Here is a 144,179-nt window from a genome sequence, read left to right on the forward strand (position 1 = left end):
TATGTAAACAGATGCGCGACATCTATCGTCCCGATATGAGCCTTACTTACTTTGTACGTATATATAAACCGTATGAAGATCGTAAGTAACAAAGTGATCTTTATAGCTGAACATTTTTATTTCATAGGATAAATACGTAATAATAAATTGACAGCATTGACAACATTGGAAACATTTATAGCGAGAAACGCATAACTTTGCAATGCGCGAATGTGAATACCGTTAGTATGAATTAAGTGGATCAACGAGTACGAATCAGTGATTAGATTCGTGCATTTTAAAACGCTCGATATTTGGAAATTAAACGCAACCGACAAACTCTCGTGTATAAATGTGCATAAAGTTAATTTGTAAAGATTAAACGTGACGGTCACGGTCTGAATAATTTCTCCACAATTAGAGATTCTATACAAAAACTGATACAAGTTAACCATACCCCAACTAGTATTCGCGATAAGGTTAAATTAATTTATTTACATCGATTGCATCTGAATATGTGTTATTATTCTTTATATTATGCTCGATAAAAAATTCAATTCGAAAAGATCCCTCATCAGCGCTGAAACGTAAATCGTACCTTATCCTCTGTTAAATGTTTCTCATCCAATTGCCACTACAATCTTCAATGTTCGAGATTTATGGATCATTGATGACTAGATTATTTTCATCGATTCATTAACGTTTGATATTGTTCATCTTTCCAGCATTATCCAAATAGCTGGAATGTATAGCTTGAGATTCGATTAAAAATAAAAGTCCGAGTAAAAGAGATACGTATGAATGTTATCAAAAGGCTGCGATTAAATAAATTACTTTGCGCGCGATGCTTCTCGAATATCGTATTATTTGTATTTGTCGTACGATGTAGTCGAATCTGTTATCACTCGACAATTACATTGGACAGAATTAATCACAAGGATATTGGAAGCGTGTAATCGTACGAAAGAACAGCGGAAAGAGATTAATTTAATAACAATAAAAGATGAAAAATTATCACAAGTAGGTGAAAACTATGTTGAGCAAGTTTCACGATAAATCATTTATCGTAATTTTCTTACCGTTCTACAAAAAATATAAATTTTTAAGAATACAGTTTAGAATACTATATACGTTCGCTAGAACATTTTTATCGAATTCCAATTTAGTATTCTTTCGTTCAGGGACACTCTGTACATTATACCGATTTCAATCGATGCGTCGAATTTAAAATATATGTTTGGAATCGAGTATACGATGTGCAACGAAATGCAGAATACGTCTCTTTTGCACTCTTTTAAATTGCATCGATATCGATGAAAAATGTTGATAGACCAGACAGACGGAATAATATTTCTAGTCAATCGTATCTCGTGAACGATTGGCGGTAGCAAGATCTTAAAGCACTTTATACGAGCTACATTTCTAACAGCCGGAAGGTTCGAAGATGACGAAGCCCCTTCGAAGATCTCTCGAGTTAGAAGCGTCTACAGCAGCCCGGCCGTGAAATTCCGATTTGCTCGCAGATTATGTTCGCAGATCGGCGGAGTATGAAGAGCGTGAAACCGAGAGGGCGGAGCGTGACGCCACTCGATGCTACTACTCAAGTAGCGCGAGTATTTTCACGCCATTACACTTGTCCAACGCATCTTGAGACGTGAAATATAAAGAAACAGTCTCCGATTACGAAATACAAATCCACCGCACCGCAAATTAGGCTCAATTAACAAAGCGCAATGAACGCTTCGAGCAAAAAACATGACAGTACTTTCGATAGAATAATTATAAGTTTATTTGGCGTTTACCGTGGTGTTGCTTTTCTATTCTCAAATTTTGTTCGTAATAGTAACATTTGCGACAATTGTTATTTTTATATATTATAATTGTAACGTATTGCAAGCTACTCGGTTCACATGTCCAAATTGATACAAACTCGTTAAACAATAATTAAGTTACAGTACTTCTACTGTACTTCAACTCGAGCTAATCGAATTGTTATTCGCTTGAATTATTCGGAGATTTTAGGGCACTAAATTAATAACGTAAAGTAGAAACGTACGATGTGTACGATAGTCTACATTGAAAAGACCGATGTAAAAATATAAGGACGAGGGTATGAAATAAAAATATTTTAATTCGGCTCGTCTTAAGAGGAAGAATAAAAATTTCGTATCGTGGGAGTGTACGATTATCACAACTGTGTATTTGCTGCACAGTTTTACGTTTTGTAATTGCTGTTATATTCGTATCGCGTGAATAATTTGAGAACCGATTAACGGAAATGAAATAAATTAATCTGTATTACGAAACGAAGGGTGTGCAGTGGTTTCGATCACTCTATTGTAATACGATATATCGATAGAACAATTTGAAAATCCTTCGGAAGTTCCTCCAGTCACGGTAGAAATGGTCGCGTTAAAGTATTCGCGATCGGAGAAAAACTGCCGCGGAGATCGTACGATAAAGCGAGCCGCGATAGAAGGAGCGTGCAGCGGAAAGAAAAACACGGCACAAAGAAAGGTGCTTCAGTTTCCCAGTGATTCGAAGATAGATGATAGCCCGGTAGAGTGGCACAAGAGTGGGATGACCATGCTGGATGGACGAAGCGTCGAACCGGCCCCTAAATCATAGCTTAAACAAGCCTATTGTTGCGCATTTAACGTGTGAAGGAATGTTGCCAAATCCGAAAGGGATTGTCGGCTCGCTCGCTACGAGATGGAAGGGCCTGGGGTAAGAGACGAGTGAGAAGGACAGGACGTGACGGGGAAAAGAGGAGGAACGAGGAGGGAGATGGTGGAGAAAGGACTTGGACGGGCCTAAAGTGGCGCCAGCTTGTCGTGCTTGATTGTGCTCCTCTCTTTTTCTTGTCAACGTGCTGTCTTCTTTTCACCGGTGCATCTCTATATGTGTCCACATTTGCGTGTCGGTACGCGTAAACGTAGGAAACTACCCCTGTAAAATGAGACGCGGCCGATCGTGTTTGTCGGCTGGGATTTTCTACGATAATCGTATACCTTCCACTGGGACCATAAGAATCTGCTAGTTAGGGGCATTGTGACGCGTTCGTGAATGAACAGGGCTCACGTTCATCGAACGACGACGACGACGACGACGACGACACGAGAAAGGGAAAATTGGAAAGTAGAACGAGACTAAGATAATGTTCATTCAAGGTGTCCGAATTCTGAGTTTCTCGTATACGCGTGACGTAAAATGCGATGGAACACTATTTTCAGATATAATTGGATTTTTTTTGTTTGGTAATGTCCACCCGTACCGGGGTACCTAACGAAATTTACCCTCAACGCGAGTTTCTCATCTTTTTCGCATCGAACGTCACGGAGAGTTATTCGTAACATTTGTTCAAATTATTACACAGAAATTAAAACACTCTACGTTTCAATGGTGTACTTATTATTTGTACTTATTGTACGGTATTCCCAATAACAATTATAGGCATTATAGAACTATTAAGGTTCATTTGTAGCAAACGATTTAAGGACGTGTCGTATTTTTCAAGCGCCAGTTATCGGTGACTCATTTCTTCTCGTCACGATGGATTCAATGAAAACATAAAATGTTTCTCGTTCTCGAAGCAAATATACATCGGGCCTATAATTATACATTTTATGGAAAATTTACGATGAAAAATAAATAACGTCTACTCGTAAATAGTAGGAAAGCGTATTTGATAATTGTTTACAGATTAAAACTATTAAAACACAGTTTTAAAGAATATTACTCCATTTTCAATTGTTCCTTGTAATAAAGATTCATGCTCGCGAAAACGCTGGAAATATCAAATAAATATTTCTAATAATTTTTCTATAGCAAATAGTACCATAATTGTAAAATGTATAACCGTAGAAAGAAAGCGTGAAATTAAACTTTCGAGAAACTAGATGGATGGGTTGAACAGTATAATAAATTGGTCAAAGAAAATGTATTTGAAATAATTCAAAATTTTTAATGCGTAAAAGTACGTTACGGTAGAAAAAGCTCGAATAACAATGAATACGTTAAAATGAAATTTATCGGAGTGTTCGTTAAGAGTAATGTTAAAAACGTGGCGTATTACGCATTTTGAAATCACAAAGTTCTTCCTTGCGCGGTCTATTATTGTTACTAACAATTTAGCTTTGGTCTAGTCGGCGAATATCTATAAAACGTACACCGAGTCTTCGTGCAGGTCATCAACACGCTGTTGGCGACTCACGTTCGATATCGTTACCCTCGAATCTTTGAACGTCTCTTCAACCAACACGATAGTATTCGACCCTTTCACAGGACTAACGAGAAACGAGATTCTCTTGCCACCCAACCGCTGCAATCGATGACGCGTTCGATCTACATACATACATATACAGTGTCGTCCATTGTACGAAATATAGATCAAACTGTTTTATCTAGCTTAGAATTATTGGATTATTTTTAGAAGATAATACGAAGATGTAAAAATTCTCCTGCGAACGATTCAAGATCTTTTTGAGAAATGAAACGATCCAGTTTATATTAACCCTAGATTTCCCAACCAGTCAAAATGATTGGTCTCAACTGGTTTTACAAAGAAATTTCCGTTAAATTCCATAGCATATTTTTAAAAGACACGACTTCTTCTATTCTACGCGTATAATCAATTACATAAGTTCCTTTTTTTCCTCGATCATAGATTTCCCTCGGATACATAAGAGGAACGCCTCGATATACTAAAATCGATCGATAGTTCTAGTGTGAACGCGTTAAATACCACGTTGGTAGGCGTGGTCTTCTACACTTGAGGATGTCCTCGATATTTGTTCGAACTGTAGTGTAAAAAATCGAAATATTCGATAATTTGTCGATGTACCTGTTACTTTATAGTATTACCAACGAGTGTAATGTTATATAAAAGTTTGCAACTAGTAGAGTTCGTGTCTTGTAAGTGCTTTAGAGAATCGTTGTAACATTGGAACGCCGATTCCCAGGGACCACCGTGGCGTTTAACGTGTTAATACTTTACGGAGCATATTCCGTGACTTCGGCTTTAAGAAGTTCTTATTTTCTTTCCACGAAGAAGAATAATACGAAGAAAAGGAAAACGTAGCGTTCCCTTTAACAAGTCTAATATACAACCGCACTAATCCTCGCGCGATAACTAAATCCTAATTCCGAAAACACAGCAGAAAGATCGAAGTACAAGCTGGTAGGGACATTTTGGGTCGCTAATATATTATCGCCGGGCTCGTGATATATTTGACACGAGTGTCGGAAAAATTAAAGCAATCCTTCTGCGTGTACCGCCGGTGGTCCAGGACCGCGATTCGAAAGCAGACTCCGCTTATGGTAATCGGAGATGCCTGGATACAAATATGCGTGCATTAATAGAGGGCAGTCTACTAGCGTTATAACAGCCACGTTCTTTAAGCAACCAAGAGAACAAAAGTAGCCAGAAACGTCTAGGCTTTGAGAAAAATGATCAATGCTCCGATGTATTTTAAACTTAAGCCGATCATCTCCGATACATACGAACGAGTATGCGAATAAATCTGATCTGCGATAAATCAACAACGGGGACGCGTCTACGTTACAATTATGCACGATTCTTTTCACCGAAGAAACTCGAACGCGCAAATATCGAGCAATATTTGACGAAACGAACGGTAACTATAAACCATCCGACTGTATATTGGTTAATCATCGACATCCGTGAAATTAACTCTGTTAAAAAATTACGGCCTTGTATTAAAAATTGTAGGTGAACTAGTTTCTTTGGTTTTACTTCGTTGTGTTTCAAATGTTCAAACGATGCCAAACATTTAAGCGTTTACTCTTCGATTCTGCACGACATATAGTTTAACGGTCTAATTGCCAAGTCTATTTCGTAAAAATTTAATCCTGAACACCGTTCCGAGTTTTTCACAATTTATATTTTTGCCCCAATATCTTTATTTTGATCAGTTTGGAAAAGATTCCCGGAGCGATTACTCTTTTACGAACACCCATTGGATTTCTATTGTAAATAGCATTTGCTCGTATTTGAATACCTTAGTCCTAGGAAACCCCACGAAATTTTGCATCGTGTTCGAATCAGCTGAATTTGTAGTATCTTTACACGGTAGTGAAATAGGTATAATTAAATTAAGTAAAAGTTATATTATAAAAATGAAAAGGTGGTGTAAATAACTTAACAATGTGTGAGATTTGTCGAGAGCATAGGAGTTCTTCTAATTGGATGATAAAGGACGTCACTGTAACGAAATGGTAGTGCCGTACGTGTAGGGGAGAATTGTCTTAATTGGATCATCGCCTACGTTAAGCCAAGACTGGCTTAACGGACGTTCTAATTTAAGATTTACGGAAAACTTTTATCTTTAATTGGCAACAGAGACTACCTACACGATAAGTAGAAATTACTTAATTCGGAAGTTGGTGATAATATTGCAATATTTGGCGCTCTAATATATAAACGATGAATCGCAAGATTCGCAATCATTCTGTTATAAGTAATAAATCATTTTATTGTCTCCTTAAAAAGTTCACTTGTACGACTACGAATGTTCGGTTATTTGGCGAAATTATCAAGTTTGGACCATAACCCGCTACACGTATTTGGATCAGTTTATCGGAGACCAACGTAAATAAAAAGAAAAATAAATCCTTTGCGAATTTTATTTTCACGTTTCGATAAACGAATCCTTTTTAAATACCAAGTAATTGAAATATTATTTTTCTCCTATCAAGAGTCAGGTAGTCGGTACCTCGAATAGCTCGTACTTATAAGTTCCACCTGTAGGAATCCCTTGAAAATTTTAACGGAAGATATATTTGATATTGCTCAATTTGTTCATATTTGCATTTTATCGTCTTTTTTTTTTTTAAATTTAATCGTTTTACCATTCACCGAGTGCAAGTGCATCGATCTAAAATACCACTTTTGTATATCGTGTAAGAGAAAACGATTCCTTCGATCGGACTAAATTAGTCCAATGCCGTTTGGTATTTTTAAAAAGTTGAATTCTTTTGTTCAAAGACGTAGATACACAATGAGCGATTTCTTTTCCTTTTCCTCGTTCCTTGAAAGTGCTCAATTTTCCACGTTCGATTGAGAAATACGCGAAACGATTGAAATATAAATTTGGCAACGTCGTGTGTCGTTGAACGCATTAAGCGGTTGTTTCTTCGACGATACGTATTGAATATTTCGGTCAGTAATTGCACGGACGAAATTCCGTCGAAAGTGTTTAGCGAGGTTTTTCTTGGCAATCGTGTTCGTTCATGCGCGACAAAATGGCGGGCCGCGTGATCCCGTAGTGTTCATCCGGACGCCGTTATGAAGGGACTCTAGAGCTACCTACCGAGCGGCTTTTACCTCGGACAGCTCTGCCGAAAGAAATACGATTCCGCATTGCGGGGACAGCTCTGTTCTGGAAGCAAAGAGTGGGCGAAATGGAGGGGAGAAAGAACGAGAGAGGTTACAAGACGGGACAGGATAGAACAGGACCAAGACCCCCCACGGTCAATCCTCGCACTTTCCCACGTGCGGGTGATCTCGTTTCATCCCGCCGACGAGATCTCTCCTCACCTCGGCTCTGCATATTTTGCGCCTGCCGGCCGCGGTACCCCTAGCGAAATACCACAAACAGAGGAACCCGAATATCTGTCTACGGCGCACAGCATTTGTCCCAGGAATGATTTAATAAACTCTCCGACCGAAATGCAGCCGCGCGAACGCGGCTATCGTGAAAAACTACGAACAAAGAAGAGAGTTCAATGCCGTTGCATCTCCCGTCACTCGCTCGCTGCCATACACGCTTACCAAACGAACGAATGTAACTGTGTTCTCCTAGCTAGTGCATCGATATGAATTTTTTCTTCGAAATTGGTTAAACTAAAGGCAGAAAGTCGTTTTGCAGACAACAACTTTGTGATGGAAAATTAAAATTCTTTCATTCTCAAATTGCGTTAATTCTCAAACTACTACGATCGATACGACTTTGTGTTTGAGAGGTAAGTGGGAGAAAAATAACGTAATTACGGAGAGAAAAGTATACAATACTCGACGTAGGTTTTAAATTTCATAGTTTAAATGCGGAAAATCTTTAATCAATAGTTCAAGTTAGTGTGAAAAACATAGGTATTATTTTCTGCCTATTTTAAAATTTAACGCGTAAAAATTCTCTTTTATCGAGAATATAGGGAACGTAAAGAGTATTTCTTTATCTTCAAAATTTTCTCAAGTTTTCTCAACTACTTTTACCTGATTTTTAACCTTTCGTAATACATCGCGTTAACAATTTTTAACGAATCGATAGCTCCGTCGCGTGGTTTGTACTATCGTATTATCCGCGCGAGCGTAAAGTTTCAATAGTCCGCGCAAACTGAATCCCTCGTAGTGTCCTTTATAGCATCATTTCCAGCGTCTCGGTCGCAGTTCCGAAATAACAAGAAACACCGAATTGTTTACAACCTCTCCTTTATCTGTCGCCATTATTCGAGTCTCGAAATTGCCAGCTCATAATCTCATAGGAATCCTCTTAACATCGTTTAGACGTAGTAGGTATACGAAGGCAGGCCATATTATTGCTTCTGACAAATCTACATGGAAGGCAGTCACCCGAAACAGCTTCCTTCTCCAGGCCGGTTCTAATGCGGCAAGCTCTTTGGGATTCTTGATGGTCGTTTCGCGGATGTTAACAAGGCATCAGCATGAGCCTCGTGCCCGGCTGCGGTCGGCAACAAGTGGGACGATGAAGAGAAAAGGCGCGGTAGCCAGAACGGCAAACTGGACAACGTCGATTCACGGTAGGTTTTGCGGTTTGGCAAGCCTTTTCTAAAGGTCTTCATCCCATACTCGTTTTTCGTTTTAACCTTTCGTGGTCTGCCCTCTCTGTTCTCTACCCGATTCCTGTTCGCTCTTCTTCTCGTTTTCGCCGATACATTCGACATCGCGACATTCTCGCAACGTACAGAGAACGCGTATACCCTCCCTGTTACTCATCCGATGTATGAGCCATACCGACTCAAGTCATCGCACGGTTTGACACGTTAGTCACCGCGTTTCTCGCAGGGAAACCACCGATCGACGGTATGGCGAAACTAATTCCTGTAAAATTTCAAATCGAACATTTACGGTTTTCGAAATATCGAACGTTGGTCCAAAGTTGGAAATAGATCGATCTGTGCGCCACGAATCTCGACGATATAAATAATAATGTTTCGATGAAACGCGTCAATAAGAGAATTATGCCAATAATAAGCGAGTCAAAGTATTTTTATTTATTATTATCTAAATTCTATTGTTGACACATTTTAATCTTACCATTAAATACCGTCTATTTGTACAATTGTTACCACTACATTGTTACTAATTTCTCTTTCCGTTAATTCGAAGAAACTTTTTGCATCATTTTTGTGGATCAACATATTCTTTTATCAATTTATTATGGTCTGCGTTATTTTCAATGTTCTTCGAAAGTCTATGTCTAATCTGCGATTGATAACAATGGAGCAATATATACAACGCCAAACCTTGATGACAAAATTTTGTAAATCTACCAAAACATGACTGCAAAATAAATATTTAGTACACTTACACACTTTTGACACTGTTTCCAAACGAGTATCTCTCTAGAAACAAAATATGAACACACTCTTCGAATTTACTTTTACTAAATAATTTCGACTAGATGCAGGATATGGAACAACGTGTTCATTTTGTCTGAAATTGCTGTATCTCTTTGAAATACAGTGTTTACCGCAAAACTGAAACAATTTTTCCGTGGATAAGTAAAATAAAATTATTGATAAAAGCCATAGGAATGTGAATTTTATTTTCCGTTGAAAAAAAAAAATGTTATACTTTTCATCATATCTTCGTGGCAGTATTATCAATGGATTTAGGTTTTACAATGAAAATAAGTCTAAACGCAACTTTTTTTCCGACTATATTTAATTACACGTGTTTGAAGGTTTATCGGTTACGATTCGAATAAAATTTACTGAAAAATAGTCTGTGTGGACTGACCAAATTTTATTTCGCATTAGTGGTTTTGAAGTTTTGGCCATCGAGTACACGCAATGCAAAATTCGTTCACTGTTGCTCCATCTCGCTCGCTCTCGGTGCAACCCATTCGCTTTCCTCATCGGATGGTACACTCGACGTTTGTCCTAAGCTTGAGATAAAAATCGTTATCTGTGCCGCTTTCGAACATACTGGCAATTCCAATTTTTTCACTTGAGAATTATTGTACGTACTTCTGTTTCATAGATCATGGTTACTATACATATATTTTTGAATTATTAACCACAGTTACTTGTTCCTTTAATGCACTTTACGTCTATAAATATTATTTATTCGAAATATTATTTACATCTATCTCGAAATCCCTTCGTATTTTGGCAAATTTCGCAAAAGAATGAGAACAGCGTGACATTAAAAATCAATCGAATCCAATATCGAATATTAGTTACACAAACAGTAATTAAAACTTGTTATATATAGAAACAACAATTTCCAAACTTCAAAATAATCATAAATAGAGAATTTCGACTTTGCAAAATAACACTGTCTCGGCATAGTTGCGTGATTTTCTAAAAGTTTAATATTTAATAGCGTTAGTCGAGTGAGGGAAAGAACGTCTTTCAAAGAATCATTTGCCGATTTGGCTTATAGTTTAAAGCTAATATAATGTATCGCTTCAAAACATATTATTCTGATCAATTTTTAATACATACAGTACGTGAAAGTATTCCGCCACGTATTTTAGCGTAAGAAATCATTTCTATTAACAATTGAATTGGATTTTCATTCGGTCAACTTCTAAACATTTAATTCCCCCAATATTTCTATTTCAACGATTAATTATTATGTAATATATTAACATATTATAATTAATTATCACGGTCATGACCAGAGTAATAATACTCTGGTAATTCATTAAACAAAACTATAATCGAATCAGGTTCGCAACAAATTATCAAACTGCTTGCAAAATATTTCGTACTCGAAGAAATATCAAATAGGTAGCGTCAAAATGGGAAAAGTGCTTTTCTCGTAAATTGATAAAGAATCGGAAGAATTGACGATGTGAAGCGTGCAGTTCGTTGCTTTGAAGCCATTCAATCGAGCCATTCTTGCATAGGATAGTGACTCGTAACAGGAAATGGAGTCACCATCGAGTAGCTCAATTGCTGAATGTTTATGAACCAACGAAATCGATGTCGAAACCGAGTTTGCATCCTATAAAGTAACGTTGATTGATTTTGCAGTCCATGGTTAGTAGGTATAATACGTTACACATTCTAAAAACAAGGAGCACGTATCGCTATCGATTCATACTGACGATAATTAGATTTGTTTCGCTAAAAATCGATAGCGACGTTCGTGGCGTGAAACGAACAACTACTTGTTTCGCCTTGCAATTCTCGCGTTCAACGTTCTCGCATTTTCGTCCTTTGAACGATTTTCGAACAGAGGAAACGGTTTCCGAGCAAGATACGATAAAATATACCTTTCTGAATTCATCGGACCAAGAATCCCTGAATTCTACAGAAACAAGAACGCTATCTTGTTAAAAAATCATTCTTATTTTAGCGGTAACAATGCTCGTTAATATCTCCGATTAGTCACAGGAGTAAATGAGATAAACGTTGTTTCTCAATAAAGATATGCGACACGTAAACGAGCGACAAAGATGAAAAATCCTTTCATCTCATCGATTAAAAGAAGAACAATAAACTTAGTAGATGGAATGAAATACACCATCGTGAACTTTAACCACCTAACACGTTCTCGAGAATATTCCATAACTTTTATTACTTCTTTGAACTTTGCGTCGAAACTTCGAGAATAGGTATATTTACAAATAGTTATCTTCGATAATGTTCTCGACCCTGCGCCGTGGTTACCACCTTTTAAGAATCAACGTGCTATAAAATTTCATGTCGAAAGATATTTCAAAATTCGAACGAAAAATGGCGCCTCGTGTTTCTGCATTGTTGTGAAAACTGAGAAACTAAACGGGCCAAGGTCTCTCGACTTAGGGTGGCAAAGTATCGAACGAGTCAGTGCACAGTTATACCTGCAAAAGAGTCCGAGACAAAGTTCAAGCAGAGAACCCTTAACCTGCCGTTTTATTATTCGCAGCACGTCGTAGTTTGCTTACACGCTTTTGCGACACCTTAATCTGCCGCGAGGGATCGGTTTTACAGCTCTTCTTACCACCGGGCGCCTTCTACGCATCCACCTGGCCAAAGGTTAGCCGGTGGTTCCGTAATCGACGTTTCACGTCTCTGCGGGTCCTCAGTTTCGCCAGGAAGAATAGCGTGGAAGAGCGTGCCAATACCTGTCCGACAAACTGACGAACAGCACCTTCATTTACATCGAACACATTTCAATGCTCACTTGTTAACTACGAACGACGCGCTGAAACCGACGAATCTTTCTCGATTTCATTAACCAATGCAAAATTATGAGCGATGGATCAGGATTACTCACGCCCTACCAAAGATTTATCCTCAATATTTCGTCGACAACGAAAGCGAAGCCTGAAAGGAAAATTGTTACGAGAAAGCATATTACCGCGCATCAATTGTTTCTTAATCACAAAGATGTTTATTATTTTACGGCGAAAGAAACTCAACGAAGAAACATTTACGCGTTATAAAATATTCATACCTTGATAACCAAATCGAACAATATATTTGCAAGAATCGAAATAATTTGCGGTGAAATTGTTCTCATTAGACTAATTGAAAATGGTCGTTTGTTCGTTAATTGTAATTTGCTCTTGCGCGATTGCAAGCACTGAACAGGAATAATGCAAGGAATAAATGTCATAACGCTTGTACTTTTCTTTTATTATATTTCATATACGAGATTATAAATATTATTTTCTGTTGCCCAAATATTAATATTGAGCAGTAGAAAAGGGCAAGAGAAAGGAAAACGAATCTTTGTGTTTAGTTGTAATACAGTAGTGATTTCCGTATTCGTACCCCCATTATCCGAATACCCTAATACAAGGATAGAATATCATCCGTTTCGTAGCAATGTCTACATACATGATACAATGTATGTAGATGTAGCAGACAGAGAACAGTATCAATGGCAAGTAAACGAAAACGTGTAGTTTTAACTATCGAAGAGAAATACAAAATAATTCAAGATCTTGAAAGTGGTGAAAGTACAACGAAACTAGCAGTAATACATAGTATTGGGAAATCTGCAATCACAGACGTTAAAAAACAGAAACGCAGTATTGAAAATTATATACAGAATGTAGAATTCACGAATACTAGTACCAGTAAAAAAATCTTAACGAATCAAAAAATAAAAGTATAGTTGATGTTGTCTTACAATGATTTTGTCAACAAAGAGACAAAGGCATGCCGATACTTGGACTCGTGTTACGTGAAAAAGTTCTAGAATTCAATGATAGATTAAATAGAAAAGATAGATTAAAGGGAAATCTGTTACATTTATTAAAAGCTAGTAATGGTTGTTTAGTAAAATTCAAAGCACGTCATGGTATTCGACAACTGGATATCTGCGGAGAAAAATTTTCAGCGGATAGTATTGCTACAGAAACTTTTAAAGCGGACTTTCATAAATTTTTAAACGATAAAGAATATGTATTAGCAAATCTATAGAATGCTGATGAATCAAGTTTAATTTGGAAGGCACTGTCGTAGAAAACGTTAGTTCCTCGTCGTGAAAGATCAACTTCCGGTCGCGAAGTTCGTAAAGACGTATTCCTGCACTTTTTTGGGCGAATAAAATTGTTTAATTTGTAATATATTTTTGACTTATCAGCTAAAAAGATACGGAACTCTTAGATGTCGAAAGAAATTGTCGATTTTGTTCATTTCTACTTGAATAAATGAAGTTTAATGCAAAAGAAAGGTCACTTTTGTCTCCTAATTGGTACGGAATCCTCAATCCCTTTACTTCATAGGTGGTTTCGTAGCACGTGGATCGATCTTTCGGAAATTCGTAAGTAGGATCTGCTTTGTTACATGCAAAATATACAGAAATGATAGGTAACCCTTTCACGGGTTATTAGAACCGATTCATGGTAGCGAAAAAGTCTTAATAAACATACGAAATGATCAGTTTTAGAAATATTCAAAATTTTAATTCAAAACTTGATAGTTTGTACAGTTGCGTATTATTTCGTACAACATCTATGAGAAATGATTTTTGTGACCTACCACTTGTCTAGATGTACCTACGGAAAACTGCACATTGACAATTGATTTTCGAGTATATAACGAATTCTATTGATTCATAAGAATTACACCTATATTTTATTCACAGCTTGTAAATGAAATGTATGATTCTGAAAGGAGATAATTTCTCGAAAGGGGAAAGATATTTTGAATTTTATACGAATTCTAATGTACTCTTTCTACGAATGAATCTACGTACCCTTGCAAATTACGATTGCGTTATCATATATCGTTAGAATGGATCAAAACCTCCACATTCTGAAGCGACGACGAACTTTATTCGTACTCGATTTATAGAGTAATATTTGAAAGATCCGGTGCAGTAAAAAGAATTTTCGTTTAATTCTGTGATCAATCTAAAGACTAAAATACTTATTTGTACAATTTTTGTAAAAAGTGGTACGCTCGAATTTCTATAGTTTTGAAACTCTTTTGTATTTGTAAAAGCCATAGATGCTTTCGATAAAGAATATACCAATATCGGATTTAAGAATCGAACACGAAAAGTTCTGTGTTTCCTTTTCGAAGCTGAATTTTTTCGAAAGAAATTTACCGAAGAAATAATCTTCGAAGTTAAATAATATGACTGGAGGCTACAAAACTTTGATAAAATTTCCAAAGGCTTCGATTATCTTTAAGTATTCGTTAGGCGATAGAAAATGCGAATTTCTACAGTGCTAGAATCGAATATTGTGGACAATACTTGGAAATACAGTGGACTCAAAGAGTATTCTTACGCTATATTATAAGAAAATTCTTCTTGCCTGTAAGGATGATTTCAATGAATAGTGTATAAATAGAGAAAATTTGTTTGTCCACAGGAAATTTCTTTAAGAAGGTGAAATCAAGTTTCGAAGGTTCTTTTTATTTCTTTAATGCAACTTTTCTTTGGACTTTTTTGAAACGGAATAATAAATCGCTAAGAGCTGAACATTTTCCATACGAAAAGTTTTCGCGCTATTACGAAGTTGTATCTGAAAAATCAACGACTGCCATTTTCTTTATAACTTTGTAATCGTGCCAGATATAACAAATTTTTTCTTAAAAAACGTGTTTAGTTTTTAATGCTCTATCGTTCGATTGTGAAAAAGTACTGGGAAAAAAGTTGAATTAAGAAACGAAGGAATGTTCAATTTTCAGGTCTCGATTTTATCCTCTCGAGAACATTTTTCGCTGCCAAAAAGAAATTATGTCATATGCGGCCCAGTATGCTTAACACGCGCATAAACTTTCTTTAAAATCAGACTCGTAGATTAGGGGACTTTCCTTACAATATAGCGTACGAATACATTTTCGCTCCACTGTACATTAACCTCGATCGTGGTGTACGTCGCTGGTGGTGCAAGGAAGGTGGCTGTTCACTAGGGAAGATCGTCATGGACACGACGAATAAGTAGCCAGTCGTCTTTAAGAGACTAACCTATTTTCATCGAAAAATGGAGATATCCGATTATTAGACCGGTGTCTTCGATCGAAACAACGTTCTTGCACGTAGCGTTCTTTTATCGTTGGGAATCAACGACGCGCGACGAGAAGAATTTTCTAATCGGTCGATCGTCGTCCTTGTTCGTATACACCCGATGGAACGACAGAAAGGGTGTTGCCGTTCGAAAAATGAGAATGCATTACCCCGACGCCTTCTCTCTGAGTTCTCGGGGAGATCGACGTTGGTGGTTCGGTGGATAGCACCGGCGTCGGGATCTGGACGCTATTACGAACGGAGCAGAGAGAAAAAGAGAGAGCCTGACCGAGAAAAACGAGGAGGGAAGGTTCCTCTCCTCGCTCTCGGCAGGCATTCCAAAACAAAAAGCCGCGATGCTGGTTCAGCGGTGGACAATATGTAAATCAGTGGCTGGCCGTGGTCACGATGTCGCGACCTCGTCGTCCCGCTTCGGGCTACGTTCGTAAACCCTCACCACCGCCACCAAACTGACTACCTCGCCGCGACTACTTCCCATAAGGGCCTGAAAGATCTGTAACGATCCATAATGGCTCGCCGAAGCACGACGGGCTCGTTCTTTTTCCCTTTCGGAAAAGGCCAGCCACGTTTGCGAACGCTCGAATTATCTCCGAGTAATTGCTCGCACGGTCTATTTAGGAACAGTCGGGTTACAAGATTCTGCGTTTTCCCGAGGAAACGCGAGAAGACGATTGCGAGAAAGAATCGAGAGAACCGAGACGATACGCGAGATTTGATTAGCGATCGAACTCGAGTCTCGAATCGCACTCGGCAGCCACTCGAAAGATTCTTTCTCGAGCGATTGTGTTTCAAACTACCGGATTAGTTTGAAATGCACGAGTACATTGTTCGCATTTGCAAGCAATCGAGTAGAAACGAAGCGCCAGCTTTGGTAGCAGCGTCTTTGGTAAACGAATTGGTAAAAGAAATTGGGATAGATAAAATTGTCAAGAAAGTTAACGTGTACGAATTTCGGCGTATTCACTTTCTCAAGTTTTCAAAAACCATAAGTATAAAAGTAAACCGTTCGTTTTATATTAGGAAATAAAAAATGATACACGTGGTACCTATCTCCCTAATTTCTATACTAATAATCTACCGAGAAGTGTGTAAATCGAGAATTAGATGTGTTTTTCCTCGTTAATAAACGTAATGTCCTGTTTCTTACCGTATAACGATAGAAGCATTTTAAAGGCGAATTATCAACAATTATTCCAACAAAGGTATCACTCACGATCTTTAATATTCATTGACAAATAAACCGGATCGATCGATGGATTTCAAAGTAAACAAAGTACAAACTACATTCGGTAGTGCATCGTAGAGTCTACTTTGCACAATTTGCTCGTAATAGCTAGTCACGTATCGATACAATACATTTATGCGACAAACGGAATACAAACGTTTACATATTTATAAATACAAGTACGCGTATTCGTGTATTTCTGTTGTACGATATTTTCCTCGCCACTTTGGATTAGTAATTTACCGATTCCTTTGAAAGTTTGTTCAGTGTCGACCGTAATCTATATTGTTTCTTGAAAAGTTGTCTCAGCTTTGGCACGATTTTCTTCATCAAATTCGAAAAGTAGAGTCGACTGCTCGACACGAATTTTCCTCGCGTTCGGTGCACAGTGGAAAAACAATAAGAACCGATGGTGCTGCTTCAATTCCAAACATCAAGTTTAATCTCAAGTTTATCTACGCTTCGCGTTCGGTGCGAAGTAAAATTTCCATTTCCCTTGTATTTACGCGAACGAAAGATAACGATCGTCCATAATTGGGCGAGAGTTCAAGGACGGCTTATCGATGAAAAGCAAAGGCGGTATAAAATCTCCGAGATCGGTTTCTAACCGCGTGGACGAAGTCGCTTTGCATATTCGTCATTCGAAACGGGCGTTCGAAGTTAATCGCTCTCTTATGCCTGGCCGTCGTTCTTCGCGACACGAGTCGATTCACGCAGATCAAGATCGTTATGGAAATTCACATGGATACAGCGCCGGTGACGCATGCATCGGTCAGATGACTCCGGTTCCCATGCATTTCGCGAGGACGATCAACGATATATACCAGTTCCACACCCAGCTTCTCAAGCGCTCCTATCTACGGCAATTAGTCGTTAAAAGTGTTCGTGTGTTTCACCGGTTATCGGCCGTCCCACCCACGCGCCGAAATCGTCCTCGGCGCGTTATCTCGCGACAAAATGCATCTCGTTGGTCCGGAACAGCTGGCCGAAATTATGCTCGAACCACCGATGCGTGATCATCGTTCGCGCACTACGGCGACGCCTATGTTGCGAAAGAGCCGAATTTCCATAATGCCGATCGTCCCTCCTCGTCCCAATCTTTTATCTACTTTCTTTTTTCCGGTCGATGTCTACGTGGTGTTCAAACTTCTCGGAAGCGGTCTCACGGTTCCCACGAACGGCACCTCTTTTCTCTGAAGCCATCTCGACGTTCACCGAGAGAAACCGCGTCCTAATGCCTGAGATGTCGTTCGTATCTCGAATCGTGTCATAAAACATTTGAACCGCTTACGCCCGATCCTTTGTCGGCAACAAAACTCGCGTCGCTCCTATCCGAATTTGACGAACGCTCGGCGAACGCGTTTCATCGAGGATTTCGTTGAAATCGATGCACCTCGTCGCGCGATAATAAATATCGGATTCGCGGTGTTTCCGATCGATCGATCGATCGATTCTACGGGTCGCGACGCGGTGAGTTGTCGAGCGATCGAGACGGATATCGAGCCACTCGTCGTTACCGGAAAGACCGAGTGCCGTAAAAACGGTGTAAACGTTCTGTAACCAATTAGCGCGAGGGTAAACGCGCCGTGTAACACGACGCGTTTCGCCGGTTAATCGAATAAAATTAGTTGCGAAATAAATTGAGGCTATTTTGGAGCACGGTATCTGTGGTAGGCGGCCGAGGGCCGAAAGCTATTAGCGCAGCAAAGCCTCTCAATCGGCAGTAGTTAAGAGTAACCTTACGTCGTGTTCGTTTTCCTCGGGGTCGATCGTACGACTTCGTGCTCGACTGGTACCTTCGACACGGACGAGACGAACACAACTTCCTCTTAACGGGGGAACGAAATTAGTTCCACGAGGCGTAAAACAAGGAAAAACTAATCCGGTCGTGGGACCGTCGCATCGAGACGAAAATCGACGGCGATCCTTTTAAACGTGCACCGATCCGCTCGACGAATCGGCAACACGCGCGAGGCGTTACGTTTATACGCGCGGCGGTCCGGCACGGGAACCACTCAACTTTGGAAGTCTTTTGTCTCAACGTTATTGAAAGTTGTCTCGAGGGTCACTAGGAATGTAGCGGCAGGATGCCTTTGGATATTCAAGGACGACGGAAGACGGGGAGAGAAGAGGCGAGAGAGAAGGAACGAGATAGGGGAACAGAGAAGGAGAATGGAAGACGGAGAAAGGCAGGAAGGACGAGATAGCGGGTGATGAAGGAGAATGGAGAGGAGGTGGTGGAGACTCCGTCCAGCAGGCCATGCGGGCGCACTGTCCTAATTACAACGAGGCCTCCTATTTTTTTCGAGCTGAAAGGAGCCGAAGTATTTGCCCGCGGCAGCGGAGCCTAGACGATTCCGGACCGCTCCCAGGACTTGCTCGAAACCAAGTGCAAAAGGATCGTCGGCACTTCGCCGTCATCGAGGATCGGCCAAAACGAAAAAGACAGACGCCGGGGAGACGAGAGAGAGAGAGAAGAGAGAGAGACAGAGAGAGAGAGAGAGAGAGGGTACATTCTCCGCGGGAACGTCGCAGTTTTCCCAGCCATTCATGGTACCGACCAATTTTTTTGGCCTCTTCTCGGGACTCATTCATACCTCGCCGCATGAGATCCGATCGTCGATCCCTACCTGCATCATCGGCGAAGACACCGACGCGTCATCCTTTTCGGGACTCTCTCTCCCGGGTCCAGCAGTATGCATGCGCCTGGACCTTTCGGAATTCGTCCGTTCGGTCTTGGCTCGTTAACCGAGCTTACGTACTCGTCGGCTACCCCGTGATCGTTGTACAACGGGACGCACGAATATTTATACGTGTACGGTAATGTTTCCAAACGAGGCGATTTCCCTCGTTTGCTCCGTCGCGATTCCACTCGTCGAGAAAATACTCGTCCCCCGGCGTTCGTATTAATAAATGCTAAATAACGCGGTTTGTCTGACGCATAATTACGATAGAACGCGATGCCCGGATCGTTCTCCGCCAAATACTCGACGATGCAGGAAGGAGGACTAACGATCTTAATGGCTAGGCAAAACATTGACACCTTGGCGGCGCTCGGGAAACCACCTGGGCGAGGACACAGAAGGGAAGACGGCCACGGATCGTCAAACAGACGGTCAGCACGAGCGAAGTAGAAATCCTTATGAGAAGGTAAGTTGGGAGAGCGATGACAACGAGCTAACAGCGTGGACAAACACGGCGGCTTGGGACAGAGCCGTGCCCGGGATGATGATCATGTACTTACGCGTTTCCTCTCAAACATCGACGACGTAGGCAGCACCGGAGAGATGTCACCGCCTCGGCCATTGATCATGGGAAACGACCAGTCTTTCTTGCTCGGGCTGAAAAATTATCAACGGGATTAAATAGTAGTCGGTTCTTGCCGCGTGAAAAAGAAATCGAACCGGTCGTTCAGTTCTTTCGTAACTTCGAATTACGTATTTCCAATACGGGTTTTTTGTATCGTTTTCTAGCAATTTTCGAAACCGTATACGCCTTTGCTATACTTTCCTTTCAATTTTCTCGCGTCGAACAACTCCGACGAAACGTTTTCTCCACCGGACGAGACACTCGACGTTCTCAACCCGAAAATCTCGAGGTTTCTTCGTTGCGCGGAAAAATGTTCGAGTTGCAGCGACACCATCTTCGAACGATCTTGAACGCGAAAATTTGTATCGACCGACAGTAACGCTTCGGAACGTTACATTCGGCGAACATTGATTTTTCTACCTACGAAAGGCGATTCCAAAGTGTTGCTCGAATTTGCCTCGATGCGATAACAATACCACTACGCGTGCAGTCACCTCGTTCGATCTAGAATCTCGAGAAACACGATTGCCTCGAAAGATTCGAAAGTAACGATTTTCGATATCCGTTCTTATCGGGAAAACCATGCATACGTATAGAATGGTTATTTCGCTCGTGCATATGTATACGTACAATAGAAAACAACAGGTTCGGTTAATTATATTATTTTATTGAACTTAATGTACGACGATTTTCGCTATAGAGTCGAAAGTTCGTTTTCTAACAATTACAAACGTCTTTTCCATGGGTTTTATTCTCGCGTTGATAGTCGACTCGAAGAAAATAGTAATAATAGTAGCAACTTTTCAAACATTTGGTTATCGCCTGTAATAATTTAAAATTTGTCGATCCTACGAAGCATCAAAATCGGTTGTTTAAACGAGTCGTTCGAAGGAATGAAAATATGCAAATTCGCAAATTGTACGCGTAAAGTTTCACTTGCTATTATTTTCGATTCGGAAACAATTTTTAAATTTTATAAACTGACCATCGATATCGTTGATCGCGTTTCTTGAGTCTCAAGTATGTCATTTATATTCGTTTAGGGAAGAGTGGGTGGACGTGCGAAATACCAAAATTTTTCCAAATTTAAACGAGTTTCGACAACTTTGTACGGCAATCGTTCTTTTGGAAGTTACGAATGAAAATGTTTGCGACGAATATCGCATACGTTGGACCAATTGAGCACGTAATTGAGGAATAAAAGAACTCTCGATAGGATTGGAAAGTGATCGATGTCGAATAAACTACAAAATATTTCACGTTGAACTGTCTTTGGTTTAATATGATACAACACAGCGGGCGATTTGCTGGTGGAGCCCGTGTACATATTACATATTCACATATATAATTATATTTTGCAGCTTCTATATCATCAAATCTGTTTATGTACAACATATATCAAGCAATCGATATTTATTTTACACGAAATTTCCCGTATATCGCGCGTCTCGATCGCGTAGAATGTATGCCCGACTCTGTCACCGAGGTTTCGCATCGAACCATAGTTTCTTCTCGTATCGTCGAGGTCAACGAAACCGATTCACGTTCGAGGAAAACGCGAACAGGGTCGTTGTTTCGCCCGGTACATTCTACGTGCATATCTCCGCGCGGATACACCGTTTCTAATAACAAGAGACAGAGAGATCGCCAAAATACGCGGATTCGGTATAAAAATAAATTTTCAAAATCGGTTAAAAAGAAACTCCATTCGGTGCAAAAAAAAAAAAAAAGGAAAAGAAACCCGATCGACGATCGGCTGGAATTATTTTGCCGATCGACGCTCGAACGGGCTGCGCTACTGCTCGCGATCGAAGTATCGAATCGAGTCCGAGGTTCTTCTCAACGCGTGTAAATTTAACTTGTTTTCAGCGACGTAATCGATTCTTAAATATATTCTACGATAATTTAAGCGATCGAACTAAGTGCCAGTCTTTCTTGTTTAAACGAAAAACGATCGATATTTTTAAAGGACAAAAGACTGTCTATTAAAATAAAATGTATAAAATAACACGATACAATGAAATGCGTATTCGAGATCGATTTACGAGATCGACATTGTTACAGAAGGCCTCTCTCTCTTTCTCTCTCTCTTTCTTTCTCTTTCTCATTCACTCGCTCATTCGTTCTCCCTTTTACACTCGCACGCGCGTCTCTCTCTCTCGCTCGCTCGCTCGCTCGCTCTCTCGTTCTCTCTCCTACTCCCCGTTTTTTCTCCTTTTTCCCTTCTCCCTCGACAGAAGAATCAGGCAGTTCGATTCAACATTGATAATTATTCGGGACTCGACACGAAGGATTTTCGATGATGCATATCACAGACACGATGATATGGAAATGAAAGGTTGTTTTGTATACGGTGCGTGTGCGTACACTCGAAGATTACGCGTGCGGTCAGCCGTGAGCCTTGCGCGCGCTTGTACGAACTATCTATGATAAGCTTATAGGCCGCCAATGATACGAGAACGAAACAAGACGGTACACGGCCCGATGTCGTTCCGCTCGACAATGTTCGGAACACGATCTGTAATCGTATTTAAGTTTCGGCGAGAAATTCTAAGTACGAGATGGCCCTGCAAAGTCAATCAACCTCGAGCGAATATTGGCGCGAGGCTTCGTACGACGCACCCTTCGTGGCGCTGAACGTTTCAAGAGGAATAGAAAACAATAAAATCCGAAAAAAAGAGTCACGGCGATCAAAATCGAAGAAATTACGTAAACGATTAAAATCTCACAGTTCGAAAAGTAAAAAGATTATCCTCCTCGCGAGTAAAACGACGCATCTTCGAGCCAACGAAGGGTACGTCTCGACGAGCCTACGACGGTTTCTAATATCGCTAGAAAAAAAAGGAAAGTATCGACTTCGGTATTTACAAAAAAAAGAAAAAAAAAGGAAAAACGTTCGGAAAGAAAAAATAGTAGTAGTAATAATAATAATAATAATAATAATAGTAATAATAATAGTAATAATAATAATAATAATAATAATAATAATAATAATAATAAAAAAGGTAGAAAAAGAATTTTCTAAAGCGCCATCCGTTGAACCAATGTCGGATAAAATCGATTTAAAACTAGTTGAGATAAGCTTTTCTTCTGCGAAAAATTGTAACGTATAAAGGTACGGGGTAAGGAGCAAGGAAGAGGAGAAGGTGAGGGCGGGGGCGGGCATTGGTCATTGTTTCTTTAACGAATTTACGTTTTCATACCGTGCAAAGGTACGTCAAGTGAAGGGAGTAGCAGCAGCAGCAGCGCGGCGCGTAACGTAAAATGGCGTCGGCCGCGTCGATGCGTTTCCTTCTTCTTCCGCTACGATATTAATGAAAATTCTACTAACGATATTAATAGTAATTAAAATATATATCCTTCTATTTCTCTCTTACGCTCTAGGTAATTTTAAGCTCAACTAGACACTTTAAATACAGTTAATCGGACATGTAAAATCTCTACAAAAATAAAATAAATAATCTGAATAAATACGAATATAATAATATTACAGTTAGTCAATAAATTATTATATAGGATTAAGAGGGGGGGGGGGGCAGGGGACGGGGGAGGCGCGTACGACCCGTCGGGAAACGAATCTCCCGACGAGCTCCTCGACGTTGCGAGGTACGTCGCGAAGACGTTTGCTCGCACGATACTAGGCGATACAATTATGCGCAGAATTCTTTTACTTTCTTCTCGCTCGACGCGAATAGTCTAACTTAAAGCGCGAATACTGTATTTTCTTGTGTACTTAGGATATAATACCGCTGCGGTGCACAAGCTCGTTTAGTCGGATTCCATCGGAATCCCTTTTCTCTCCTTTCTTTCGTCACGCGAGCGCTCTCGTGATCTTTCCCTTTAATTTATCTCGCTTTCTCTCGCGGTTCGCTCCTTTATTCTGTGCGTGTCCTTTCGCGAGAAACAATGTAAAATTATTTGTTCGTAAGGCTGCTTCGAAGTTTTTGCATCGAAAAAGTACAGATGCATCTTCGTTTTCGAGGAAAATCTCCATTTCGAATATTCCGTCGTTTAAAACGAATCGATTCGCGTGCTTAAAAACTTGAAATCGTTGCGATAAAAACACGAAACCGTGTCTTGAATAAAATTATAAAAAAACAAAAGAGGAGGAGAAGAAGAAGAACAAAGAAGAAGAAGAAGAAGAAGAAGGCAAAGAAGAAGGAAAAGAAAAAAAATAAGAAGAAGAAGAAAGAAAACGCGGATCGATGGTAAAAGGTCGAAAAAAAAGGTGCGATATCCGAGGGTAAAAGAATCCAATGTGGGAAAATTGTAAAATTGTAAAATTGTAAAATCGATCGACACGCGTGTAGAAAGTAAACGGAGCGAGTAGCTCCGGCGGACGACGCGAGCGTCAGAAATTGAAAAGAAGGAGAGGCTCGCGCGCGATTCTTTGTTTGGCGCTCGAGAGCTCAGCGAAGAGAAGGATATCGGTCAGAACTGGCCGATTTTCGTGGCCTGTAATTTTCTATCCATCTTCTCGCGCGTTACGGTTACACGTTCGACGCGGGTGTTCACGTAACTATCGTAAACGTATACAAGACGAATGCGTTTGCACGATCGTGAACTCGGCGGCGAAAGCCAATGGGCTGTTTATCGAACGACTCTGCTTCCCGTCTCTCTCTTTCTCTCTCCCCGGTCGTCTCGCGGAATCCACATCGGCGAGCATCAACGATCACGGTACACGTTATCGACGAGACTCGGCGATGGTTTCCGTCGGTCCTGTCTCGAAGTTACGATATTTAATTCGATACGGACGTACGCGCGCACTTTCGCGAGCCGACGATACGAGATATCTATCGGTTTCACGCGATCGATAGATATATCGATAATCGTCGTTGAGACACGTCACACTGGAACCGGAACGGATGGTAGCCTTCGGCCTGCCTGACAGAGCACGCCTAGGCTTCCCCACTGATACCCGCTTCTTCCGCGATCTCAAGAAAGCTGGCCATCCGCGCTGGGTTGTTCCGGTTTCCTGAGATGGGCGAGTCGTCGCCTGGTAGCCCTTCTTCGGCTTCCGCCTTGCCATCCTCAGGACTGGAGACCGCGGCGTAAGTGTTCGAATACCTGCACCACGTACTCGAGACCGTTCATGTAGTCCCGAAAGATTAGCCAGTCGCGTAGATTACGGTACGTCTCGGAGGACGACATCGCTCGGAATTCGGATCTCATGATGTCGCGAGTGATGTCCGGTCGCGACGACAGTTGCCGCTCCACCAATGCCACTTGTAACTCGCAGAGAACCTGCAAAAGAAAATCACCCGCGTTACACCGAGTGTTCGAGCGAACGGAGCGAGCGCAACTCGAACCTTTCGACGAGCTCGCGGAAAGAAATTTAATACAACGGTGTTCGATTTTCGAATTGAGAAATCCTATTCGTAATCCTTTTTCGACAACTCGATAAAAAGATGCGTTCGAAGACCCGAAGCATTGTCAAAGCGAAACTTAACAACGTACGCGACTTTGATTAGACTTTTCACCGTGAATCTGAAGATCGACGCGTCCAATTTCGAAAAATTACTAAGATGTAACCGCGTAGTAGGTACGCTCTTTGCAAAAGTAAATTTGATTAAAGTACGCGTTAATTGATCGTTCGCCCTCGTTGTAATTGTTTCGTATCCTCTCTCGTATTTTAATTCGAGGTTACGGAACATTTGTAATTTGTTTCTGAATACGATAACAACGCGTACAATTTTTGCGCCGGTGTGAAATCACCGCAGAAATCGTGGAACCGAGAAATCAGAGAAATCGAACGGAAACTAACGCGACGAAGCAACGATCGAGATCGGTCGAACGAACGATAAAGCCGTAAAGTTTTTCACCTTAGGGTTGTAACGTTCGGTCCCGTAGACTCTGCGAAGCTCGTAAAATCGGTGATTTTTCATTACGTTCGCGACAATGAAAGGTATCGCGTTTCAGGCTAATTGTATCTAGCACCTCGGTATTAATTTTTTACCAAGAAGGCGAAGCGAACGCGAAACAAAGTATCGCAACACGGATCGTTCGCGAAGAGAGGTTTTTCGATCGCAAACGCGCACTTACCGTTCGCAGCTTGTATTCCGTATCCTTAAACTGGTTGCGAAACTCGAGTTGAAGATCCTCTTGATCCCAAACGATCTGCTCCAGACCCACCGCGTACTTTTGCATGTATTCGTACGCGTCGATAAGGGCCGCGTCGAGCTGCGAAGAGGATTAATCGCTTTCAGTAAAATGCTTCGACGTTGAACGTTTCTCGTACGAATAGTTTAGAAAATCCCTTCTAAATCCATGCAAGCGTAAATTCCGCGATCGATTCCATTGATTCTATTACTACCGAGTATTTGGGCAAATATTCGACCAGAATGTAATTGAATTGCTCGAGCAAAGATACAGGAAATTAACGTTTACCGGGATAGTACGCAAGCATCGACGCTGCGAGCGATCGAGCGTACGCCAAAGCGAAAGAACCGAAATAGCTACTTGTTTACTGGACGTTGATACAACGATCGATAAGTCGTCGCGTTTCTTGTTATCGTCTTCGATGTTCGTGATTTACCGCTAGCAGGGAAAGAGGCAGAAGAAAAAAGAAAAAGTGAACGGTTGTTCGCACGTACTTCCAACTGGTCCAAGTAATCCTGGTCCAACTGTTCTCCGAGTTGCTTTGGAATTTCTCTCAGCCCGGGAAGCCAATCGTAGTGATGATCTTTAAACGTCGAAAGCAAATCGGCAAAATCGATGTTGAAGATTCGTCTGGCCTGTAAAATCGAAAGAAAAAAAGATCGTGGATTCGATCGGAGAAACTTTCGAACGGAAACGAGACCGAAGAGAAGGAAATTGTGTTTCGTGTTTTCGTCATCCTCCCTCCGGTGAGAAAACGTGGAAACCTTGGAGAAAAATGAATCGTTTCCACGGTAAACGCGCGTATTTCTCGGCGATTTTTAGCGAAATATTTTCGTAGTTGGATCGCGTCGAACCTATCATCGCCTTTCCAGCGAATACGGTATCGTATACGAAACCAACAATTTGTCCAATACGGAGCTCGAACGTATAGAAAAAGGACGACGAGAAAACGTATTTATGGGGAGGGGGGGACTTTTTCGTGCCGCCGCTCGCGTTACGTGCAAATAACCCGCATTTGTAAATCGAGGGTAGCAATGATCGGCCATGAAACGTTAAATGTCTTTATTTTGAAACTCGGGGAAGCAGTTCGCTTCGGACACGCGGCCGTGATCGTGCGTATGCAAAATTTTAAATTTCGCACGGCTCTTTCATCAGGGGAGCAGTATGGTTCGATAACAGGTTAGCGAGTTTAGTTACCGATTAAACAGGCGGTAGCGCCGCGTACGATGGGAACCAGGACGGATACGCTAACGGATGAGTAAGCTCGGCCCGCGGCGAATCCAACGCGATCGGCACGCGTCCTCGACTTTTCGGAAATACCGAGGCGGGTTCGTTGCCCAAAAGATCCTCCAGAGTGCCGGACCATCGCGTTATCGTTGTTGAACACGTTAAACGCCTAGCTGAATTATTAGATCGTTCTTCGAAGATAACACAATTTATATCAACGCGTTGAACGCCACACCGGTTGGCGTGGTCTTCTATATTTCAGAATGTACCCGATTTTTCTGCAAACTGTAGCGTAAAAAGTCAAAATATTCGCTAATTTTTCGATGCACTTGTTACTTCATCGTATCACCAAGGAGAGCAATGCTATTTAAAAGTTTACAAGTGGTAGAATTCGTGTCTCGTAAGCGCTGTAAAGTAACGTTTAACGTGTCAACTGTTCGGAGCACAATGGCTGTAGAACCGTCCCACCTTTTCGATACTCCGACGTGCGCGTTAAGATACTTTCCAACTCACCGTGAAAACTTCAAATAACTCCGTACAAGTTGCACGATTGGACCGTCAATGTTCCATCTCGTAATGAAACATCCGACTGATCTATTCTTCTTCGGTTTCGGTTATTTCGTATCGTTTCGCACGTTCAGCAACTGTACCTCGAAGTTGAGCAGCGACGAATCAACGTTGTAACGCGGTGCGCGTGAAACGGGAATATGGAAGGGGGAAGCCCTCGCTTCGCGCGACACTTCGGGATTGTTCGTTTTCGCGAAACTCGTGAGCGCCGCGCGTGCGCGTGCGCGATATAAAAGGATCCAAAGCGATCGCAAGGTCTCGCCGGCACGCGCCGAAATACCACGGAGATGCTCCGTGCGGGTTTCCTCGTTCGTCGGTACCGGTGGTTTTGCGTTGGCAAGTGTCCGTTGTAGCCGCCCGAAACAAGTGACAACCGAGTCACCGTTTCGCATCGCTGGAAACCGCGATAGCAAGGTAACTCGATATTTTTACCGATGCGACGCGGGAAAAGCTTCACCGTGCTACCGTAGCTGCAACGGAAGAGAAATTGGCCGATCGGTAGAACGCAATCGTCTATCCGCTGTGACACGAACTTTCTTTCGCGAACAACCGTCGAAGCACGTTCGATACCGGCGAATAAATATTTTTAAACGTCACGACACGCCGCACCGAGGTTGCGCGCCTCGTCGCTATCGAAACGAAATCTTTTTAACGCGTTTAACGCCACGGCGGTCCCCGTGGACCGGCGCTTCAAAGTCACGATTCTCCACAGCGCTGACGAAACGCAAACTTCAATACCTGTAAGCGTTTAAACGGCAGTACTCTCGTTAGCGATACTATAAAGTAACGAGTAAACAAACGCACTGATGAATTAGCGAATATTTCGACTTGGAACACTACGGTTCGACCAAACATCAGAGACATCCCTGAAACGGTGACGTAAAGTCAAATTGACACCTGACGCTAATGGCGATGTTCGGCAGATTGACTCCGTATCGGTAGTGGTGACTCGACGTCTTAAAAAGATCTTGCATCGAAATGTAACGTTTCGTTATCGTTACGCGTTTAAATTCATTACTGTAATTGTATTCGCAAAAAGTACATATTGTTCGCGTAATGTTACAAATACGATAAAATTATCTCGAGAATAAGAAACGATAGCGTCTTAACGAGAGTCGATTTAACGTCGCGTTACGACCGGTGCTATGAAAATAGCGGTCGCTACTCGAAGCTCGAGTATAGAAAACTGGCGTGGCGTTTAACGCGTTACTAATATCGCGTTGAAATATTCCGAGCGAGAGAATCGTTCAAATTCTTACATAGAAAGTAAACATTTACAAAGGAAATGAGACGACGTTGAAACGTAGATTGCGAATGTTCCAATCTTACGAGCATTGTTTTAAATACATATCGATTGACCTGTCTCGCTCGTATACACACAAGAACGTATATCATCGAACGTGCCTTCGACCTCGCGTCTCGGTCCAGCTGGCGCGCATAGAGATAACGCGATTATCCAAACTCTTATCTGGCCCAGGAATGGAAATAATCATCGTGCGATACTACTCTCACGACCTGCGGACCGCGATAATACCTTCTGCGAGCAAACAACATTCCTCGGAATTACACTGCCGGCTGGAACAACGAGCAGTTTGCCCCGATAAATTATTCGTTCGCAAAAGTACCGTTTAATATTTCGAACGCGGCGCGAGCGCGTCCACGAGTCTATACGACTACACGCGTGGCGTACTGTTGTATGTACGAAATACCGATGGGTAAACGTTCGAAAATTACGTTCAACGAGAAACGCGAACGAACGAAAGACGAAAAATCGATCCGAACGAGGAGCCGACGAATCGCGTTACTTCGTCGAACGAGTTCTAGTTCTCACACCGAGCGTCTTCGGCCTCGTGTATCCGAACCTAGCCGTTCCCCTCTATCGGTAATCGATCCTTTTCCACGCCCAAATAGTTACGAAACCCTCCAGGAAGATATCGACACCTTTCAAAATAGACACTTTGTATCGGAAATATTAAACGCGGTGATTAAAACCGATTGCGTCACAGGCTGTTATTACCACCGACACGGACAACATCGTCTATTAGGGGATACGCGCTACTTCACCACCAGGAATCGAACAGGCAATTAAACAACTTTACGATTGTTTTACGCCAACGGTTCCCTAATAAATACGTTAAAACGAATCCCTGCGCGTTCCTCCCGAATTGAAGCGTTCGAAGGAACTACTCGAATTCCATCCGTACGTTTTATGGCTTGTTTCGATGTCGACGTCTGTCGGTTACCCACAACTCCCGAATACGAATACGGATACAGTAGAGCGTCGATTATCCGACTCGACTGGACGACATGGGTACGCATACGTACCCAACGATAAGGAAAATGCAATATCAAAGAATTTACGTTCTTGAATACCGTCAAACTATGAATTTCCCCCAACACGAACATTTGTACAGCACCTATTTCATTTTGATTTGCACATTCCAGTGCAATACTCGATGCATTTTCAGCTTCGCTGATGATTTTAACGCTCGTCGTACGAGTAAAATCTATACGTACGAACACACTAAATTTAGACGGAATACTAAATTCGAGCCATCGAAACAGCTAGAACACGTGTCCCATAACATAAACATTGTTAAACGCGTAGCTGAAATATGTACATACAGTGGTTCCAAAAAGTATTCGTACCCTATAACTACATCATAAGGAAATTCTTCTTACCGGTAAGAATAATTTCAATGAAAGTAAATCGTGTAAATATAGAGAAATCTTTTCAAGAAGATGAAATTAAATTTCGAAGGTTTTAATGTTTCTTTTATTTTTTTAACACAACTTTTCTTGGGTCTAGTTTGCGATAGAATAATGGAGCATTAAGAGCTGAACATTTTTCATACGAAAAGTTTTGCTCTGTTTTGCACTATTACTTAGAAGTTGTATTTGAAAAATCGAAGACAAACTGGGACTGTAAAGGCTGATTTCAGCCGACTATATACGATTAGAGAGCTCGCAACGACTTTAATTTTCTTTGTAACTTCGTAATCGTGCGAGACACAAGAAAAATTTTCGCACAAAAAATGTTCAGTTTTTAGTGTTCCGTCGATCAACTGCGAAATAAAGTCCCCCGAACAAATTGTATTAAAAAAAAGGAAGGAACGTTGAATTTTCGAGTCTTGATTCAATCCTCTCGAAAACATTTTACGTCGACGAAAAAATGATGTCACGTACGGCCCAATATGCTTTACATGCGCACAAATTTTCATTTAAATCGAACTTGTAGGTTAGGAGATTTTCCTTACAATACGAATACTTTTTCGATCCACCGTAGGTGACTCGTTCTATATTGGAATAATCGATCGTCGACGTTCGAATAATCGAACGCTTCACTTTGATTTCGAACCGTTGAACGGAGGAACCTAGCGCGCGTTTTTCGAAGCTTCCGTTTCATAGATGTCGAACGAGCAACGGATCGCGAATATCCGCAATTTCTCGTATTGGCGTTCGTTTCGAGACAATCGCGAGGAGAGTTCGGCGAGAGAACGCATAGGAACGGGAGACGAAAAAGCGAAGAACGAAAGGAATTGTCGCTAACAACCACTGGCGGCGAACAAATCCGAGACGCGGGTCTTTTGTGCCTCGTAAAAGTCTCCTCGGCCACACCGGAGCACGAATAATCGTAAAATCGGGCTGAAAACTGACAGGAAGTAGGCTGGCAAGAGTAGGTATGGTCTCTGCGGTACTCTCGAGGACCCGTCAAAATCAATTAGTCTCTCGGTCTTTCTTCTAGCGCGGCTTCACTGCTCCACCGCTTATTAGAAGTTATAAAATTTCGGTGCGACGGCCTCGAACCGATTGAATGGCTCGCTGGCTCGCGGCGCGCCGCGCCGCGCCGCGTCGCGGCGTTCAACGAGACACAAAAGAAATTCGCTCGGTTGCGAATGAAAACTTGCTCGATTTCGACGGATTTCCAATTCTGTTGCCACTTTTGCAAAATCTACGAGTTCGCTACCCAACTAATCGCGTTAGACACCCGTCGAACAATTTAATCGTTTGTTCGTGCGTTTCTCGCAGAGACTTTCAGAGCGGATGCGCGATACGAACAAAACTCCGTGACTTTGTCGCGACGACGGGCATTTCTCGTTTGCGCGAAACGGGACGATCGTCGACGAAAGGTGGAAGAAAAAGAAAAAAAAGAATCGATCGACGTTTCGAGACGAGCGCCGCGAACAACGATTTCCGTCGAGCGTAATCGATCGCGACCCAACGTATTTGAAAAATATGTCAGCCTCGAATGAAACAGTACGGACTGACATCCAGCCAGCGGAGTAGCAGAAAATACGTGTCGTAGTGCGTACTGAACGTATCGAGGCGAGTAAATGCACTGGCGGGTTGTGTATCCGGTCTGCGTTTTAGTATGCAGGCGGAGTACCGGTGTGGTGTATAGATGCCCCATCCTTGGCGGGAGGGGCAGCTTCCGATTCTGATTTATTGGAATCCTCCGCTTCCGATATTTTATCCGATTCCTTCACGTACCGATGCGCATATATGCAACTCGTAGACGTTGAACTTCCTATCTACGAAGAATAGTATATCGGATGTAATTCACATCCACACGCTTGCTCGCGAGGCATCTCGCAAGGCCGCGTCACACAATTCGCGCACGCTCGTCGTGCGAGGTTGCTTTTATATTTTTAACGCCTCGCGCGCGTTCGCTCGACGATTTTTCCGCCAAAACTAACGAAAACGCACGAAAAGATTCTTTCTTCGATCGAGCACGACGCGCGTACGATTCGTATAGGATCGATATTTCGCGCGAAAAAAAATAAAGACACGTGTATGTAATTTCGTTATCGTAGACGCGTCGAATTGGTTTCTATCAGTTTCGTTGCTCGACCCATTCGCTTACAATATCGTGCGAGACTCGTGGTAAGAAAATCGGGCCGAATCCAAGAACCACGGTTGAGACTCGTTCGTATTCGTAGGTTTAAAAATACTTTCTCGAATGTATCGGAAAGAAACCCTCGTACAATGTCTTTGAAAAAAAAAATTTCACGTTCGCGAGGACAGTGAGAGTTGCGAACGATATAATTTCTTGAAATTATTAGAAAAGAATCCCTGTACAACGTCTTCGAAACGAAAATTTAACGTTCACGAGGGCAGCGAAAATCGTGACCGAGTTCGTCTGTGATTACGACGCGCGTTTTCGAAATTCGAATCGCAGGCCAAGGGGTTGAAACGAAAAGCTAGATCGACGAATGAAATTCCGCGTCCGGTTTGAATCGTAGACTCGGTTGGCTCGCGAACAAAGGATTCGCGGATCGAAATTGTATCGCGGTGCGCGCCACGTGCACACGAGAGCAATCGGTCGCACGAAACTTCTTTGCTTCTCGGTATCGCTCTCTAATCTACTTTTTCTCTACGGAGCGTCTGCCGACGCTAAAACGATAACGAGACCTGGAAGGTGACGTCACTGGACTACCAGACAGTGCGTCGCCTAGAAGAGTCGGTCCGAGCCAGAGAAGTCCCTGGAACTCGCATCCGAGAAAAAGTGGACGCGGAGAGGACGAAAACGATTCCGTACCGTGGAACACTCGGTCGCTCGTTTTCGTACGGCCGGGTCTTCGTTTTCCTAACGAGAGAACGAAGAACTTGGAAAGAGGAGGAAGGAGCGGGAGAAGGACACAGACCGTTAGGGAACCGAACAATATCAGATTATGCGCTGACTTGGAAAATATCGGTATCGAGTGTCGTCGAGCGATGATGTAACGCGGACCGTTTCCACGATGACTTCGGTGGGGCCCGCAGGGCGGAACGGGCCCTATACGTACAGAGACACAAATACCCTCTGCGGTCGCACGCGATGAATGCTAATTTTCTCGTTCGTATATTCGCTTTGTACAGGCGGCATAATATTGGCGTCGTAATCGCAAAACCAGGCCCGTAGTCGCGTTCGAACGGAACGGCGCGTTACCGATTCTCGTCGAGCTCGACCGAAACCGTTCGAAACGATCGGATGCGTTCAAATTGGGCGTACTTTCATCGTATCGACGCGATTCGAGAATCGGTCCGATCGCACCGTTCGAAAAGAAACGAAAGAGAACGGCGTCGGCGAAGTAGTCCGTCGTGCACGAGGATGTAATCGAAACTGTACGCCGCATACAACGAACCTAAACGAGTCCCAAAGTAATAGAGAAACAGGAAGCGCGTGGTGCTGGTCGCGAAGGATGAGTCAGGTGGGTCCAAGAATTTGGCGGGCACGTAAGGACGTTCAGTTATAGACCCGAAATCGTGTCGACGCGTGTGCACGATGCATAACTACGGAGACAAGCTTAATCTATCCTAAAAGGAAAAGAAAAAAAAAAAACGAGAGTAAAGTTTCGCGCGTGTAACCGTACCTTCGATCCTGCGGTTTCCACGTCTCATTTTTCGGATCGTTTCAGAAGAGGAACCTTGAGCAACAGGCCCCGAACCCGGACCGTGATTTATTGTCCTTGGTTAGAGATAATAAGGCACGATCGGCTGGGAAGATTCTTTCGAAACGAAGCATCTTCGTGCGCGGCCGTACGGATCTATTTTTCCTCTTTTTTTCCATCTTTCTCTTTTTTTCGTGAGATCGCTCACGCGTTTCATAATACCCGTAAAAGGTACGGAGAGGAGGAGCTATCTACCGCGTGCAAATGTCACGAATGACAGCGATAAACCGCATTCGTTTCAACGAAACGAAATTGAACGAGTTTCTTCTCGCTGGCATCGAGGAATCTTATTTCTGGCATTTACCACGTTTTACGTTTCCAATGTATGCAATTACGGGCAATAAATGTTACGCGCGATACTCGAAATAAGAAGAGCGAAGTAATTTTGTCGCGACCACTTTCCAATCTACCCTGCGCCAGAAGTAACGTCCGAATGTTTGGACATTCGGGTGAATCGTCCGTGGCTGGCGATCGGTCGCACGACGAGAACGAATTCTCGACACGGATAATTGTACATCGACGAATCTTCTTTGAAAATATATTACGTACGAACGAAATCGAACGAAACGGGGAGAGGATCACTTTTGCGATCGAAATCGATCGTATTTCGTTGGAAGTAATACGATTCGCGCGTATTTCTGCGAAAAATCGACACAATTTTCATATTTAAGAAACGCGGCTGGAAATGCGTCACTCCTTTGCGTATACGTGTGTTCCGAACGAATATTTCCTCGATAACGATCGTGCGTGTTCAAGGTATCGGATAGAAAAGAACGGTCGATACGACGATGCAACGTGAAAGAAAAAAACCCAACCATCGAACGCAAAGGTTCGGCTCCGTTAAAACGATTTGCGAAATCGAGAATAAAATGCGTCGCGATTCAATTGTAGTCGAGTTGTTTGGAGAAACTTTGGTTTCGTTGCAGTTACGACCGCGTCGATACGCTCTAGTTTCTTTTCCGTAAAATAGTATTTTTTGCTCGAATTACGAACGGACTCGCGAACGCGGGACTTTAGCGCGTATAACGCTGAATCGAAAAGCATATATACGTTCGATTGGGTAGAACGGACGATTTGTAAGTCCGAGATCTCTTTCGAAGGCTTACAGGACTCTACGATCAACGTCCGTACGACCGGAAGTACTGCCATAACTGCCTTCCGCTCGATGTCCCCTTTCCCCGTCTTATCCCCCACCAGAAGTCACGTCAGTAATTATTGAACCATTGATGAACTTGATCTTCGTCTCCGATCGACGATATCGCGCGCGAGTAGACCGTGTCGGAGCGTCTGTCGCGAAACATTCGTAACGATAACGCTCTACTGGCGGAAGGATGAGAAACGCGTAACGGAAAAGGAAAAAAAACGAAAAGACGAACAAGTACGTGTACTCACATAATCGTCGCGAAAAAGCTCCGCGTGCATCAACGCCGTTCTCGCCTGAACGACAACTTGGTGCAGAAGCTGCGAGTCTGATAGCTGCACCACGTCCAAATCACCGGTGAAGTCTTCGGCGGCAAGGCCACAGGGATTCACCCACTTCGGGGGCGAACTCAGTCGTCTACTCTCGAGGGTCATCGTCGGAGCGCCCTGCACCGAGATGATCACGAGCAGAGTCACCAGAAGACTGCCTAACCCTAAAAGTCAAGTCGACCAATTGAAATAACTATGTATTATTACGATACAAGGTATTCGAAACGCGATACACTGGCTACTATTGGCAAGACGTATCGATGGTAAAAGGTAAACGGTCCTCGTTCGAGGTAGGATCGACTCGAAGGAGAGTGCGAAATAATCGTAAAAGTAAGAATCGGTCAAAGGTCGAGAATTCTACGGTACAAGATCTCGCGTACCGTGGTCGTAGGTCGCGTTACGCTCGTATTGTCAAAGATACGCGCGTGTACGCTCGCGCAAGGTACGCGAATCGAACGGAGTCGAAACGTCGAAGAGACAGGTTCCGTTAATTTCGTCGGCATTCTGGTCTTGTTTCCAATTCGTGGCCAACTACCGCGGTACGTTATTAACGGAGTTGTCCGTATATTAAGAAGATAAGAGCCAGCTCACTGGCTGGTAGCAATCAGCGATTTGACGCGAGACTCTCGGAGAAGATACCCCGAAGAGAGAAACGATCGTGGAGCTTCCGGCTCGTTGCTTCTACCTTCCCCGGCCTCGCCCCACCCTCGGGTGGTACTCGGGTACTCGGGTACTCGGGGTACTCGGGGTACTCGGGGTACTTACTCTCTTGGTCGATAGTAAGCGCCTAAATGGTAGATTTCGATCGAGACCGTCTTATGATCATCCGGCAGTTTCGGGATCACCGCTCGTCGAATTACATCCACGTGAATTCGTCGTCGCATTATTTCACGAGTTACGACCCTTGATGAGGGGCCTGGGATCACGTGCACCGCTACGACGACAAACCATCAGCAGTCGCGTAAGCATTCGGAGGATGTATAACCACCGCAGTCTACCGCGTACAAGTTTTCTCTTTCTCCGTTTAAACACTACCGTCTTTCTCCCGCGATGCCGTCGAGTACGTTCGCTTCGAGCGAATACCTTGTGTTTGATTTGTAACGCGAGGGTCGAACCGATGCTCGCGCATTAAGGTCGCATCGGTTCGACTAAACAGCGTTATTCGACATCAATGTTTCCACGTGCATATCGAGCCGACACGGGAATACAATTTGCGAATCTCTTTCGCCGCGACAACTTCTCGTTCTTCGACGCGCCACGTATTTACAACGATTATTCGACTCGAGTCGATTTACGCGTCCTCCGTCATCGACTGCGTCGAATTTCCACTCTCTCTCGGAGATGCAAAACGTTTCTACCGCTCGGTCCGATTTCGTTCGTTCGTTCGTTCGTTCGTTCGAACGCGAGCGAGCGGTCCGATTTTTATTCCACGATCGAATTTACGTACGACGTACCGCGTGCGTACGTACCACGAATTTCGGCGTTACGGAGTACGCGTTACGCGGGCCACTCGTCGCAAATCGTTGGTCGCTCGTTCTCGGGAAACGATCCTCGAATCTGTTCCTCGCATCGCGAAACGTTGTTACGAAACTGTTTAGGAAGAAGAGGAAAAGAAAGGTCGTCGTTGCCCGATATAATGGTCGATTGTATCGAGTAGTGGAAAATGTAGGTATGTTGCGCGACCGTACGGGCGCCAACAAATTTAATTTTAATGTGCAGCAACACGTGACGCAACGTGCACGGCGGACGCGTTCTCGAGTCGCAAGGAGAAAAATAAGCGGACAAAGAAAGAGAGAGAAAGATACAGCGAAAAGGAGGGTAGGAGGGAGAGGGCAGGGAGACATCTCGGACACTTAACGCATATTAATGAGCGGCTCTTAAGTGCGTTTCGCGTCTTGGTGAGAGAGTAATTTGCCGCGGGGAAGTTTGCGCCCCAAAGTACCATGAAAACCGTGTCGACGCGCGCACCGTCTAACGGTGGTATCTTTTCTTGCGACTAGCCGGTAATTGCTCGAACCTCGCTTCTTCTCGAGTCTCGAGGGCAACGCGTTGATTCTTGGTAATTCGATGGAGAGGAATATTCGACGATAAGCAACGAGGCACGCGCCGAGCGAATTGTATCGGAATTTTGACCAGTCGAAGACAGATAGGTCGCGCGCAATCGCCTGTGCGTCGAGCGCGGAGAGTTTCGCGAGTTGTTCGCGCTCGTTCGTGAACATCGGCACGTGACTTTGGCTCGCCGTCACCGTTCACGCTCGACGGTGGTCAATTTTTCTTCGATTTTCGCGTTTATCGGGAAGAGGACGAACGAGTCGACCATCGAAACGGAAAACGCGCGATCGTGGTCCGGGTAACCTCGTCGGAACGATATCGTTAGCGTTTGACTTTCCGAGATCGCGCGTAAACGATCGTGTACTTTCGAGAGGGGAAAAAAAGAAAACAACCGTCTATTCAATAATGCGGCAAGTATTTTTATCGTACCAGAAGTTGTCCCGATCCAGGTAAATGATCTCGGCGTCCACGATTATATTTCCTTACTTGTCGTTCGTGCACCCATCGGTGTACTTTCGCCGGTTTCTTTAATCGCGCCACGTTTTTGCGCTACTGGAATTTAATTGCCATGCGATATGTCCGTCGCGGCCGGCCAAATTTGTCCGAGGAGGGAATTACGATGATAGGTGCGCTTTCGAGCAAGTTCGCATTCTTACGGTGTAAGAAATCCAAGGAGCCACCTGTGGCTCGTAACCTGCAACCTTGCCAACTGGAATGCATCAACGGATTTGCCTCGTGTAGAAACTGTTCCTTTTTCTCGGTTATCTCGCGATCGTGCTGACAAACGTTTCGAAAAGATACGTCTCGCTCGTTGCACTTGCGAATTTACTCGCGAAGAATACCGTACTCTTGCCGCGCGAAGCCAAAGTTTTCGATAGAGGCGGAGTGCTCGGGAATCTACAACGTTCTCGTCGTCTTCCCTTGAATCGAAGATACATATATTTCTTGCGAAATTTGTGGATCGAATCGAACCGTTCCGTATCATCCGGGTGGTTTCCAAGCGGTACGAGCAAGAACGACACTTTGTCCCTACGTTTCGCACGGTGCGACTCTATCGAAGGGCTCGTTCGAAACGAGGCTAGTCGTAACACGGCCGTCTCGAAACGTTTTTCCGTAATACGGACCGCGAAAACCTCGAATATCAAATGTTCGAACGTCCGTGAATCGCTTCGCGGGGATCGATTCGCCGATATTTCGTAGGGCGGTCATCTAACGGTCGGTACTCGCGTCTTTTGTACTTTCGTCCCGTGTGGCCTGGACGGTGTCGACGGTACAGCTAGGGCCTACCTCAACGGCGACGCTCGGCGACGGCGTTCCAACGAAATTCCTGAGAACCCGCGGCTGCCGTGGAAAAAAGTAAGGCGTGCAAAGCCTGTGAACACCGGTGCAAGGCGCATCTCTACCGTTGGCCGGCAAGAAGATGGTGAAAAATGCGGTAATGACGCACTGTCCTCGCATTGCTCGCGACAATTATACCCCATTACGCCCGTCCCGCCACCCCCTTATCTGCCGGATCGTGTCCATGCTCTGACCGGAGCGCGTTGCGGTAGGTTGCGGTACACGTATATATACGTTCGTCGATTTATTATACGCCGTTTTATGTCCATTTCCCCCACCCCGTACCACCCCACACCCCCCACAACCCTTCCCCCTGTGACTGCCGTGTACTCTGCATTGTCGCCGATCGTCACGGTACGTCGTTCTTTGATACCGTCGCGACTTGGAACACGAGGGGCCGAGGACTCGCGAACGCGATGAAAATCGAGACTCGGTTTCGATTCGTCGATAATTTCTTTCTTTTTCTCTTCGATCGTAGCTCGTTTGAAAATTGCGCGCCGTTCGAGCCTCGACACGATGTTTACCCTCTCCTCGGTCGGGGTCGATGCTTCGGCCAAGACTACCTGTAGGCTCGCGAACGTTCAACAGGTGGGTGCGTTTTGAGCGCGCGCGCCACGCAAATCCACCCTAGGAAACGACCAGAGTAGTTTTTACCACCTTATCGCCCACGTTTACTTCGCGTTTCATAGAAAACGAGCGTTACAGGAGGACGCGCGAACGCGATTGCTTCTCGACGTACGAAAGAGAAGGATTCGATAAGGACCGTTACACGGAGAATGACTAACGCGTTCATCGTCTTGTTCGAAAGTGACGTCAAACCGCGAAAGACAACGCAGCGACGAAAAATATTGTCGGATCACGTTTGCGAAACACCGACGCGTTACGTTTGAAGTTTTAACGCGACGCGTGGATTATCTTTCGTTTTCGCGATGTTTGGCATCGAACAGAAATTTTGTGACGTACGGTGACGAAAGTGGCTGCCATTCATCGTCGAAAGTTTTACCGCGCGCTACGTTCGAACTCGGTTTCCCATTGTTACGGGTGATCTTTGTAAAAATAGAAAATAACTTTGACGGGAGAGTTGAGCAACTCATCGTGAAACGTAAACGACGAATTTAGAGAAAAACGTAAAGAAAAGAAAATCGAAGCTTCGTCGGGTCAGGGTTGCTCGTCCGGCGGTAATTGTAATATCGAACGAAGAAAAGTAAAAGTTTCGAGAACGAAGAAGAAAACATAGTCGGGGAAAGATGAGAACGTTCATTACGTAAGAAAGCATTAATTTTACGTGAGTCAGCGTCAGATGTACGGATGAGTACTACACATCGAAGACAGAGATGCACGTAAAATGATAATGAATGACACCTATAACGATATACGTTTTTCTAGTAACTATAACTCGTTACACAATTACCGGAGTCTTCGATACTGGACCCAACTGGCAAGTTGTAACTCGATGCAACGTAGATTCGCAAACGTCTCCGCAAAGTTCGATTTCGAACGAACAACGGTGACACTTTTAACGTCGCGTCCTATTGAATTTTCGTTCCGGTCTCCCCCCTTCCCCCTTCTCACCGTTTTTTAGCGCGAAAAAGACCGCACCAAACACCTATCGATCGGATAATGAATAAATTTTTTAAAGGAACGACCTCGACGATCTAACCGGCAAAATTACAAAAAATTATCAAAAAATACCTCGTCGTACGATTAAACGACGACGCGTATCTTGATACGGTTCCTGCTTCAATTCGGGGAAGTCGTTGTAACCGGAAAGAGGATGCAATTTTTATTTCGACAACGAACATGGATTCAAGATAGCTGGACAAACTTGCCAAGTTTTGCAACGTGCGTTTTCGAATTAGAGCGCGTCTAAGTGGACGGTGATTATTTTCTCACGGGAAACGTTAATCTTGTAAGAAGATTTAAAGACTAGGGTTTAACGTTTTCCATTTAAATGACCCCTCTCCCGCCATTCAGGTACAAATTTTCATCGTTCATCGCTAAAACCATTGTCTCGCTTCTCTTCACTCGTATCGCGAAGCAAGTATACCGTAACGTTCGAGCTTTCGTCGACGTTTAATTATTCCAATAAGCAAACCTGTACGAAACCACTTACTTCGCCACCTATTATCGTTAAATCCTAGCTCGAATCCTCTCGAGGAGAGCCCTCTCGAACATTACGCGTAAACGAATGGAAAAAAGTGTCGCGTTCGCGAAATATTGCCCATTCCTTCTATTTTGCGATTAAGACGCATTGTTTGGAAAAATGGTCGAATCGACGTACGCGGTTCCTTAAAAATGGCAATTCTATGGGGAAAGAAGGGCAGAGAGAGAGAGAGAGAGAGAGAGAGAGAAAGCGCGCGTGCGAGCGAGAAAGAGAGAAAAGCAGTTATCGCGCATGTTGCCTCGGCGATCGGTGTAACGAAGTCAGTAGTTCGACTTACTCAGCCACGTGGTCGCGCTGATGGAGGCGGTGTGTCTCGATCGTATTCCTCGATCGTGGTAAAAAGCAGGTACGAAGTACGAATCGCGTCTCAAGTGTCTGTACGCGTGAGCATCCTTGTTTATTCGGGGGGTGATCGGTCCCGTGTATCGGGAATTCGGCAGCAGGCTTTCGTATCGGTTGGTCGAGGTTGTCGCGGTGGTCGCTGTCATCGGTGTCGCACCGTTTTGCGTGGCACGGTGGTCGAGAACTCTGTGCGACGTGGTTCTTTGGTCACGAGATAGAATCGCCTCCATTGTCATTTGTCGATCGTAAGCGATCGCTGTATCCTCTACAGCTGTCATGTTCGCATAGCACTTGATCACTCTCGTCGCACGCAGACACTCGCGATGGCGCGTGGCAGCCGAGCAGTAAGCGAGGCGCACCTAACGTATACGGTACTGTTACGCCGTGCCGGGTCAGTTTAACCCTGTCGTCGAGCGTGTTTACGAGATCGGAAAATGCAACTCGGCACCGTCGAAAACGACATGCGCCCGAGCTGCGATTTATCGGTGGGGGGGAACAACCTAATTACGGTGTATCTGTCCGATCGTGGAACGATTCGCCGGTCACTTTGGCTATCGGGAGCGATCACAATTGAAAAACTGTACGCACAGAATCACAACTCGTTTAGCACTGGTTCCAACACACGCGATGCACTGATTCTTATACGAGGGGGAGAAGGGGGTTGCGAGGGCTCCCTCGGAGAGGTAGGTAGAGAGAGATGGGTAGATGGGTAGATGGATAGATGGATAGATGGATAGATAGATAGAGAGAGGGGGGAGAAAGGGAGAGAGAGAGAGAGAGAGAGAGAGAGAGAAAGAGGGAGGGAGGGAGAGAGAGAGAGGGAGAGAGGAAGAAGAGAGAGAGAGAGAGAGAGAGAGAGAGAGAGAGAGAGAGAGAGAGAGAGAGAGAGAGAGAGAGAGAGAGAGAGAGAGAGAGAGAGAGAGAGAGAGAGAGAGGAAGGGGTGGGGGTCGGTAGGTGTTTAAGAATATGGCGGGGAGTATGAGAGGAGAGTAAAGGAAAAAGAATCGGCTCGGTACACCGTTAAGGGTGGTCCCGTGCGATGGTCGGTTCTCTTTCGTTGGTCTTCCTTCGGATGGTTTTCCCCGTTGGCTCTTGTTCCGTCGTTATCCCTTTCACCGGGTAGCTCCGAGTCTCGAGTCTCGAGTCTTTTTGGTATTCTCAGCCGTCCTCTTGGCGGCACCTTTTTACTCGCACGACAGTGGGGTAAGGTTGTACCATACCGAATGTCAGGAGGTGACTGAGGTCTTCGTCGCCCTCGTTCGGCCGAGTGTATCGAGTGTATCACCTCTCGCCTCTGTCGAGTTAACCACGGCGCAGAGAAGGTAGGTAGGTAGGTCGGTATAGAAACAGAGAAGGAGAAGCCAGCTATAGGCAGGCGAGCGAGCAGAGGCAGGCTGTTCGTTCGTCGTTATAGTAGGAGTGAACCTGCGTAAGGGAATGGAAGTGGAAGGTGGACTTCTGTCTGCTTGGTTGTCGGTAGGTCGTTTCTCTTGCCCGTTCCCTCTCTATCTATTGTATTCTCTTTCTTCTTTCTTTCCTTCCTCTTTTCCTTCTTCTTCCTTGGCCGGCGTTCTTTCCCTTTTTTATCTCGTGCGCCCCGAGTATATGACTATCAGTGTATGGTAGTGGCCAGTCGGTGACCGGTGCCTATATACGATTGTAAAGGCACCGAAGCACGTGGCCCGCACCCCGCTTTCGGTCAATCCCAAGTATCCCCACCATCTTTGCCCTTCCTCGATCGCTCGCTCGCTCGCTCTTTCTCCGTCTCCTTCGCGCCTTATTACTCTTTGCTTCTCTTCTATTCTTCTTTCTCCCCCACCCCCGTGGTCCTTTCCTTCTACTCCTCTGCCTCCTCCGCTGCCGCCTTCGGCACCCATCGGCTGCCCTCCTCTTTATTTCACGCTCGCCACTGCCGCAACCCCCACCACGCGCGACTCGTGGGTCAGGACTCCACGACTCATTCATAACTCCCCGCGAGCGACCAACCATCCCCACTAAACGCCTTCCATCGGTTTATCCCCACCGTTCGTCGTAGTAGAAGCCGGGCATCTAAACGAAACGATCTCGACTTCGTCTCACGATCAGCCTGCTGGAAACTCGATGCTACACTGGCACGCTCCACAGCTCGTTCAACCTTGCACCCACAGGTGCAGCGCGATACCATCTGCTACAGATCATCGAAGATCGAGTTGGACCGAGCCTCGGAACCGATCCTGTCCGATTGTTTTTCCTTTCCCAATTTTGCCCGATCACGGATGCTGGACGAGTGCGAAATCTTCCCGTAAGGTCGAAGAAATTTCGAAAAACGAACCTTCCTTTTCCGATTCTTCTCTCTTCCTTCTCGACGAATTTCTTGCACGTGTACAGAGACGATGTATCACCATCGGTTCGCGGAAAATATTTTTCGTCTTTACTCGAAAACGCGTAGAAATGTACCACAGAGGGACAGTTTGTCGCGAGCTTCGATGTTTCGTCCATTCCGTTGATATTTCCTTTGCGCGAGTGTAACATTCTTACCGGTATCGTACCGATTGTTAGCCGACAAATTTTTCAAAAGTTCGCAGGCAGTTGCGCCGAAGAGGCCGCTGTGTGTACCCTGAGGAGACTTCTCGGTGGTATGTCGTCCGTAAGGCTCGGTCCTCGCAGCTGCACGAACGTTCCGTCGTTGGCACGCGAGCTCTTTTTCCGTGCTCGCAGCGGAACACACGTCGTTAGCCGGTTCGCTCCTCCGTGAGAATCAGCGGTGCGTTAATGTGTTTTTATAAATTAATCGTATTCGAGAGCAGGCTTTCCGTGGGGGCATCCCGCGCGGTTCACCGTATACGTCATTAGCGGTGTCATATGTGCGACTTTGTTAATTATCGTCGTTAACAAAGACGCGAGGCAGATCGTTATTCTCGGCACGTCGCTGTGAAATGAGAGTCTTCCACACAGCATCAACAAAGAGGGTCGCTTCTCGAACGTGCAATTAATAAGCGGCAATGGCGACTCGCGACTTTCGATCGAGTCCGAGCGAACCTATGCTCGCTCGTCCGTGCGTACATCTTGCGTACGGTTCCGTAGACATAACAACGACGAACAACGCTAATAATAGAGAAGATGACGATAATAGTAATAATTACGGTGTTTCGCAGCTCGTGAAACAGCGTAGATAAATTACACTCGAGATTACAATGATAACAAGCGTGTCGCGAGAATGCTGGACGAAGATGACAATGACAATGAGCGATTTACATCGATTCCTTTTATCGAGGTGTCTATTTTTTATTCCCAAGAGTGGAAGTATTACGGAAAAGTTATCGTAACCGTATGATTCATTTCCATAGGTGTACATCTGGTAATCTATTATTAACGCATTCCGTGAACGTTCGTGATAATAGATATTTTTTCCTCGATACGACCTTCGTCGTATTTTTTGGTATCGTAATTTTCGATACCAAAAAAATGAAAAAAAAAAAAAAAAAAAAAAAAAACACCGTTCTTCGTCCATGACCGATCGCAGTTGTTTATTCGGAAATTGTTATATTTTCGTAACATCGATTCCGTACGGATCGAAACTTGGTAGCAAAATAATAGTTCTTCTTCGGTGATAAGTAAGGCCGAAAGAATAAACGATTATTTCTATAGATGATCGTGTACGCGATCGTAATGTTTGTGCGATTGTCGTTTTAGAATATTTTTTCTTGTTGTAATATCTCGCTCGAGATCGAGTTTTTTTCTTTCATATTCAGCTGGCGGTGTACCCCTCTCGTGTTTCTGATGTCCCTACTTCGGTACTCGCTATCCCCACCTAAAACTTACCCCATACCTACTTGTTCCTCCCACCTGAAATCAGTGGTGACGTTTCCTTTCACTGGCTCTCTTACGTATCTCTGACGTATCTTCTGCGTGAAACCCCCCGTATACCATAGGAATGCGATTTGGAAGTTATTCGATAGCGACGAGCGCTCGCACTTCCGAAAGGAAGGAAACCAACACCGGAGAGGGAATAAATTTCTATTAATTCAATTATTTTTGTACGATGTCTTCGAGCTGTACGAATATCCGAACGAATCGATCTGCACGATATCGATTCGTTCGCGTGGATCGAAACTCAATGAACGACTGAGTGAAATTTCGATTTCTTCCCTTTTTAATTTTCACTCTTTCCGGGTATCTTTACGTCCGATTAATTATCCGAATAATCGTCATTCTACGCAACGTTCTCCCGTCAGGAATAAAACTGTTAATCCGGATAAAAATGTTTATCGTGCTACGCGGAAAAATGTACCTATCCGTACAAAAGTTTATCTACCTAAGAATTTATCCCGATAAAAGTTTATTCGAATAAAGGATTATTCGCGAGATCGAAAAAGGTGCTACGTAACATAGCTGGATTCCTTAGAGAACGAAACTGGTAAAAGTGTGCCGTGTGTGTGCGTTACTACCGTGGTGTTTGTTACTTAAATTTGTCGGAAATTTTTCTATAAACGGAAAAATTCATTCAATGTAATAATATTTTAATCAAAATAATGACATTTTTTTAAATAAATTTTTATACCTTGCGAATTTTGTCGTACACTTGTTATAAATTGATAAAATTTAAGAATGTATAAATTTGTTACACGTTTGTTACAAATTTTATTCGTCACGTGCGGATAAAAGATGATCCAGATAAAACGTTACTCGCTATTCGTTATCCAGGTAAAAATGTGCCCAACTCCGATCAATTTCTCACGGAAACACTGCTCCAATTGTTTCGGATTAGATTCTTATTAAGATGTAATTAATAGCAATTTGCAAAGGATCGATTAAGAAAATCTCAGCGAGACTAAACGATTTCTATTACGTTGTCTTTGGAAATCACGTTCCGAGTAGGACATCGTAATAACGGTTTGTGGGTTTTGGTGCCACGGATTACGACAGGTAGTACAGCCGTGTCTGATTAACCGTGTGACGTCATAAGGAGATCAAAGTCTTCGAGAAGCGCGGAAAGATTTTAGGATAGAAATAGAATCAATCTCGAACGTAGAAGGGATAAATTTTGAATCGGGGTCAACCGTCTCCGCGTCTTCCTTCTACTTTCGCTGGTATCGGTTTACGGTATAGGCTGGTTAACCGAGTGACGTAGCAATTTTCGCAACGATTACGCTGGAATCGCCAATAGTTGCGAAAGGTTTCGTGCCTACGAGAGCAGAAGCGTACGCTGACCACGTCACGTTTCATTTTCGGGGTCAAGTGCACAACATCCAAGAAATGCCACAAAGTATGACTACGTACGCAAACCTCGATACATAGGAATATTTTACGTTATATAATGAGAAGATGGATATCTTGTACGGCGTTGAAACTTTATAATGCGAACCGTACTGTAGATAGAACGAAAAAGAGATACAAACGTGGAATCTACTCTGACGTTTCAACAATTGAAATCTAATTTTCAGCTTGTACTCATAAAGGAAGATACGTTGAACCATATTTAATAAAAAAAGAATGTTGTTGAATCGTATCAGTGAAATTGTTGCTTTTACGCATTCGGTGGATTGTGCGCTATTTTTAAATATTTCAACGATCGACTATATTCCACGACACATTGTTTGTAATATTTAAATTTTTCATTAAATTCTTCCTTTCGTAACTTCATCCGATACGTTATTGTTTACCGTATTCCGAATCGGTAAAAACAATTGAAGACAAAGTTAACAATAAGGAACACATTGATAATTTATCGTTTTTCGTAAAATTAATTGTTCAAATTTTTTAAGACCGAACCTATATTCCTCTGGATCGAATGCTACAATATTCTTATATCGATGTCTCTAATTAATTTTTGAAACAAGTCGACCTGTTTCACACTTCGTTCGTCGAAGGTATAAATTGTGCGAACATTTGCTTCCAGATTCTATCTAGTTTCCAACGGTTGATGTATTAACAACATTGTCTTATCCGATTATTTCGAGTAATCCGCCATTGCACCTTTTCGGAAACGCAGGTCTCCGTCGAGTTAATCCGAGAGCTTAAACCGCTGATTAATCTCGATTGAAGCGTCATAAAAGGGTCAAACACCAGCAGGGCTACCTAGAGTGCACGGTTCGGACTTAACCGAACCCTGTACCACACAATCGTTAAGTCCTCTCTATTGTTACTCAACTCTTATAGGATTATGCAGCTTGTCGTTTAGGGAAGTACGCGTGCCAATTCGAGGTTCCTTCGATACTCTCCGGAGGTCGCGCCGCGCCGAGATTCTCTCGTCTCGAACAATTCTTTCGGATTATGACTTTGAAAAGCCTTTGGCGCATCAACTCGTCTCTTGCCACTTCTACAAAGAATTGATACAGAAGCAACCGTATTTGAAACTGTCACGTTTGTAGACCACGATAATGCCGAATGCAGACATTTTATAAGAATTTAATTGTCAATACGTGACTATCTTTAACCGACAAAGTCACGTGGATTTTGTTATTGATAAGAGGACGTTTCAACTCGCATAAAGTCTGCGTAGATAGTCGTACAAAAAGGCGGTTTATTAAGTAAATGTAGCGTTAGAAATACATAATAATTCGAGACGGATAGGTCAAATATTTACTCGATCAAAGTGTCTACACGTGTCACAAAACACTCTTATTTTTTATTTAACACTCTTAGTAATTACTATCGAAGACAACAATTCGAATGATGTTCGTGTTATACCGCAAAGCTGCACGTTGCAGTACTGCACGTTAATTTAGTTCGCTCTTACGTTCGATGTTGCTTGTAGAGGATTGAAATAATCTGGAAATACCCCGTCGAAATTATGTTTCGGAGAATGAAATGCTGTATTTATAATCATCAAAATCGTTCATTCGTATTTCAGAATCTGATTATCATCTTTGACGTTTATTTAATAAGATGGCATGCACCTTGTCAGTGATAAACTCTACAAGCTGTCGCATTTTAATTAAAGCAGCACCGTACGTGATCGACCTCACGCATTTTTATTTTTTCAGTAGCTTCGTTAGAAATCCTGTATTCCGTGCTACATACGTACATATATCTATGAACAGGCCATTCTCCGTATATGGCATAATCTAAGGTGCCACATCGGAATTACAATTCTCAACGATAACGGAGAAACCTAGATATACATGGCTATTTGGTTCGGACAATATACAACGTATTTACAAACGTATGATTACTCGAAATGTTACGCTCTTTAAATAATTTATAACTTTGTATCTTTATCACGCGTTATTTTCTAAACGCTAAAAATTCATCACTGTGTGATCATTCGTACAGCATGCTTTCAGCATTGTACCAAATTTTATCGATAACTTTTTTGACACACACACACATATATATATATATATATATATATATATTTCCGTTATATTAAGTTTTATTTTCTTGTCAACATTATTTTCACGTCCAATTTTTTTATTCTGGTAATGTTCCATACACTACATTGTATTAATAGCATATAGTTGTGTTCGAATAAACGAATCGAAATTGGGTTCTTAATATTTCAGTTATCCGGGGAAGGTCAGATATTCCTTCCAGGAATAGACTTTTTCTATCTCGTGTTAAGGCCGAGTTATACACATACCGTTCAAAGAAGAGAACGAGGCGGTTTGCAATCAAGACCGATAAGGCACGTGTACGTGACAAGTAATTCTCTAATTAAGATTATAATTCTTATATTTTTCCTTCAATTTTTAGAACAGTATTATCTATGGGCCGATTAGCTTCTTTCAATAAAAATTGACATCATCTCCGCCAAACTATTTTCAATTATATGTAGTTTTAATAATTTTTCAAAATTTTGCAATCACTTGTAGCCGTATAATCGACCTTATTTAATCCATCAGCCTCCCTGCGTGAAACGACAAATATATTTCTACTCTATAAGTGAGTGATCTGTGTTTTAGTTTATGCTTTTCAAAACACACACGGTGACTGTAACATTATTTTTGAAATTAACGTATAATTAAAAGTTGTCCGAATACGATTGTATTTGGATTTATTTTCATCGGGAAAACATCATCAATTTAATAATATCTGTATGAAGATACAGTGTCAAATATACAAATTTTAATTATCATTTATCTCATTGATCTTGCTTGGAATCGTCATTAGTCTGTTCCAATTATCTGAGGTAAAATTGTTTCAAGTATCTAGAAATTACTGCAGTTTTGTCGTTTAATGTTTAAGAAATGTATGCTGCATGCAACTTGCAACTAGTAATCAACACGATCGTGTTTAAACGACTGAATGAATTTTAATGAAACCATATACAAAGTTTAAAATGATAATGTTATCATTATTCGTTATCATTGTCTCTTGTACTTCTTTGATTTTTCTATAATGTATTCGTTGTTTGCAAAAATGTTAAAATTTGTTCCAAATAAATCTTCAAGGCAGCTAAATTTTCCATAAAAGAGTCGAATAAATATTTTCTCCATATTCACTAATTGGTAAAGAATTTAATAAAACCTTCTCGGTTGCATACTTAAGTATTGTGTTGAATTATGGATCGAACAAATTTACCAATACATTCATTCTTTTCTTCTCTTTCATTTTTTAAATAGTCACGCGCAGATCATTGACTCCTTTTCCTGCTCATAGATACAAAATAAAAATATCAATCGACAAGATGGAACGAATACTTGGATAGTATTTAAGTAAATGAAGCAAACAGCAAACTATTACGTAGCTACGAATAGACTGAAATTAGTAATCGCGTAACGTTATTTCACAAATCTGTCATCGTTGACGTGAAACGTTAATTTCACGCATTCTTTAGTGTGCGTCACCCGTCACCATCCAGTTTGTCCACTATTTGCAAGCAAGATTTTTCTTTCGGTTCAAGTGTACGGTGTCGAAGTTAAGTGGTGACTAGTCAATTTTACGTAGAAAATGCACACATTCTCGTAGCGCATGTCCAACGAAGAAAAAAAAAAGAGCACCGAAATGAGAGGACAGTGATATTAACTCATTAATTAATGACTCAAAGTTGTTATTTGTTTCCTAAAAGGCGCCCGTATTTTCCGCCGAAAGCTGAGAGAGCGCCAGGGTATGCAACTGGTGCGCGATGACAAATTCATTTTGCACGACTTTTGCAAGATTGACGCATGGGGCATGTTAGCTATGCAAATTAGCCTAACTTCGTAGTACGTTGTTACACGTGCAGTCACGCATCAGCGCGTGATGCCTGTCCTCATAACCGATAATCACTTCGATGGAAATGGAAGAGAATTGTCAGAATTCTGCAACCTGACCATCGACTATTAAGCGGGACGAACATTACTTCGGTCGAATCATTTTAAAGAGATACTAGAAAATTATGCGAATTCACGTGGCTTGTTTTATTAAGTAACAATCTTAAATATGTACAAATCGAGTTCAATTTTGGCCGATCGTGGTAAATTTTAAAATGCCTTTTTAAATCAGATGTTGGCCAGTTACGCGATTTAAGTTACAACCATCATAGATAAGGCAATAAGTCGTATATTTGATAAATAAAAAGAAAATTGAACAATAGAATGTATAAACACAAAACCAATATCTTTAAACTAGTTATATTATATAGATTGTGTGATTGTGTCACGAAAAATGCAGAACATTAAAGTATTAGTTAACAAAGAGTGAATAATATCGGTATTTATTCTACGATTCTTTTTCGTTCGTTTATATTTTTATTTCTATTTTATATTTCTTTCTTATCTAAATATTTTGAACTAAATGTTTTTCATTTTATAAAAAATTTGTGTTTATATTATTTTATAATATTATGATAAATATGTGTTACTCTTTCTCATTTGTTTTCATTACCAGAGAAGCTATTACTTGGACGATTTTCGAATCAGTTTCGATTTAATTAAAACATTGCTATAATAATGTAAAAAAGAAGTCATGGAAAAACGGAAGTCATTATAGGAAATTACAATACATTAACGATATCGGTTGTCTCCATTTCGCTTATATCGAACAAAATAAGGGATATCTATAATTTAGACCTACATACATTCCAGTCACTTAACATGAGTTCAAGAAGGTCTAAAAGAACTGTTATATTTAATTAGTTTCAAGAAAATAATTGCTTCTCCTATATAAATAATGTCTTATAACATTAACGTATACGAATATATACTTCCATGTTTCCTTTATTTATTTATTTTCGTGAATGTGAAAATAAAAATAAAAATTCGTAGAATCTTATTTATACATGTCTTTAAAATTTTGTTCAATCGAATTAAAAGTTTCCTACATATTTACTTTTACTAAATTTATTTCACATAAAAATATTTTTTTTTGTGATAGGCAATCTAGTTATTCGATATTCCAAAATAAAATTTTTTTTACCACAGTGTTTTAATTTTTGTATACAATCGATTTTGTTAAATACGTAAGAATACATATATACCTGCAATCTAAATTGCGGACAAGTATCTACAGTTCTTATACAAGAGCAAATGTTTAAACATTCGGCTCAACACTTTGCCGCCCTTAAAGTCCACCCTACTTGAACCTAATCCACTTCTGCTAATCTCCTGTTCCGGGATATAATGCGAGCACTCTAAACCGTAATTAGGACACGGTTCTTGTAATAGGATAAAGAGTAAATTGAATAAGGTCGGCGGTTTAAACTACATTGTTACATACAATGAAATCAAAAACAAGTTATACTAATCCCGTACCTACGAATTATGTGCGCCCTAGGATTAATCGATTTCGTAGAAACACACAAAGTCAAATAATCACGTCCATAAATATGATAGAATCGCGGTTGACGATACACAAGAATGTATGAACATTGGCATTTAATTTTTCAATGCCGTCGTTAATATAATTTGTCAAAAATAATAACTGGTGATGGTTATATTACGACAATATTTCCATTATTCTCTACAATTTTATGTAAAATATTAAACTACAGTAAACGAGAATATCAGAATATCATTAGTGTATAACTATATTTAGTTAAACCGAAAATTTAATTTGTAAATTGTCATTTAACGAAATTGTGACGAAAATTGTGTAATATAGTGACTTGTATGCAGCATAACGATTAATAATGAAACAGGTATTGAACAGATTAAGGGAGACTACATCAGAAATGAAGAAAGGGTATAAGGATACGTTGCTGAAAATAATAATGTTTTGTTTTTCGTAACGTTTGTAATCTTAACAATTTTCTAGGAAAATATTAGGCCGAAATTACGAGAATTGACAATGTCGTGAGAAAGTTTGAAGAGGACGGTGTGTTGTGACCAAAAGTGGAGGTCGAAAACTTTTTTACGTTTTTCTCGGAACCACGCTTTCAAAGTTTACACAGATATCTTAAAAATGAATAGAGCTTTCGACTTGAAATTTCAAAAGCTTGTAGAGAGCGTTTCTACTATCCATCCGTTAATTTAGAATTATAACAATATCTGACACCGTTTTTTCATTATTAATAAGAACAGATGGATTGTTTCGATCTTTGTCAATTTTTAATTCCTTGCGTGTCTTCTAGCTCAACAAATACAAAAGCTAACCAACTTAGGCCATTTTCGTAACGCAAACAAACTTTGTTAAACCCTCCTGTATAGGAACTGTTTTCTAGAAAATTATTAATTGTATCAATGATAAGCCAATATTGTAAACAGTTTTCAGTAGTCGGAAAAAAGGTACCCCTTATTTCACCCTTGAATATCCCGATCCTCGACAAGTTCGGATAATCAAGATTCTTCTTTGGGTAAACTTGAATGTTGTGTACTTGTTTTCTAGTGTCTACGCCTAATGTTCCATGAACGCGTTCGTTTGTTTAATATTTAGGTATATAGTATCGAGATTATTGTAATCTGAATTGCACGTGTTAGAGAAACAGGTACACTGGGTTATTGCAATGGAAAGAGAAAAAGCCAAAGATTCATCGCTTGGCTCGATATTTAGCGCGGAGTTCGTTGGACCTTCTGGTTCACAGTATCCTGACGGTGGACGCGCGTACAAGGGTTTCGATTCTACAACCGGTCGGGATTTCGCGTTCGGTATTACGCGAGCGAATTCGAGCCGCGTACCGGCACATTGCTCAGAAAAACGACGTTTAACTGGCCCAAGTGGAAAAGGCGGGAGCAATTTTTCGAAACAGGCAATTATCGATTCGTGTGGTCCCCGCGATCGCGACGGTTGCAAGAAGCGGATAGAGACATCGGCCACATTCCAGGAGTACGAAAGGCACGCCAAGAACCCAATAGGGTCCCCGAGGTTTTCTCTCTCTCTTTATCTCACTCTTTCTGTGACCATCTTGCTGTCCGTTTCGCCCTTTCTGCTTAACATTTCGGCCGCACAAGGACCACCCAGAACCACTCTCGTTGTCTGGCGCAATATTCAATACACGAGGTATATCGGGCACACGAAAGCCAAAGGAAGAGATAGCGCGGCTCAGTCGTCAAAACGATGCTGCTCCGAAAGGATTCCCGACACTTTGCAATTTTTAGAACGCTAACTCGCTCGAGCAAGAATATATTCGCGTAACGTTTCACGTGCTACGTAAGATGCACCGTTTTTCCGTGAAAGCTTTTATTTTTATAATTAATTGTATCGCGCTGTATCGCGCCGAGTACTATGATACATCAATTATAACTTCGATAGACAGTTACACGTAACTAATTGTGCGATTTACTTGTATACGCAACCCTTATGTAAGAATTTGCTTCAGATACCCCCCTTACTTCGTTTTTCTTGATACAGAAACTTCTAGTTGCATCGTCGCCTTACTCTATTCTCGTTTTATTCACGTAAGGTTTAAGAATTCTCTGGGAATCTATTCCATCGAACGATCGTTCCTTTTTCTATCGATTTGAGCATTGATAGATTTTAAGAAAGTATATATTGTGGTGAACACTATACTGTTGTAATTGGTCCGTTTATAATAATGTAATAAATCTTAGGTTTTTCACTAGATATAAGAGAATTCAGGGTTGACATAACTGTCGATGATGCTATGATAGCGGACAAACGCTTCTTTTCTGGCTGTGCTATTTAAGAAGAACTAGTTACTTCTGCTCGGAGATTATTTGTGTGGAATTATGGTACCTTCGAAATAACGAAACCATCAAGCGGGTCTTTTAACATCGATAACAACAATTAATCGTGAAAAATTGTGCGCATCTTAGCTGTTACTCTAGACACGGTAAAATCTATGGAAAATCATTTTCTCTATAAAATGCTCGTTCGGGGGTATATGGGCGCAATACTGGGTAATAGGAGCAACAGTTGCACTCGTGTTTCATGTCGAAGATACATGTTTGATCGCATCTTGTATATTTTTTTCCAATCATTTTAATAGTATCGTTATGTTAACGATAAAACTATTTTTACGCATGTGCTTCTCTGTCTATGATGTGGTGTGTATGTACATGCAATGGGTGCGTAATAGTGTGTATGTTCTACATAGTGCACGATACGCATATGTATGTACGTGCATCTGGTCATTTAAGTGGTATTTTTGTGGTATGCGTGTGAGTGGATTTTTGTATGGAAAGACGCGTAAAGTTCCAACGGACGATGGCTGTTGATAGTATATAAATAAAAATGTTATATTCCCATTACTTTATTTTATTTTGTAGAATAAACTTAATTATGCCCGGTTCTTTTATTATCGTAAAATACGTTCTCTTCATCTTCTTCGTTCTTGATTCGATATTGAAATATTAGCGTCCCTTTGTATGTTTAATAATACCGGCACCGTTAATCTACACTTGTCTATTATACGATAAACTTTTGTGCAAATATTCAATGTACGTTCCGCGGTATATTCCTTCGATTCATTTTTCTATTGTTTCGCTAAGTCTATTTTTGCTCCTCGGTGGTCTGTAGTGGTCGAAGAGGAACACGATCCAAGGAATAACTTGCAAGTAAAAGAGAAATAAAAAGCTTACCGGAGTATAACAGAGAGGTCAGCATCGAAGTAGCGGTGACTTAAAAATTTTCTGAGTCGTGAAATCAGCGTTCATTTATTGGCACGTTCGTGTCAGCGAATGTTTTCTGTGGTGTACGAAAGAATATTTGCCATATGGATTCCCGCGCGATACCAAAGAATTCGAAAATTAAGTTACATGCGAAATAGTCGAAATTGTTTTGTGGATACAGTGATTAATGAGAATTAGAAGAACGGTAAATTGAGAAGACTGGCTCGCGCACACATATCAATGAAAATACGACGACGCGAAAGGAGGTAAACAAAAGAGGAACAGTGACAGTTCGTTACGAGTGAGTAGAATCGTATCGTTTTCTTGTCAACGTGTCAACCCCGTTAAAATTCTCGAATTATTCCCAAGTATCGTGTTTCTTGCTTTTACTCTTCGTAACGATGGTTTAAAATATTCGGCAAACGGCGAAGCTGATCTCACGTTAGAATAATTGTTACTTATTTACGAGAATAACGATTAACGATACACATAGATTTACGTACATACGAATGTAGAACGTGTACATATATGTATGTACGTTTGAATTTAATTTTACAATAACGTCGTTGACATAATTTTTAACGTGAAAATAATGTTCAGTTGTACGGTTTACGGGGTTGTATCATTAGAAAGCAAAGGTGGTCCCATGTTGTAACAACTGCTGTTATTTTACCGAAAGATGTTTATAAATGCGGCTGGATTCGATGTAAATGAATACATTAAAGGCGTTACTTCAAATTCATGACACGTTTCACAGTTAGCGTGCTACGTAGAATCAAGGTCGAATTAGGTTTTGTCAGTGAGAACCGAGTTATCGATACAAATATACGATCATTGTCACAACTTCCACTATCAAACATACTATGTCATTGATGATAGGAGTTCCGGTCGATGCGAATTTGCAAAATGCAAATTTACTAATGATCGAACTCCTAAGAAGTTTAGGAGTAATTTAATTTTGAAGTAATTTAACTTTTCTTATCTTACGAACAATTGAAATTAATGTATATACGCTCTGTCGTGTCGTTCTGTTTTACAACTGATAATTTAATTTTTAACGATTATTTGAAATTTTATTATCGATCGATTCGAGGATCATCTTTCATCTTTCATCCTTCCTCTCCTTGAAACTTTATATTTAAATTTGATATTCTCGTCTCAAGATTTGATTCGATTTTAAGCAAAATCGGTCCTTACCTAATGATGGTTAGCTCTTTTGGCTTTCCAACGTTTCCGTTATTCATTCGTTGTTTGTAATTTTATACGTAAAACTGTTGCACAAACATTTGATCTGCCCTTATATTTGTAACAAAACCAATCTTGTTTGTTGCATATATAAACTATATTCTCTCAAGTTAAAATAGTGTAACTCGATTCGATTCTCACGGGTGATTTGAATTTGAAAAATTTATATCTACTTTAACTTCTAAAGACGAGTAGTCACCGAACCAACAGATGAAAATCGACGATTTACGACGTGTAAAACGAAAAGTGTAAATAAACCGGTAATCAACTTTTTCGATCGAATTAGACGAAGTAACTGTATGTTCCTCGGAAAATGAAGTTTCACGATTTCTTTCTGGCACAAATTCTCGAGTAACGATAGTACCCGCTTCGTCACAAAATTAGTCGAAAGATAACCTTCCGATAGCTCGCTGAACAAGGAATCGTCACTGTTTTGTAAGACTCACAGGTGGCATTCCTCGGTACGTTGCAACGTAGATCCTCAGGCAACGGGTCCCACGCCATGGAACATTCGCGTTGCAATCACGTTCGAGCATTTCACCCGACGTACGTTATCCGATCGTGAATGTCGTTCGCACGATCGCACGCTCTAACACGCACTGTCGCGTCTTTTCTCGCGGCACGAGCCGATCAGCTGAGCCGAGCTACTGGAAAACCGTACTCCTCGCGAGTACCGACCCTCTACAACGCTACCCTACAATATTGTCGTATCGTAAACGGAATCGCGTGAATACGTTTGCCAAATGTTTCCTGTTTACTTTCGCTCTTAGATCGAACCGAGGCAATCGGATAATGCCTTTGATACGGAACAACGAACAACGTGTGTTCGATACTACGGTATACGCGAAAAATGTACGAGATCCTCTCCTCTCCAAACGGTTCCTCGATTATACGTCACGAGACATTTTACGAAATTCATACGAAAGATCTATCCGCATCGTTCGATAGTAGCACGGATAGCAGGTATGTTACATCCATTGATAACGAGAATAAAACAGCTTTGTCATCTGCGGTTATATTTAGATTAAAAGAACAATTGCATATTAACGAAGAGTACGAAAAAGTATATTTACTGAAAATAGCTGCATCTGGTTTTTCTCCTGTTCATCGATTCAACGATTTTCAAATAATATTGGCTCTCTTCTTATTTGTCGTTACGAGGATGAAGATGCGTTGCGTTTTCAAGACCGACGAGACTGACGATATTACATCATGGAGTATAAGAATTGTAGAAGGACTTCACAGAATTATACTATTATAGAGTTAACGAATCATCGAGAGATTCCTGTATGTAAACACGATTCGCCAATGTCGGTGAGTTCAGGGTTGCGGCGCGCTCGGTTTAAATTGTCGGAGCCAATCTTAGGTGGTCTAACCGTGAAACCGGAAGTTCCTCCAAGTACGTTCACTCTCGCTTTATCGGTCAGTGATTCCGACCGATTCATCCAGGCTTTAAAATTAAACTTCAGACGTACCTCGAGATATTACGATACTCGAAATGTTTTATATATTTTGATAAGCAATTGTAAAAACGAATCAAACAGACACGGATACTCGCGCGGGTTTACACGTGGCTGTATATATAAATAGTACGTCGTTTAACGATTAAATACGAATACAGCAAACAAGGTTCAAGTAGAAGCTTACCTTCGTGAAACATTCAAATGCTTTTTAATAACCTGCAAAACGCGACATCGTTAAGTGATGCATATAATTTTGAAATTACGAGCGATGCATAAATACAAATCATCTTCGTTAGTCACTTTACTCCTAGATATTGAATATTATTATACGATGGTATGATTAATGTTGTTAACACAATCATATATCATTTATCGATAATAAATGGTATTTCGAATTAAAACGTAACGACAGAGCTTTGCGTTTCGATAGCAAAGAATCTTTAGCTAATTGATTTTAAAATAATTGTTTATAAAAACATCACTAAGCTGATCTATCGTTTAAGCACAATAAATATAAGTTATATTAATCACAGTTTTGAATCAGTTTTTTTTAAAATGATTTCTAATACTTGCCTTGTTCTTAGGATATATCTAACTACATCTTGAAGGAAATAGTTACCGACTAGTAAATACTAATACTACGATTTTAAAAATAAAAATTATACGTATTTATATTTTTACCTACATATATTTCTGTTTCTTTTGTAACCTTATTATTCATTACTAGTAACTAATAAAACATTTAACTCGTTAAGGATCAAACTTAAGAAATTGTATATTTTACGGTTTCCCTGTAATTTTTAACCGAATATATTAAATGTTCTTTAGCGAATTAAATAGTGTCTCAAATAATCACCTTTATTTGCATAAAATAAAATAAAAATGTTTATAATACGTCATTTTTATGTGTATATATATAAACTAACGACGAATGCCATATGTAAACTAACGTTATAATTTGAACATTGTTTCCTTCCATTTGTCTTTCGCAAAACACACTTTTTTTGCTTTTTTTCATTCACTCTTTGTATGAACAGGAGTCCCTGGTTATAAGAAGTAATTTTTTCTTCGCGTGTATGCATAACTACGCTTTCTGCGGTCAACAATTAAAAGTAAGAGCGATAGAAGTCGTACGTGGAATCAAATTTCATTCATTAATAAAAACACAGATTGTATATTGGTCATTGTATCTTCATGAGAGTATCATCAATGAATTAGTGAGCATAAATGCATTTACTCGATAAAAATAAAAAAATACATTATAGATATGGATTTTAATAATTACAGTTACTGTTTCTCGATTAATGTATTTCTAGTGTGGAAGTTTATCCGGATATAAACTAATACATTTCGGATTATAAATGAAAGTTTTATGTGAAGGATAAATATGATTTCTTATATAAAACAGCTTCTTCGTTGCAACGTCTCTTTTATGATCCGTTACGTTACATTCCTATTACATTAAAGTGCGTTTTGCACGATTATAATCATCGTAGACTTTAAGAGTTTGGAATTTTTGCGAAACTTTCAGGAATAAACTATTACAGCGAGTCTTCGAGACACGGTTGTGCTCGTGCTTTCTGTTACGCTTTTGTCCATATATAATTCATACGTGTGTATTCGCGTATTGAACAAAGTTTTCTTTTCGTCGTTTTTGGTTTTTATAAAGGAGTACAGTCCTTGTTTAATTTTAACTAACTTTTGTATCGAAGATTCCGTATCAAATGTAGTTTAAGGAGAAAGGAAGATCAGTTGTGGTAGGAATTGCTAGTCATACCGTGTCTAACATTTTAGTCAGCATTTGTGAGGCCTATCACTGGCAAAAATGATTCGACACTGACTACATTCTGCTTACTCACGGTGCCACACTTTCTTTAACATACTACTGGTAGTACTAAATTCTTAGCTCGTGACGTCGAGAACTTGCTGTATCGTCTTACCTGGAAGAGCGTATTTTTTAAAAAATCTATAAATATTGTAAATGAAATTTTTCGTAACAACTACACGAACTGTTTAGAAATAGGTAACTGAGAAACGACCGTTATTTTTGAGAAATTAATTATTCCCTATTGAAAGAATAATCTTCGAGTAAACGCACGTTGCAATGTACTTACGCATTTACATCGAGTCCATAGAATTTAATATGTATATGCACCGTCATTACCCGGACCGTTGTCAAGGCTTGCGCATTATTTATCGCAAATTTCGATTCCGTGAACGTTACATCGTTCACGATCGGGATGAAAGTTTGCCCTGTTAAATTTCACATCGCTTCCAATGTTTCTGGAAGAGTCGGAGGTGCTGGCGATTTAACGAAACAAATGACCGTCCGATGGAGGGTTATTTTTACGAATCTCAAGTAGAGTTTCGGCGCATCGGGCCGAAAATAAAGTGCATCCGCGGTCAGGATCGCCAGGCGTAGTCGTTGAATTGTAAATGAGTAACGCGTTAAGGAACAGCGCGCGCCGCTACTTCCTTCGTGGTTTGATTCACGCTCGCCTTCGGCCCGTCTGGTCGGGCCTGTCTGCTATTATTTTTAGCGCGTGATCAAGAAGCTGTGCAAGAAAAGAAGCGCAAGGAAAGCGTTTGCGAGACGGCCGCAATGTTGCCTGAGCGTATGTTAGGTCATCCCGCAGGCTTGGCTCGCATAATTAGCGGCCGTTCTGTCACCAAAGCATGTTCGACCGATCGCGATCCATCTACCGCACCCTTTTCAACCGCTCATCCACGTGGTATGCTCGCGAAATCAGCAGGAAATTAACGTTGCTCCGTTTTGCGCAAGTATGCCTTCACTTCGTGATCTAAAAGATGTAGAATTCGAAATACCGCTGGTATGCGGATTCTGGGACAGAGACACGAGGCTGGTTACGCGTTACATTACTTCTCCGGTATTACCTCGCGTTAAAATGGCGGCCGCTGAATTTTCAGAAACCAGTCGAAAGTAACGTATTATCGTTACCCAGATAATACCAACACGAATTTTCGTTCTACAACAAGATGTGCAAGCCTTACACTTCTTTTGGATGTCTTCAGTACTTATTAGATATTTTATTTCGCAACACGTTACCGACAAGTAGCAAGATGTACGTGCATCCGTCAAGTATCCTAGGTAGATATTTATGAAATGTTACAGGTTCCTTGTAAACCGAAATTGAGGAACATTTAGTTCTTTTAGCTGTGTAAATTCAAGTTGACGAGGTGAAACTACCCTCCAAACATTCTTCTTTAATGCCATCTTGAAAACTATCGGAATGCGGGAAAATTTTTTAAACAAAATTTTTTCAGCTTTTCAACGAAGACATGGAAGAATTTGTTCAATATCGGACGTGTAATTATTCAATTTTCGCCAATAATATCGATTAAACGCATATTTAATTCAATGTTTCGTTCTCGTGAATTCGGTCCTCCTCACAAGTACATATGTGCATAAATCATAGAAACAATGATAATAATGAGGAAAATGCTTAAAATAAACAATGCGTATAATACATATGAGATGTAAACTACGAAAATGAATCGTTGTTTCGTTAGAACATTTCTACGTGCAAAAATAAATTGAAAATGTAAAATCAAATGAAATTTTGCTTACATGGTACTTCTTTTCCAAGCAAATCGACTTTGAAGTTAAATAGGCTAGACGCTTCACAGTTAAATTTTGTCTTTACGAATCTTTTTGCATTTCCTTATTGTGTTACAAATTGTTATTTCCAAATATTATGCAGAAATGCGATAGATATTCTTGGTCGTATTCGTTAAATCGAGTTTAATCGCGCGTATCCCAAGCATTTTCAAATCAATTTTCTCGTAAACGACCTTTCGTAGAAAAAAAATTCTATTCCATGTTTCCAATTTATTTTCATACGCAAAATCGATTCCATCTCGGCCCCACCACTCATTGCAGAACATTCTCTGCAAAGATAGCTTCCTCTACTTTACAAGATTTTTATTAAAACGAGATTGTAGACATAATTGAGCGTCAACAGGTTCCATAGTGGGATGCTAGCAGCTGTTGAACACCTATTAACTATGGTAATATCGATAGAGTCATTGATTATTACTTGTAACGATTGGGATTATTCATTTTACATCTATACAAACGAGTCATTCGTTAGGATGTACATATTTATACTGTCTGATTTTAGTGGCACGTTACTGGTACAAAGTTGAAGTGGAAATCATGGAAGCGCAATGACACATACGGAAACTCCTATTAACCATTCTTGAATATCTAAAATCTTTCGTCGGTTGGTTGTAAGAAACGATTTTGTTGTCGATGAGTGAATTACGAGATTAGAAGTACCCGGCGTTACGGAAAAGACTTTGCCAGGATTTTCCAATTGTGTCACTGCGAAGTAGTAGTTTCTTTAAACGCGAAATAACAATAGTCAATTCAACAGATATTGATCTTGTAAATCATTTTTATCGTATGTCGATATCTCTATCCGTGTACCGAAGGTTATAATATTCCAAACGAGTATTCTTTGGTGCAATATATTGAGTTTAAAAATGTTTAAGTATATCCTTGTTTGTAACAAAATATTTCGAAACGTAACCCACTCTGTGGTTTATTTGCTGTAGTATGTCGATTATATTGCTAACCAGCATTGTTTATAAGCACAATGTTCAATGCAGCATAAAGACCAAGTACTGATTTCGTTGATATCAGTCGTATTTAGTAAAATGAGAAGCAAACGTAAAAACGCTTAATTTGAAACTCGACAACTTGTTAATTACTATCAAGGAGAAGGTTAGTCATTTCACGAAATGGGAAAATGATTGATTCGAGCAATTCCTCAAAAAGAGCATCTAAATTTGTTAGATTTCTGCGATGAACGTAAAACAATTAGAGCGATTAAAAAAGATTTCACACATACGCACATGTCGTAAATTTAATATAGTTTCATCGTCTAAGATACGTTAAAATTTAAATGGAAAATGGTCTAATAATCGTAGGGTTACGGCATTCTGCAAATATCCTTGACATTTACAAATGTAGATCAACGACATTCTACTGTCGTATATAACGTTTGGCACTGAATTAGTTGGCAGGGATTTCCTAAGAATATGTTCAAGATGAAAACGAATTACATTTTTGTTCGAGATTTTCGGTAGTTTTAACTTTTAATGAATCATTTAAACATTCTTGTAATTTAGTTATAATTATTTACTTTTGTAGTTTCCAATAATTTTTTACTCGGAGATTATGTGTTAATTACACAATATATACATACATACTTAATGTCTAAGAAGTGTGTTCCTTTTGCAAGTGTTTAACGAGCCAACTATGAGTGAAAATATAATAAAACCGTAAAATATGGAATTAATATCCTAAAGCATGTTGATACGTTCCTTCTATAAAATACATATGTAGAATGATAAAGAAAGAAATATTTTTACAATATACTACATATATACAATAATCTATTATTCTGTTTTCATTTTCTGATCAATAAATAACTTTGTAATGGATTCATCAGTTATCTGCTCTCTTCCATATTAACATTTTCAATAAATTTTTGAAAACAGATTTCAAAAGTTTTCTTTTTTAATTGGTATAATTTAATTTATTGAATTTACTGTAACGTTTGAACTCTATTCAAGTCTCAATTACGTAATAACGTAATATATATCATATATTTTTAGCTTCATAAATAGAGATGTAGCAGTAATTCTAAAGTTGTATCAAACTAAATCAAATATTGATCGTCTCTGTCGTTAATGGTGTTAGTTTTAATCGTATGATAGGATTCAACAAAATTTATGTTTTTATTTAAATTAAAAAATACGTTTAATACCTTACTAATGGTACTTACTAATTCATTAGTAACAAGTGCACAAGTATATGAACACTAATTTACATTATAAGATAATTTATAAATAATAAAATGAAAGTAAGGTTTCTAAACTTTTTTTGTATTATACAAAAAATAACAAGACATTTTTTACAAGAAATGCAAATCATATAAAAAGTTGTCGAACGATCTTAAGTATTATATTCACCAATGTATCCCTCCCGTTTGAAAACGATCACTTAAACTACGCGTAGCATTCTGTCAATTGCTTCTCTTTATATTTAATTACGGGCACATTTATTTTGGAAATTTACAATCTTACTCATTTAAATGTATGCACATTATAAATTTCACGGTAAAATAATAACTCGATATAAATAAATCCAACAAAATAATGTAATAAGAACTCAAAATATTATATCCACAATTCAATTTGTGTTTTTCAAATCGAAAAAATAAGTGTCATGTGACATATACATATGTAACGACGTTATATATACAACGGCGATATGTATATATCTAATGATGATAGATCCGAAAAACGGAGCACGTCCCCAATTTTTTTAAATGGGAGGTAGTATTAATTTTGTTTTATCAAGATAGCTATCATTAAACTCGATAATTTTTACTTAAATCATCGTTTTTCTTTATTAAACAAGGTTTAAAAAGTACGTGAATTTTGAAAGTATTCCCTAAAAAATAATATTCCACACGAATTTAGTAAAACTGGTTTTACACTTACACTGGAAAGAGAGAAGTTATTAAATAACTTGGTTAAATAAGTCTATACTCGTAACAGTACCAGACCAAAACTGTGTAATTTAAAGAGTTTCCCTCTTAGAACATTTGCATATTATTAACATTAATCACGAGATTGTTGGTGATATTCGATATCGAGACAATTCATAACTTATATATAGTATAATTATTATAATAATTATATATAATTATTATATTGTAAAGTTTAGGTCATTTTATACTGTGCAATGATGCAAAATAATAAAGAGTCATTAATGATTTAAATATAATTATTCATGCTCGGTACACGACAGAGATCCATGGCGATGGGTTTTCAGATGTTGGCGGAAGTGAAATTAGTGACACCGCCGTCTGTGCGATATCTTTGTTTTTAAACTATTTCCAAGAAAGTCTTCTTAAAATAATGTCTCACAGAGCTAGTCGTACGTCAGAGTCCGGTCTATGACGATTCTTTTCTCACAGAAATTACGTTAGCTACGTCACTACGAGGGACTTCCTCGAATGAAGAATATCGAAGTCTTAGAATACAAAATTATACGAATAACAGTATCATGTTCCTGTGACGGATGAAGTCATTTCAAGATACGTTTGAAGATAAGTGATGAAGCACAATATCGTTAAATTTAAATTTCAGAAGAATGTATCTTACGTACCTACTATCATATATGAACAATTACATCGTTACATAAGTTATATCGAAACCCGAATATGTTAAAATTTTCTATATTAGAAAATTATTCTTGTTTTATTCACTTTTCTTTAATAAAATTGAATAAAAAATTATTATCCTTTCGATCATGAAATTGCATGTTCTCCGGAACTACATACGACTAAAGAATAAAAAGTTTAATTTTACCGGTGTTTTTAAAATTCTTAAAATCATTTAAATACCTTGCGAGGTTTGTAATGGTTAAAAAGTTGCAACGTCTATGATATTCCTTTTTTAAACCGTATTTTCTTATTGGGTGCTAATAATTAATAAGATGTCTACCACAGGGAATTAGAATCAAAGGATCAAACCTTATATACGGATGAATATAAAATATATTAATTACCAGTGAAATACTTACTAAATAAATTTACTAAAATTTTAACTCACCTTAACCTTCGGTAAGCCTTTGTGGAAAGTTTCAGCTCGATTCTGTAATAAGAAAAATAAAAATTAATTCATATTTATTTAGGGAAAGTGTTGTTATTAGATATTTAATACGAACAAATTGCTCCAAATATTGGTCACGAGATATACTACTCTTTTTCGTCAAAATGTTAAGTTTATTCCAAATTCCTCTTCCGAAAGAAGAGGAGACTGTTCGAACAAATAACTGGGCTTAACAATACGGTTTGCCGGGATCAGCCTCATCGATGAGAGTTCATCGGCAATATTTGGACGATTATATTTAATTTCATGGTCCTAATAATTATTATACTCCGGATGAACGAAATAAAGTTTAACTTTTATATAACTCTATTTTATCGATCTAAACGAATTAACAAGTAATTAAAAACGATCGAAAACTCAAAAATCTCATTTAATAGCAGTCGAATATGTGAGAGTTAATAAGTATATCAGTATTTTCTATGTAAAGTCGTATTGAAATATTCTTGGAAACGCGTTGAGATATTTTTAAGCTTTATGTAATAACCGCTGAATCCTGTAATATCCCTAGTATGTTTATACCGCGGTTTCTGAGATCCCGCAAGAGCCAGATTTACTGCTGCGGTAATAGATGGCCGAGAAAAAACTAGTCATCCTTCAAATATGCGGGTATTGTTCCTTAATCGCATGTTTTGAATCGTGTTTCATCAGTTGTTAAACCTTCGGTGATTAAAATGTTCCGCATCGAATTATCTTTTTTTTAAACTCGATTATTTTTTGTCCGATTCACTCCCATCCTCTTCCCAATATCCCTTCAAATATAAAAGAATCGTTCCACTCTAGATGGATCAGAGTTGAAATACTGCACCCTAAATACGTACCGACCGAAACAGGAACACCATGGAATCAAGGAACCACGGTGTCACGATAAAATTATGGCAGATTATCCAGAAGGACGACGGGACACCTGTTGCTCCCGTTTTCTCGTAATCGTCCTGTATTTCAGCAGAGCGTAGGCAGATTACATTCCAACTGTGACTGTATAGAGATTGTCACCCTTTTATCCCGGAAGAGACACGCAAAGTGACAAGTGTTTTCTTCTATCGTAATGTATATGCAAAGTATACAAAATCATCGGCTCCTTTTCAACATTTTTTCCATTTTCCGCATCGATCGAATACAGGAAGAAAATGTCTATACTTTCGGCTCGCACACCTAAGAAGTTCGTTTACATAGACACACGAAATAGTGTTCAAGTGTGAAAACGAGTTGTTAAAAAATCAATTATCAAAGTCCTCGATATCTCGAATAGATTTATATTTTTCGTCGGCAAGCCTTGAAATTTTTCGACAAATTCAACGTTTTCGGTAAAATAATTGGCGTAAAACTTTCAAACGCGTAGAAATTTTATTACGGATAAGAAATTATTAGTTTCGCGATACATTTGACCGAAGGTAATATACCTTTTAAAAAAGTTACTTCTCGACAAAATTCTCTACACGAATCGGTTCAATTTTCTATCTTGAACATATATTCTGATGTCCTGTTACGAATTCGAGGCGATTAATACAGGATTCGTTTGTGGATCAATCACTGTAACATAGAGTATTTAAGACGCGGGTTTTGACTTTTCCTCGAAAGAAGAAGCTGCCGACAATGATAAATATTCTTTTCCCTAGCGTACGAAGAATTACTCGAAAGAAATTCTGTAATCGAAGTTTCAAGCCAGGTGTACGCGAGTAAGTCGTTCGCAAGGAGGAGCGTAAAAATGTTTGTCGGTCGCAAAGATAACGGGTAGTCGCAAATCACGTGCAGCATAGCTCTCGAACGCTCTCACGATGACGCGCGGTTCGAGAGGCCTTTGGCTTACACTTGTCGGTCTTGGATCGTCTGTACGTAGATACTTACATATCATTTCCTCCGAGTGATTCATCGGGCACGTTGGCAGCGCCCTTCAGGGTCGTAATAGCGGATCTCGACTCGAGGTCGAAAGATCGCACGATATCGCATTACCTTCTCGTAGGGTGCACCTGTGCGCGGAGCACAGGCTGTGGCATCGCGCCACACATTCTCTCCTCGAGATCACCCCACGTTCGTTCATTTTTCCGTCTTCCTCCCGTCTTTCGTTGCTTCCATCCTTTCTTTCCCTTCGATCGTTCGGCCGGCCGTTCTTCCCGATAAGATTGCCAACTGGCCCTACGCGATCGCGTCACCGTCAACAACACGTGCCCACGGGCATCGTTCGTCCATTCATGCCTGCACTCATTCAGAACGGCTAGCTGTATCGATTGAATCAGCGATATAACGTACTGCCGGGCTGAGCGGAAGTCGTGCGTCTTTGGAATACTATCAAATTTTATCGACCGAGATTGTTGTATTATTCACGTACCCCGGCGAAAGCAGTGTGTGACAAACGACACGTACGGCTGTGCTTCGATCAGCGACAAAGTTCCTCGAAATACGACGAAACAGTGTCTACGTGCTACACGATCGAAATTCTATTAACATAAATCGAAAATAAGAGACGAAACGTTTTCGATAAACGAGTTTTCGATAAACGAGTTTTCGCACAATCGATCGATGCGGATAACAATGAAACGACAGTTTCCGTTATCGAACACAGTTACAATATCGTAAAGTGGAGTAACATTTTGAATTTTGTGAAAATTCGGATACGTTGCAGTCTTTACAAATATTTAGTCGTGTCTCGGTGGATGTTTCAAAATTTGGAAAATTGTTAAATTTACGCTAGATAGGCCAATTTTAAATCGTCGTTATTTTTTAAAATTTGTCCGTAACGTGGACACATATGCCTATGTTTTCGTCACTGTTATTACAAAATCGCGTTTGTTTAAAACAAAATTGCAATTGCAAAAAGAGTGGTTAAAGAAAATATCTTTTAAACTAACAATACAATTTTTATTGTACCCTCCTAGTAAATACATACAGGCTCATTCTCATCCGATTGCTAGTTCAGTAGTTGACTTATTGAAAAGAGTTGACACTATTATCCAAACAGATGTAAAATTAATCATTTTAAACATTTTGAAAAATACTTTGAGGTACATTTAATTTTAATTAAAGATTACAACGTATTCTTGTTTCAGCAAAATTGAAATGTTACTCCAAAAGTGACTCTGTTGCGCATTAGCAGAGAAAACTGAAAAAACTTTTTCTCAAATTTAAACATTTCGAGTATAAGACGAGAAGTTTTTCGAATAAGAGATTATCCTAAGAACAATATTTGAGTTAACCGACCTTCTACTATATGGATAAATCCTTTCTATTCGTATGTTTTTGCTCTTGCTTTAATTTTTTAAAGCGAGCTACTAATATGATTATTGTGCGAATTAAAGAATGTACAAATATAAAGTAGCAAACTTACATTCTGTAATGCTATCCGATATTGAACTTAAAAATGATTAAATATTAATAACAAGGTTCGCTACAATTGTTAAAATATTGCGTTATTTTCGAATTAAATTTAAAAAGGTGAAAAATTGCAATTATTATTTTCCGAGTTGGAAGAAATTGTGGGCCGAACTGTGAAACTTTGGTTCAACGGAGGGCTAGTTATGTAAAAGTAACATCGATAAATTACTTTTTGCGTCTTCGAAAAATTTACGATTCAACAATTTACTCTTGTAAATTTCATTTTTATTACGATATAATTTTATCAGTTTGGTCCTTCTTTGTCGGAGATGCATTGAACGTAACTGGATACCATTTAAACCGAGAGGTCGTTATAGTATTGGCGTGTCATAATACTCTTCCTTGATGAATATCATCTTACGAATGACCATCCGTTCGCTATTTCTCGCAGTGACTCCGAGCAAACTGAATGCGATTGCGTGCCACCGATACTTTGTTTCTCAATACCGTATTCGTGTACTCGTTTGTTAAACTTTTTCGTATTCGTGATATAGAAGATAGTAACATTAATTTGCACTCCGAACCGCGTACACAGATTCCCTATTCAATATTTATCCGAAATGTACAGACTCGCTTTTATTTATTTATAGAAAGGTATTTCGGAATACTTGGTTGGCAAAGATCCTTGGAATTTCCGGAGAAGGTGCCCCTTGCGTGGGCTCTCGGTGTTTCATTACATACGTGCATACATATGTATGTAATGACGACATTTTTGGGGTTAGTTTTTAAAGAGGAGACGTTACCAACGGGACAGTGAGTCCCCTCGTTGAATCATCACAGATCGATTCCTGGAATGCTCCATTCATCTCGGAGCAATGTCTCGGACGCGGAAACCGAAGGTCTTGCGGAATCGATGAACCCACTCGCGGAAGAAATGCTTTTCTGGCCTCATTCTCGCAGAGTGTAGGCTGGATTCCATAGACGGTTGCGATTCGAGGTCGCGTCATTCCCAATAAGCGCTCGACGAATTTTACGAATACGTCACTGGTCTTCTGGTTAAAACAGAAAGCGACCGACGAGTTTAGAGTCCAGTTAGTGAAACAGAACTTGATTGGAACTCGATTTCCCTATCAATTTACTAATATCCGACGACAGATTCAATTTTAAAGGATGTTTTTTAATATGTTTCTTTTTTAATTATAAGTATACGTAGGATTAAAATCATCGAAATCAGTGTTTCGAAATTGAATACTTTAGAGTCAATGAATATTATATTCGTAAATTTGTGTAGTAAACGATCTTTCGATCGGTGATACGCTCGATCGATATCACTGCGTACTTAATTGGTACGCTTCGAATTACCGTTAATTATATTGTACGTAAACCGTATAAAATCAGACCATAATTCAGATACTCGTGTAAACTAATGTAACGCGATATTACGAACTGGACAAATAAGGTACGTAACTTTTAAATTCCGGTTAGTCAAAAATACTCATGTGGTGCACGTGTAAAGCACACGCAGAACGAGATAATTCTTATTAATATTTACATTCGTATTAATGTTTAACACTTGAACACAATTTGCGCAGTTCCTGTCGAGAAGCTGTTTAAATATTACTAGATGTTAATGTTATCGGAGAATAGAGTTAAAAAAATTATAACGGAACATTTTGCGATTCATACACCGGATATGACATGCTCTGAATCATTGTGAGTAAATTCCGCAGACGTCAGGAATATTCACGTGTTGGACCACCGTTCGGTACACGTTTAGTCACCATCAGCTCTCTTTCTGGAGTATTGCGCAAGATCAGGTCCCGTTAGAAACGTTTCGTGTCCCGGACAATTTTATTTCGGTGTAACCGTGTGACGCTAATTTCTCTCGTTTTCTGCAACAGAATTCCTTCGATACCATCATTAATTTTCTGAACGAGAATAAAGACTGATTATCCGATAATAGTAAATCATTCTTTCACTCGACGTACATTCGCTGAGAGAAGCGAACTTTAAACATAAAGAAGCATTATATTTTTTAGAGAATTCGAGCTTTTCTACTTTATGTGCTACAGCATGGTTGCAATTTAGAAATCATTCACTAAAAAAAGACTGTTTTATTTATTGAAAGAAGCTGAACTAATATAATCCCGCAATTGATTAAAAACTTACTTTCTTAAATTGTCTAAAAGCAATTAAATGCATAAAAAACTTCAATATGCGTTATTGAGGTATAAAAAAAGTACGTGTATGTTAACGAATATGTTAACATATTTTCCGAGGCCGTTATAACGAGAAAAATGTATAAAAACGATTTAATTTAAACTTACTAGGTATATACTACTATACTATAATTGCATAGTCAGTTACTCAAATGACTGTATCGTTTAGCAAGTACTGTAATGTTTTCAAAATTTTTATACAAACATTATGATACGTAGTTATGGTACGTAATATGTATTACATCTCTTTTTTGAATAAATTTAATATGAAACTTCCATTAAACGCGTCTAACGATCATAGTAGCATCAAAACGTAAAACCTGCAGTACTAACAATAAGTATAGAAATAAAACACGAGATAATTGAAGAAACTGGCAAAAATGCATGGCATTGAAAAAGCTATGACTGTTGGTATTGGAAACGTCTATTTAAAATCCTCGAGACAAAAAGGAGATAATTCCACACAGTTAGCTATGTTACAGAATTTTGTGTCATTCAGTAATCGAAAAGACGCGAGGCTCGTAATTTCCGAAAAAATTGATTATCCATACATTTAATATATTATTCATGCCCTTTAATATATTTAACTTTTTAATTTCTCTTATCGGTGAAACAGTTAGGTTTCCGAAAATGGCTTTTCATTTTCTTTTCTCTACTACCTATTGTACACTTGAACTTTACTTTCACTTCATATTAGTCTCGAATTAGAAAATACAGGAAGGGGGAGCATAATCTATAAGTTTATTATTCATAACGTGTTTCACTTTTAAAGAATGAAATAAATAATCCCAAAGATCCGTCGATTGCAGATTTTCGTTTGTGGCGAAGTAACAAGAGCGAGACTAGAGAATTATTCAGGTAGTTGGTATTCGCTTTCGAGGAAACTCACCTTCAATTCCCGATCGAGGTTGCATCTTATCGTCGAAGCGTTACAACACACTCAGTATAAAGATACAATAATTTCTGGGTGAACAGTCACTCGATCGAAGGTGAAATAAAAAATACAAGGATTTTTCTCGTTGTTTGTTGTCTACGACGCAAGAGTCTTTAACGACGATCGCGGTGATATTTCCTTTTTCGAATCTATTTTTAATTGCGACCGATTCTCACACTCGACGTCGCCATTTTTAACATTTTGGCTCATATCGAACCGTTTCGGACCGGTCAGTAACGCGTGATGATACCGACTTCGATATATTACTGGCTGGTTTAGCAAATTAACATACCTGTCTCACATTGTTGTTCCATCGTAAACTCTATTACGCGCGTGAATTCGGTTACATTGAATCTGAAAACTATTTTGTGTAATTTTTATAAAACGGTTTTTATAAATTTATACAGTTTGTTTCGATTCGATTTTATCTATTTCTTTGTTGGCCCAGTCATACGATCGTGACATGACTTTGGAAAGATTGTTTAATGTTATAATTTCTATTACCAAACCATTGTTCCACATTTCCGTTAGGTTCGTGAATGAAATATTGACCAGTAAAGAATGGAAAAATCTACCGTAAGAAAACATAATCTCAATGTCTTATTAATGCTTTATTCTGGATTCTAAATACTATATTTTATATATTTTAATATTCTTATATATATATAAGATCTTATATCATACAAATACAATTAATATTGGATGTAGTCGTCTCTTAAATATCAGTAGTGCATAAAATATTATTATTTAAATTTTATTAATTTCCAACAAAAGTACAGAAATGTATAAACTGAATGCTAAATAAAAAATAATGCTACATTGAACTATCAGAATTTATACAATTAAGAAAAATACGTATTTGTAAATAATAATTTACATTTAAATTTGTGTCCTTGATAAATATGATTGAATTATTAAACGTAAATATTGTAATTAACGTATGGCAGTGTGTTCATCTCATTAATATCTTCGATAAAGATGGAATAACCTGTTATGACATTGCTTGTGAATTTCCACATCGTATCGTCTTCCATTGCGTGAAAATTACTGTAATTACAAGTGTTAACAGCGATTACAAGTAATCGTTGAGTCTGAACTCACCTTAAACAATTTACCTAATATATTTAGTTGGCAGTGCGCGAAGTATGTAAATGTATGTAAAATTCACCGGGTAATACTTTGGAACAAATACGTCACAGATACGAAAATAAAATTGTTTATACATACATGCAAATACGATTTAGTAGGTGTGAAAATGACTTATAACCGATCCGAACGAGTTCCTGTAGATAATAATTTCATGGTCCGAAGAAGATCATAGGTAAACCCCAACGCGATTGCTGAGTCATTATGAGACTGCGAGAAACCAACTAGAGAGTTTCTCAGTAACCAGATCATCTTCCCCTTAAATTGAACACACCGCACATAATTATACTGTAAATGAAACGATTATGGTTTGTCAGCGATATTACATTATCTATACACGACGATCGAGTGAATATCTGTTAGCTTCATCTAATGCGTGATTTTTAATACGTGAGATTGATGCAAAACATAATATTACAAAAATGTAGACAAAATCTCGTCGCTAAAGGGGGAATAAAATCAAATGTAGACAAAGTCACAGATGGTTATAGATTCTATTCTTGTTTTTGTATGTGAGGTTATTAGTGAAAATGGTTTAATATTTTAGGCAAACTGTCAGTTTTGCGAACGTAGCAAGTTCGCAACTATCGAGGAGCTAATTACTACGTAAATCGTACAAAATAAATCATTCTTGTTTCTAAAATTTAATTCATGCTTTATATATTTTTATATATATAAACATAGACATAATTTGTTAGCTATTAAAAAACCTATTAGACATAAGTAGTTCTAAACTTCTAAGGATCGTTAATTTATTTGTAAAAGTATTGTACCCACTTGTTGCATAAAATTAGTTTTCATATAAAAGTATGCATCTTTTCTAATTTCTAAGAAAAAATTTTTTATCGAAGACACATGTTTTAATTCAAATTTTAATAATATTAAAAGCGTATGGTATATTACGTATTCGAAATACTCGTATAACGCGTCGAGAAAGTTTCAATGTTCTAATTTAATATTACTGACCTCAGGGTATGAGCATAGACATTTTATAGAAAGTTTATAAAGTCAACTTAATAACTTGAAAAAAGAAGAAATGCATTTCGGGTGTGACGCAATATAAGTCCACGGTGACAGTAACATCGTTTTGGAGGCCAGTTGGTGTTACATTCGATTTACAAGAATACTCTCACTACACGATTGACCTACTTACTGGGGTACGGGGTACCTACTTATAGGGTACCGGATTTGGTTCCTTGTCGGTCCTTACGTTCACGTGTGTAGGTTTCGACCAATTTCCTTGTGCATATTCGTTCATTAGGCGAATGCTTATATACCCATTCTTCAAAGATTCAAAGGGATCCTTTTCCTCTCCCTAACATTTATCGTATTATTATTTCTGTAAGTGGCTTGTTGTTACGTTGTATTTTCAATTAAAATACGGTATCGTCAATTCTACGTTCGTACATACGTACATGTTTCGATCGCTCCGAAAATGAAATATTAATCGATTTGAAAGCGTTAGATAAAAGTTTAAAAAAATCAGTTAAGTAGTTCAGTCTTTAAAAAATATCAAATATACCCCTTACTTCGGTCCGTTTGAACATAACATCTCTTGAATAATAAAAAAATATTGCCTATATTACGTCAGAAAAACGTAAGAAGATGTACGATCGAATCAATAGTTATCGATAGTAATCAAAACTTTGTAATTTTTATCGGCATAAATCGAATTTCTATTTCTGAAAGATGTTTTTCAAGCCGTGACGGTGTTCTTCGAATACGTCATACATTTTAAACGTACGTTTCCTCTACCACGGATACGTAATTTTCCGGCATGCGTGTGCAATGCCGTACAAAGTGCAAGTGCAATGAGAATCTTCCGTCAATCTGAAGCGTAACTAAGCATTTACTAAGGTAAATCCCCGATCATACGCTTGGCTTACACGCGCGCGGAGGCACGAGAGTTGAATAATATGTTGAATAAATTATTACGTTAACGGCTTCTATGACGTAGCGCACGTTATCTCTCATCACTGACCTCCTTTTCGGAGTGACGACGAGGAACCGCTACATCCTACGCTATTTTAACTACTCACGCTTATGTTATCATCGATTACACAAATCGCGCCAAAAATGTAATCGTAATTATATCAATGATAAATTATACGATATACAATAGGTTATTCGATAAGTTTTGTCGTTCGATAAAACTTATTGACCAACCTACTGCTATACTGTCCAATAAGTTTTATCGTACGATAAAACTTATCGAACGACCTAGTAGAAGTTTCGGTTGTATTACTTTTCTACTTTCTTATATAGTATACCGAAGCTTGTATAAAGTGTAATTTCTAGGAATATTTTAATTATTGTCCGGTTACTATTATTTCCATAATAAATTTTTATTTGCGTTATTTTAATTATTCGATTTCAAAGCACACGAAGAAAATTGTAATTTGTTGTGTGTAATTGAATCTCATTGACGTAGAATATTGCACCATTTAATTGAAAGAAACTTATAAAATAATACATCACGATCGACTTATAAGAAACCTAAATTATAACCCACAAAAGAAATACTATATTGTGTTTATATAGTAAAATTGGATATTTTTTCTTTATTATGAAACTGTCCAAGACTTTCTTATTTATTCCACATATTATGACAATTTAATCGTACGGTGTTTAAGAAAAAACTTTAACCAAAATTCTATGCGTTTTTAAACTGTTATGTTTAAATAAAAACACTCTTATGGTTAAACACTTTTGTCTCTAAGAGTCACAATAAATACGAATTAACATATGTATCAAGTTTGAAATTTCTATTTATTACATATTACGAACTTCTACGATTTCTTCTGAGCACATCGATTAAAACAGAATCTATGAAAACTTGAAAAACATTTTTACCTGGATATCTTTGCACATTGGATACAATTATGATCGTTTCCTTTTACGATAAAAATTTTCAATAGCATATTCGTAAGACATTCGGGACATGTTTCTCCTCGTATTAAAATTGATTACAATCGCATGTGATTTTTGTAAATAATAAATATCGATTTAAGAAGGAGATAACGTAACAACAAGCGACAACTGAGCGAAGCTCGTTAGAAAAAGAATCATCGAGTTCGTTAGGGGATTTTCTACTCTGCGTCGTCTCGTCGACAAATCTAGAGAAACGTTCTATTTTTGTACATTTCATGGTTAGCTCGTATCAAGCTGAACTACCAGTCGATGCAGGAAGCGAACGTTTCGTGTGATATTCCTTCGACGAAGGAAGACAGCGCCGAGCGTACGGTGCGCAAGTCACACAAGGTGTATGAATCAGTCGCGAGCAAGTGTAACGACCGAGTGACGTCAAATGGATTGCACAACAAAGCGCGCTGGTAATTCCAAACGTTCGCTCGGTTGATCGATTTCTAGATCCTCCTACGAACACCGTAAAGATCACACGAAACGCGACGTGATTTATTCAATATTCAGCGTATGGTGTCTCGATCGTGCAAACAACACTCGTCATCGTGATACAGCGATAACAAAATCCGATTCACTCTAAAGCTATCGATTTACTCGCATTTGGAAACTCGATGAAAATTTCGCGACAGACGCGTTGAAGATACCACAGGGGTGAAACTTGGATCACGCCTGGGTCAGTGAAACAAATTTAATTATCGTCACAATAGAAAAACTGTGCAGTGAGATATGCTGCGAGTCTTTAAATCTAACACGTAAAATATGTAAAGAATCGCACGTATCGCATGTAACTCGTAATGAATCTCAATCGTTTCTGTAATCATTAGAACTACTTGGCATAGTATCTATTTCATTGAACGAACGTTTATTCACCGTCTAGTTACAAAATGAGTGGATGCAATATTTTACCTAAGCGTTATTCATAAAATTTATAGATACTTATCTATAATTAATATTCATCGTTACGGATATCTGGTATTCCGTTTTCTATTAATTATAAGTATGTATTTTTGTTCTGTTATTTGTTTCGACGCGAATTCGGTAGTTTACAATTAGCATTATAAAATTGGGAATGAATTTGCGCGTCATGGTTGCTAGCAACGGAAAATGAGACTTGTTTCTGGAAATCCCCTCTGTTTCTCCCGAACGTAAGTTGAATTTGAAATTTAAGATCCTTCTATGAGGATCATCGGACGGAAACTTAGATGTTTCATGTTGGCATGTTCTCTAGATTTCCGACTCGTTTCGAGAAAATACGAGTCATTTTAAAAAATCCCGATTCATTTATAGATAATGACGTCAAATGAAATCCGTCTTATAAGCATGTAGGGAATCACTGTAACACACCTTTCAGCGAGAAAGTGAAGACAGTTGCGAATGAGTGAAAGTGCAACGTAATAAGGCCAATATGAATCACTGATTTCCAAATTCGCACGCTTGAACAAGCTTTTCTTTCACGTTGAGAAACCAGCTCTAAAATGAATCGATTACCTATTTCATTAAGTTAGTAATCAGTTTCTTTTTCAAATGTTTCTTAAAAATTGTCTATCGCTAAATAATTAAAAATGAGTCGCGTAGCCTTCTAGTCGAAGCGGAGTAAAAATTGCCCGAAACGGAATTTCAACAATGTTCGATGTGCATTTCAAATATTCCACATGTGTATACGTGCATATACTTAAAACATTATTTGATGACATTTTATAATCGTTCTCAGTGTATATTAAATAGTACCTACGGTCTTTGACGTCTGCGTTAAAAGGATCCTAATTTAAAAATAAATGATACAAATATTTATAAATACTCGGTAGTTGAGTTTATTACATATCTATGTCTTACTATCCGCGCCTTAATAAATGTAAATCAGTATCAAACGTTCTCTTAACTCGCAGTCGTAAATTGTTTAATATAGCTACCTGCCACGTAACGTAGAAAGAATTTCATTCTAGAAGTGGAGTATTTATGAATGGAAGATCTATAGGAAATTACGGTAACACGATTCCAATCTAAGCGAGATACGGCTCGTAGAATCCGTGACCGAATCTAATTTTCCTATGCTCTCAGCGGCTCTTGTGGAAATTTTGATGATGTCAAAGTCTCGTTTCGAAACGTATAGTACATACTTGGTATTTACAACTCATTGGTAACATTGGCCTTCGCGAACGGAGTAACTGCTTTATTCTCATCGGAAAAATGTTTCGGGTGAGCACCAATCATTATCGCGTGAATAAACATAAAAGGAGAATAAAATAAAAACAAGTAACGTTTTACGGTTAGTTCATAGTTTGTAGTTTCTAGGCTATTTTCGATCGAGTAAGACATTTTTTTATGTCAAATATAGTATTAAAGGACACTACTTGTTTATTCTATATTTAGTTAATAATAAATCAATGTTTTTACCTAGCAACGTTTTACTAATTGTAACACTAACGTTAGCAAGTAGGATTTATAGGTTTTAATGTCAATTAATAACAATTTACTAATACAATTTGGAAGTGTTCGTATCTTGTAAGTCGAAGCGTTAAATATTACACATTGTATTAAATCCAATTTTATTATATCACAGAAGTAAATATATGATTAAAATAAACTGTTGCACAGTGGGACAATTTTGGATCCATTATGTGACTTCGCTAAAGTTTCCGGCGAAACACACCAAGTTTTCTCACGTAAATAAGTACGTAAGCACGTAATGTTGTGGTTTTCTTACATGTTTACGCAATTTAGCTTCCTTATACTGTATGGAATATTTTGTCCGTTTCTTAAATGAGAAAGCACTCGCATTTATATTTCTTTCATACGACCGAGTCAACGATATCCATGTCTTATACCGAATCTTGTTAGAAAAAGGTAATTGGTATTACTTGATATATAAATAAACAATAACTTTGATTTTGTTTAGGATTACGCAATCAAAAATAGGACTATAAGATTACGCGATGACGTTCGCATCCAACACTTGTATTTGCGTCATTTGATCGAGTAATCTTCCTTTAAGGCTCTGGGGATATTGTAGCCTTTTATACCAATAAATGCCAATCTCGGTTTTGATTATCGGTATATTGTGCACGAATATTACGAAACGTTCGACACCTGAAGAAATTAGGCAATTGTAGGCCACAACAATATTCACGATGTACAAGTAGAACCTAGCTATGCAAATATTTTACTGTTAACAAACTTCGAATACATAGATTAAAATGTATTCGTTGATTTTGTTTTTAAATAATTCGTTCGAGATAGAAATTAAGTACAGTTAAGTATAGTTCGAGCGATACGTAAAATTTCTTGTAAATTAAACGTATCAAAAGGAGGAAATACGATATAATTACAGTATATAAAATGTACATTTAATAATGTACATGTTCATATAACTTATTTAATATGCTGCATTTTTATTCAACGAAGCTCGATGCTATAAATTTAAAGTACTATGAATGTATCGTAAAAGTTATGATATAAAGTTGTACACAAGAATTATGTAAAATTATTTTAGCCTTTATAATGTGTTTGGTGATAGCCACGCTTAAAGTAAATGCATCAATCGAACCATGACTAGCTGATATTACCTAACGGCCATTAAAAAAATGTACATATATTATGATGTGAATTGACATCGGAAGAAAATAATGTTTACACCAAGCTATAGATTTTGAGTCAATTATTATTGTATTATAAATTACCTACTAGTTTTTAAAGCAAGAGAAATATATATAGCATGTAAAGAAGTCTGTTTTGCATCCACTTGGTACGTTAATTACTTTAACTATTTAAATCATAATTTTTAGATACTCTACAATAGTTGAAGGTTAATTTGAATATCTACCACTAATCGTTTATAGCAAAAAAATGTCATTATATATTCATTTTTCTTTAATGCGTACACTTTATTTACGACTCTTGGGATGATTTAACCTTTTGCGAGAATAAATCCAATGTTTGCGTTTTGTAATAATTTGTAGTGTCGTCTTTCAAATTCCACCGAATTATCTTCTTTCTAACGGACCAGAAGGAATATGAAAAGTTTGTTCAAATTCATTGTTTGTACCTCTGTCAGCAATAAATATTGATGACAGTTTTGTAAGTTTCAATAGACAGCTATTGCACAGCTTCCGCTGTATCGTACGATGACGGTGAGAAACTTGTCATTTCATAAAGATCCACAAGAATAACACTGATTTTATAATGTCTTTTACACAGTCAAAGGACTCCAAATAAATAGTTAAATGTAAATAATAAAAAAATTTGCACGATTAACGACAACGCTTAAACATTCAAATAAATGATCAACTTGCTCCGAAAAAGCATCGGTTCAGTACACAATCGCCTTATACGCTACAGTGTGCCTTTAGCTGTCAATTAGAGTCATACTTTAGAGGATAAATATTATCAAACTTTTAACATTAATAACTGTAAAATTAAAAATGTTCAAAATGTTTATAAATCTATAACATATTCAAGTTTTGATAAAATGCAATGTGGTTCGTCAAAAAGTGTTCGATTTTACGAGGAACGACTATGTCAACAATCAGCTAGGGAGATTTCCATGGAGTATTATCACGTGGATTAATCGACCGTATTGTATTCATATAAATTTTTTTTCCGCAATGTATCTTATTAAACTATTCTGATTTGGCTGTATGAAACTGTATCGGATCTATTCAATTTCATATAACCGAGGAAGGTGGCATTTCTATTCCACAAATCGAACTTTTGTTTTATCGCGATTTGCGTTCGAATTTCGCACGTACTGCCAGACGAGGAGAATAAATGAGATTTGCCGAGAGTGAGCGAGATAAACTAACAACGAGTGAGTGTCGAATTACTAACATCCGGTACTGCGCGACTAAGAGCGATCAGGCATGTGCATGAAATGAGTCAGACATCAATGGAAATTAAAAGTTATTATTATTATATACTATTATCAATCAATACGAGGCTTTTTCTTGGAAAAAATGAATTAAACACTCCCTCATTTGGACTATTCTTTACTGTTAATATTTGAATAGAATTCTAAAAGAAATTTATATATACATAATTAAAGATAGTTCAAAAAAGGTGATGTTTGGATGTATTTTTATTGGAAACAACTCACCAATTCATTGATAATACTTTTACGAAAATACAAGAAGAAATATACAAGAAATTCGATCATTAACAGTGACAGAGATGATTCTACGTCACTTAACCGGGGAAAGATTATTTCATGCAACTGGAAACTATTTTAATTACTTTTCCGAAAATATTTAAAATTTAAAATCGAGATAAAATTGAAGTATATTTGAAACAATTACTGCCCGAGTATAATTTAGTTAATGAAACATTTCGTAGAAGTAATAACACACTTTTACTGTTGTACACGCGTTGAAAAATTCTCGACAAATTCATCCGAACAACTCGACAAAAATTAAGATACTTAATACGTTGCATAATAATTCATTACAATTTAAATGGAATTTATATACTGGATAAAACAATTTTGTTCAAACGCATTGCTTCCTAGACAACCTTTCGTGCTTCGTTCACAAAGGTTGAACTGTCTTACTTGCGACTTTCTTTTAAAATATAAGTTTTTAGTTAGCCATTATACTGTAACAGTAATTAAAGAAAAAATCAATGATAAGGATTTATGGGCTATTTGTTCTTTCACATCAGGAAGCGTATAAGAAATCCAGAAAATTATAATCCGTTGTTCGTGCACAACAATTTGCAGTGTTTATTTTCGCATTTGAAAATTGCAACGAAATAATATGGAGCAGCTAAAAAGATGTATACTTGAATGATACACATTATCGAGGGAAGGTATAACGGATCCTTCTCAGATTTCATGAACTCGCTGCTTCAATTCTTCAAACATACCGACGCAAATGCAGCTCCGATCCAATTGTTGGCACTACAAATATTTGTTCTAGCGCGGGTAGGAAGCTAAACGATTTTCTTTAGGAAAAATATAAACACGAGAATATATCTCGGGATCGATTGAAGCCCAAAATGATATCCCGAGATCGATTTTGTAATAATTCTCACATTGCAACACGACACATACCGATCGTTCTAACAAACGACTACCGATATTAATTTCTGGTGGGAGTAGCGATAGATCGCGATCATTACACTAGAAGGTACCCGATGTTCCATTGTAGGCCAAACTGTTACACCGGGTACGATCTTGCAACGATTCTCACATTACAACACATCACACCCTAATCGTCGCAATATACGATTACCAGAACCAGTGCTTACAATATTAATCGATGGACGCGCAGCATCGTGCAGCATCCGTGGTGAGCTGTGCCGCTACGATCAACATGCGGCCACGAAGAAGGCAGAGCGCGCATTATTCACTCGCGACACGAGCGCGGAGGAGCAGACTCGCACACGTGAGCGTTCGCGCTGTGTGTACCGGTGCGCAACGTGTGGTCAGTGACACACGGTGGAATCGTGCGTGCGAAAAGTTTAAGGCCACGATTGCGCGAGTGTGCGCGGACCGTGCCCCACCGCGCGCGCAGCCGCCGCTCGGCGCATGTGTGTAACGCGACGCGTGGCCTACGTTCGCGCGCGCCGTTCAGGTTCGTCTCTCTCCTTCCAATTGACAGCGGCAGAAACCGCTGACCTTGGCCTGCTGACCATGAGTGCCGGCCGCTTGATTCGTTATGTTAACGCGAGGACGCTACGGTATTCGTACTTACTTTCCACGTCTCGGTGTATTACGTCGATGTGCTCCTTCTACCTGTGCGTAACAACCGAATCTACGTTTCTTCTTCCCAATATCGAGCGATGGTTATCGTCTCGCTTTCACGAGAGTTTCTTATCTCTGTTACCCGCGGAACCCACAGAACCGTATCGTTTCGCGGTACAATTGATCGATTTCCATCGAAACACTTGTGGATAATTTTAGGACGTTTTTAGGTTACTCAAACGCGTCGACTGTCACCACGAATTGACCCTTCAACGTACGAGTCAGTGTCCTACACGGACTCCGGCTCACCGTCCAAAAGCCTGTGTCGCGCATGCCGAGCATGCCTTTATATATTTACACTGGCTGTTAAACCAAATAATGGAAGTAGCATTATTCACACTATATCTATGTATTCTTTAAACTTTCCTCAATGCCGGATGCACGTATCGATGAATAAACAATAATAACTTCGAAGGCTCTTCACATTGACGTCTTGACTCACAATCAGTCATCAGTTTCCAAGCGCACGGCATGGAATAAGTTTCTGTTGTCGATTTTTTCAACCGCTGATACCACGAATTTTGTATTATTACTGGTTACCGTAAAAAAACAAGCAATGCAATTCTCGTGATTCGTGTTGTCCTCGTTGTATTTACGGTGTCTGTATCTACGACAAAGCATGACTTTATATAAAAGAATATCAAAATTTATATGCGATACGAAATTGTTTCCCTTTTGTAGATATTTAGTTATACGAATGTAAAGAGAAGACTTGAGTGGTGCGTCTGTATTGCGTCCGTGGTGAATGTAAAATGGTAAAAAGGCATACACCAACTTCAATCTATCAACTATCTCAACGATACTAAATTCAATTTATTGGCCATTGAGGCTAAAATTTAGATACGATAATGTTGCTCAAGTAGAACGGAAAATTTGTATTAGCATATGCACAAGTATTAAAATAAATGATTAAAGCTAAATTATTGATTGTGAGATTTGTATATTTACTCGTTAAATGTTTTAGACACGCAAACCAGTTTATAATAGAATTATAATTTTACAGTGAAACAATTACGATGATTTAGTACTTTTTGTGTTGGTCTAGTTTTTACTGTAAACAATTATACTTCGATATAAATCGAACGAAAAGAACAAAAGTTTTACAGAAAATAAAATGTGTCCAATTCTGGAAATTGTGATCACTTTTTCCTTTAAAGAAGAATGAAATTTGTAAAAAGATTATTGTCGTTTTGAGTATTAATACAATCGTATTCGAGCAAACATGTTATCGACAAATTAGATTAGTATCGAACAAGTTAGAAGCGTACGATTAAATTGCACGAGTCAGACTATGAAAAGTGACTCATGAGAAAAATTGACAGTAAAAATCACATCAAAAGAAAAGTAGAAATAAAAAATTTCAAGTTTAGAATGTTGTTTGCTACGAAAATTGAAGAAATTTATAATTTTACTAAAGAGCCATATACTCGAAATAACATATCGGAATTTCATTTAAGCAGGATATTAAGCGTATCCGGAAACAAATAAAGTAGAAAATGTTTTCCAGCGGTGTAGGAATATTCAGGTGATGTCATCATCAATTTGATGAAATAATGGTAATAAACAGTCCTTATATATGTATATTTGGACATTTTACATTATGCCGTAAAAGTTCCTGTTCGGTTCTAAGTTTTTAAGGGTCAATAATTATTATACTACCTAGTGCATTTAGCACAGCACGATTCACTCTAATTTCTCGTAGGTAGACGTTTGTGTGTAAAATAACATTGCACTGGTGAAGAACGAATGCGTTCGTTCAAATCGTATTGCTTCCAAGTTTATTCAATAGCGAAGAAAAATGCAGTTAAATTGTAAATCGAGAAAATCAACCGTCAGAAACTAATCTCGAAGACGAGTAAGAAATTTTAAGAATCTCAGCAAAACTTTCAAGCATTCTAAATTAAGCGTGCTTAATTGCAGATTGAACTTGACCAGAGGTTGTCAGTGTCGTGTGAACGAAACTTGTCGCACAAGTTTATGCGACGGTTAGTTTCTTTAATGTTCTGCTTTATTTCTCACATTAGATCTCCGTGAACAAAATACGAATACTTGCTTGAATTTCACCGCGAAACTCCCATCTTTCGGTATACTGTTATCCTGTTACCTGGGTATTCTACGGTACACGTGTCGCATTGTCGGAGAGATTGTGGTGAAACGAAAGATGAACAAGGACAGTTGTTAATTTTCTTCAGCCATTGATGTACTTTTGTCATCACCGTCAATGTTTTTTAAACCATTATTATACAATATTTTATTTCATCCATTAACTAAGAATTGTATACGTTTAATGTATTACGAAAGTCGTCAATTTTATCAAGTTTTATACATTTAGGTTGCCGAATATAGAAGGAACATACTTTATATTCAAAAAAGAAGTATTATTAACCAAAGTATTCACGGTTTAAATTAAAAAATTTTTGTTTTAAGAAATTACGTAGCTCTGAATTCCACTTACATAGAATTCTGGAGTTCTAGATCCAATTAAAAGAATGTTTCCGGCGCCTTTTTAACCTAAATTAACCGAGTTAGCACCAAAGATCGAAGATAATTTCTTTCTTTAGTGAAATTTGTATTTCAAAATCGTTTTAGATCAAGTATTTTCTTTCTTCTTTTACAATTCTTAGGTCAATAAACGATTTGGATTACATATATTTTATCACTCATTTACTATGTAAATTACTATGTATTTTGGTGACATTGGCATATATAGAATACATACGAAATATGGTATTTCATGAAATATAATAATGAAATTTATTACCAATGTTACTTTTTTAAGTACTGTCGTCTAATACAAGAAGTTCTTCAACATATAAGTTTTTCAACAAAACTTTTAGTTCTAAGTACTTGTTCCCATGAAAAATATTTTTTTTTTCTTAATAAAAAAATTTTTCATACATATGAGTACATTCCTTTTTTGTAATAAAATGTTAAGAACACATTGCTACGTATTCTACGCAACATAAAAGCTATGCTATTATTCAATGCCAAGTATTATATTTTTGAAAAATATAAAATTATATTTGTATCTTATAAAGCAGTTTGTCCAGTTTTTATGTTATCCTTTATACAATCGAAAATGTTAATTATAAAACAAATAAAAGGACATACAAAACTTCGTTATATTACGTCTGTCGATTCCGAATTAAATGAAAAGAATACCAACATAGATTGTTTACATAAAATGTTTCTTACAGTTATTTAGTGGAAGGGAGTTGAAAGTATGAACCAACATTTTTTACATAAACCACGAATGTAAACTTTTTAGAATGACTTTTTAGAATTTCTAGGAACAGTAAAATGCAAAATGTATTTTAATCTTCTATAAAGAGTAAGAAAATAATATTATTATACGTATATACATACGTATATAAATGTTGTATATTATAATCTAATAGAGCGAGGAAAGACAAAATATTTTAGAACGTTCTAATTCTTAAAAAAAAGCAATATATTAATTTTAGAATAAATTTTCTTACTTCAAATTATATTAAGTAACAAATGTTTTATTAAAAAGAAGGGAAAAACATATGAATTAAATTATACTAATTCTATTTGCAATAAATAAGGAAGTGATCCTTCCCCTACTTACTATATGTATATGTATATAGCTTTTAAGTGGTACCTACAATATCTTACTCGTTATTTCAAATAGAATCTGCGATTTGAAATAATATTGTAGTAATCACAGCGTTTGAAATGTAAACATATGTATAAATAATCAAATTTTTAACTTTGAACGTAAGCAGACATATGAATGAGTTGGGTCCAAGAATATAAATTTTACCCATTTAAAATCAATGTCACTAAATTTTCAAGTGTTAAGTGATTATATGCACTAATCGCGAATGTCGTTTTCTGAAACCATTTAAACGTTATTAAATTCTATGAAGCTTCCATACTTAATTCCATCAAATATCGCGAATTACGAAGCACAATTGCATGAAAAATTATACGAGTAAATATAGATAAAGTTTGTTGCATAATTTATAATACGAATAATAGGAAATGTAGCCATTAATTGAATGCATGGAGACATCTGTAGAAGACATGATTAACTCGCTCGTACTCCTACGTAGAAATAGTGAGTTAAATACTATGCCACAAGGTACGCATATTAGCATATATGATAGTGTACATGGTTTGTACTATAGTGAACTTCTTTACCGATTGACTGATTCTTCTCTATCGACCGTGGAAAAAATACCACGTGATCTGTGTGCTTATGAAACGTAAGTTGTTATGTACTTACGCATTCCACAGTTAAATGTGTGTATTGTGAAGTATTTTGTTAACATTGACAGTCATTATAAAGCACATGTGCGTTGTATGTAAAAACATAGTAGACCACACAATATAAATATATTCTTTCGCATGTAATTGTGGATAGATTTCACAAAAATACAATAAAAATGATTCTAATTTATCGTTTCGATACTAATCGTAAATAGTGTTGTCCATTTACACATTGGAATGATCGATTGGTAATACTAGAGATCTGAAAGACTGATGGTAGACTTATTAAACAAATTAAACCCGTGTTACGTAACCACTTACTTTCCTCAAGAGTAATAATGTTCTGCAGATTTAATTCATTACTGAAACTTAATAATTTGTACACTAATACGCAATATTAGTGACACGTTATAAAATCAACGAATAATAGTACACTTTTACGTAAAAATATGAAATCGTTTTTTTAAAAATTTTAATTTGATTCGATCTTTCGAATAAAATAATCAGAGCAAAATATTGGTGCTTCTTACACATATAAGTATCCCAGTTATATTGTAGCTTTATACATAATTCATAAATTTACTTTCATATATGTGTAATAAAGACGTCTAATAATAATAATAAGAAGAAAAAGAAGAAGAAGAAGAAATAAAATTATAATGACTACTATGTTCTTCGTTATGTACATTTACTTTATTTCGATATAAAATACATATACAGCTTTTAATCTGAAAAAGTATGATTGAATAAAATAGTACATTCGATGATACATAATATTTTACATATCTCGATAGACATATCTTTTTATTAATATCTATTCGATTTTATATCGAATGGTAAATATATATTCGATATATAAGTGAAAAAGATTGGAATAGTTCAAAGCAGTTATTTAAAAATTGTTTACTATTAGTTTACGCAGGTTTCCACTTTGGAGATACAGAAAATATGTAATATGATTAAAAATTGATCTTTTTGGTAAAATGAACATACACATACCTGTTTAGAGAGGAAAATGTTACATAGGTAAACGGCTGACACTTTCACAATATTTTGTTTACACCATTAAAAGCGAAACTAAAGCTACCAGCTCCATATGACGTGACTTTGCGTTGGCTTCTACTTATCGATTTCAGTCTTGGCGTCGACCTTCAGAAGAATTTATATCAATATTAGCAATCCCGTTTAACGTGCCAGTTTCGAAGAGCTATAAGAAGAACTATTATGATATCAATGTTTTGGAAAGAATACTTTGTTGTTCCTGTCATGTTATGTAACGCCTTGAATATATAAAAAATTTAACGCGTGGAGTTCTTTTTGTGTTGATATACGTGATGTTTGGTTCGAAATTGCGACTTGTGGCCATAAAGTTCGCGTAAAAGAGTTTTATTTAAAAGTGTACAGTTATTGTTTCTACCAGGTTATTCTGTGCAACGTGATTCTGAAATCTACTTTGAATATTTCTAACCTTTTTCTATTACATGCGAACATTATTGCACATTGAACCGAACAAATTGGTATTTCCTGTTTTTATCACAGAGATGTTAATTCGTTTATCCTCTCAAGCTACATCATGTGCTACACGTGCTTTTATGTAAATGAAACGTTTGTTCCTGTTTGATGCATTCTAGCATGTCGGATGTGAATATGATGCATTGACGGGTTAATTTTTATTTTTAATGTATGTTGAAAATAGGAACACATGTATTTTGGTAAAGAGAGACCACTATTTTAAACAATTATATTTAAGGTGTTAAGTTTACGTTATGATTATGTTTGACATAGAAACTGGAAAAAATTGTATTATTGTGGTGCAGTACTGCGCAAAAATGAATTCACATGAGGCATAATGTAAAATATGCGAGAAAAAATTGAAAAAGAAATATAGTGGCACAAGTTTTTTTATACATTATTTCGATCATGCATTATGAAATAATTAATTTAGTGACAAATTTAAAAGCGTGTTCCAGTAGAAATCGAGCAGAATAGAACGTAGCATATTTATATAAAGATCCAACTTGGGCTAAAGGATTAAAAAATGATGTCGCATATATGATGGTTTTAGATTTACAGTCATACAGTATAGTGGATAACCACAGTTTTTGATTGCTAATGAATATTGCAGATCCGTGGCAGTCAAATGTAGTTTAAATAAAGTTGAACCATATAATGTTATTCGAAAAAAAATTCAAAACTGTAATAACTTTCTTGTTACACTTCTTAACGGCAAGAGTAAAATTTATGCATATAGAAAAAACAATAAATTAAGGTCAAGTACCGTTACAATTAAGATAAGAAATTGATAACAAGCGAAATTTGACGTATTCTATATTTCGACGAATGATTCTCTTATATACATCACTGTGTAGAGGGCTATGCGAAGAAAATATGTTGGAGAATAAATAATGCATGACGAAAAGTACCCAACTGTTTTACAATATCATCGCGTGTATTTTGGATTCATGAATGTTCTGCAATCAGAGAGAAAATATGGTAATCGTTGATACGTGCAACAATATTCCCGATAAATTGAAAATAAATTGAATTATTTATCTCTATTTCCAAAAAAAGACAAAAGAATTGATATAAAGTAGAAACGTTTCAAACCTCTTCTAAGAACGAAACTAATATCTCGAATAAAATAATATGCTATGTTTAATATTACAGAAGATGGTAATAATGTTATACATGTTAATGATTTATTGTTGGGAACATAGGATGTCAATAAATGAAGATGAACAATTGTTAGTTGTCGGCAAGATATTCGGAAACGGTTCTCGTCATTTAAAAATAATACTATATTCTTATCCTTTTTTTCGGCGATACTATATTATTCGACCCACATTATTTTTGTCTAATATAAAGAGTAATAATAGAGTAAACCCAATTCAAATATCACCTATTGTCACAGGAACAAAAACATAGAGCGGTAAAAAGATTAAATGCAAGAATTTTTGAAATCCATAAGGACATACATATGTCTAAACGAATCTGTACTTAAAAATCCAAATCCAAAATACAATATACTGTAAGTTTTTAAAGTAATTAGTATAATTTTCTTTCAGTAATTACATACATTGCAAAATTAACCTTTACATTACAATTTGTTAATTAAATGAGATGAAATCAAATTGGAAGAATTTTCCAATAAAATACTTAGAAATTCAAATAGCGAACGGAAGATATTTTAATCAAGTTTGCACAAAACTATTTACCAATTAACTAAACTTGTACGTAAAATAGACACTACAAAATTGCAATAAAAACCACTCAATCACTTATAAAACTTCAGAGTTTTGAAAAAAATTTTAAATAAAAAATTCTTCGATCGAAGTAGAATAGAACTAACGCCATATATATAAATACTTCTGAGAATGTCCGAATTCTTTGAGTCGAACATTTTTCTTTAAATAAAGTCCACGGTTTTATGAGCCTTTTACACAATATGTTTGCGATGATTATGGAAGATGAGCGAGGTGTCGTAAATAGCTACCAAATCTCGTATTGCACTTACTGTGAATAATATTTTACCACCAATTCTATAGAGAAAAATAAATTGAATATTCTTCCTTACACATTACACTTATCTACTCGTATAGCGATCATTTAAAATTTCATTTTTGCTTTAGGAGTGTTACGCGCTATGTATTGTTTCAAAAACTTTAATTGGTTATAGTAAATATATTTACCGAATTGGTGGAAGTACTATTTCTAACGAAGGTATTTTTCATTTGTGCGACATATTAATTTCTATACTTTATACGAATGTTTATACGAATATCCTTCATTACGAGAATATTGGAGCAGAATAAAATTCTGTTGCTTATAAGCATACGGGGATTATATTTTTACTTTATTAGTTATGTTCTCGAAACACATGCCTTTTATCAAACAAGTTTTATTTGTATCTCCTACAGTCTCATATTACGGAACAATTGCAGGGTGTTTCAACTGAATCGATCCACGCGAATATTAAAATTATTCCTGATAATTAAAAATATTTTGGACGAGTATGAGTTCTTTAAGAAAGGATGACGTTTGAACATTTCATTCGTTGACCACGAAGTATATTTCATAAAAATTTCCTTGAACGCTGCTCTAAATTCTTCCGTCATTTATATTTATAAGAGAGTAGCTTAATTTAAAACTAATTTGCACCAAATTTTCCGCGGATGTCAGACTTTCAAACGCACGTTGATATTTCCACAAAGTGTCATTTGCAGTTATGTTTTAAAAATGAGGCTACAGCAACTAAAACATTAGTGGCACGTATAAATGCATGACGTAAAGTCAACGTGTTAAAGGTCGCCTTCATTTGGTTAAACATCATGAAATAAGGAAAGAAAAAAATGAATGTTTGTTCCAATTGGGTATCAACAACCAACTCTAAATATATTTTTATAACGATATCACTCGTTAGCCATTATATGATCGAAATATTCTCGATCGAAAATCGAAGAAATAAGTGTATCAATTATATGGATTGTCGGAAGCAGCAGACAAACAAAAACATTTTCAATAAACGAATTTTCGAATAACCGATCCAAGATAATTACCGCATATACCCCATTTATTTTCAATCAGTCTATTGTAAAAATAGATCATAAAGGTGTACTTCGTCGCTTTCGATAGTTAGTCTTTTCAATTTCAATCATTCATTAGTTTCCTAATCAATATTTCGATTTTTTAGTGTTCCATCATAATTTAAAATATTTGAAATATTTCCCATTATCTCAAAACTTCAAAGGCTTTTTAAAACTTCGTAAGTATATTTAATCAAAATAATTATCGCGTAATTTTTCGAATTCAACCTTATCGATTAGCTGGCTTTATTTCAATTGGATAAAATGCAGAATTCCAAACACCAAAGACGTTAGTCATACAGATTCTCAAAAAGATAAATGAGATCAGTTTAAAGAAATCTACTAGCGAAAGAGCAAAGTTACATAGAGAATGTAGATAATTTACGTATTTAATTTGGTAAGTGACTTTCGATTATAGTGACGTAGTTATCAACAAGATTAATTTACATCTGTTAACTAATGTAGACTGGTTTCTTTTCTAATTGTGTATTACTTGTTCAATTTGTTTGCACTAGACGATGTTTGCAATTCTTGTTTGGAGTTTAACGACATATATCAACGAATAGTATTCCACGAGATACTAACGAGTTAAGTAGTGATTTCTGCGCGTATTTTACGTGTTCGTTTTCATTCACGTTTGATCATTTAAAAGATACGTATTTTTCACCACAAATGAAGATTTGTTTAAAAAATGTACCGTGTCTGTTTTTCCGGAGTAATAAAATAGCTATATTCGTTTTTGAACGGGAATCAATTCGTGCGAAACCAATTTATCCTCTTCATCCTTTAGCCAACTTTTGCCAAGATTCTCTGCCGCAACCTATCGTCGACTGTCTTAAATATTTATTTTTATGGCCACCTCGCATACAGCCCAACGTGAATCATTTTCCGCAATCTCGTTCAAAATTTTATTATTTCTAATTTTCTCTCGTTTTTCACTCAACTAAACTTCCAGTAACGTAGCAGTTTTAAACTTTATAACAAAATTAACTACTTCCTACGTAGCATTACTGCTCAATTAGAATTGTTAAAAAACGTGCATAGTGAGTATCTTTTTCAAATTAAAATGGACGCTTGTTGTAAAAATCCTTTTCCCCGTCTTTCAACGTGAAAAGTATCACGAGATAAGTTATATAAATATTGTTTGTTTTTCAACGAATTCTTCAAAGATGCAATAATTTTTATACCACTGTATTCAAAAGGTTGGCTGCATACGTGCGTATCGAATCGTGTTACGTCAACGAAGACATATAGAAGAATACAAGAGAATATGTATAAAATTCTAACCTCAATAGTAGTATCTCGTTTATAGTTGGTATTTAGGTCGTTTTCATTACCATAGTAAATGGTTCTTCGCGATAGCAATGTTTACTTGACATCATCACGAGGATCAAGTATGGCCGTAGTATACTACATGAACTGGAACATCGATTTCGTAACTTGTAGATTCATTCATAATTGATTCACTCGAACCACAGATGAGTCTACGCCCGAAGATTTCAATCGCTGTTCTCTTGTATTATTTTATTTAATTTTCGTTCCGGAATCGAAGCACCATTGAACACTCGTAACTTAAAATAAATACGATCAAAGTTTTGATATTAAGTTCACGATTCCGTTAAAAAACACGACGCTAAAATTTCCGTCGTACGTTTACATATTTTGAAAGTCTCGACGCGTTCCGATGCTTTGTGCCACGCGTTGTACGGAAATGATTCGTAATATCTGTTCGCATAGAATTCTGCCATGGTTTTATTGTCGGATCAATAACTCATTTCCTGGTAAGTGCGATGGCTTACCAAGGCGAACCTTATTTTACCGATGCAGATTCTGATAACTTCGATTTTTCGATATACGACGCAGCGATCGAAGAGGGAAGTTGAGGTTATTTGCGGTCGGCTGTCAAGGACTTTCCCTTACATAACACCTTCGTATCGATGTGGCTACACTGTCCAGTGTAGGCATAACGATTACACAGCTGAACCGACAATGGTATCGTTTTTCAAGTTCAGGAATTTTGATAACCGGTAACGAGTCTATTAATATCTATTACGTGTTCGATTAGTTTGGACGTACTCCACGTTTCCGACACGCGTGTGAGAACAAACCGCCAAGTATTGGCTCGAAAGTAAACTGTTCGTTAGGAAATACATACATAGGACATCGATAATTTCATATCGAATCGATTTCACGTTAGCGGTGCGTCTAACAAGTCGGTTCGACTCGGTCATTTAAATTTTACTTAACCGTATACCGAATCGAGTGATAAGAAAAACTTTGAAATTGTGCGTTCACGCGTAGACTAGAACGGTTCGGGCAGTTACTACGCATTAGAGGCGAGAAACGAAAACGAAACGCGTGTACGCGATGTAAGCTTGCCGACGACGTACCTGATCCTCTTAAAGTTGATTATACTTGGTCGTGTGAAATCCTACAGCCTCCAGGGGCGACGTGTACCGATGATATCCTCCGTGGTCCGTTACTCGAAATTGAAGAATCGATCGGTTCGAACTCGATGGAATCTCGACGATTGCGCGCGTACTGCGGCTTCTCGGTCGGCGTCACGATGCTTCTTGCTAAGCTGGTATCTTTTCAAGGACGGTATAACGGTGCCAGAAGCGCGAACGACACACTAAGCCGGTTAAATGGTCGGCGAGTTTACGGCGATTATCTTCCGAATGTTACGATAAAGGGGCACCGACGGTAACACGTAACGCGGACGGTGCTGGGCCCCGTTTCCCGGTGAAAATTTGGAAAGAGCACGCGTGTCCGCGAGTTGTGGTCGATGCTAGGGACGAACTGCCGCCGTGAAAGATCGCGGAGAACAAGGCGGTCGTTGCGTGTATCGGTCTAGCCTGCCGTCGGTATTGGTACCAACGTATACGTAAGTGCCTCCTCCGCGCTGGTATGTAGATACGTGGTTACGAGCGTGTTTAGAATCGTGTGAGAGTGGGGCGTCTGCGCTCTCTCGTGGGCGACCTTTATTTGCATTGAAATTAGTGCGCGGGCGTATGTATATCACTTCCATGTAACCCAGGCGTGCGCCTTTCTCGTCAAAATACGAAACAAACGTTCACGAGTGCTTCTCTTCCCTTCCATATTTTTCTTTTCGGCCATTGGTTCGACAACCCTCCGTCTACTTCGATGGATTATCGCACGTGGACTTTGTGCGCGCGCAATCGAACTCGAGGAAGGATAGCTCTATTTTGAAAATAATTCAACGATCGAGACGATCGGTCTTACGTAACAACGTGTTTTGGTATTGCACAGAACTGTGCAAATGTACCAAGCACTTTCCGAGGTGTTACAAGTTTTTCACATTTCGGTGTACCGATTATCTGTAAACGTCACGGTACATATTTTACTATTTTCATATTTAATGTCTACAATTTATTTCACTGATACTCGAATTAACATTTTCCAAACAAAAACGCTGTTTGTTGCGAATTCTCCGTCGCACGACTAAAACGATAAACATATGTCGTAAACATATGTATTAACGCGTAACTTATTATTCAAAATATCAGTTCAGTCACCTGTCAGCATCGTTTGCGTTATCGACGTATCAGCGATACGAATTCTTCGTTCTTTCCTCATTTTGTAACGAGAGCAGTAATCATCGGTTTGCTAAAACACGTAAGCGTACCGTATCCGTTAATCGAGGTGGCCACACAGCTAGTGCCGGGTATAGAAAGTTTAATTCGTTAATATTTTTAAAGTCTTTCGTTGCATGTATCAAGAATCAAAGTGTCTTGGAACCCTAATAGTTTCCGAGAAAGTAGGTCGTAATACTTTACGATACCCACTGTATAACCATTAAAGCTATTAATATCCATAGTTGTACTAGAGGTTTAAGAAATTGTACACAACCGATGAAATAAAGAAAGAAAAAAAGCAAAAGCTATATAAATATTTATGTCAAAACAATATAGTTAGATACGCATAGTCAAAAAAGACTAGATTGTGTATTGATTCTTTTACGTATGCACATTATACGTTTAACTCTTGTTCGATACGAGTTCCATCAATTTTATTTAACTAAACAAGAAATCAAGCGAGTTACGTGGAAAATATTTACGACTTGTTTATTTAACCTCTCCTTTCTACGTTGATCATTTGTCTACGTGCATACTTTCCTCGTACAACTATGAAAGATTATAACATACATATAATTAGCTTTATTTCCTCGGAATTTAAAATTTGCTTCTTCGATAAATCGATGTTAATTATTATTTATAATAATAGACTTAAATTGCAATTTAAGAATAATAAACTTTTTTAGAGCTTACCATGCTCCGTACGCAAATCCATAATTAAATGATTTCTTAAACAATGTACCCACGTTTCTTTTAATAATACATTAAACTGCATTTATTGTTTAAATATTATAGTTCTTAAGATTATGTAATATGCATACTAGGTACGACATTATGTGTGAACTTTGCTCTGTGAACGACGTCACATGTCTTGTAGGGGACATTATTATTTCTGTATTAATTGCAACTTGCAATAAAGCTGGAACTTACGTAATGATCGCCGAGCAAGTTGTATTTACTAACTACACTGAAAACATCTATTACCTAAGGAAAATCCGCCGAATAGTGTGAATGTTTATTACCCTTTTCAATTCAAATAATTATCCGAATCTATCGAATTAATTATCCGTAGTTGCTGAAGTTCAGTTACTAAGCGACGATAAATCTCGAAAAGAACATTAACGTGAATTTCAATGGTGAAACAACGTTTCACTTGAATTAAAAAATTAACGTATTAACATATTAAATACATCTTTGTAACATTTCAAAGATATGACTATTTCGTCGACTGTAATAACTCATCAAATATTTTTCAAAAGACTTTGTACTAGAAAGTTTATAAAACGAGATGTATAATCCATAAAATACTAGACACAGTTAGAAAATAAAGTAAGCACGACATCGATTCCATCGACGTGAATCTAAATTCGAGTACACTGGAATTTACTTCCTCGTTTCTACAGGTTATCTAAAATTAAACGATCACGTGGCTACTATCTATCAATAGACAAAAAACTGTAAAGGTTGAGAGTTCTTATGCGAAATTGACTCCGAAAGTAAACGTAAAATTGAATACAATTTAAGAAACAAAAGTAACTAAAGAATTGTCGTAATAGTAAATAGAGAACTCAATATATGGACAAAATACAATATCAATCCTAGACAGATTATTTATTATTTCTTTAAGACGTTTGGAAGCCCGTTAATTTCAAGTCATCTTCAATTTTAACAAAACTGATAAATCTATAAATAGAAAATAAATTTATTATAGCGATAGGGAAAGACAGTAAGAGCGAAAAGAAACTCTAATAATGAAAATGAAAGAGTAAAGGAAGTATATATGTAATACGAAACAATGAAATAAATAATACAAATTAATACTTAAAGGAAAAGCTATTAACAAAATTTTCAATATTTTCATGTTGTTTTATTGCTATACAGAACAAAATTAACTAACAGTGCAAAATATTACAATTCTTTTAGAAAACCTTTAATTTTTTTATTCACACTTTCTTCCTTTATTATTGTAAGGTTATGATACGTTCATGTTCTATTTATAGGTTTATTATACGTGTTCAAATTGAAGATAACTTTAAACAAACTAGTCGAAATTATTTATAATAATTTTATGACCTTCATTATTTTATAAAATTTAGTCATTATGGCAGAAATATTTTACAAAATCCAGATCAGTTACAATACACAAGAAATCATATGATTCCTTGTATGTACTTAAATAATTTAGATTAACGTTTCGACGTAAATAAGATAATAAATAACACGTTCTTAATAATCATATTGATGATTTGTTCTAGAATGAACGTGATATGAATCGACATGAAAATCCACAGGATGCAAACGTCAGAAATGAAATTAGTATTCTAAACATTCTACTTGGTATGATACGGGGAATTACTATTTGAATTTCCCAATTGGGAAAACCCTGCAGGGAAAATTAAACGCGCAATAATTTTCGATTGAGAACTGGTTTTATTTCCTACAACGTTACTAAACAGTTCGTCATTTATACATGAATAGTAATTCTGCCGAAAGTAGCGGGTAGTCTGTTTTGAATGGGACAATATGTATATTAATTTGTTTTGGCGTTCCATGTAATATTTAAAGAATTCGAAAATACTGACAACTATTTACATTGTATTAGGTATATGGTTCTTTTTATTCTGCACTCATAAAAATATTACATTACGTCTATGCGCCATATTATGCATGTATTCGATTTTAAAGCAAATAATTGAATTATCGATATTAATTATTATTACATTGTTTACGTTAGTATAGTAACTTCCTTCACTGTCCTCGATAGTTTACATAATTATTTTATATACACTTGTCTATGTTTTACTGCGATTGTTTATTATTTGAGTGTCCTAAAAACGAATAAAATTTTATAATTATACAATATACATATATAATTTATTTATTATTTATTACCAATTTCAATACACGTTACAAAAATATACGGAATACACGAATCGTGATTGTTCTAATCTTTATTAAAATTCGTAGTCAATGATTTGTCGTGATTCAACATCACGTTTGAGATCTATTCCGTTCATCGCAAAGTAGTCGCGTATGGTTTGATTCTTACTGTTGTGCTGATTCGTGGAAAAGCTACGAGGTTACGAGCTACGAGCCTCGTAACTTTCTCCTTGGAAGCGATCCCTATGAATTTTCATGATTTGCTGGAATTGACGACTGCTTACGCAGAACCAGGCTGTGCCTTCCACGATTTAATTCTCGCACTGGTTACGCGGAACGAATCCCTTTTAAAAGTCTAATGCGTGTTGAACGCTATAAACCGTTAGTCTTGGACAGTGAGGAAAACAGAATCAGTAGAGGTCGATGCTTGATATTCACCACGATGAATTCACTATGATTTCAAAATTCTGTAACGCGCATCTCTTCGAACGAAGATTTGTTTCTAATCGGTCCATTGTGCAAATGAAAATGATACTTAATCAATAGTATTTAAAATATTTTAATTTATCGAATCGTATTCAATTAATGTTACGAAAAGGTATCGTTGATTACGTTCAGAGCATTAGCGAGAGTGTGTTATGTGCACATTATATTATACTATGATGTATTAATATATTAACCTCCGATTGTTATATTTAATCTAGTGTGGATTTTACATCAAACATCTACAGCAATGTTATAGATCAGTTATCTGCGTCTTTTCTTGATCGATTTCGTTAAAAGCAATAGTTTGCTCCAATTTACTTTTTTCTTCTATTGCCGACGTAATTTATGATTTGAATTCGGTTCTAACACGTTAATACCTTCATTGTCAAGCCGATTTTATAAAGCCATCTTTGTGCACCGCTTTAGGGTTTTTACGATTTATATTTTTAAACCAGTTTCTTCGTTTGGACCAATTTGATCAGCAATTTTTGCAATTTCGAATAGCCATTGAATTTTCTACATGATGACATTAGCATTTGAATGTTCTGTTTTAGAAACTGATGCCACAATAACCAAAACATTAGGGCCATACATACGTATACGCATGATTCAGTGTGTCAATTTATGATACACAAAGTGCAGTGTATTGTAGTCATGTTACAACAAAGCTTCGGTAAAGTACCACTCTCATTTTATTCCAACGCTTAGCAGATATAATCTTCGAAAAAAATATTTTATGTGGGTGGGTATGTTGTACGAAGTACAGACATTATTTGTCGCTAACTTTGATGTATCCAATACATCTTTGTTGCAATATCTTTTCGAAATTACCTCTTCAAAATGTTGAACTACATAACCAATTATGTATAACTTGGATGTTTATAAAATAAATGATAAGAAAAAATCAATTAGAAACGTCTACTGATCAGTTCTTGCACAAATTTTTAAGTTACACGGTCTTATTGCAATTTACGAATACGATTAATTTTATTTTCCATGATGATAAATCGAATTACCATTACTAAATACTAACAGGTCATTGAATGATTTTTGTTGAAAAGGAAGAGCGACTGTATCACTTATAGAATAGACCTTAATGTTTCCCTTAATTCGACCGAAACAGAATGGATTAAACGACTCTTATAATATAAAATTGACAAATAATTCTCCGTAAGTTCTGTAAACAGCTTCATTCGATCTTTCAATCCGGCCGTAAAGCGACCGATAAAATCACTGCATCGGTGCAGTAGAGAAAATACCCGTGTCAGTGGATGGTTTAACAGGTACGAGCCAATGGTAGAACTCGCATCTGCTTGCGCCACGCCCCATTAGCCTCCAAGAGATCAGTACCTGGACCAGGATGCTGGCAAGGCAGATTTGAAATTGTCCTAACCATCAGAGTCTATAGTATCCTCCTTTCTAAAACATCGGGACCTCCGTTTACGTATAATAGTTTGATTAATATTAAGAAATTCAAGAACGATCCAGGAGGACGCTTTCAGAAACGAAGAACGGTGCGTTTGTTTGTCAATTACCAATGCTGTACGCTGATCTTGTCTCAAGACAATAATAGGTAAACGCAGCTTCTGAACGAGGTTTCGAAGAGTAACCTTCGAAGCGCAGCCCATACTTTTCCTGTGGCGAGGTTACGGGAAATGTACACCAGGTAGCCATTATTATAACATCTTGGCAAGATGGCGGACCGTCTGGTGGGTAACAAAGAGCAGAGAGAAAGAATACTATTTACGGGAATAGAATAGATTGGGGGTGCAAGAGGTAAAGTGATTCGTTGATCACTGTTGAATAATTAAATGAATATTTCATCGTTTCAAATAGTGCGAATTAAGAACAGGACAAATTCTTACGATGAAATCATTCGTCGTTTCGTGTCGATAAATACTTTTGGAGTTAAACATACGCATAAAGAGCAGTTCAAATGGAATTAAACTGTTACAACCTGAGAAAGAAAAACTGAATTGAAAAGAATACAGATAAAAATAATATTCTTAAAAATAAAACTAGGTATTATGGCGCGAAGGTACTATTATTTTAATAATAAGATCTATTCTTTTGTGATAACGAACCGTTCAAAATCAATACACAAAGTGTATTGAGTTACTTTGAAGAACAGATTATTCTATTATAAACTCAGATTTGATTAAATGAACTTGAAGTGTATTTTTAAATGTTATGCAAATTTACAAAATGCTTATTTTGATATCAGTATAAATACCCTTTCTTTTCCTTTTAAAGTATCGTAGCACGGATTATTGTGTTTTCTGAAACGAAGGTTGGCGTTAACATTGAATTTTTCCTAGCCTGTATTTAGTCGGTATCTTTCATTATAATCATATAATACTTAATTTTAAGCACATTCATAGCTAGCTATTTAGTTTTATTATTTCCGTACTTATATTTCTACACAGAAATTACAAATTTTACCTACTGTATCGTGTTATTTTGCCTTCTCTATTGGAAACTGAGGTTGTTTATATCTTGAGATATGAAAGTTTTTATTTCGTTTCATAAGAAAATTTACATCATAGTTCATTTTTTATAATTAGTCAACAAAGTTTTATCTTTCAATTTGACTTTTGTAAATTAGGAAGTTAATCGGTATATATTTCCTTGGAGGAGTTGTTTGAAAAACTTTTGTAACACAATGTATCAACTTTACGAACTAGAAAAATTATAATAGAAAATTTAAGGTAGAATTTAATTTACGTATATTCACTATAAAATTATACAAGTTTCTAAAGTATTAAAGGAAACATTTAGATAAATTTCATAAATTACTCTCATTTCTCTCGTTATGATTAACAGTTTTTCTTTAGATGGGACATTGATACTAATTAATAGAAAGTCGTTAAAGGAATTGCTAAACTAGGACTATAAAACTGAGAATAATGAATGGAGTTTTACATAATACACTGGTGTGAACAAAACTAGGTTTATCTGTACAGTAAACAATAATTAAAAACTTAATCAATTCTTCGATACATACGATATTTTTAAATACATCAGTATTTTCCTAATTATGTACATTTCATGGTTTTATTTAATTTCATAAATTACACATTAATACGAAAATAAGCAATACAAAATAAAGAATACAATTCTGAAACAGTCAAATAAAAGAGATTTAACTGTAACTAATAGCAATCTTTGGAATCAGGTATGTATTCCAACTATTTGCTTTCACAAGTATTGTCTAAATTGTTTAATGTACTATGTTGCAATTGATACACAGAATACCAAATAATGCTAACATGTTGCTTTTATTGTCTTTGTAACGCCACGTATAAGGTATTGTATTTCTTTAGTAAAAAATGCTGATACAGACATTTTTATTATCCGAGCAAACGAAGTTTTGTCTCTCATCGTAAATGTTAAGAGTTTAATTCAAAATTCTAAATTGAAAAATGTATAAATTGGTGTCATATTTTGAAAAATTCAAGTCGAATCAATATACAAAATATCACTGAAATATTTGCTCCATCGTAAATAAATATTTCTCTGAGAATATGAGAACTCATTTTTACACCGATCATACAAGTTAAAACGTATGTAAATTTTGAAGCTCTATACAATATTTATTGGTAAATCAAACAGAATTTCACTAATACAGCAAGTAAGATGTTGACCGATATTAATTTTGAAACTTTATTATTTTTCTATAAGTAATTATTGAATTAACGATAATAGAGTTTAACTAAGTTTTGTACTTTTCGATTATACTCATCAATGTTGCTTTTTAAAATATCAAAAACATTTTCATTTCTAGAATTTTGTGAATATTTTCTCTGAAGTTTGGTACAATGCATCGAACAAGTATTTAAATGAAATTTATCCTACGTTCAAGCAAATTACAAAGAAACTTCACTTGAATAAGAGTACCAAATACGATACTTTATTTTCGCAAACGATTTTACAAACAGAAAGGCACGAGATTTTGTTTTAAATTGTTTGAATAAATTCGCTGATATTATTCTACATAATTATGTAAATATAAAAATGTTTAAATATTGAAAAACAAAGAAAGAGAGAGAATTGAATTTCAAGAATAGAATTAAATTTCTCAAATTAGTCCGATATACCTTGGTATTATAGAGAAAACATACATTAAATCTTGGGAAGTTAAAGAAAGTGTAAATAGTATGAAATTACAAAATTTGGTACTTGACATAAATTCAATATTAAAGAGAATCGGTTTAAATTTTAATGTATCTATATTGAATGTATTATCTATTTATTAATATTTGTTCTACTGACTGAGTTGTATCAATAAAGCTTGTTCGAAGGTTCTTGGCGATTTTATGTAAAATTACATGGAGGATAAGGTGTAACGAAGAACTGCGTTTTTATGTTAATACAGGGTGTGTTATTTAAATATCTTCTTGGAAATTTAATATATTCATATAATCCTTTTCATTGTTTATTAATTTCATAACTGGTAAAGGGATCTAATGATATTTTCGTTTCTACGTCAAGTATACGGTAATAACATTATACGTTAAAAAATAACACAGTGATTGATTCTTCCCAGCTCTTTAGTTTTGAATTACTATTAGGAGAACAGAATTTATTAAACAATTAAAGTGTATCAATTTTCGACATTTTGCACTTCGAAGAACAATTATACGTCGTTTACAAAACGAGGAAGTATTTCATTTCTGCTAAACGAGAAAAATCGGGTTATCACTTATTTTCACAAAATTATATTCTTTTTCCTGATAGAAATCAATGAAATCAATGTATCAATAGTTGTTGGCCGTTACTAGTCGGTTTATAGTCGACTCTAACAAACTTGTAAGTACAGTACATCGGGAAACTTAAGTTGATCCTGAACGTGGCTCGATACCAGAAGAGCGGCGAGTTGTGACAACTTCCTGGAAAAGATTAGGCGTCGTTAGCGGCCTTCGCCGGACGTCGACCCTGTCGGTAGTCAGTAGTCTGTCTCAGGCTCGATGCTGCTTGAGTTTCAAGATGTCTAAACATCGGTTTCTTTCACATCGTAACGTCAGTTTACAGAATTCAATCTCAAATTCTCGATGCCACCAATTAAAATCTAATTTAATGTTTCAGCACTTCAAATAATTGTAACAACAAGAGACATCCTTTTGTACGCGCCATTTTGGTACCGCACTGTTATAGGCGTAGGAATCGCAACCTTAAAATTATAAACGTGAAATTGTAACACGATGTATGGATTTGTTCGGGATTGTACATTCTTCTTAGAATTTAACACGTAAAAATTTAACACAAAAGGTCCTACTATATAGGACATATACGTTCATTCAAACTTTCAGAGGTTATGTTATAACAACTGATAAAATGTGTAACAGATTGGGTTACAATCTAATATTTATATAGACACATAATCTATACATGTATGAGACACGTTAGCTAATGGAATTTACCGAATTCCCTCTTTTCGTAAATTACAAAGTTTCTAATTAACATATACCTTCGACTAATTTTTATAAACTGTTTCTTGTTTCTGTTTATATATCTCTGTATTCTTAAACTTTTCGGACCTTCTGGCAATATTACAAAATTGTATAATTTTGCTGAACGGTATTTATTTAATTAAAAGAAATCCTTAAACGCTAGTACTCTCGACGGTTGAAATTTAATATTCAAATAATATTGTCTGATTGTGTCGCAAATATTTAAAGAATGAGTGTAAATTTTCCATTAATGCTCGCAATAATTAAAATTTTCTTCTATTTCTTCTTTACCGTATCGATTCAATGTCTGCTAAAGTATGCAATTAAATTATGTATAAATTGTATAAACCAAGAAAGATGAAATCTGCACCCAGCTGTAACTTCAAACATCGTTTTATTAAAATGAACTTATTACAAATACAATTACTATCAAATAATTCATCCAATTACGTGATTGCTTCACTGTTCGATACCATTTATTGTTCCAGAGTTTCGATGTAAAGAACAAGTCGCTAACTGTTCGTGTTGCCAGCATAAAGTAAAACATGTTCTTGAAGTATTTATATTTTAATGCCACCGCGTAGACCGTTTTCTAAATTTCATTGAGTACAATAGTGTCCAGAGATACCGAATTCGTTGTACGTTAATTAAATCTCGTCAGAAATGGAAACAAGTACCTTTCGTTCGTGCTACGCTGCGAGAGATACGCGAACCCTTACAAATACGTCCGGACAAAATCTACGGAGGAAGAATGAAAGTAATGTCGTAAATCCTTTTGCAGGAGGTTTTCGCCGCTGCGTTACTAGTGCTTGTACAAGAATCTCTCGTAAGTCAATTCACTTCCCCTCCGATGGTTCGCCAGTTTCCCACTCGACCACCATACCTCCCACCAGATCCATCCGGTAAGAATCCATGGAACGTTGGAAGGGATGGATCTGCCCCCTTTTGCTTCAGAAATATTTACCTTCATCGGGGAGGTGGAGGAGAGCCTTGTACTACAAGATCCGCAATTTGTCGCTTTACTGGCAGCATACGCCGACGCAAAAACCTTGCCTTCTAACGAAACAGCACCGCACTAGATTCGTTTTTTGCACGTGAGATTACTATCGCGCAGAAACGGGCAACATTTTATTTAGATCGAAACGATGAATAGAACCATCGTATAACGATTTATCGAGAACATTTTTATCGATTGGACAGTTCAATTCGTATTCGTTCATTGTGAAATATTTCTATTTGTATTTAAAATTCTAATTTTCTTTTCGATCTTTTACTCGTCACTCGAGACTTTTATTCGGAGAAAAATATTATCCATTTCTACAACCAGATGCGATATGGTTCTCGATTGGATGCGATTTTTCGCTTTCCTGATTTTTGTGCACTGAAATTTTAAACACTAATCAAGATTTTAAAGATAAAGATCTTAATTTAATCGATTCTACAATTTTGACATCCCTATGAATTTAAACTCTTTCATCGTTCAAATGATTTTGCAATGATCCGCATGGAGGGTTATTTAAAACTTATTGGCGACGAAATAGGTTCGTTTACGGAATTGATTGAAAAAGACGAAATTTGTTTCCCAAGTATTCTATTCCGTTAGGAATTTCGTCCGGAAGTTGTTCCTGCACAAAACTATGTATATGTAGTTCTTCTCTACCGTGTTTTGTAGTTCGATAATAGGAGGGCAAATATATTTTGATCGTAATAACATTAACCTTTTATGAAAGGCCATCATCCAAAATAATTACCTTCGGGCTTCGATAAGTTTAGATCCGCCAATGTCTGTTCCACTTTTGTCTTTTGTTCACGAAATATTTAAGTACACGCGTAGAACCAGTATTAGTGTCATTTATTCATTATACATAACCGATAGTCAAAGCCGCTGTGACATCAGAGGTTCATATGACGCAAAGAATATGCAAAACCTGCCCATGTGCCGCATTATATATAAACGAAAGGCGCTAAGGGCGCGTTTCTGCGTCGCCTAGTTAATTAGAAGAATTAATTAGCATCGATAAGTAGTATAATTAATATGCGCAACTGAGGCGCCTTCCTCCGGATGTCGATGCGGTGTCGAAGATGTCGCGATTTTCGGCATCGCAATACGTGCCCCGCACCAGCATCTTCGACCACCTACGCAGATTCGTGCATCACATTAAATTAGCGGAATACAAAAAATATAGTCGTCGAATAGATTGCGAAAGAGGTTTGTTTAAATTTTTAACGCGTGCACTGTCGTTCAAGAGTTCTAGGCCTAGGTGTATCGATCTGGTATAATTCCAAAAGAAATTACAATTAGTCGTTGAAAAACTGAACGAAAATTGATCTCATTTGGTGTTATGTATATATACATATAGGCCTAACGAATCGAGTATACAATTACAAATTCGAATGCGTTGGAAAGTTTATCAAAAAATAAATCAAAGATTTAAATCATTTTCTCATCGATATACTCGCCTTTTGTTACAGTTTTTTTTTATTACAGTATATAATAATTTTGGTTACCTTGAAGTGAAGCTACATTTTCTATAGGAAATTTCTATAGAACTTTATGTAGGATGTTTTGAAGACTGCTCTGCTTTTCTTAAGTATATTATCGTTTCGTTATGACATTTTTTTAGGATACAATGGATCGAGTTTTCGTAATCTTGATAAATTGAAAGAACTAAGTGTACGAGAATCCTCCTACAGCCATGCCTACACGATGCACTGTGAAGATTGTTAAAATAGTTTTCACTTATTAATACGACTGATTATACAATATGTTATTGTAAACACACGGTATCGAACATGAGTTGTCACGAATATCTTTTGTAATTAATTAGTCGCTCTTAATTCCAATTTATCTTTTAACCGTCACGTAGGCGTAATATCGTGATTAATGATATCACATTGCGTTGAATATTTCTCAATGACATTCCGCGCAATTCATTCATTAAGCCACACGATAAAGTTGAATGACTTTATATTATTGATGCAAAGATTCGTGCAAATACTCTTAATTTGTTTAATTTTTGTATTTACCGTGCAAGAGATCACTCATTGGTCAGGCATCTACAAATTGAATTGTACAAAGATAATGAAAATAGTCCACTCTGCCCAATCTTCGTCAACAAATTCCACTCTTAGGTTTTTAGTAATCCCACTGCACAGTGGTAGGATTTCAGAAAATAAAAGAACAACAAATTTTTATTTTCTGTTTGTTTAAAGAATGCAAATTAATTTTTCTTTATATAGGATCCTTTCATGATTGCTCTTCTTTTCTTAAATATATTATCGTTTCTTTTTATCTAGCAGTTATTACTTGAAATCGTGTCTCTATTGAATGTCGAAAGAGCGGCTATTTGTATCGTGAAAATTTAAGATGTAGTTTAATTTTAAAAACACATTCTGAGAAATATAATTTATTTGAAGCTACAATGAAGTTTGAATTTTAGTTCAAACTTAGAAAATGCGAAGGTATAGAAGGTATAGAAGTATAGAAAATTACATTTAATTGTAATACTGTTATTATGTGTAAGTTATTTAACTGATTGCGTCGAACTCATTGTTCAGTATTGATCTATCTTGATATGTTCTTCGTCGCGCAATAAACGTATAGATGTGACCAATTCAGTCAATAACGATAATGCGTGTGAGTAGTTGTGCCGTTATATGTCCAATTAAGTTGCTTAGGCAACAAGTCGTCTTTACCCAGTACTATATATATACCTTGTCTCGTTCGTGTAAAAATAACAAAATATTAAACTAACTTTTAGAAACGAACGATTATTGTAAACGATTCCTATAACGAAAGTTTTTTAAAAATTAGTCAACTATATTACCCTTACTCGATAAAGCACGCCGAGTTTTTGTGCAACCAATGGTAAAATCTTTGAACTTATCTAGTTATGGAAATACAGTTTTCAAAGGAAATTCCTTATATTTGATGAATATTATTCAAGAGCACGAGTTGCGTTGAGAAGAAATACTCAATAAACATATTTGATCCTGTTGCTTTCAAACAATTAGAAATATTTAGGTAAATAATACTTGTCACGGGTCTTATTCGGATACCTCCATACACATATTCTTAATTGTAATCAATATCTGAGACGTTACAAATTAACCTATTCGATAACCTCACCAATAAGATTATAAACAAGTACTTGTAATTTGTGATGATTATTGTGTTATGGATCAATATCAGTTGTAATTTTAATTTATTGCAAACAAAATAATTCCTCGCTAAAGAGACTAAATTATTATTAAAGATTCTTCAAATATTAGATACTATAGAGAGCACGTCGATGCAATCATTGTTATAAGCGTTATAATAAGACAAATATGTTTATATCGACGTATTCTTTAAAATTTTATTTTTGAAGTAGAAGCATAAACCATTGTTAACTTCAAATATTAGTTTAGTGAGCGATCAAATTTGACGCGCAATATATTTAAAAAGTTATTTCAGTAACTTGTTTACCAAAAAAGTCTCCTGTGTTATTGAACGGTCCAGACGCATCATCGCGACTATTGGTAATAATCGAAGTTTACTCAATCTGGATACAAATTGTTCGTGATCGTGCAGCGAAGACAAATCTTGACAATAACGATCGTTATCGGAAATGAAAAACTAATTGCTCAACGATTCGAACTGGGTGGCAGTTGCTCGATCTCTGGAGCCGATCGAGAGTTTAATCATAACATTGGAATGAGCGCTCAGCTCGCGCGAATCGCGACAATCGTTTCCGACAGGAAGTCTGGCCAAAGAGGAAGCCCCGGACTGCGTCAGCAGACGTCGCTCTCTACCGTACGCCTTTCGTGCCGGCTCGTGCCGTTTCAGCTGCATTCATGCCTTTTGCATTTGCTCGTGCAGGCTTGCCGACAAAGACCGCCGGCGTGGCACTCGTATCGCATTTTCGATTACCTGTCCAACTCCGCTCGCTCGTGTTTCACACCCACGTTCGTGTTCAGTTGAATATTCGAATGTATTTAAAATATATAAGAGATAATTGCTCGTAAATGAAATAATTATTTATTACATAGTAAACACGTACCTAATATTTTGTTTCCTGTTTTCGCGATAAAAGTAGACTGTTAATCGATAATTAATACACGGTTTTCAAGCACCGTGGAATTTTTACCGTATACCGGTAGACGTTTTCAATTTGATTTAAAATTTTTGCATTTATTATCGTAGATTGTACTTCGAACTTCGCAACTTGTACGATTCTTACTGTTGATTAGGGTAACGACATTTCACACATTGCGTGTTTATCTCTAGCATTTGCTATGCCATTATACATTGATCCGTCGCATGGTGTTTGTACATAGCATGCAATGAGAAATATTGAAATAATTAACTAAAATTTAAAATATCGAACAAAGAAGAGCTTTTTCTCAAGTTAACGCGATGTTTTACGACACACTGAGATCGGTTATAGTTAAATAAAGTAGCTAGGCAAGTTTTATGCATGCGAGTGAAACAAAACATATTACGTATCCATTTGTCAGTTTCCTTTTTTAAATTACAATATGTGGCTCAACGGGTAAACAATTAATTATACATCATTATTTGATAATTGTTTTCTTTTTATATTTAATTGTGTTTATAAATAATTATAATATATGAGTACATTTGTTTACCTATTTAATACGAGTATATGCAAATTCAAACGATCAATTTGAATACTCTACTAACGATAAGGTCCGCCAAGAGCAAGAGTCGAGTTGGCTAGGGGAAGAGGTTTCGAGGACGAGGGCCCCCACTCTCTCAATCTTGTTGCTACTTTCATTAAATGTTACGGAACTTTGAGCGTTCGAACTGTCGGTTGAGATAGTGAGAGGTACGTAGAAGAGTTATCATTAACAAGACTTCCTCAAGTGGTGGGAGGTCTACCAATTCGATTCTTTTACATACAGGATCTTAGAAATTTCGTGGCAAATCAGGCGCTAATATTATCGGTGTAAAGAAAAAATAATAATTTCGATCAACCTTTCGGATCTGGGTGTAAACCCATTTAAAACTATTCCTCGTTTCATTTTGACTACAATGTTAGAACACAAACCGATCAGAAGTACAGGTTCTGCCGCTTTGATTAAAAAATTTGTTAAACACTAAAAATGTTTGATTTACATCATAATGTATCGTTGCGGTATACTATATTTTAATGGAAATTCATATTATTCTCAAGTATTATTGCATAACTTTGTTTCGGCTCATATCGTTATAATTGTATAAATAATAATTGAATCGTATCAATTTCCTCAAATGGTACATAGATCACTTTTAGAATTGTGTAGAGCAATTCCTCAAAAATCATGCATATTCGACTGAATAATTTTTGATTCGTAGAAAGTGAATGCAATAGAATAGTTCCCGGTTAAATGAAATTCACTATTTTTATACTACGAATTGACCTTTCTTATCTGAAGTTGGAAGCTCATCTCGCACATGCCATCTATCGAGTTGAGGAAATAAAATTCACCGAAAGTGAGAGAGATAGAGCAACAGCGAGCAAGCGTCGGATTACCAACGCTTACTGACCTGTAATCGAGTGCGGTAACGTCAATGAAAATTAAAATTTTTGGCAATTTTCGGTATTCCTTCGTGATTGCGCTACTACGATATAGGGAAATTTTCTCGAAAAGAATGAGACCAAACACTATCTCGTTCGAATTATTTTTAATTGGACGTTATTCGAATCGTTTTTGAAAAATTTTCAATTTTCATCGAAAGAATCTACCCAGCCTGTCAGTAAGTTTTTCACGAAGATATAATTGCGGAGTCCTGTTAAATAATGCGAAGAGAGTTTCACGTTCCGATGCTCACACTGTAATTGACCGAGCAGACGGTTGGTTCTTACCGACCGACGGAAATTGATCTAGTAATGTTCATTTCAGTTTGAATTCAGCCAGCGAACTGAATTCATTTGTAATGCACGAACTTGTTTTGTACATTTTATCCGTAAACTGCTAATAAAGCGAGTTGTTTACGGTGTTTCATTTTAGTTCATTAGAATTGCGACTGAGAAAACGACGTGCACGTGCTTTATCGACCACGAATGTTAGTCAACGATCGTGGGTAATCCAAAGTTCGCTCACTGTTGCTTCATTTCGCTCATTCTTGGTGTCTTTCGCTGACTTTTCTCATTGGATTGTACCTATTTACATACATATATGCGACCCTTCTTCGAGTATATGTAAATACATACATAAGCACCTGCGTAATCGATTCAAATATTTACATACGTACAGAAGGGACTTACTGTATTTCAATAAAGTAAATTATCTATTTGCGTTTATCTCTGATTTATGATGAAAAAAAAAACAAAGAATTATCGGATATTGTACAGAATTATTTAATCGTTTTATTGTTTTAATCTGTACTTTTTCATTTTAGTACACGTTTGACTTTTTCGTGTCGTCGAATTTTCTACTTCCTCGAAAATTGCTAGTTTATTTTGTATCGTTTAAAAGACATTCTGTAGCCGTTGCCACAAGTTTGTCAAATTGTGCAACGGAAACGAGTACACTAAATTTTTTAATTATCGGTAGGAATAAATCTACAGAGAAAGTATGTAGGGTTTATATCTTTAAGAGTATATCTTACAAATATATCGGTAAATCATTCACGGAGAAATAATGGTAAGTTACATCTGATAATCTGTCTAATACGTCTATCCAGATATTTAGAGTAGTAGACGATGTTTCATCTGCTTATACTAGGTTGTTCGATAAGTTTTGTCGTTTTTTCCATTGTGAAAGAATACTATGACACTTCAATTTTGAACAACTGTAAATATACGAACGAGTCGACAGATCTACATGAAACTTCGCACATGTTCATCAAACAGTAGTACCATTTTTCGAAAAATAAAACGACGAACCTAATAGCTCCATTTCTTGTCGAACGACAACATTTATCGAGCAATCTGTTACATAGTCTCGTCGATAGATGAAAAGTCAATCACAAAACATGAATTTTCAGTATACTTTGTGAGAGCCCATTGACAAGGTTAGTTAGTTCTACAAAATCTCTAAGTCTGCAAAGTGTATTGCACCATTTTTCGAATATACCCTGTACATTCAAATTCAAATCCGCGCTCTAGAAAGAGCGGGCATAGTACAGTGGGGTCAACGGTTGCAACAATATGCTTCTTCATGGATTCAGAACGAAATCGAGCAAACACATGTAAGAACGTTTGCACTACTTTGTCAAAGGTATTGGACGTTAAAACTTCGGTAAGCCAGAGTCGTGCCAAAACTGACGAGTAGTTTATAAATGAAGTTCTCGTCGTTGGAAATAGAGTCGTTCGTCTCGTCGTTACAACCGGTACCTTTAGGAGTAGATTATGAGAATTTAATAAATATGATTATACTCGGTTTACATTCGTGACGGCCGTGCGATTCGTGATCTGGAAATGCTGCCACACCCTTCCGTGCCGTTTCCGCCCTTCATTGAGGGAACTTAGCAGCAAATTGGAGCCTCCCTTGCCATTCCTTCCGGTAATAGGCAAACGATATACTGGGCGTTTTTCTTGGTCCGGCCCCGATCCGTAATTGCATCCGACCGACGAACGAATCTGCAGTGTACTACACGCATAGATGGAGGCAAGCTACTTTCGCGATAAAACGATCGAGAAGCTTCCAGCTGCATTGTTTCTTCGCAATTGTTCGTCGAACGACGATTGAACCCAGAATGCGAATGACAGTGAATTTATCAATCGTTCATCTTCCAACTTTACAAATCTATAAACGATGTATATACTCTCGTGACTGGAAGTATCGATCGAAGTGTTGCTGTTACGACGAGAACAGAAAGTAACTGTTGCACGTGAACTACATAGTTCTGAAAATAAATGAGACGTTCATGGTTACCGATGGCGGAAACTTTCAATTCTTTTCGTATTATTACCTACTCTGATCTCTTTTCATCTTTGAAAGTGTAACACGTGCAATTTGTTTCTTAAATCTCACGCGAAGCAGTAGTTACTGCGATAGCTGCAGAATTTACTATGCGTTACATTCGACCAGCGAGGAAAATGTTTCACAAGTTTGAGATTTTGTTATCAGCAATCGGCGAAATCACAGAATTGTGTAAAAAAGGACGATGCACTAATTTTTACAGGAGGGGGAAAATATTTAAGCTCCGGTTCCTTATAACACAATTATAAGGAAAGAGAGGTATAAAATTTCCAAATTCCATGCTGAATGTTTTTAGTCGGTTTTTCTCTACGTGTATATATTCATTCATCATTTTTAATTATTTTCATTACTGATTCTGAATTATGAACACTTCTTTTCAAAGATAAAGTTTAAAACGATTGCCAAGAAGTATCAGAGAGGTTTAATCCTACGGCAAGGAAATTTTTCTATTTAATTTGATTCAGATTTGAATAAATTTAAGCTGTACCATTTTATTTGAACTAGAAAACCTAAAATAAACTGTTCACATTATAATTATTGTGTCACAGATAAGATTTTAACGTAAAGCTACTTTTATTAATTAAAATTGCAAGTTCTAATATTCAAAATTTGCTTCATACAAAAGAGGAACTTTATCTTTAAATTAGTCAATATTTAAAACACGGTCCTGCAACTAGTTTTAATAGGAATTTTAAATTAAAAAATTACATTTCTGGGTGTATTTCTGATACGCATGCAAATCGATATGCAGCCGCCATCTAGTAGCTTTCAGCATGCACTGCCTGATACTGTTTGTTCTACTAGACGATTAACGCATCCAAAGATGCAAAAAGATTGGAAAAAAGGCATTGCTAAGTAACGGTGCAATAAATCAAGATGAAAGCATTCACTGTTAGCTAGAAATGTAATAGTTTAATACGCGCTATTAGCCCATGGGCGAAATTTTCTTAACGATGCCGGAAGATTTTACATCGTCCGACTCAAATAGATTAAACTGACTTGAATGTTTACAGCATATTTTGCTATTATTTACTATTAACGCAATAGAAATAATGACAGTACTTTTATTCCTAATTAAAAAGTGTTTATAACATGGAAAGGATATATTCCCTGATGTATCTATACAGGGCGAGTCTCGTAAGGTAATGACTTTAAATAAGTAATAAATTATTTGTTATATGAGAAAATGTTTCAAATAACAGTTGCATGGTTTCTAGGGAGGGGGTATACGTTAATATAATCGGTTTTATATTATTTTGCCTCTTTATCGAAATATGAAGGTCACTTTCAGTTTTTAAAATAAAGTAACTAGTATTTCTTCTCAAATTCGGATAAAACATAATATTCCACATGAAAAAGTATTATCAAATAAGTTCTAAAATTAATCATTATTAAGACACTCGCAAAACAAATTTTATTTTAAGCTTAAAATCAATTTTCATACCAAACTTCTCGCAGTTACTAAGTATCGCAAAAATATTATAAGACTTTTCTCAAATACGATTTCTAAATTTACTAAACTTAGTTGATGATGTCTAATATCTAACAAGAACTGTGTTTATCAATATGTTCTGCCGTCGTAAACAAAGTTGTTTTACAAGGTATATTAAACGTCACGTTGATTGATAATATTGTGTAATACAAAATAATTTACTTGAGAATATTTCAATAATTATTTATCTTGGATTATTGGGTATACTTTTTTATGTCGAATTTGATGATTTATCCGAATTTGGAAAGAAATATTAATCCTTTTATTTAGAACAAGTGAAATTATTCTTCGTAGAACGGATGATTTATGAGATATTCTATTTGGAGTCGTCTTGTTATGAAACTCACGTTGTATATATACGTATCAACTTTTTTCGTCTCCAAGGTAAATGCAACATATTTTTCCACGAATAGCCACTTTATAAATATAGAAGACGGTATGTTACTTTTCTATAGTTTATTTATGTTAACAATGATCGAATTTTCTTTACACTACTTAAGGTTATCGAAACCTTATTTAGTTAAATTATGCAATTTAATTAATATTCAATTGCTGTTTCGACAACTCTTGGTACAACTGTAACAGAATCTTTTATTCCATGTTTATTTGTTCTTTAGTTCTCTTATAAATTGAAATTCAGTAGTGTTAAAGCTACAAATAGATTTAGAATTATATTATGACATTTTGTGTTACAAAGTGCGAAGAACAGAGTGGCCACTGTGCTGATAATACATCGTGTGTTACAGATCTTATTATAATAAATTTTTATTATGAATACTATTCGTTTCCAGACACTTTTCAATGTATTTCATTCAATTAATTAATTACAATACACAACGGATGACGAACTGAGATTATGTAATTTCAATCACTGTTCAGTATTCTCTTAATATAATGATAGGAATCATTCCCATCACTGTTTAACAATTATTCAGAAATATAGAAGGAACATTGTTCTCGTTCTTGAAAGACGGTATAATTTGTGTAATTAATCTCCTAATTGTTTCCTAACTTGATTTAAAATATCTGCCAACTTATTGTTAACTATATATGGGCGCATTTACAAAATTGAACGAAAAAGCGGAATTTTAGTACCAAGACCTAAAGATAAGGATATTGTAGATTGTAAATGAGTATTTACAATTAAAAATGACGAATTTGGAAACCCATTAAAATATAAAGTACGTTTGGTTGCAAGGGGTTTCAGCTAAAGATACTTAGCAGGCTACAATGACACCTTTGCTTTTGTGAATCAGTTTGATTTATTGATTCATCAAATGGATGTTAAAACAGCCTTTTTAAACGGTAGGTTAAAAGAAAAAATTTATATGAAGGTACCTGAGGGAATTAAAAGCGAAAGAATCAACTACAAATTGAATAAGGTCCTGTATGGATTGAAATAAGCAGCACGATGTTGGTTTGAAGAATTCGAAAAGGTTTTTAAGAAGAAAGGTTTTGAAAATTCTCCAGTTGATCGCTGTATTCATATTTTGGACACAGAAGATGTTTCTAAAAATATTTATGTTGTTTTATACGTTGATCTGGTTATTGTGACAGCCAGTATCGAAATCATGAATAGTTTCAAAGATTATTTAATGAATAGATTTTCAATGGTAGATTTGAAGGAAATTAAATTATTTCTTGGACCGAGGATCGAGAGGACTAGAGAGAAAATAACTCTAGATCAAAGTCCATACATTAGAAAAGTTTTAAAGAAATTTAATATGGATGGTTGCAAACCAATCAATAGTCCTTTAAAAACTGAATATATGGCTTTATTTGAAGGAGTCAATGAAGCATCGTGGCTGAAATCTTTAGTAACCGGTATTAAAATAAATATATCTGAACCTATTACAGTTTACAAAGATAACAATGGTTGCATAAGTATTGCAAACAATTCGACAAATCATAAGAGGTCGAAATATACAGATACCAAATATCACTTCGCGAGAGAACAAGTGGAGAATAAAGTGATAATTTTGAAATATATTCCTACAGGTACGCAACTGGCGGATGCGATGACGAAACCACTTCCAGGACAGAAATGAGAACGTGGAATAATTTTTTTGTTTAATTATTTTAACTAAATGGTCTGGTCAGGTTTTCCTTGGGTTTCCCTTGACTTTTAACAACGCATGTTGGGCCATATTGTAATACCCAAGAAGAAGGAAGATATATCGAAAATTGGTTAATATCGTGTTATTAAGTATATATTTAAGTTTACTGATATGAAAATTTCTTTTAGATTTCTTTTAGTTTTTGTAGTACTTGACTTACAATATTTTGTTTTATGATTATTAGAGTTCGCGATTAATTTTTGAAGAGGCGTGTTGAAAATAAAATACGTCTAAACGTATTTATGTACAAAAATTCATCTTTTAGGAGAAGTATACACGAGATCGAAGTATGCATCGAACAGGTTCTGGGAAAACGCGAAGTGTTTACTTCACGCTATAGATAAGAATTAGTGGACCCAGGCAAATTGCATCTAATACCCTCTTGTACACTTGAGTTTTGTCTCGCGCTGCTTAAGATTCTAGCAAGAACGATATACCTTCCCGAGAAATAAAATACAAAGTAAAATAGAATACGTTATAGTTATTTCTTTTAATAACCCATAACTCCCAATAGTTATATTTAACCATTCTCTCTTCTACCGTTTTCATGATTAATATCACCATTATTTATAAGCCGAAAGAAAATTTACTCGAATAAAAAGTGTTGCGAATAATATAATTTCTTATTTGTGAACAATGTCCAATTTGTTCTTAAACGCAAAGAAAGTGAACACGGAATAAAAATGTATTATCACTCTATTATTATTGGAATACAAAATTTACTATTTCCCTATTATTATTCGAAGAATGCTGCACTTTGTACGAGTATACACGAACGGCAAATTTGAAGTATCCACATTGGTCGGAACCGTCACGAACGCTTTCTGTTCGTGTGCGCTTCGTGTCTTCATCGATCGCGCAAGTTATTCGCAAACGTTTGCGAAGAGTTCGCATGGCTAGTGGATACAAGGCTTAAAAGATTTGTTTCTTATTAGCTAAAGTTTTGAACAATTTTCTCAGGTAATTTTGATCGACGGGTCTTATGTATTCGATATATGAATATATATACCGCGGTGCCGCCAAATATTGGCAGAAGTTGTTTACATCGACGCTCCGCCCTGAGTCCGTCGCCGCTCCTGCTATCGCAAGCGACAATCGCCGTTGGCCGAAGACGGCGACAAAGACCGACGGCGGCGATCCCAAATTCGAGCGAGAACGAATTCGTAGCACAGTGCATCGGTGTAGGCTCCCAATAAAGCGTCAACTATTCAGAAACAGAATAATTTGCTCGCGGTTTAGGTATTACCGCTGATCCGATACATTGCTCGTAATGGAAAAATGAATACAATTTAATACGCGTAATAATCATTAATATTTTGATAATTGTTTATAAGCGAAAAGAACTAAATTGTATTTATTAAAAATAATATAAATCCGTTTATACTCATTTCGTAGTCGATGTAAAATGAAACGAGAGATTTAATAAACGCTAAATGCTGCTAGCAAGATCAGTTGATCCAGTAACGATACGATGCTTTATTTAAAGGAATAATCGCGACGCTCGCTACGTCGCATAGTGGTGCAAAGCCGAAAAAAAAGATTCCAATTTTATCACTGCAAAGGAAGGAGTTTCTTTAATAAAATTTCAGAATAGGATAGTCGACGTATCGAAACCTATAAAAATGTTCGAAAAATATCTTAAACGTATGTTAAAGTTGAAGTATAGAACAAGTGCTACTTTTAGCGGAATAATTGATTTATATACATATAAAGGAAATATGTAACATACATTGAATCGACAGTTTTATCATTGTTTTGTAATGTAAGAAAATTTAAAGGTTACGCTTGCTTCAATTTTAGTACGACTTGCTTTTGTGTAAATTGTATTTATATAGAATTTATCCAGATGGAAATGAGTATAAGCTGATTTATATTATTTTCAATAAATACGAATTAGTTCTTTTTGCTGTAAATAATTTTCAAAATATTAGTGATTATTACTTGTAGAAGCAGCGATAGTATTTAAACGAGAACGAAATCGTTCTGTTTCTTAATAGCTAACATTTTATTAGAGCTACGCCACTGATGCAGTATTATCTCTCACTTGGTCTCGCTACGGTCATCGTCGGTCTTTGTCGCCGTTTTCGGCCAACGGCGATTGTCGCTTGCGATTGCAGGAGCTGCGACGAACTCAGGGCGGAGCGTCCATGTAAACAACTTGTGCCAACATTTGGCGGAACTACGATACACATGTGTGCATTGTTTGAGATAAAACAATAAACTAAATATCGATTGATCTTTTCGAAATATTTGATATACACACACATATATAATAGTATAAACAGGTTATACTATTTCAATGGCTCCGTGCAAAGCTCATTGAAATTATTAGTGATATCAGAACGTTGTTTCAAACGAAGGTTTATTTTCAATGTAATATCACATTGTATAGACAATTGCTTTATAGGTAGAAACATTTGTGACATTTGAAGGATGCTTTTATTTTTTAAGCGAATTTGTCTAAAAAATGGAAAACGAAAGTTACAACTTGCACTATTCGAAATCCTTTATGGTTATTTTCTCAATCAATGCTGTACTGTTAAAGAAGCACACAAGTATGTATATACGTCTGTGTAACCTTACCTGTTGAGTATTTTTTAAGAATATCGTAATGTACTTGCTAACATATAGTAAGAGGATGTTCTCAAAAAATCAATTCCTTGGTAGTTTTCTTATCTCGTGTTACTGTCGCATTTACAGGTGTGATAATTCCGAAGTAAATTAACACGATTTCACTGTTGAAAGCAGGTCGTGACAATCGTTGATGTGTCGTGAATTGAGCATCATCAAAATTGAATGTTCTCGTTATGATAATAGTGTTAACCCTTTGCACTCGAGGCTTGTTCGCTACCAGAAACCAACGCCTCGAGAAAATCCTTTAAGTCGTAAAATTAATCTGGAATGGAACATTTTTATATACTTCGCGTACATGCGTTTACACTCTACGTGAACGTAATATTTCAATTCCAATTTGAATTACAAACCACGAAGTTTTTCCGGATCGAAAATAGTACACTGAATTAGGTCACGACCGAGGATCTCCTCTCGAGTCCAAAGGATTAAATGACAACTTGACGGGGGGGAAATGGTTAACAAATCAAAAACGGATGTAATTGATACCTTTAACAATATTCTTGCAGATCAATTAGTACGAGACATTCTGTGTGTACATTTAAAGTAGATAATAAAGTAATCTTTTCGAATACGTTAGTCTTTATAAAAGTATTTGAAAATCGTTCAATTATGTCGCGCAAGTATTAAATCGCGTATAAAGAAATCTCTGTATGTCGATTGGAATGAAAATAAGGATTGTTAAGCAATGTAAAACTGCTATTCAGAAGTTAACAGTTATTGTTGCGCCCTGTTATTTCACGACTCGTAAAGGTTGCTCCTTATTCACGTTCTTCGTCCTCTTTATTTGGTTCATTCTCTTATTCTCGGATCATCCGCAGGTGACAGGCGAAGCCAAGCGATAGAAATAGTAAATGATTAGAGCGATCCATTCGACCGGATATAATTGTTGCACTGCTGATTGATTTTTGTCGAGTACCTTTTGTGCGAACCATGCTGCCTACTTGCCTTATTACATTGACAAGGGTGAATTGTTTTACCTCGAACTTCTGTAGTAGGCGTTAATTTGAAGAATAGCTTGAGCAAGTAGGCCGATGTACTTATTATCGGATAGTTAATTATTGAACAAATAATGTTGGTAGATTATTTTCATTTAAATTTAGGAAAATTGAATTAAAGAATTATTCAATCCAAGCATCTTGTTGCTCCATTTTACTGGAGTATGTGTAAGGAGGTGTAAAAAAGCGGTGTAGTTCCATCTATTTGTACAAAAAATACTATTTAAATTGAAAGAAGGTAGTCATTTGTTTGTTCTTTTATGTTAAATAATAGCCCGAAGTGTCTAATTTGTATCACTATGACCGAGAAATTATAAATTTGTTGTAGTAAAATTGAACTCTTAGAACCAAAAATGGTCGTGTAATCATAATTTTTCACTGTTATCTTTCGTTTTAACATGTTTGACCATTATACGATTTACGAATATCGCTTACAAGAAAATCACATCCTGAAGGCTTTTTATGTGCCATTGACATTTATTTTCTATCCTTTCTTGAAGTATAGAAAAGAGTATTCTAAACAATTTTGCTGCCTTCTGCATGGATATTTTCCCCTTATTAATTAGCTGATCTTTAATCAATTTTCGTAGCTTCGTTCTACCTTCTTTGTAAATCGCTTATACGTTCGTGGAATTCAAGTCAGAGAAAAACAATGTTAAAAGCTGATTGAAATTACCCCTTCGTTTTAGCTAGTATTTTGCATTTAAATGTCATCAAGAATCAAATGTGAGTTTGAATTTCAAATTAATCTTAAACACTTTTAAATTAACTGTTTCGTGTCTTTGGTAGTGGTTACTTATAATCCTATTAACCACTCCAATGAGTTATTAGCGACTCGGTAGAAATTATTCATTTGGCATATTACAATTTGTAGAAAAGTTTAATTTGTTTTAAAAATTGTACAAAGTATAATTCTATAAAGAGAATTATCTTTTAAAGAGGTAGATCTTAATATTACAGTATAAACTATTGTTAGTAAATTTATTGTAATAAAATGGGTAAATCGTTTCATTATCAACGACAAACTACTGTTGGTATATTGTTACGACCTTGTTCTAAGTTAAATTTTAATTTGTTCTTTATTTTAATTAATTATGTTTTGTTTTCAACCTTCCTCTTTTGTCTCCTTGTGTATACGGAATTCGTAACAATTTTTTAAATTATTAATTACATTATTGTTCATCGACGAGAATTCAATATTTAGAACGGAGAACGTTATATTTGCTTCTTATGGCTATTGTACATAAATTGAATAATTTCATATTCTGCCAGCATATATTTCATGTTGAATGTTACAGAGCCTATTGCATATTCTATAATAAACCGTTTCGTATCATTTCGAGCAATCTATTTTCGTAATAGATTTCCCCCTCATTGCATACGAAATACGTTCAAACAATACAAACTAAAAGTATCTAGATACATACGAAACACGCGATTAAACGAAATGCTCTGACTAATCGATGACATTTGCTTTCCATTAATTACAAAATAAACGTTGAATTACAACGAATGGAGATATTGTGCACGTTTTCGAATCGAAGTTACAATTAAGAACACTGTGTATGTGAATCCAACGTTGCCGAAGTGTAAGAACAAAATGCGATGGATAAAGAAAAGTAAGGGAATAGTGTATTTGGTTTATCACTGAAACACTTAAACTGGAAGAGTCGAAAGTGTAGATGATTCAGAACTGTCATTTTCTGCCGCAAGTAAGTCGTACGAAGTACTTGCAATGTCACACATTGAATAATCTATCGAGAAATTCAATTCAAATTATTTTAATTGTAAATTTATTTCGACCAGGTTCCGTAGTAGCGTAAAGTAAATCGAAGGTTGTTTATCGAACCTTTATTAAACTTGTCAGAGAAATTCGGTTTATACTGTCGAGATGTATATTGTATTTCCGTTATTCCGTGAATGATATTTTCTATCCAGTTTCGCTTGGACACCTCAACTATAATTCTCATTATACAGCCCTCTGGGAGACTTATTTCGATTGATCGACTTAAACTATCGTACCGGTGATTAGGTATCGCAATGACAAAAATTCGAGGGGAGTCAAGTAAAAAGATCACGCACGTGATCGTGTGTGCCGTGCCGTCGTGTGTTATTAGCAGGTAGCTTGTTAGGCGGTCGGTTTGTGGATAATGGCAGGTATTACAACACGCGACCGTTATTAACCCCTCGATCGGTCTCCCTTGCTCCATTACGACCCCTTTGAATCTATCCTTATTTCGCCCTTGTAGCGCGGCTTGTTCATTCGACGGAGAGGAACACCCCAGCAGAGAAGATATAAATCATTATAGATAATAAGCTGTCGCGACAAAAAACTTGTACCGACAGATCTTAGCTACGCTAAATGATCGCCATCGTAGTTCTCGCTCCATCGGTTCTTTGGAAGACCTCGAGAAGATCACCTTGCAATTAAAGGGACCCCGGTTTCGGTATCCGTATGATCTCTTTTCAACTCAGCTTCGAATCCGATTATTAGGAGGATTAAGTGTTACGATATCCGAGTAGGTAAAATTCTCTGGTGTGTATTGTCGTAGCACGTTACGACAAGTGGTTAAATACTTTATTTCTCGTGCGATAAAGGAACTCTCGATCCGTTTTTATCGAAACGCGTTGACAACTGTTACGTTTACTCGTAGTTCGTTCGTATTTAGCACGTGTTCAATATGCATTCGTCAAGTGCACCGTGTTTAAAGGTGGGTGGGATCGATTAAAATTTCTGCACCTCGCCACGTCAGTTTTGCATTCGCATCTATTTTCATCGAGTAACGAGCTCCGTTCGTATAAAAATCGGATGATTCAGAACTGTAATTTTCTGCTGCGAGTAAGTCGTACCGAAGTACTTGCGGTGTCACAGATCGAATAATCGATCGAAAAATTCGATTCAAATTATTTTAATTGTAAATCTATTTCGATCAGGTTCGGTAGTAGCGTAAAGTAAATGGAAGGTTTAAAGGTGGTTTCACGATTGGTACGATATCGAGGCAAGAGTCACGTCGAAATAAGGTTCCCCGAGCGTGGCCGAGTATGCGGCGAGGGCTATGCTCGAGAATCATATCGGGTCGTTCGAACATGGTGAAGAACACGTCTTCATTTTAGCAGTTAGAAGGTGGCGGTGACATTCCAAGGGATCAAGACGTGGGCCGAGCGGAAAAGACACGATATTCCCCTGCACGAGAGGATCGATGTCCTGGAGAACGTGGTCTTCACCGTCCTCGTCGGGCAGCACTTCGATCCCAGTCGTCTTCGTCGTGTGGGTCCGAGCGTGCCGGACATAGCACTGCGTCCCCGCGATCGCCAGGGTTTTGCCGTTGCGCGACCCGAGTTTTTCGCCCGACTCTCCTCTGGCGGCAACTCGAGGCCTGGCAAGCCAGGAGTGCATTACACGTAATTAGACGCCAGGGTGGCCCCAAGGTATGTCCGACAAACGGTCCTCCTCTTCCCTCCTCCGCCTTCCACCATCGCCTTTTCCTTCTCGGCTCTCTTTCTTCGTCTCTATCCTTCTTTGTTCGTTTCTTTCTTCCTTTCTTTCACTGTATTTCTACCTACGTACCTGGTGCCGTCTCTTTCCTCTCTCTCTCTCTCTCTCTCTCTTCTTCTCCTTCTTCTCTGCCCCCTCGCCAACCCCACCCTCCCCACTGTCTCTTTACCATTTTGTCGCTGTCTCCCTTACCTTAATCTCTCGTTGCGTCCTCCGATACCTCGGGAGCACGGCTTGAGAAGCTGACTTCGTGCCCAGCTTCGTTTCGTGTTTCTTCGCTTCGAGTTCCTCCCTTCCTACAGCTATTCCTGTTTCGTCGCCCCGTCCTGCCTCCTCCTTTGCTTCTTCTTCCCTGTGCCCGTCTCTTTCGTTTACGAGTGGTTCCTCCTCGTCCAGGGCAAACATTGTGTAACTCGCTGTGAAAATGACCATTATTATGAACATCGAGGACCGCCGTGTGCGGCCAGGTTGCTCCACCTGGTCCGAGGGCACGGTGAAGACGTTGACAACGTTTGCCCGATGTCCAGAGATTGGACGATTTGTTCGGGCAGATTGCGTTCGGAAACAGATATTCTTCAATGACAGATTTAGAACGCGAATACATATACATGTGTATGTATAAACTAAATCGTATTGGTCGTCAAATTTTCAATCCATACTCATTCGGAATATTTCGTGTAACGTGAGTAAATTATTGCAAATAATTCGATCCTATAAATATTTTCGTACGAAAACAAAATTCATCAGGCGTACATATATTATAGTGAAAAATTCTTCTATTGAAAAGATACTTTTCGTATGCTTTTTATATAGAGGATTGTTTGTAATATTATCTTTCAATTGGTACACAACACACAGCAGTCGCAGTATCTAATAAAATTTTGACAATGATTTTGACTTCGAGAATGTTAAAATAAGAACGAAGAAAAATAACTACTAAAAATGAAAAATCTTTCTTGGATCGTTCGAAACGTAATGCAATCGACAAACACACTGCAATCAGTGATAAGATAGATCGGAGTGACATAGACTGTAACATATTAAGTTGTTCAATAAGTTTTGTTGTTCGATAAAACTTATCGAACAACCTATGATTAAAAGTTTCACAATCGTCACCACTTTGACGAAACAGTAGTAGGAAGTACGTTCTAACACAGTGTGAACAAGGCCTTTATACAAAAAACAAAATGTCGTTACAATTCTTTCAATTGGGTAACTTAAATGAGTAATTGTATATGCATGCTCTTTATTATTGCTCTACTTTAACTCGGATAATTGACCAACGAGGAAACACATAACACCAAATTTAAATAAAATTTTTAACGATAGTTGTGTACACTGATAGAAATAACACAACGTTGCTGCTTGAGATTTCATCTTTCAAAGAAGTTAACGTTTTCAAAATGGAGCGATGGGAATGCACACTTTAGAGAACAAAATTGGTTTTCACAACACTACGTACAGTAATTATTAAGTATTTCATGTATACACACACAAATAAATAATTGTTGTACATACTAAATGCTGAATATTAAAGCTTAGAGAACACAACACTAATATACCCAAGTGTTTAATATTTATTTCTATTTTGAACAAATGTAGTAATCAGAATTTAGATTTGCTTTAGACTTATTTACTCTTCATTTGCGCCCTTACTTTTGCGTTAAAAAAGCAAACGTTAGAAATACTTTATAATTTCCGAAAAGTTACTTTTGAGTAATTAGGTACGAAAACGATTAAAGAATACGGAACGATAAAGCAGATATGACCAACAAGTTTTCATGAACATTGTATATTATACTTTTCTTTTCTCAGTATAGAAAGAAGGAGTTTCGATTATTAGTTCACTTAAACTATAATTTCTAAACGATCAACGTTACTTAAAAATACAATGAAACATTAAAGTCCACAATACAATACACGATTAAGAAAGAAAGAACGTGAACGTCTGTCGGACGAATCTTGAATTCAGTTTCGTGATTTGCTTCCTGGGAAGAATAATGACGTTTCGACGGTGAACCGTTGATCGAATTAATGACTATGGAAACTGAACAGAAAACCAGAACACGTTCGATTCACTTGAATAGCGCCTCCGACGACAAATACAACCGTGGTATGCGTGTCGCAAAGTGAAAGAGGCGAACGAACATTGTATCGCCTCGGTCTGCGCAAAAATTTCCAACTAATTATATTTGTGCGTGTGCGAACACGTGTTTCACGCTTGTACGGACAGTCAATGGAAACCGTGACTATCGTCGAACAGGTTGGCACACGGTCCTGTCGTTGTGCAAGAGACTGGTACACTTAAGAAGAAGGGAATGGAAGGAGATGCAGAAAGCAAGAAAAGGCTCATAGAAGAAGTGCCTAGCACCGTTTAAAGCAAGATACACCGGCGCGTTCTAAGTGTAATTACCATTGACGTAATTAATTTAGCTAAAGAGCCCCGGCATTAATTTACAATGTGAATCTCCCTCTTTTTGATGTCCTTTTCTCTTCTATTTAATGCCTTTGCCTAGTACACTTGCGTGTATTTACATTCCTTTCCCGACCCGTACATCGTTGCGATCTCGTCAATTTCAACTGGGTTACAAATTACTTAGAAAAAATCGGGACACCGTGAAGATCTCAGATTAATGCGATACTGATCGTCATTTATTATTGCGTGTATTAAGAAATCTATATTGTGTATACTATTCGCATGATTTGCGAAGTTATAGTTTTCTTATAAGGAAGAAATGCCTCCTTTTCCACTTTAAAACGTTTATTATATTTGTAACAATACCTTACATTAAAATTTGAAATTGAAAAATTCTTCATCGTTTATAAAATAACTTATTTTATTCTCCGATGTGATATTATTTGTACGCAAATGATGTTGTTCTTTCATCTCTGTAGCAACGTTTCGGGGAATTGAACCGTTTAAATTCCTTTTTATCGTTGTGTTTCTTTAAAAGTTATTTAATTTTAAAAGTATTTATGAATTTATTGAACTTATCAATTGAAGAAGACTTCCACCCAATGTTAATGATCTGACTTGATCAATAATGTCAACTTTCCTCGAATTTGTAATTTTGTTCGAGTCAGTTGTAAAAGTCAGAAAGACGAAACAAAGAAGAGTCCAAATATTCACCAAAGGGCAGACGTCTTTCTAAATGTCCTCTTCGAGTCACTTTCTGTAGAAAGTATTAGTTACTTAACAATTAACAAGTACTTTTCGCCTTTCAAAATAAACTTATGCAAATATTATAGTCTGCTAAATGTACGGGTCCATTAGATAAAGAACTCCGAAACAATTACTAACGAACTAACTCTTTTAGTTTTAAAAATATGGAAAAATGTTTTAGATATAATTTGTATTATCCGAGGGAAGAGTAATGGTGAACAAAGAACTTATTTTGTCAAGGTCAGTCTTTTTAAATATATATTCAATCGCTGCACGATATAATTTATCGATGTATTATGACGTACCTTCCATGTCCTTAACTTATAAGCCATAGAATTTATCAAAAAGCTCAAAATATTTGTTGCCAATTGCTATACTTTGTTCACGATGACATAATAATTTTGCGCACGCTTGGGTGCACAACCAAATATCCAGCAAGTACCCATTTGTATATTTCTTCTAATAATTAATCTTGTTCTTGAAAATGTACCGTTCCAGATCCCCATTCTTTGGACAATTTTACGTTGATCGGTATTTTGTAAAGATAAATTTATCCTCACAATGTTAAGTAACTAATGTTCAAATTTACTATACGCTTGCTGTAGAACCGAGATACCCGAGAATTCATATAAAACAAAATATATGTAATTAGAAGAATTATAAAGGAAACTTTAATAAAGAAGTTGTACAGATAGACATGGGAATGAGACAAACGATTAACTTTAGTATGGAACTGTATCAAAATTTCAAGTAATGTTTTGTTCAAATTGGTTAAAACAGTATTCGATATGTTATAAGAAGAGAGAATTAAGAGTTTCTGGAATGTATGAAATAAAAGTAATTGTTAAATATCCGATGTGTCGTAGTGCTGTGTATGGAGTACTCAGATACTCCTTGTCCAACAATGTTGAATGAACGTCTCGGTTGTGTAGACAACAGTTAAATCTTTTTCAGGCTTGTTGTGTCCTTATAATTATTACATAATAAAAATATACATTTTAGAATTGCAAATTATCTATATAAAGGATAAAAATATTACTTGTTACAAAATATTATATATCAGTCTTGGTCAAACTCTGAATATTATGTCTACTTAACCCTGCTCACTTACATCCCACCGTTACAGTAACGACATCTAGCGTTTCTACCGCACAACAACTAGACGCATACCGTGAAAAAGAAGGGATAGCACGAATTAAGCCATTGGCCCCTCGTGCAACACGAATCAGTGTCACTCGGTGTACGTGTGAGCCTCGACCTCAGTCCAAAATAAGAAAGTAGTAACTTCTTTGAATATATGTAAACGAGTGGATATGTTCGGCAATATATAAACGGGGTTTGCTGTGTAAAAAAAGATAAAGAAACTTTTGTTTCTCGTTTAAGCCTCCACCTGTATGCAGAATGAAAATATTTAGTTTTATACAATTTTTGTAAAAAAAAAAAAAATGATTTTGAAAGTACTGGTGTACCTAAATAATGGAGTATTCATTGGCACGATTTTCATTTTAAATTAAACATTATTCCGTAAAGAAAAATAATATGTATGTATAATACTTTTGTAATGTTTATTTTTTAAAATCACGGAAGAACGAAGAGTGTTCTACTTGAAACAGACAACTGTAATATGTTCATTATTTAAACTTATGAGGGATACAGATGAAATTCTCACTCTATTTTTTTTTATAGATTACAACGTAGAAAATATAATTCAATCTCCATTCACAAAAAGTGATTTATATGATTGCACACTATGTTTGTGTAAAGTATAAATAACTCTTTTATTAATACAGAACGTCATAATTGATTTTGGATACTTTATAAGTAATTTAAACTGAATCAAAGTAGTAATTTAGAACTAGATTGTATTAAAAATAGACTAAGATTTATTTATGCATCTTTTACAAATAATTACTGAATGTTTACTCGAATGTTACTTTACATATATGATTACACTAGGAGCAAATAATACATTCTTGTCGGCGGCGAAAGAATACATATTCATCCCTAATAAAGAAATACACGCTTAATTCTTCCATAACGATAAAAAGTAACAAATTACTAAATAGTTACGAAACTATTCCAGGATATCCAAGTTTATGATAAAATTTTACAACAAAAGATTATTAATTAGTCAACAAGATCATCTTTAAAAAGGGGATCCTATTGCACAAACACATTCCCACAACACTTTTTAACACTGGAATGAACATTATAAAAGAATTAAAAAATTTTGCGGTAAGAGTCTTTGTACACTTTAGAAATACATTATTAACTAAGTTATCGATACTAAATAGTGCCTGACATTTTATTTGTAGGCGACTTTTGCAACGATCACCACAGTTAAGCAACGAACAGTATATGGTATTTCCGACTGTTTATGTCTCGGAGATAAGATGTTTATGTATCGGAGATGAGATGGTTGACCAAAGGTGGTTGGTAAGATGAAATAAAGATCTTTACGCAGGAAATACTCACCGTCTTTGATACCTCACCTTGTAACTATTATATATTTTAAATAAAAATGATTATGTAATTTCCATAAAATGTCGTTCCATATACGTCACTCGAACAATTAGCTGTAGCACGTCGATTTCCAAGAATCCAAGGAAAAAGACACACTGATAGGAAAGCTAGTAATTTTCTCTCTTTAAACTAGAATTTCTATTTCGACACGTAAAATAAAAAATTACCATTTATGATAAAGTTTCGAAATTTTTGTAAGAAGTAATGAAATTAGCGGTATACTTTTTCCTTATTATGGGGTTAAACTGCTCTGTTTAGCAACTTTGTCCATTTTTTGCCAAAACCTTTTTAAAGCAAGTTGTCGTTCTTCCAAATTCAGTTGAATATTTTTTATATTTATCCCGATAAATGAAAGCGTGGTATTTTATGAGAAAAAGTTCGATAATTTTTCTCGTTATATCGGAGCGATAACAATTTTAAAAAAATATATATACGAGTGTATAAGATACGGAAAATTTATGTGTGCGCTTGTCCTGCATTTAACGTGTACACGCGTCGTTGCTCGATTTTACTGACACACCTCACGAGAGATCCTTAAAATCGAATTCCGCAGTTAACAAGTCAAAGTGCAAAATTCTGCGTAAAAAAAGAAAACAAAAAAGAAGAAGAAAACTACACGCGCGACGTTCATCCTTTCGTTGTGTAATCATTTATTAAGCGACAACTTCTTTCTTTAGCACCCACCGAAGGAGCTTGTCGAATTACAGTGAACATCGGGATCGCGATAAAACGCATCGAGAACAGTCGACATTGCCGCGACGTAGTTGGAAGGAACGAAATCATTGTCGGACGATTATTGCGCGTCCAAGAGGTGCAATCACTGAGACTCCATTGGCATTTGCCGGTGGTCCAATTAGCGTAGCATCCGATAAACGAACGCGCGACGGGGTGGCTGCGCAATTGCTGGTAGGCCGCCATATAAATTTCTCAGTAGGAGCCGGTACGGCCGCCGGTAAGCCGGTTGGTGGACGACCGGGCTAACTGTGCTGTACACGCCGAGCTGACTTTCTTGCGTGGTCGCGCGATGCTCAGTGAGCAGGCGCACTCGCTAAAGGGTATTAAACGCCTTCTTCGTAGACTGGACGATGATTGCACCAACGACAGTTACTATCTGGAAACTGCCGCCTTCCGTCAAACGGCAAGTAGCAGAGAGTGACTATACAGTTAACCGTTGCACAACGACAAAGTGCATTTTCAAACGGCCATTGCAGCTCCGCGCACCCCGTCTTCCACGGTTTTTGACTCTGAATTTACCCTCGTTTCGCCATTCGGTAATGCTTTGAACCTTCCACGCAACCAAGAAACGTGTGCAACGTGCTAACACTTGTAACTAAATATATCTTTTTTCCCAATTTAACTGTTTCTTGTGCCACCACGACGACCATCCAGCTCCTGTCTCGAGGATTTCGATCCAGGCTTTGAAATTTTTATTGCAAATTTTTCGAAAACCCGATGAAAATTGTAGAAAAAAATTGTACAAGAAGACCGACCATTAAATATAAGATATTTAATAGTTTTTGCTTAATCATACTATACATACCGGTTGGAGTACAATTTACTTCGATCCAATAAAGAAAGAGTTCGAAAGAAGCATCGGTTTAAAAAGATGTAGATCTACTTTAAACTTCCTCGGTAAACATAGTAAATGATAAACATCGATTTAAAAATAGAAGAAGAAAAAAGGTGTGAAAATATATAATAAGAAGAAAGGAAAGAATATTTTTTTCAGCAAGTCGAAGAAAAAAGAAGAGAAAAATGAAAATTTAAATGGAATATTTGACTAAAACAAAAATTACTTAGGGGCTCCAAATTAAAAGTTGTGTTGACTAATGTTCAAGTCACGGTAATAAAATATTTAAAAATTTGTAACATATGCCGAAGAATAAAGACACAAAGTGTTTTGCTTCAATCTCTTCTTGCGTGCAAAGAGAAGAAGAGGTGGAGATGCGATGAGTGTACAAAAATTATTATTTTATATTTATGTATTATAGAACATTGGAATGAATCTACCAGAATAGATGAAATGATTATAATATAGAAATACAGAAAGAAAGTATCTCGATATGTTATTAATACATAATTTCATTTTTCCTTCTTCTTTCGTTTTAGATCGATGTTTATTTTTCATATTAGAAGTTTATAATTAATTATTATTACTAAATTTGTATCTATCATTTATTATTATTCGTCGTTGTCGAATTATTACAATTTACTTAAATAACAATGCCAAGTCTCGTAAAATGTCCTGATGAATACGCTCCATTCTTTTCTATTTAGATTCCTTTGTTTTTACAATTGATTATATCTGCGGTAATAGACCATATTGAAGGTACTTTCAATTTCTGGCCAATGAGACATGGATGAGCACACACGTGTGTATAAACGAAAGCGTAGCATCGAAATCTTTTACGTATACATGGATCTTACTAGCAGATCTCTTGTCTAACGTAAAAAATTACAAGTTGCGTAGAAATACTTGGCTTTCGGCAGAAGCTCGTTCTTCTGTCCGCTGTTTGGCCAGGTGCTACAATTATCGAAGATACTCGAATTTTAATTTGCGATTTGGTACGTGCGAATCGTTGTTGCGTTTTCCGTGATCGATAACCGCGACGTTCCAGAGTTTACGTTTTATGGGACTTGGCGCGAAATTTCTATAAAATCGACGCTATTTTTCGTGAACAATCTCACCGAAAGCTGTGCACAGGATAGAAACTATTTTAAAATTATATCGATCCTACGTGGACTGTACGCTGTATTTCATGGTCCTCGAGTAAAACGATTCGGAAGTATTAATTCAACCGATATTTACAAATCGTTCCATTGCAGAATGGAAGTTATCTTGTGCACGTATTATATTCAATCTATTTCGGTAAATTTAAAAAACATTTCATTTTTTATGTTTGTCAGGAGATCCGTTTAGTTTTCTTACGAAAATTCCTTTTGTCCATTTAGTCGATGTCGATTTTTTTTAATTCGACAAAACATTTCAACTTGATATTTGCATTTATTTTCTTTTCGAAAGTCGCATATGTCATTTTAATTGTTGTGGTAGAAAAATGTATACATGTTCGCATTAATTTCTTCGTCCTGTGAACATCTTATGAAGAAAGTGAAATAACCTTTTGGCATGCGTGTAACATAATGATTAAAATTTGATTTGGTATCCTCGTGAGATTTGTATTTAGTTCAACATTTAATGGACATAAATTTTTTCTATGTATACATTTTTGCGTTCTTTCTCATAATTTCTGAACAAAGTTTAGAAATATTTTCATAAGATAATTGAATTGAACTTTGTGTTTCTCTAGTCAAAAAAGATCATTCTCGATGTTAATAACTGTTTCTATAGTCGAAAAAGATTCTTTTCTTCATTTATAAAAGTCTTGGTTCTTTTTAATCCGCTCAGGTGTTTGTTACAATTGCAGTGTTCATCTTAGCTTATGTTTAGATACGATGATCTTTGTGCAAGGTTGCCCAAGTAAATATCGTTTACATAACCAATTAGGTGTTGCAGATGTTTATATAACCTATTATATAATACCATTATATAAATTAGTGTTATGTAGAATAAGTAGGTCAACTGTAAAAACTGTTAACGAAACTCTAACAATTCTTCAAACATTCTACGATTCGTATTACATTCTTGAAATACATCCAAATCCTATTAGTAGCAATTTATTACGATGCTTAACAAAATATGACACATTACATAGAAGCATCTTGAGTTTGCAGCGGTCAACGTTTATACATATTTCTATTATTATTGCGAACATTCAAGATTGAAAAGACAGGACATGATTGAAGTGTCTTTCGCATAAATTTTAAATCCGACGAGCATAGAAATGCAATGTTAATTTTTAATTTTTTCTAGAATTTAAAACATGTAGGGTATATATTCATACACCAATATGATTATAAACTTTATACTACTTATATTGTATCAATTCTGACATATAGCAATTTAAAAAATGATGGAAATAAATAGAGAAATTACACTTTTAATGCGATACTTAATATTTGGTTTTCATAAATTTTATGTAAGAAGTAATCGTAATTGTTACTAAAATAGTAGAATATGTGGTTCCAGGTAATAATTACTTTTCAATGTTCAAATATATTACGAGAAATTTTATTTTTAAAACAGCGTAGAATATTCAACTTTAATTTGGTCTAATAATGTTTACTGTATTTAAAACAAACAATATAAACTGGAAACATAATACTTATGTACAAATATATAGTTTCTTGCATCATGTGTATTGCTGATTTATTTAAATATTGATTTATTGCCTTCGCGTTAAAATATGTTTTACTATGATTGCTCTGCTTGTATACTATATATTAAAACGCATGAAAATATTACGACTTAGTTATTGAAGCACCAGAAAATAAACATTACCTTGAGAATAGTTCGCAGTTTTGCTAGATGTTGAGGATAGATCGTGCTTAATCTACGATTCAAATTTTGCAGTATAAAAAATAACAACGTCGAGTACGTTTAGTTATTATATTAAAAATCTTGAAACATTTTACTTCATCGTTGCTGAAATACAGATGTTAGCAAGAGAGAATACCGCAAAAGAAATTAACACAAAAGTTATATCACAAAGTGTGGTACAAGAATCTAATTTCGTCGAGGACATACTGAAATTTGTGCTCTACTTCTACATTCCTGTAGGACCATTTAATATCCTTTTACTTAATTTGGACAATGTAAGATACGTAAATTAGGAATTTAATAAAAGTTTAACATTCAAACAAATTTGTTGCGCTTTTGTGTTCAAATTCGCCAATGGGGAGTTTATAAGGGATTCAATTCCTTCATTAATATATAAAAGAAAAGAAAATTGATCGAAAATGCTTTTAGAGAATTTTATTTATCGGATAAAGTTTTAGTTCACATTTTTAGAGTCCCCTTCGGATGTATAAAACTTCATTAATTACAATTATAAATTATAAAAATCAATACGGTATTTGGTAGCACAATTAATGAAAAGTAAAATTCGTGTGGAACAAAATAGTTTTACACTAATTGTAAAAGAAAGTGACTTAAAAGTTATTACTTTTATTCTTTTTACAAACGAATAGAGTCAAGTATATTAGGCTTGTTCTTTAAAATTATTAATCCATATAATCTTGGAATATTTACCGTATTCTAACGACACATTCAAGTCAATATTAATGATATTTTTTGGACGTAAGTATTACCTTTTCGAGTACATCGAACGATATACTTTTCAAACATTTTAAAACGATTTAATGAATATTTACATTTCTGTTACATGTATTTAGATTACTTACTTTATATTTATTTTTATCCATAGAGCAATAAATCGTATTGAGCATGGATGCAGATGCAAATTTCATCGAAGAGGAAAAATCTGCGCAATTAGAAACCGATAGAAAATCTCAAAAATTGAGTATCAAAAAATATTTTAGGCATGAGTAAGTAAAGACAATTAAATAGAAAATGAATTTAATTATAATTGGATAGGAATGTATTCATTTTACACTAATTGTTATTTTAGTTTGGCATAGGATTGTAGCGGAGATTGATGGGACAAAATATGAGGATTCAAGTATCGATAGTCATCATTATGTGAGTAATTATTTACTTTGCAGATATATTTTATTAAAATACTAATTCATACAATTCAATTATACGTGACAATTTAAAGTCAACCAATGTTAAAAACGTTTTTACATCGTAGACAGCTTCCTTATCTACATGTGGTAACACAGTAAAGATTTAATTTACTTTTTATTAATAGAAGAAACTCGTTTCACTTCTTGAAATAATAATCAAAATTTTATCGGTCGTCGCTATATACGTAATAGAAACTATTTTTACTAACTTAATTAGTAAAAGATATAACATATGTTGTAACATAAATCATTAGATGACGCAACAAGTCACTTTTACTGCAAAAAGTTACCATTTCATTGTAAAAAGTTACCTACAGTAGCAAACTAACATGGAAGGATCAATAATAAGAGACACCGATTTCAATCAAATTGATCGGAAGTGTGATGGAATTTTCTGTCCTACAAATACGGAGAATGCGTAAAATAGCTATTACAAACCACAAACGATATATAGAACAGACGTTTCATCTTATGAGAGTTGATATATAGAATCTGAAATACCGATTCGTAAAATATCAACGATTTTGGAGCAACCTCTACGTTTAAGAATGGTGTTTCTGGAAACTAAAATTGAACTGGCTCGTAGATGTCGGTAAATGTAATAAGCGTAGAAAATTCATCCTTGTTGATCGTTTACAGTTTTATCAAATCTATTAGTGACGGAAAATATTATAATAACAAGTTCCATCTATTTTTACAAATAAACTTGAAACATTTTAGCAACATAAGAGTAAGTATATTTTCAAAGTTGTACCTACTGTAACAGCTTAATCAAATTTGCCAAGTATCATTTATTCCGAAGTCCTACTCTGCAATTTCCTATATTTTAAAGGAGAAATAATTAAATAATCCTTGAAACTTTATCACCTCTGTTTTAGATTTGTATTAGTTTAGGCTTTACACGAAGGAAATAAAGTAAGAAAGAAAACAAAAGTAAGTGTTCACGATGCTAGGAATTTCTTGAAATCCATCAGAGTTACATTCATATTCTTGTGTTCGATTAAAATATTTCAATTTTTGTGCATTCTTAAGCATTAGAAAAATATTCTATGCTACAATATTATATTCATTTTTACATCATAAGTTATTCCAAGCTTTCCATCCGATCACCTCGAAGAATCACTCGTCGCGAGCAATACCGATTGCGATGTCTTACCACAAGGAGGTTGCTACGAGAGTAAATTATGCATTACAATCGAGATTAGTAAACCGAGGAGAGAGAAGGAATCAAAGTTCCTTCGATCACCTCGTTTAGTTCTGTCAAGCAATTATTATAAAAAAAAAGGCGGCAAAGTTGGAAATGTAGCATGGTGAACCGTGGAGTTGGTCCTAAAATCAGCCTCGTTTTCTCTTAGCTAGCCCGATTCGAAAGAAAGATTATCAACACCACCGATACAGGAGCTTTAATTTTCTTTGCATCCTGTCGTGGGCAACGCAAGCGTGGACAGGACTTGGAACGTTTAATAACAGAGAGTAACCCTTTGTGTGGTCGCAGCATCTTTCCTAGATGCGGACGCACCAAAGGACGGTAATCGACCGTTTGGACCAGTTTCGCGGTCGATCATTCGTTTGAAGATCAAGTAGCGGTGACCGGGCTGAGAACCGAACAAGCGAGCAAAAAAGACTAAGCATAGTTTCAAACTTATACCTGCTGTAACAGCTTAATCAAATTTGCCAAGTATCATTTATTCTGAAGTCCTACTCTGCAATTTCCTATATTTTAAAGGAGGAATAATTAAATAATCCTTGAAACTTTATCACCTCTGTTTTAGACCTGTAGTTTAGGCTTTACATGAAGGAAATAAAGTAAGAAAGAAAACAAAAGTAAGTGTTCACAATACTAGGAATTTCTTGAAATCCATCAGAGAAACTCATTTAATAATTACTTGGCAAAGCCTAAGAAATTCATACATAGTCATCTGACAACTACACAGCTTAGACTAGTATTTCCTCAGTATCGTTTACTTTATGAAACATCTATGGGCTTATTAACGCAGTAACATACTGATGAATGGATTTTAAGGTTTAAACAAATTATTTTGTATTTTTCACAATTTATAATTTTTCATTGTACGATATCGTTTAAAACATTCTCCTATACACAATTCCGGTTTTCTTTCGCATGTTTTTGCATATAGAGGGAGTTCTCTTAGTATCGGCCACTTACGGTTTTTCTTAAACGAGTAAAAAAGTATGATAAAAGTATTGCTAGAAAAGTATGTCTTGCGCAACATAAAGAGCCCGATGTCTTATTCAGACATTGCATAATGATGTCGAGAAATTTGCTCGAATGAAACAATTTATGCTTGATCGTAGCTACTTTTTCATATTCGAACAATTTTAGAATGACTCCGTATGTACAGTAAAACTCACAAGGGAACTACGCCGATCTTCTTATATTTAACCAAGCTTTTATAGGGATACGAGTGCCTAGGTAATTCATAGTTTAAATGATATTTAAGAATAAAGTTTCGGAAAGTATTTATCATTTGTATCGGAAACAGTCCTTACAATAGTGATAGTGAGGCGTAATTTCATTGCTGTAACAGGTCACTGTTTTCGAAAATTAAACTTTAAAGTGGGTTCCATTTACACGATTCTGAAGTTTACGATGTTCAGAAGTTGACGGGTTTGTAATCGGATAATACGATGCTGGAACAACTGGAAGTGGGTAGCCTGGACAAACACAAGGGTGTTGTATTAGACGATTGTATATACAGGCCGGGTAGCAGGTGTTGCCAGAGTACTTCGACAATAGTTGCAAATGTTACTGAATAGTAAACGATATCAAAGCACTTCGATGGTGGTTGTAGATGATACTGGGTAGCAAATGCTATCGGAGCACTGTTACCAAGGTATCTTGACGGTGTTGGCTAATTTTTTATTCTTTATTTGACTTTTGTTATTTAACGGCTTTATTTACCGTAATAATATCGAACAAAAGTTCACAAAGAAATAGCATATTTCATTAGAAGCAAGATGAAAGTTTAAAGTTTGGAGATTTGCTAGTTTACTATTTAATCTTAAGCTTATAATCCTAAGCTTATAAGAGGAAAACGAGAACGAGAAATTATAATAAATGGAAAAGAATAAAATAACGAACTGCGTGTTTGAAGGAAATGTAGGGTTTTATGGAACGTATATCGATCAGGATAGTGTAATCTGACAGCTAAGAGAAGCAAATTAAAAATTTCGTAGGGCCTCGAGAAAGTACAAAAAAATTTCAACAGAATCATATTGTGATTGACATATTTTCGGTACGTGAATGTCAATTGTGTAGATCTGTCGTTGGATGTCAGGTGTTGCTATTGCATTGAGACGGTGGTAGGTTATTACTTTTTGAATCTTTTATTGGACAGGTGTCGCTATTAGAGCAATAGTGATCGATCGATTCAAGTATAACAACGCTGTGTTAGACGATCGTGTGACTGGCTGTGGATAATACGGAGTACCATTCTTGCGTAGTTGTTGATAATTGACGGAGAAGGTCATTTGAAATATTTTGCGTAGCCGAATTGAATTTACCGCTGACTAATGCAAGAGCACTAGATCAGAGCAGTAAATACAATGTGATCGCGACAAGCACAAGGATGCTGTAGCAAGTAATCGTATGAATTAACTCTGGATGACGCAACAGTATTACGGTACTGATGCAATAAACGGGAACTAGGGACACGAAGGTTACTTCGTTCGGTTACTAACTGCTGGATATATTAGAAGAGGTGTTGGCTCCGATATGCAATAACTATCAACGTGTGCAATTATTCGAACTGGGCTGGAGCATCGCAGAGTAGACGAGGCGATGTAATTTCAACGGATACGTATTTCTGTTCTCCAGCGCGTACACCTGCCGAGTCAACGAATCAGTAGCAAGCAGTGTTTTGATTTGTTTAATACGATCTCGTTTGCCAAGAAATCTTCCAGTGATTAAATTTACGAAAAAATCAATTGTTATACGGCTACTGAAATGAACCAGCCGTAACTGTTTATTACAATACATCGAGCATGGACAGGTACGCAGGTTAGACTAGCCGAAAATAATAAGTTAGAAAGTGTGTATAGTTCAATCTTAAAACTTGTTCGAAATTTCTAATGAATAATATCGAATGAAAAGCAGGTAAAGATAGAAACCTTATTCGAAAGTGAACATAGTTTCCACTGTGTTTAGAAACTGTTTCTTTATATTTTTGCTGCATAATTAATCACTGTATAGTACGCTTATTATAATTTGAATAATTCGGTTCCATGTGGGTAACGTGTCCCTTCATTTATTCAGGGCAGATTCAAATAACGAATTCATTTCTTTTCCAACTCCTTGTGACTCTTGCAATTTGTTTCGTGGACATTTGGCAAGATGTTTTGATCGTGTGGATAACACTTTTACAAAAATTTTTTTCATGTTTGAGTTTGCGTCAGCAAGTCCTGAGGATGTTTCGTTTTTAGTCTTCTAGTTGTTCCGGAAGTGTGCAGCGTTTTAACAACGAATATGGATGGTTTATCGTCCTTGTTTTATGTTTGCCTGCGTGGAATTGAATTTCCTCTTCGATGGAAGGAATTTTTAGGTTTTTTCGTAATTCTCGGTTTTTTGTGTACCAAGATGCATCTGTTACAGTTTTTGGTATTATTAATTGCATGCCTCCATTTTGGCTACGTGACTTCTTGCTGCTTTACCCCCATAATTGTATGCCATATGTCCACATAGGTTTAATTATGACTTTATAAATCAACAGTTTATTTTCGATAATTAATTTAGATTGTCTACTTGTCAGCCAGTACATCTTCCTCTTGATTCTAATTTCATTTATTTTTCTACATATATTTGTACCCATGTTAGTCTTGAATCGCGGTAAAATCCTAGGTATTTAACTACTTTTGTTTGTAGAATTTTGTTATTATGAAGGGTTATGTTTGGAGTATTTGATTTGCGGAGAGTGAAAGTAATGTGGTTGCGTTTATTATAGTTGACCTTCATTCTTCGTTCATTCAACCATTTTTGTAATACGCCAGCGTTTATAGAATGAATGGTTGAACATGAGTCTTTTATTTTTACATAGAAAGTTTTGTTATTAAGGTAGGATTTTAAAAGTTTATGGACTGCGTTTGGGAATTGTTGTTTCATATATTTCAACAGGCTTTCGTGCCATACTTTATCGAATACTTTTTCTATGTCTACACACGTGCAATATTTTTTGCACTCAAGGGCAGAGATAATTTCATTAATTAATCTGTAAGATTGTTCAATTGTAGCATGCTTTCTCCTGAAGCCAAATTGATGATCTGGAATTAGGTGTCTGTTATTGACGATTTCTTTCAGTCTTATAGAATTATTTTTTTCATCACTTTTTGTAATAATGACAGCATAGAAATAAGTCTATATGAAGAGGGTTCGTGAATACTTTTGCGTGGTTTCGGTAGCACTATGATTTCAGCTAGTCTTCATGAACTAAGAAAGTAGCGAATTCTGAGAATGACATTATAGTTATCATCCTTACTGTTTTGCCTGGGAATTCCTTGATTATTCTTCCGCTTATCAGATCAAAGCCCGGTGACTTTTTAATTTTGATGGAAAAGATCAGTTGTTTCATCTCTGTTTTCAAAGTACTGCGTATAGAGCTATAATGGCCTTCATTATCATTTCCATCACTCGATGTTGCTGCAATCGTTGTTGATATTGGTGGTAGCGAAAAAGTAAGTGAAGATGCTTTCAGTGTTATACTATTTGGTTTGAAGATTTAGTATAAATACTCGGAAAATGTAGCCTGTTCTATGGGAGCCCCTGCCCAGGTACCATCTGGTTTTCTTATTCCTGATGTCGATATTATTGCTCTTTTTAATCTTTCAGCCACTTTACAAAGTGAATAGAACGTAAATTCATCCGGTGTTAGATTCGAACGATATTTGTTGAATTCTTTATTTTGATGTTCTTATATGATTATCTTTGCTTTTCTAGTGATAGTATTCCACTGAACAGTATTCATAGCACAGATTCTGTCAGTACTACGAAATATCAATACGATACCAGATTGTAAACTCAATATATCTATACCAAATTGTTCAAAGCTTTTTAAAACCTCTACCGCCTCTCCAGAATTGTTTGAAAGTTGATTAACCGCAACTCTTAAAGCAACGTGAAACTTCAACCCCTAGTACAGGATCACCAACTGCCACCACGATGGTTTAACCTCGTTCCTAGTGGTGGACAGTGACTATACATTCTGTCAAACTTAGGACTTAGAAGTGAATGGAAAACATTTAACCTTGTTGTCTCTCCAGTCGTACTCTGTAGAACCATTTAAGCTACCTGTGGCCATCGTAGCGGCTTCATCGGCACATTTAGTCACGTTATCTTGCAGTTTTTAATACTGATAAATTGGTATCTTGAACACGTGGAAAGTTTAATTTCTGAAAATTATCGATTACCAGAATGACCATCTTGCGAGATTATAGTTTGTTGTATAACACATATTTGATGTGTTTGATGTCGAGGATATTCTATTTACGCTGTTGATTCTCTTCATTCGGAACATAGATATTTTATAAAGAATGTTAAATAATCATTTCGTATGCCGAAACATGCAAATTCATCGTGACAAAAAAAATCGAAAAATTTTCTAACAATTTACAATGCCAAGTTTCATTTTGGGAACGTGTGCAATTAAAATTGTAAGGTTCGATTTCCGGTAGAGTATTGGGTGGTAGCTTAGGGGTATATACAGACACACACACGCGCCCAAAAAAAAACATACGAAAAACTCGCACGAGTGAACGATTAAATACATTGTTTTGTGGGCAAAATCATTCCGAATACATTTTCATAGATTTTCGTCTATTTTCCTGCTTTATACACTGAAACTACATATTTTTGTTACTTTTATACATTTAAACACATTTATTATGAAATTTGTACGTAACGCCCTCATATTTACTTATAATAAAAAAATATTTACTTTATGTAATTTTATATGGATAAATACATATATGATATACTTCTCTTCGTCGTTGCAGAATTAAACATCTAGTAGCACACATGGTATGCTAATAATCTTCACTTTTTCCAGTTGCTAATTTTCACATATTTACTCATCTTTTATAGAAACAATTAAACAACTTTTATAAAAACAGATTTTACTTCACTAATACCTCGTTTGCAGTTGACATCGATCTCGATTTGGCAACAACATCTCTCAAAATGATAATAACAAGTTTTTGGAGATGACTATACTCATTCGTTAAACAAATATGTACCGTTTGAAAATCCACTGAACTTTAATCCTTATGTTAACCCTGTATGAATACCTAAACTACCTCGCTATCTACTATGAAATTTCTAATATTAAAGATAGAAAATAGTTCCGTGTTATTCTTTTACAGCCGAGATCTTCTTCCGACTTATTCTAACAGTCTGCGCAATGATCATTGTTCTTCTCTGTCTTGCTATTTACGCAAATATGTTTAGTGCACTTATATTTTTTGCGTGATCCTTTTAGAAGGCTCCATCGTACTTGAACTCTTTTTGTTGTAAGATCGTACGAAATTCGTACAGATATTGTATCAAAGTCTCCTAAGTACAAAATAAAAATTTGGTGTATATGTAATGTCGAGATCTATTATCCGAGAACTACTATTTATAAGACAAATTTAAAATAAAAAGGTACCTACAAGTCGGAAAACGAACCAAGAGAAAAGTCATCGTACTGCTGTCAACTATGCATCATGACACTGCTACTTCTGGATAGAAAGAAAACCTGGAAATTCTCCACTTCTACGATACGATAAAGTCTGGCGTGAATTAATGGAGAAGTTGCTTGGATAATATATCACACACAGACGAATAAATGTCTTGTTGCTTTCCTTTATAATATTTTGGCCATCGCTGCTCTCGCTGGTTGCATAATTTATGCGCCAACCAATGATATGCCGAGGAAACGAACAATTCAACGTTGTATATACTTACGTTTGTTAGGAGAAAAATTGTCCCCCAGCGATTCCACATCGGTCACGGAAAGTGATGGGGAACTTTTTCAGGAAAAAAATATCTTTCCATTCAGAAGGAAAGATATGGAGATTGTGCTCCAAAAACCTGTGAACGCAATCGACAAACCAGTTTTGACATTCACTTTTGCAGCTGCACCAGCACGAGATCGAACCGAAAGGAAAAAAGTTGCAGGAGTTTGTCACATGTGCAATAGGGTAGAAATTCAAAAGTGGAGGAAAACTAGGAATTCTTGTGTAAATTACGACAAACCCGTAATGCTTGTTCCCAAAATGATAAAGAATTATAATTTTTAATATTTGTAACATATTTACAAGTAATTTTTTTACGGTCTATCCAAATATACCAAAATGTGTAAATACATATAGTAGGCACAGCTATATTTCATGCTCGAGAACTCGAAACTTTTGGCCGTCTCGTATTTAAGGAAACGGATGAATTGACACAAAATTACACGATCAAGTAACGATCTCGAATGTTTTCTAGAATAATTTTACGT

General features: G+C 37.0%; 1 protein-coding gene and 1 long non-coding RNA gene across 6 annotated transcripts; both read right to left on the minus strand.

The window, feature by feature from the left end:
• Window positions 1-20,144: 20,144 nt before the first annotated feature.
• On the minus strand, window positions 20,145-95,697 carry LOC143153588 (uncharacterized). Of its 5 annotated transcripts, none has more exons than XR_012993869.1 (11): window positions 94,687-95,697; window positions 88,713-88,862; window positions 82,982-84,084; window positions 73,904-74,110; window positions 73,554-73,723; window positions 72,632-73,247; window positions 71,210-71,429; window positions 67,033-70,575; window positions 66,734-66,963; window positions 66,155-66,196; window positions 20,145-20,230 (listed from the first exon to the last, which is right to left on the minus strand). It is a non-coding gene; the product is annotated as an uncharacterized LOC143153588 (long non-coding RNA). The 5 variants fall into 5 exon arrangements; XR_012993868.1 differs by lacking the exon at window positions 20,145-20,230 and adding an exon at window positions 42,752-44,973; XR_012993872.1 differs by lacking the exons at window positions 20,145-20,230; window positions 71,210-71,429; window positions 72,632-73,247; ... (2 more) ...; window positions 82,982-84,084; window positions 88,713-88,862 and adding exons at window positions 59,348-60,444; window positions 60,619-61,491; window positions 61,572-61,747 and having other exon boundaries at window positions 94,687-95,679.
• Window positions 21,453-42,657, minus strand: LOC143153580 (uncharacterized). Its single transcript, XM_076324962.1, has 5 exons — window positions 41,824-42,657; window positions 35,915-36,156; window positions 26,792-26,932; window positions 26,241-26,378; window positions 21,453-25,442 (listed from the first exon to the last, which is right to left on the minus strand). Exons 1-5 carry the CDS (start codon window positions 42,164-42,166, stop codon window positions 25,230-25,232), a joined length of 1,077 nt encoding a protein of 358 aa, XP_076181077.1. The 5' UTR covers window positions 42,167-42,657; the 3' UTR covers window positions 21,453-25,229.
• Window positions 95,698-144,179: the final 48,482 nt, after the last annotated feature.

This window comes from Ptiloglossa arizonensis, chromosome 1 (assembly GCF_051014685.1).
Source record: "Ptiloglossa arizonensis isolate GNS036 chromosome 1, iyPtiAriz1_principal, whole genome shotgun sequence".
In the NCBI taxonomy this organism is placed as follows: domain Eukaryota; kingdom Metazoa; phylum Arthropoda; class Insecta; order Hymenoptera; family Colletidae; genus Ptiloglossa; species Ptiloglossa arizonensis.

Bases quoted from the DNA above. Each gene is read 5' to 3' on its own strand.
- LOC143153580 (XM_076324962.1), bottom strand. From the start codon at position 42,166: ATGACAGCTGTAGAGGATACAGCGATCGCTTACGATCGACAAATGACA. The intron at 26,379-26,791 runs GTACGTGCGAAC...TCCTCTTCGCAG, and splicing joins ATTACTTGGACCAGTTGGAA to CTCGACGCGGCCCTTATCGA. The intron at 25,443-26,240 runs GTAAGTGCGCGT...TTTCTTTTGCAG, and splicing joins CGGAATACAAGCTGCGAACG to GTTCTCTGCGAGTTACAAGT.